The sequence below is a fragment of the Rhinoderma darwinii genome, chromosome 2, assembly GCF_050947455.1.
Source record: "Rhinoderma darwinii isolate aRhiDar2 chromosome 2, aRhiDar2.hap1, whole genome shotgun sequence".
Taxonomy (NCBI): Eukaryota; Metazoa; Chordata; class Amphibia; order Anura; family Rhinodermatidae; genus Rhinoderma; species Rhinoderma darwinii.
In genome coordinates, this window is record NC_134688.1 from 126,429,906 (window position 1) to 126,574,084 (window position 144,179).

General features: G+C 45.1%; 1 protein-coding gene across 4 annotated transcripts; it reads right to left on the reverse strand.

The window, feature by feature from the left end:
* Nucleotides 1-47,357: 47,357 nt before the first annotated feature.
* CCDC122 (coiled-coil domain containing 122) lies at nt 47,358-91,161 on the reverse strand. Of its 4 annotated transcripts, none has more exons than XM_075850240.1 (5): nt 91,078-91,161; nt 86,158-86,270; nt 63,533-63,931; nt 57,022-57,138; nt 47,358-49,906 (listed from the first exon to the last, which is right to left on the reverse strand). In XM_075850240.1, exons 1-5 carry the CDS (start codon nt 91,109-91,111, stop codon nt 49,757-49,759), a joined length of 813 nt encoding a protein of 270 aa, XP_075706355.1. In that variant the 5' UTR covers nt 91,112-91,161; the 3' UTR covers nt 47,358-49,756. The 4 variants fall into 4 exon arrangements, with proteins under 4 accessions (XP_075706355.1, XP_075706354.1, XP_075706357.1 ...); XM_075850239.1 differs by having other exon boundaries at nt 91,005-91,152; XM_075850242.1 differs by lacking the exon at nt 91,078-91,161 and adding an exon at nt 90,958-91,020.
* Between the last annotated feature and the right edge of the window lie 53,018 nt (nt 91,162-144,179).

The window sequence follows — 144,179 nt, forward strand, 5'->3', positions numbered from 1 at the left end:
GCAGCGAATCCGCGGTGACCTGACCATGGCCCGGCAGAGGGCGGCCAAGTCATCGGGCAGCAAGCGGGCGAAATTTGCTGCACAGGTCCGTGCCTTGCTAAGGGAAGTGAAGGAGGTGGAGGAGCGGACGGGAACTATAATAACCGGAGGGGGAGTCTTCGCCGAAAAACTGAAAAATAAAGACAGATTCCAGGCAATGGCTGACGCAAGCCAGAGAAGGGGGAAGCAGCAAGAGTCCAGCATGGAGACCAGCATGGAGATCGCCGTGGGAGAAACCCCTGACATGCCGGTGCCGATCCCTGACAGTGAGTCAGACTCTGGGGCACCGCGTGAGTCAGGGGAGCTCACGGTGAGGGAGGAGATCTCTCCCAACTTGGCGCGCCTGCCAGAGTCCAGTTCTGGGTCGGAGGGAGAGCATCCCCCTGGGATACTAACACAGATCCGGGATCAGGAGTCCCCCGTGTCTTTGGAAAGTTTCAGCTTTGGCTCGGATCTGCCCCCGGAGGAGGAAGCACGGAGTGCAGCAGCAGAGAAGCGCAGAAGGAAGAAGCTGAGACAGAAGCAGAGGGAGGACAGAAGGCTAAAACAAGAGATGAGGCTCGTATATGTTCATGGGTCTCCCCTGCACTCCGGGTCTGAAGAGATTCTGGTCCAGAGTGCAGGTCCCGCAAGCCCCCCAGCCCCGGCTTCTGCAGTGGAGTCGGGGCAGGAAAGCGGGAAGATTGAAACGAGGACGGGCAAAATGGCGCCGCACGCTGCTTACTGTGAAGTGGGCGGCACTTGCAGCCGGAGCGCAGCAGGGGGCGTGGTCCCAGACCCGGCTGACGGCGAGCCCCGGAGACCGGTGAGCGGTGTGAGCCGTGCATCGGAGGAGGGGGCGGACCAGAAGTTGGCTGCAGTGCGGTCCCATGGGTCGGGTGCCTGTAACGTGGCCAATCCTGTCACACCGAGACCGGCCAGCGTGATAGGTCTGCAGGAACCTGATGCCTCGGATAAGGGCGGAGTCAGAGCCTCTGCGAGGGGCGGAGCCAGCCACTCAGGAACGGAGTGGGGAGTGGCCTGGCAAGAATAAGCGCAGAACAGCCGCTGCAAAGCAGCCCTGCAAAAGGAAAAATCACTGATAAAGTTAATGAAGAAAGTAAAAGTAGAAATAAAGATATGGAAAAAAATGTTTCTGAAGATAAAGGAGTGTCTTTTCCTGCCCTGGCAAGTGATATGGACACCGATGACACGGAGGGTCGCGTGGAGGTGCCGCTTATGTCAGCTGGCGGCCCCTTCATAGCTGCACCTGATGATGCAGAGGTGGGGGTTGGGGTCAGGGCAGGAAAGGTAACAGAAAAGCAAAAAAATAAAGAACCTGGCTTGGCCAAGAGAATGGTAGGATCGCGGGTGAATGTATCAGCCGGTGATGTGGGGGGGCTTGGTGCTCCTCTTCCCAGTGCCCCAAGCAGGACTTATGCTGGGGTAGTGGGGGGAGGACCACCAGCCCACCCATCCTCGTCCTCTGGCCCTGGGGAAGGTCACTTGCAACAGCGCCTCCTGCAGGCCTTAAGGGAGGGAAAGCAGTCCCTAACTGTAGGGGGTGTGCAGAGGGACCTATCTTTCTGGTTAGATAGGTACGGGTTGGAGGCCTTCCGAGAGAAAAGAGGGGATCAGTGGTCACTCCCGACAACCGGGCTGTGGTCAGGAGGAATGTGGTCCGTCTCCGGTGGCGCGGCAATGAGATCTGTCCCCCCAGAAAGACGGTGGTGGAGCTGTTGCTTGGGATGGGCTTCAGGGCACGTGACATCTTTGCCCTGGTACACCCTCATGGCTCAGCTGAGTTTGACATCAGCTTTGTTCAACCAGGAGGCATGGAGGTCTTCTGGGGGAATTATGAGCTGGTGAAGGACGAGCCCGGCTGGCGGGATTTTGCTGCACAAGTAATATCCCACCAGAATGGTCTCAAGAAGGTGACCGCTCTCACCCGTAACGAGTCACTTTCTTGTGTTGACATCATGACCTGGTTAAGTCGGTTTGGAGAGGTAGCGGAGATGCTCAGGAAAAATCTGGATGAGTTTGGCATCTGGTCGGGGGCCTGGACGTTTATGGTGAAACGTAAGCGTCTGGGGCAAACTGTGTCCCGCATTCCATTCTCTGCTTTCCTTGGGAGGGATCGCATCCTGGTTTTCTACCAGGGACAGCCGAGGCTGTGTCACCGGTGTGGCGACCCCTCGCACTTGAGCGCGGCCTGCACGGTGCAGAAATGCGCTCATTGTGGGGGAGTAGGTCATCTAGCTACATCGTGTGGCCAGATTAGGTGTCATCTGTGTCGTGACTTAGGTCACCCATTCAGTAGGTGTCCTCGCTCCGTGGTCAATGCTGTCGCCAAGCCTGCAGGAGAAGAGAGTGGGGTGGCTCCTGTGGGTGAGGAGGCATGCAGAGATGGTGGGGCAAAAGGACAAGTGAAGACATCAAGGAAAGGGCTCCAGCCTTCCTACCATCGAAGGCTGGAGAAGAGGCATAAGGAGAGGGAGCTGAGGAAAGCCCAGGTAACTGGGGGGACCTCTGGCCTGAACCCGATGCCCTTAGGGACGCTGAACTGGATGAGGAGGTCAGGAGGATCCAAAGGGAGCAAGCGGCTGAGGACTCTCAATCCTCCCAATATGAAAGTGTTGGTGAGGAAGAGAGGGTACAGCCTAAAAAAACATCTGGGACACAGGATAAGATCTTGAGGGGGCCAAAGTCATCTGGCCAAGCCCCGGCCACAGAAGGAAAAATCTGCACCCCTCTGGTGCTCTCCCCCAACCGCTACCAAGCCCTCATGGATCTTCCAGCTCCTCAGCAAAGTGAGGAGGAGGGTGAGGTAGGGGTCTCAGGGGGTGCTGGGCCCCTTCCCCCGAGAGGTACAATGGCCTCTGGGGCAGGGGTCAACCTTGGACAAGAGGACGAGGATGGAATTGTGAGTGAGGGGGGGGAGGTCCGCCAGGAGGAGATGGACTCCACTACCTCCAAAAAAAGAACTAAAGAGAAAGGGTCTGGAGGGTCCTCTTCAGATCATGACAGGGGAGGGAAGAAGAAAGCCGTCTAATTTTATCATCCAGGGTGGCGGTACCTGCACCGTTGACGCTGGCTTCCTGTTAAAGGGGGAAAATGACTATCTGTATTATCTCCCTTTTCTCCGTTCCTAGTCCGTTACCTTTGTTTCTCATATAGTCCGCTTACTTTGTATTGTTCACAATGTGCACACACTCCAGTCCTTCATACACCACAGGAGTAACATACAACCCTCGCAGATACTTAAATATATAAAAATACTTTACTCATAACATAGACGTGACAAACCAATATACACTACATCAAGATACAATACATTACATAGACAACACAACCACACACAGCGGCCTCTCTTCCTACCTTCCCTGAACACTTTGCACATGTGACTAGTAATGTGTATGTATATATAATATAAATCCAGGTCCCAACCTTATACGGTCTCCTGGTACTACCACTATAACCAAAGCCACATACAGCGCCTGACCATTAGTACATGTACATATAGAGACTCATGCATAAACAGCATATATATATCTACTCATCTATAATCCACATAAGATTCCTAGAATATCTCTATGTACACATATAAAGTCTGCTGTAATATAATTATACTTATATACATACACAGAAAGCACACATATAATAGAACTTAGCTTGCTCCTGATGTTAAGTGCTGAGCGTCCAGGGCTGGCAGGAAAGAGCCTGCACCAAGAGCTTCCCATGACCTATATGTTCCTATCCCTGGGTTGAACCCACCCATTCCATTGACTCCGCCTTATGACCACCCATACACCTTCCAATGTGCATCTGTACAGTATAGGTAAATCTATTCCCAGTATGCTCAGCTGTCTCTACATCCAGTTTACAATGGCTCCTTCCTGTACTGAGGTCCATTGTAATGCTAATAAGGCAGTAGATAAGAATCTATGACCAAATGGCTTCTGAGCATACTGCCCCCTCAATGGGTGAACACCACTGAATAATATCAGTATATACTCTATCTATTTACCAGGTATATTTTATGTGGTCATAAGACAGAGTGTCTGGATGGGAACAATATTCTCCTGTAACACTTCCATTAATATCGCCAGCATTAAGTCAGATATGGCTAAATTTGCAGCCTGATTTTCTCAGCCAAGTTGAAGCTGATGTATTGTTTTTGCAAGAGACCAGACTGTCACTTTTGGCAGATGTCGTAAAAGCCAGGAGGGATTGGCGACGTGGACCCTCCTACTGGTCTCTTGCGGCTGAGCCATATAGCGGTGTGGCGGTTATTTTCACCGCACCGGTAAAATGCCGACGGATGATAGAATTAGAAATGGGGAGGTGCCTGATTTTAGATGTTCTCATGAAGGGACAAGAATTAAGGCTAATTAACATCTATGGTCCCCAAACAAAGTGGGACCGAAAAAGTCTCTTTATGAGTATTAAGCCTTTCCTTTTTTCCAGTCGGCAGGTCAACTTTGGAGGGGATTTTAACACTGTCGTTAGACCCCGTGATAGAGGAGTTTCCAAAGATAGACTGGGCTATGAGAGCATTGCCTTAAATAGCATAGCTAGCGAGGCTCGCCTGGTGGATATCCACATTAGGCATACCCCAGGTCACCCCGGGTTCACCTATCAAAGAGGTAGTTGTAGGTCTAGGATAGACAGGTTTTTTTTGAAGGAGGAAGCCATCTCTTCACCAGTGTCCGTTGTTGAGGTGGAATTCTGCGACCACTGTATGATTTTGTTTTCTCTGGACATTGCAGAATCCCTCCGGATGGGACGAGGTATATGGAGGCTGAATTCCACTCTCCTGGAAGAAGCAGAGATAAGACAGGCCTTTGAGGATTTTCTTCAGGACCAGGTACCTTTGTTGGATCTAGGTGGCACTAAGTCAGAGTGGTGGGAGTTGTTCAAATATCGGGTGGCAGGATTTTTCCGCCGGTTTTCAGGCCTCAGGTCAATGAGCAGGTACCGCCTTTATCAGGAACTGAGGATGAAACTCGAACGTCTGGTCTCGGCCGGAGGTAGCCACGTGGAGATCTCTGGGGTGAAAGCATTGCTCAAGAGGTGTCAGTATGATAGGCATGCATCTTTGGTTCTTGAGAGCGATATCGGGAGGTACCGCTCGCCCAACCCCTACAGGAACTGTAAGATGTCAGTGAGTCGTAAAATAGTGACTGGACTAATAGACATTACAGGGTCCCTGAGGAGATCCAAGTCAGGGATTCTGGAGATCGTTAGATCCTTCTACTCTCACCTTTTGGGTAAGCAGGATCCAGACCGAGAGGAGATGTCGGCTTTCCTGGCTGAAACTGTTCCCGAGTCAGGATTCCTCTCTTAATATTTTGATAGATCCAATCAAAGAAGAGGAAGTAATGCTGGCGATTGACGGGCTAGGTCTGAAAAAATCGCCAGGGCTGGATGGCTTAACATCCGAATTCTATAAGACCTTTAAAGGAACCCTAGTTCCCCTCTTGACATCAGTGTTTAATGAGTGTCTATCCTCGGGCCCTCTGCCGAGGTCAATGAGGAGGTCAGCTTTGATTGTTCTATCAAAGGGGAAGGATTCGACTCGTATTGAGAATTGGCGTCCCATAGCGCTCCTCAATACGGACAGAAAGGTTCTCGCGAAGGAGTTGTTTAATCGGTTGGTGAAATTTGCACCCCGGCTCCTTTTACCTGTCCAGCATTGTTCCGTTCCAGGCCGCAGCACATTTAGTGCTGTCCTTAGTGTCAGAGAGGCAGTGGAGCGGGGAAATTCTGGCCAGTGGAAGGGGTATGTCCTGTCCTTGGACCAGGCCAAAGCGTTTGACCAGGTGAATCATGAATATCTATGGTCGGTCCTTCTGAGGTATGGCCTGTCGGGTAGGTTTGTCAATTGGCTCCAGACCTTATACGCTGGGGCAGAGACTTTTGCACTGTTTAACCGTTGGGTTGGAACCCCCTTTGAGGTTGGGTCTGGTGTCCGCCAGGGCTGTCCTCTGAGTCCCTTGCTATATGTGTTTGCGATTGACCCTTTTCTCAGAAGGGTTGACCGTGGACCATTGGCAGGGATCGGGATCGGCTTGGAAGGGCCAGAAGCCACCTAGAGGGTGGTTGCATACGCGGATGACGTCTCCATCTTCGTCTCCTCGCAAAGGGAGGCGGAGTGGGTGACGTCAGAAGTGGAATGTTACTCGCGGGCATCTGGGTCCAAGATTATTCGTGACAAGTGTGAGAGTCTCTGGCTGGGAGAAGGAGATCCTAGTTTTGGTCTCCTGGACACCCTTCCTGAGCCTCAGGGGTCTGCAAAGATCTCAGGAGTGGAATTCGGCCTGGGTGATTATCCCAAGAAAAACTGTGAATGCAGGCTAAACTTAGTTGCCCAGAAGGTCGGCCAATGGAAGGGTTGGTCCTTAACCCTTAGAGAAAGGGTTCATTTGGCCAAAGCTTACCTGATGCCCATGTTGCTCTACCTTGGCAGTGTGTGCATCTTGCCAGAACCTCTCTGGGCTCGGGTCTATAGCCTGTTCTTCCAACTGTTGTGGGGGAGCAGGCTTAACCTAATTAAGAGAGAAGTCACGTATCTACCAAGGAGACTAGGAGGGTTAGGTATGGTTAACCCAGTGGTGTTCCTAGTGAACACTTTTATTAAGATTAATCTAGCAAACCTCGGATGAAGGTGCGTTCTTTGGAAGTCGATAGACTGGGAGTACCCAAAGCCTCTCGCTTATGGAGGGGCTTTTCATTTAGGGTGCCTTAGGGTGTCGGCCTTCAGGGGGGGAGGGGGCTCATCCGGCTTGTCTGGGGGAGGGGTTCGCCCTCGTTTCGGCACATAAAATAAAGCGATAAGGAGAATAATAAGGAAAGGAGGGTAAGTTTAGGGCTAGATTAAATGTAGGGTAAGAGAAGGGACAGTAATAGGGGAAAGCGGTAGGGGAAGGGATGGGGAATGAGTCGGCGTGGATGGACCCTGGCCTTGGGGGGGTCGGGTGGGTCTCCTGTCTCCTTCCTTCTGGTGGTAGGCTGGATTAGTGCACTTCAGGTTTTTGGTTTTTGATACGGAGCCGAACTTGGTGTTTTCGGGTTTTGGTTTTGGTGTTTTGTTGCTATGAATATGTGAGGGATAGTGAAAGGGGTTTAGAAAGGTTGGGTGGGGGAATTTAGGGAAGTGGGGAGGGAGGTGGTTTTTCTTTTCCTACTCAGGCCCGGACTATGCAGAACATGAGAGGACATGGGGCGAGGGTCTGAGTGGGAGGTTTAGGGTGAGGTGGTGGAGGCCAACGCCAGGACTAAGCGGACATGAGAGGACATGGGGCGGGGTGTTGGCCTGGTGTGGTGATGGCTTAGTTTAGATAGAGTTAGGGTCAGTATATTAATATAAAAAAATAATAATAATAATATAATAAAAAAAAAATATATATATTAAAAATGAAATAAAAAATAAATAAAAATGTTAGGGTGTATATAATGTTTGCGGTGTATGGTGTTTCACCATGTATATAGGTATGTATGCCGGGGGTTTGACACATTTCCGGCTGATTGTTTCGAATGAGTACGGAAGGGAGTGAGTGGGTGTGAGTGGATTCTGGTGGGAGGAGGGGGGAATATGATAAAGGTTAAATGTGGATGAGTGCAAATGGATGAGGAAATTGGCCAAGATCAGGGATGGGAAAAAAATGCAGTAATGTATTTTGTGTATATATTGTATATATTGTTGTGATTTATGTTATGTATTAGTCATGTTGTTATGTTTTTCTAAGAAAACAAAGAGTTTCAGGCTAAGATGAGGCTCCGACAGTAGACAGACACCCGGCGGGATATAACACAATAGATGCAGCGGAGGACACAACACGACTCCAACTCTTGACGGCACAGGGGTACAGGCACAAGGAACGGGTAACACTGGGAACTGGAAAACACTAGAAGACCATTTGCAATGACAAACTTAGTTAACACAACAACGCTCAGGCAAGGGTCAGAGGGCAGTTTCTTTTATAGTCCAGCAGCATTCTGGGCTAATTGCAGATATTCTGCAGCTGTGCGCGCACTGGCCCTTTACCAGGAAGTGAGTGCCGGCATCTCTCAGGAGGGAGATGCCGCCGGGAACTCACTCGTCCATGGACGCGGCCGTCAGAGGACAAGTCAGGACGACGGTCCGCGGTCATTGACGTTACAATATCCCCCTCTTACGCTCCCTCTTCTTGGGGCGAGAGCGGGAGAGAAACTTCTTCACGAGGGCAGGAGCATCAATGTTCTCCTCTGGCTCCCAAGACCTCTCCCCTGGACCAAATCCCCTCCAATCCACCAAATAAAACATTCTTCCTCCCACTTTCTTGTTGGCCAGGATCTCCCTCACCTCGAAAGTCACTGACGAGCCACCAGGAGCCACTGAGGAACTAGGAGTCCTGGACTAGCAGTTCAGGACCACGGGCTTTAGCAGGGAGACATGGAAGGAGTTTGGGATCATGAGGGTAGGAGGCTGCCGAAGCTTGTAAATTACAGGATTAATTTTCAGCAGAATCTCGAATGGTCCGAGGAACCTGGGGGCAAAATTGCAAGATGGCACCCTCAGCCGGATATTCTTGGAAGACAGCAAGAACTTAGTACCTGGAAGAAACTGGGGAGGTTCTCGTCTTCTAGTGTCTGCCTTTTTCTTCATGCGGACTACCGCCATCAGAATAGAAGATCGGGTCCACTGCCATATCTGCAGAAAGTCCCTGAAGGTAGAGTCAGCTGCAGGCACATGGGACATAGTGGAAACAAGAAGAGGTATTCGTGGATATTGGCCGTAGACAATGAAGAACGGGCTGGAGGTGGTGGACTAACTTGTATGGTTGTTATCAGAGAACTCAGCACAAGGAAGCAGCTGCACCCAGTCATCATGCTGCCTGGAGATAAAGTGCCGCAGATAGTTCTCCATAATCTGATTGACCCTCTCGACTAGACCATTGGACTGGGGATGGTAGACCGAGGAGAAGTCCAACTTTACACCGAGAAGACCGCAGAGTGCTCTCCAGAACTTTGAGGTGAACTGGACCCCTCGATCGGAGACAATATGCAGAGGCAAGATGTGCAGATGGAAGATATGTTGGACGAATAGACCGGCCAGTCGGGAAGCAGAAGGCAGACCAGTCAAGGCAGACCAGTCAGTGGAACAAAATAAGCCATCTTGGAAAATCGATCCACCACCACCCAGACCATACTGCATCCAGTAGAAAGAGGCAGATCTGTGACAAAGTCCATTGCAATATGTCGCCAGGGGGCATCAGGCACAGGCAGTGGTTGGAGCAGGCCAGCTGGTCTGGAGTGGGCAACTTTATTTGCTGCGCCCACCGTGCAGGAGGAGACAAAGTCTGTGACGTCTTTGGGCAGCGTGGGCCATCAGAACTGACAGGCAATTAGATCTCGGGTCTTACGGGCACCCATGTGTGGGGGCATTACAGAGGCCGTAGGGCATAACCAGGTATTCCTAATTCCCATCACGTGTATTAAATGCTTAAATGCAGTCTTGCACTCGTCACCCTGACGAATCCGGATTAGATTGTAGGCCCCCCGCAGGTCTAGTTTGGAAAAAATGTCACCCCTCGTATGCGATCAAACAGTTCAGAGATTAGAGACAATGGGTATCTGTTCTTTACCGTGATCTAGTTGAGACCCCGGTACCCAATGCAGGGTTGGAGGGATCTGTCTTTCTTTTTCACAAAGAAAAACCCGGCCCTGGCCGGGGATGAGGATTTACGTATGAAGCCCCTTTCAAGATTCTCCTTAATATAGGCAGACATTGACTGGGTTTCAGGTAAGGAGAGAGGGTATACTCTACTGCGAAGAGGGGACGAGTCAGGGACCAAGTCAATAGGACAATCATACGCTCGATGTGGAGGCAACGTCTCTACCTCCTTCTTGTCACAGACATCCGAGAACTGAGAATAGCAAGAGGGCAACACTGCCAATGACCGATGCGGAGGAGGCTGAGGCGAATGGATATGCCCCAGACAGTGGTTGAAGCACTTGGGACCCTACTGGAAAACCTCTCCGGAGTTCCAATCCAGGACTGGGGTGTGTAGACGGAGCCAAGGCAAACCCAGCAGCATCGGGTTGACTGCCTTTGGTAGAACAAACAGAGAGATGAGCTCCGAATGAAGGACTCCCACTTGAAGCCTCAGCAGTTTGGTTACAAACAATATTGGGTCGGGCAGCGGAAATCCATCTACTGAGGCAGCGATCAATGGCTTCTCCAGAAGGGTAGGGGGCAAGTTAAGAAGATCCACAAGGTCTTTGCCTATAAAAATTGGCTGCAGAGCCAGAGTCCAGATATGCAGAGACCCAATGCGTTTTTTCGCCGGACATTATGGTCACAGGAATAGACAATTTAGATGAACGTCTTTCTTTATCCAAGGTTGTTTCTCCTACCAACCCTAGACTTGGGAGCTTTTGAGGACACAGACGCACAAGATGGCCTCCAAGGCCGCAATATAGACAGAGTCCCGAGGTGCGTCTGCGTTGTCTCTCCTGTGTAGATAGCTTAAACTGGTCCATCCTCACAGACTACTTAGGAGGGTCAGCATCTGAGGACAGCAGGGGTTGCTGAAAAGTAGGGACTGGACTAAAGAAGCCTCCCTGACGACGAGCTTCTTGGAGCCGTTCTCGGATCCTTATATCAATCCGGGTGGCCAGAAGAATAAGGTCATCCAGGGTAGACGGTAGATCTCGAGCGGCAAGCTCGTCCTTAATCTTAGAAGACAGTCCCTGACAGAATGTAGCCACCAGGGCCTCACTGTTCCACAACAGTTCTCCCGCCAGGGTGCGGAAGTGGATGTTATACTCGCCCACGGAGTTGTCTCCTGTTCAGCAAGGAGGCGGCTGCAAACGAGATTCGTCCAGGCTCCTCAAATACTGTGCGAAATGTGCAGGGGAACCCCTGGAAGTCACGGGTCTCTGGTCCTTGTCTCTCCTAGATAAGATTCACCAATGCAAGGGCCCTGCCAGAGAGGAGAGAGATGATGAAAGCGACCCTTGTGCCACCAGACGAGAAAGCCATTGCATACAGGCTGAAGTGGATCTGGCATTGGTTAAAAAATCCACTGCAGGTCCCTGCGTCACCATCATAGCGATCAGGAAGTGGCAAAGAAAATCGGGGATCAACACTGCCAGGAGGTGTAGTCAGAGGATCAACACTGCCAGGAGGTGTAATAGGGGGAACGGCAGCTTGCACCTCCTGCCGACGTGCGAGAATGTTCAAGGCCTGGAGAAGTTGGTCCAGTTGAGACCGGAAGTCTAGCATATCCGCCCGCATCTCCTGTGACGTCATCTTGGTCTTGGATCGACTAGCGGGGTCGAAGACCTGAGCGTACTGTCACGGCGAGAGGTGTGGACCCACTGGGCGTACCACTCAGCGGGATAGCAGCTGGCCAAACAGGTGCAATGCAATGTCTATAGTCCAGAAAGGGTACCTGAGGCAATGTAGACAGTAACGGTGGATTCAGGCTAAGATGAGGCTCCGACAGTAGACAGACACCCGGCGTAATGCGATACAATAGATGCAATGGAGGACACAACACGACTTCAGCTCTTGACAGCACGGGGGCACAGTAGCACAGGGTACAGGCAGCAGGAACGGTTAAGAATGGGAACTGGAAAACACTAGGAGACCATTTGCAATGACAAACTTAGGTAACACAACAATGCTCAGGCAAGGATCAAGAGGACAGAGCCCCTTTTATAGTCCAGCAGCATTCTGGGCTAATTGCAGATATTCTGCTACTGTGCGCGCACTGGCCCTTTAAGGCCGTGCACGCACGGGTGCGCGCGCCCTGCGAGAGACAGTGTCCGGACCAGGAAGTGAGTGCCGGCGTCTCACGGGAGTGAGATGCCGCCGGGAACTCACTCGTCCATGGCTGGGTAATCAGGACGACGGTTTGCAGCCATAGACATTACAATTGGAATTAGTGTTTGAGGATGAAAATCTACTTTTTTCTGAAAAAACATTGAATTTTAAATTTTTACAAGCAATAAAGGAGAAAAAGCACCCCTATATTTGTAAATCAATTTCTCCTGTTTGCGGCAATACACTGGATGTAGTAATAAACTGCTGTTTGGACCCACGGCAGGGCTCAGAAGAGAAGGAGCACAGATTTTGCTGGAATGCTTTCTGCGTGCCATGTCGTGTTTGCAGAGCTTCTGAGCTATCAGTACAGTGGAAGCTCCCAAGAAGTGACCCCATTTTGGAACCTGAACCCCTCAAAGAATTTATCTAGGGGTGTGATCACTTTTATGACCCCATAGGTTTAGGGTTTTTTGCTGCATTTAGTGAAAATCTTGCATGAAAAATAAAATGTAAAATTTTTCACAAACGCGTCATTTATAGGACAGATTTTTCAGACACAGAGCATTGAAGGAAAGCACCTCAACATTAATTGGGCTATTTCTTATGAGTTCAGAAATATCCCCAAAGTGGCCTAAATATGTTGTCTGGACACATAACAGTGCTTAGAAGTGAACGAGCACCACAAGGATTTTGTGGCCTTATTTTTACTTGGATGATTTTTGGCCACAAGCATAGGCCTAAAAAAGTGTGCAGATCATACACATTTGTTAGAGTATTACGTATTCATCTAGGGGAATAATGAGGTTTTTAGTTTTGTTATATGGTCTTTTAGAGTGTCCAATTTTAAAAATCGGTAAAAGACCAGAATGACAAAAGGGAGGGGGTGGGGGTTTTAAAAGTATACAATTTTTAATCCAGGGAGAGGTGGTAGATTCTATAGCAGTCTTTCATGCAGAGTCCGGGTTTGGATGGACAAGTGCCACACTGATATGTGGTATCCTTTCAGATACCCCTTTTTGTGCAGACACGGCACCTTTTTTTGCTGTGGCATACAATTAACTTGAAAAGTGCTGCCCGGGAACAGTTCGGAAACACTACTTGGAGCAGCAGAAGTTCACCCACTTCGTCTCCAAGTAAAATAATTGTAATAACGTATGTACCCGGGTGTCCACCTTTACGAAAAATTGAAAAGGAATTGTATAGTGCCATCTGGACAAGTTACACTGCCAATTACTTTTAACAAAATTTTCTTTTTCTCATGGCACTATATGGTTTTAAAACCTGATCATTCATACATGACTCCCCCCCCCCCCCCCCCCATGAATTTAGTACATGCCTGAATGCACACAGGCTTCATTGTGGATGCTGTGAATCCACGCGTGGGGATAGGGGTGCAGCTGGCGTCATGCATAGTTGACAGCATGCATACATCTTTTTTGTCTATATATTTGAGACACATGACCTGCCTAGGTAGAGTCGTGTGTTAACCTTAGACCATACTATCCCCCCCACCCCCACTTAGTAAAGACACATGACACCGAGGTTGGATGTGAAATGGCCACAGCAGCCGTTTATTAATTTCACAGTTTTATAAAAACAATTTAAATCCGAAACATTCGGATAACTAGTTAGGAATCCACCAGAGAATTCCTCCTAATAATTCACATGACCCAACATGGGTCAGAATCATAAATAACAATTAACCGTTAACATTAACCCGAGCAGAGGAAGTCCTTGAAGCCCCTTCAGATGTTCCTTATTAAGAACACACCGAATTAGCCATCTGCAAACCACCAATTACCTCCAGCCGTAAACCAGCTCGGAAGCACCGTTCACCTCTGCAGATGGCTCCAACCACTAGAAGTCCACTTCAAGGGGATAACACCCGATGAAGCCCTCAAGTGATATACCGACCACTAGAAGTCCACTTCAAAGGGATAACACCCGATGAAGCCTTCAAGTGATATACCTTCTACCAGAAGACCACTTCAAAGGGATAACACCCGATGAAGTCTTCAACCATGTACCTTTTTTGGGGGACGCATACCCCCGATGCGACCCCCCCACCATTTTGTACTGACTGGCCTCAAGGACTCCCCCCGCCACAGCGAAACAGGCCTTGACCCCCTTAAGCCTGTGAGTTCCTCCACACCACCACCGCCCTTTCTATGCCTTCTGCTATTGCCAAGCTCCAAAGATCAATGCCAACCTCGGTCAGATGAACCCCGTCACTTCTCCAGAAATTCCCCACTCCTGACTCCAAATCCCTATGCCTTACGCAAATGCCCCCGTTCTTTGCCACAAAACGGGACACCGCCCGGTTAACCTTTATGCGAGCCTTATTGACTCTCTCCACCGATCTAGCTAACCGCCAATGCTTTCTTGGGACTATGTCCGACCACACTACCACCAACTTGGGATAAGATACCCACAAACACAACATATCATGTTTGATATCCCGCACCAACTCACGAAAAGGGCGGACTCCTAAGTCATTCCCACCCACGTGCAACACTAAAACCTCCGGAACCCTATCAAGCCGCGCATATGTCTGGAATTCCGCCAACACCCTGTTCCACGACATACCTCTAAAACCCAGCCAATGCACAACCGCATCCTGTCGCGGAATGCGCAACTGGCGACCATCCGGGCGGACGTCCGCCCTCAAAGCCCCCCAGTGCACGTACGAATGACCCATCAACCACACCAGACAAGGAGGCGAATCTGAAACGGAAAAAACAATTAGGCACCACCAATATAACATTTGTAAAGCGTAAACAACCCCCATCATAACATATGGGGGCGGACATAGGACTTAAACCTTTTAGACTCCCAACGACCAATACGCCTCACCCCTTCATCATCCAACCCCCAGCGCCCCGCTTCCGTTGCTGCGCCAATCCTGAAGGAATGAGATGAATATGAGCCTGCCGCAACACCAACCGCCGTCAAACATTTTTTAAATACAGCTCCAAACTGAAACCTGGACAAAAACGACCCGTCCATATGACGTAACAAAGGCAAATCTGGAGACCCCCCGTTTTGCGTAAAACCCCGCATGCACTCTACAGGGCACATGACCGACCCCGGGAGAGCGAACAAAACTATCAACTTTCCCTTCCCTACTTGGTCAGTTTTTGATCGACGCAACCATACTTCTAGCCGATCTGCAAATAGGCTCACCTCCCCAGATCTCAGCCCCCCTGCCCGTTTTGTACTTGGCGACACCAACTCACCTATTCTAAATGCTCCAAAAAACGCTAACGAAAAAGCCAATCGAAACAAATGCATTTCATCTGAAGAACGACATACCGATGCTAATGAACCGCCCAACGATTTAAGCAAAGCAAACGACACCGGCCTTCTACTATCCGCCACCACCCTACCTCGACGCAACCCCTTCAAAGCCTGCGATACCAGAAATTCCTTCGATACATCCCGAAAACCCCGCAGCTTAAACCCAAACGCCACCGCAGATATGAACCGGTTCACCTTCGCTACTGAAAACCCCGACTCCCAGGCGTCCCCTAACCAGTACAAAAGTGCCACCAACCTGTCTCTATCCGTATTGACGTCACCCAACTCTCTTAACCACTCCTCCCACTGCCTCCAACAAGCAGCATACGCACTCCACGTCGCGCGCGCCAAAGACCTTTTTAACAGCTGCTCTACGGGACCGATACCAGATCCCACAGATGCTCCGGACACGCCAACCCGAGACGTTCCGCTCCCGGTGCCAATTGCCGAAACCGGTCCCACTGCGAGCGAGAAAGAGCATCAGCGATACAATTCTGAACACCCGGGACATGCACCGCCACCACCCACGCGTTCAATGACAAACACACCAACACTAAATGTCGCAACAATTGAACTACCGGAGGAGAGGACGCCGTGATGTTATTAATGGCCAGCACCACCCCCATGTTGTCGCAGTAAAAACGGACCTTCTTATCCCTGAGCCTGTCCCCCCAAATGGTAGCCGCCACCACGATGGGAAACAGCTCGAGCAGGGCCAGATTCCGCGTGAGTCCACTGGACACCCAGCTAGCCGGCCATTGACCCGCGCACCACGGACCTCCCCCATAAGCTCCAAAACCACCCACCCCAGCCGCATCCGTAAAAATATTCAAATCACTCGTATCCTGCGCAGGAGCCATCCATAGCGAGCGACCATTGTACTGGCCCAAGAAGTCATCCCAAACCTGAAGATCAGCTCGGTGCTCCTCCTTGAGCCGCACAAAATGATGCGGCGCGCGCACTCCCGCCGTTGCCGCCGCCAACCTCCTACCAAACACCCTCCCCATTGGCATAATCCGGCAGGCGAAATTCAACTTCCCCAGCAGCGACTGAAGCTCCCTCAGCGCCATTTTCTTCATTCTACAAGCCCGTCGAACCTCCAGCCTCAAAGCACCCAACTTATCCACCGGGAGCCGACACTCCATTGCCACCGAGTCAATTTCGATTCCCAAGAAACAAATCGTCGCTACCGGGCCCTCCGTTTTTTCCGGCGCCAAAGGGATCCCAAAATCCCTCGCCACCTTCTGTAGTGCATGAAGCAAATTACCGCAAACCGGCGAACCCCCCGGGCCAACGCACAAAAAATCATCTAAGTAATGGATCAACGAATCGACCCCAGATACACCCCTCGTTACCCACTCCACGAAGCTACTAAACGCCTCGAAGTATGCACAAGAAAGAGAACACCCCATCGGAAGGCACCGATCCACGTAAAAGGCCCCATTCCAAAAACAACCCAACAGCCGTTGGCTTTCTGGATGGACCGGCAACAACCTGAACGCCGCCTCGATGTCGGTTTTTGCTAGCAGCGCCCCCGGACCCGCAGCCCGCACTAACCCCACCGCCTTATCGAATGAGGTATAAACTACGGAACACAACTCGTGATCAATCCCGTCATTTACCGACGAACCTTTGGGATACGATAAATGTTGAATCAAACGAAACTTTCCGGGCTCGCGTTTAGGGACAATACCCAAAGGGGACACAACTAAATCTTTTACCGGCGACTCAACAAATGGCACCGACATGCGCCCCAACGAAACTTCTTTTAACAACTTTTCCGACACGACTTCCGCATGCAAGTAAGCCGATTTTAAATTCCTCCGCGTAACCGGAACCTCATAAGGAGGCGGAGGAATAACAAAACCAACACGAAACCCTTCATAAAGCAACTTAGCTGCCGCCCTATCCGGATACTCACTTAGATAAGGGGCCATCCTTTCCACCCTCACCGGCGACACCCCCTTGACCAGCCCCGTGCTGGTTCCCTGACCTCTTTTTTCGCAGACATTTTGCCGCCCCGTGTGATGCACCATTACACTCGGAGCACACGTGATTGAACTTGCACGTGGCCCCGAACTTGCACTGACCTTCATTGAATTGCCAGCAAAACCCCGCCTTTCCCCCGCCGCTTTGTCCACTCTGACTAGACTGGCCTCCCTGGCCACCGCTCCCGGGAAAGGGCTGCCTAACCGGAGCCGTAACCCGTAACCAGAGAGCAATATCCTTCTGGTCCCACCGAATCGCCGGCCGAACCGCCTTCCGCTGACGGAATTGCTCATCATATCGCAGCCACGCCTGACCCCCATACGCCCTATGAGCCTCCCCAATGGCATCAAAATAACAAAACAACGCCGAACAATTTTCCGGCGCCTTTTCCCCTATCACACTAGCCAATATGGCGAACGCCTGCGACCAATTAACGAACGTCTGCGGGATAAGCCTATACCGCCGCCGTTCCTCCTCGTCCTTTTTACTCTCATCCCGCCTGCTCTTATCCAAATTAAATTTAGCCAGCGGCAAGAGAGAAAAAATTTCAACATATTCGTCTTTCCAGATCCGATCACGCACCTCCTGCTTTAAATGCGCCCCCAACGGACCCTCAAAACAAACATACACCTCCCCCCGAGCACGATCGTCCATACGCACTCGATCGCCGTCCTTCTGTGCCTCGGTCTGTACCGACACCGCGACCGCCTCTCTAACCGCCACCACAGGACGCGCCTGTAACGATCCCACGTCCCTGGGGCCTTCCCAAACTACCGCAGGAGACACTTCCGTTACTACCGGCGCCGCGGCCCTATCCAGGCGCCCCACCAGCTCCCGTAAGCAACCCACTAAGTCTGCCAAACCCGCTCCGTCGCGTCCGCCCGCGCCACTACCGGCCCCCGATGCAATACTAGCCGCCCCCCCGCCGACACCCGACATAAAAATCGCTGGATAAGACAATGATGGAGTTATACACTCACCGGGCTGCACAGGCGCTGTGTTCCCGTCAGCCGGACCATCCTGACCTCGACGATACACGTCCAGCTCACCTTCCTCCAGTTCTTCTCTCGCCGACGACTGTCCCTCCCAACGACATCTTCGGAACGGGGATGAGGACGCGCTGACCGATGGGCCGGCAACCTGCCGCCCGACCGCCGGGACCCAGACTTCCGACCGGACCTGTTGCCTCGACGTCGCTGCAGATCTAGGCGTCCGTCTAGACGATCCTGACGAAGCCTGCCCCCTGGCCGGAACATCACCATGCGGGGCGGCCGTACCTTGTTCTCCAAATCTTCCATCTGATGGGGGAGGGGTGACAGGGAGCCCAGCCTGCGACTCCCTGCTTACCGCCGGACCCCGTCGCGGCCTGGGATTCCTGCCAGGACGCAGGGCCTGGGAAGGGGCGGTCCTCCCAGCTGCCTGGCCTTCAGCGTCCGGGATCGGGCTCCCTCTGCGACGCCGTGTCCGCGGGACCACCTCCGGACTGAGGCGCTCTGGAGGTCGGGACCGCCGAGAGGGACGGGTCGACCCAGCCTGCGTCGCCGTCACCCCTGGCACCGCTCTCTGCCTGCCCAGCGCAGGAGCGGTTGTTGCCGACTCCCCCCCCGCCGCCATAGCCATGCTCGTAAGGGGGCCGGGGGAGGGGAGCCTGTCCCTTTCAACAGACCCCGAACGCCGTGCCCGACGTGGCGAAACGGCGTCCGGGATCCTCGTTATTGCAGCCACGGTCTCCTCTAGCCATCCGGGACCGTGGTGCACAGCAGCGGCACGCAGCCGCTCTAACATAAGGGCTTCTGACATTTCTAAAAGCCGGGCAACGGGGAGCTTACTTGCTTCTATGTTACTCCTCCCGCTGCTTCCGGCTCAATGCCGAGAAACAGCGGGAAGCGCAGTAACGGCCCCCCGTCCCCCTTAACTCCTCCCCGTCCCTCCTTCAGCTCCTTCCAACTCTCCCTCAACTCATTAACCCTTTCCCTACCCGGACGGTCATGTCGGCTTCCCTTCACCCTGCGGCCGCGTCCAGCCTCTTCTGGACCCCATCCTGCAGCAATGCCCTGCTTTTGCCAATTTGCAGGGATTGGACGATGAGGGACTTAGGAAGGTACCTCTGTTTTTTTCACACTGTCCCACATGCCACTGTTTTTTTTGTCTAGAAGACATTTGAAGAGGGGTACACATGTATACCAGTTGTCCAAGTACAAGTTGTACCCCTGATCAAACAGTGGGTGGAGGTGGTCCCACACTATCTTCCCACTGATTATAATGCAGGGTGTACAGTCTGGGGGCTGTATATTCCTGTCCTTCCCCTCATAAATACGGAAAGCATATGTGTATCCAGTCTCAGATTTACACAGCTTGTACATTTTGATCCCGCATCTGGCATGCTTATTTGGAAAATATTGGCGAAACTTCAGCCTGTCCTTGAAGTGCACCAGTGCCCTTGAAGTACACCAGGAATTCATCTATGAATATTTCTTTGTCAGGATGTAAATTGCTGCAGGATTTTGTGAAAAATATTAATGAGGGGCCTAATTTTAAAAAGTCTGTCGAAATTGGGGTCATCGGGGGGGGAGGGGGTATTGGGAGTTATCACTAATATGAAGAAATTTATAAAGGGTCTCAAAGTGGGGTCTAGTTATAGTATTGCGGTACAACAGACATTGATATAAAATGTCCGTGGACCAGTAGGACCTCACTTTGGGCTTTTTAGTGAGAAGCATGTTGAGGACTAACCCCCAATACTTCTGCATTTCTGCACAATTCGTTGGTTGCCACCGATTGGGCTGAGCATGAAAGGAGTTGGGGTGACACTAAATAAATTGGTGGGCATAAAGGTTAGTTTGGTCCACCATAAACTGGATTAAATTGTCTGTAAAGAACAATTTGAAAAAGCCCATTCCAGGCAGCCCTTGCGTTTGCACATGAATTCCTGCCACAGCAGTAAATTCTGTGATTTGGGGGGTGTAATTGGTTAGGGGCAACCAATCAGTGCAGGCAGTACCGGGGTCAGGCAGAATGGCAGTTTCGGGGTCAGGCAGGACCTGTGCACTAACCGACCTGCAACTACGAGGAGGTTCCTCACTGTCACTGGAGGAGGAGAAACACGACGGAAAGAACTCTAGTTTCAGTGTCAGTCGCGATCATGGCATATATATATATATATATATATATATATATATATATATATATATATATATATATATATATATATACTGTATATACACATGTAGCTCTGTGAACTGTAACATACAGTTGTATAGCATAGATTTTTTTATTTTTTTTCACATAAAACACTAACGCTTGCTAACACTGACACACTAAGGCCTCATGCACACGACCGTATTTTTTCACACCCGTAAATACTGGCGTAAATACGGGTCCGGTGTCACACGTATTCCACCCGTTTTGCACCAGTATTTACGAACCCGTGCTCGTAAATATGGGTCCGGTGTCACACGTATTCCACCCGTATTTACGAGCACGTTTTTGGCAGCAAAATAGCACTGCACTAATCGGCAGCCCCTTCTCTCTATCAGTGCAGGATAGAGAGAAGGGACAGCCTTTTCTGTAATAAAAGTTAAAGAAATTCATACTTACCCGGCCGTTGTCTTGGTGACGCGTCCCTCTCTTCACATCCAGCCCGACATCCCTGGATGACGCGGCAGTCCATGTGACCGCTGCAGCCTGTGATTGACCTGTGATTGGCTGCAGCGGTCACATGGCCTGAAACGTCATCCAGGACGTCGGCCCGGATGTCGAGAGGGACGCGTCACCAAGGCAACGGGCGGGAGACCGGACTGGAGGAAGCAGGAAGTTGTCGGTAAGTATGAACGTCTTTTATTTTTATTTTTTACAGGATAGGGGATACATGTCTTGTTTATGGCAGAGCGGGGAGATACCTCCCCGCTCTGCCATAGTTTTCATTGTAGTCCCGGCGGTAGTTACGCCACTGGGCTGTGGCCTGCAGACCGGGTAGTCCCCTGACCTCGCCTCACCTCGCAACGCTCCCGTAATCACGGGTGAACACACGCAGCCACCCATGATTACGGGAGCCCCATAGACTTCTATGGGATGCCCGTGCCGTTATTACGGCATGAAATAGGGCATGTTCTATCTTTTTTAACGGCACGGGTACCTTCCCGTGAGCAAACGGGAAGGTACCCGTGGCTAACAGAAGCCTATGAGCCCGTTATTGCGGGTCGTAATAACGACCCGCAATAACGGGTGTTTTTACGGTCGTGTGCATGAGGCCTAAGTAATTATTTTGATATATCTTCACGTAAAACACTGAAACACAACATTGTTTTTTGGTTTTTTTCATAACACTTAGTAACATTTACTAACTAAGGCTGGGTTCACATGACCTATTTTCAGACGTAAACGAGGCGTATTATGCCTCGTTTTACGTCTGAAAATAGGGCTACAATACGTCGGCAAACATCTGCCCATTCATTTGAATCATTTTGCCGACGTACTGTGCAGACAACCTGTCATTTACGCGTCGTCGGTTGACAGCTGTCAAACGACGACGCGTAAAAATACAGCCTCGTCAAAAGAAGTGCAGGACACTTCTTTCAGACGTAATTTGAGCCGTTCTTCATTGAACTCAATGAAGCACAGCTCAAAATTTACGGCTGTCAGAGAAGCCTCGCAAAATGCGAGGAGGAGGAATTACGGCTGAAACGAGGCAGCAGTTTTCTCCTGAAAACAGTCTGTCATTTCAGCCGTAAAAGCCTCTCATCGTGTGCACATACCCTAAGACTTACGAACACTTACTAACTAAAACTTACTAACGCTGACTAACTGACAAGAGACGCGACTGACAGTAATGGATTGACACTGACTAACTGAGAAGTGAGCCAACGGACAGTGACAGATTGATGATGACTAACTGACAAGTGACACGACTGACAGTGACGGATTGACACTGACTAAGGCTTCGTTCACATCGGCGTTGGGACTCCGTTCATGGGTTCTGTCGGAGCTTTCTGTCAGGGGAACCCATGAACAGAATCCAAACTGAAATAAATGGAAACCATAGGTTTCCGTTTGCATCACCATTGATTTCAATGGTGACGGATCCTGTGCAAATGGTTTCCGTTTGTCACCGTTGTCAAGGGTTCCGTAGTTTTGATGGAATCAATACCATAGTCGACTGCGCTATTCATTCCGTCAAAATGACGAAACCCTTCCACAATGTAGACAAACGGAAACCATTTGCACCGGATCCGTCACCATTGACATCAATGGTGATGCAGTCTCTCCTTTGTGCACTCCCCCAAGCTACTGTAGAGGCGTAGCTAGGTTCTCCTGCACCCGGGGCAAAGATTCAGATTGGCGCCCCCCCCCCCCCAACTTATTTCCCGACATCTCCTTCCCCCTCGCCATGTTTTCTTTCCCTACCAATCAATGAGGTGTAATTTTTTTTCACCATTTTTTTAATGTAACTCGAGTATAAAAGCATTTCTACATTTTACAAGTGATATAGTTCTATAATGTAATTAACATAAAAATAAATTAAAAGAAAATAAATTAAAGAGGCCACACACAGCCCCCTGTAGATAGCGCCACACACAGCCCCCCTTGTAGATAGTGCCACACACAGCCCCCCTTGTAGATAGTGCCACACAGCCCCCCTTGTAGATAGTGCCACACACAGCCCCCTTGTAGATAGTGGCACACACAGCCCGCTTCCCCCCTTGTATATAGCAGCACACTCCCCCCCCCCCCTTGTAGATAGTGCCACACACAGCCCGCTGCCCCTTTGTAAATAGCGCCACACTCCCCCCCCCCCTTGTAAATAGTGCCACATTCCCCCCTTTTAAATAGCGCCACACTCCCCCCCCCTTTGTACTTAGCGCCACACTGTGAACAGACCGGTGAGCGGTAGCCTACCTCTACCACTCTCCGCTCTGCCTGGTGTGACTTACCGGATGAGCCGAGGAGGTCATGCGGCGCAGGCAGCGGCGGAGTTTCTTCTGACTAGTGTCGGCGACAGCCAGGGCCGGCCTTAGCTTGGATGGCGCCCTGTGCGGGACTCTCTATTGCCGCCCCCTACACAAACCAAAAATGAACCACATATATGGACACGCTGGAACATATATACTGTACATACATAAAGACAGATATTTAGACATACAGGCAAATATACATACACACATTCTGGAATACATACATACAGGTAAATATAAAGACGTACAAACACATATACGCACACACACCGGCAGATAAATACACAGACAGGGACATATACAAATACATAAAAGGCACAAATATAGAAGCACAAAGACACATTCACAAACAGACCCATATATACCCACACAGGCACATATGTACACAGCACAGATAATGTAGTAGATGTTACCTGCAGTCCTATGTAACATCACAGATAACACAGTGATAATTCTCTGAGTACAGATAATATAGTAGATGGTACCTGCAGTCCTATGTAACACCACAGATAACACAGAGATAACTCTCTAAATACAGATAGTAGAGTAGTGTTACCTGCAGTCCTATGTAACACCACAGATAACACAGTGATAACTCTCTAAATACAGATAGTAGTGTTACCTGCAGTCCTATGTAACACCACAGATAACACAGTGATAACTCTGATTACAGATAATGTAGTAGCTGTTGCCTGCAGTCCTATGTAACACCACAGATAACACATTGTGCTAAATTACAATCTCAGCTCTGCTACACAGTACAGATAATGTAGTAGCTGTTGCCTGCAGTTCTATGTAACACCACAGATAACACATTGTGCTAAATTACAATCTCAGCTCTGCTACACAGTACAGATAATGTGGCAGACGTTACCTGCAGTCCTATGTAACACCACAGATAACACAGTGATAACTCTGAGTACAGATAATGTAATAGATGTAAGAGACAAACACATGCAGAGACGCAGACACACACACACACACACACACACACTGTAACATATACACATACAATCACAGAGACACACATTACACACACAGACACTCACCATGTCGCCTTGCTGACAGCATCACAGGTCAGGACGGGCTGTGTGTGGGCGGAGCTTCCTCTCTGCTTCTCGGCAGAGCACAGAGCACAGAGTAGAGGCAGAGCTGGAAGGCTGCAGCACGAGTGGACCTGTCCCCTGACCTGAGTCATCTGACCTCATGTCACTGACGTGAGGTCAGGTGACTGGACTGGTCCACTCCCTGGCCGTCACAGACCCCAGTCAGAACGCCGTAATGTCCTGGCTCTTCCTAAGCTGCTGCAGGTGTCCCACATACGGGGCACCTATCAGCAGCGATCAGCTGCTCTTCGGCGCCCCCCCCCCTTCCCTACCACCGGGTTGCGCCCGGGGAACATTCCCCGCCTGCCCCCCCCTAGCTACGCCCCTGGCTACTATGCTGTAGTCCCTCTCTCTCCTGTGTGCACCCAAGTTGGTTTTCAGCAGCCACGGTCTCTCCTGTGTGCAGTTCCCCTAGCTGGTGTTCAGTAGACGCGGTTTCTTCTATGTGCAACCCCCACCAGCTGGTGTTCCGTCGCCTCGTGTGCACCACAGATGGATCATCTTTGCAAATAAATTCGTGGACAAGGGTCACACTGAAATGGAAGTTTAATTAACTGATAAATTATGTCACATACGTGGTATTGTTTTTAATGACTTTCATTTTTGCATAGCACACTGAGTACTTCATCAGTTTTTTGTTTTTTTGTATCGGCACGCCATATAAAAATGGTTGCCTACCCCTGGTCTATATGATGCAATGGTAAGAGGATATAATAATCCTCTGATTTCAGGAATAGTAGGCAAATTAGATCAGTTGCCTCCGAGTCTAACCACACCAAATTCTTCGTACAGATGGCACTAGATGCTCTTGCTATCAAAGAAAAAACATATAGGCGGACATAGTGCAATCCACTTGCAATTAATCACAGGACGTTACATTCTGCGTTTATTATACTCGCAAACATCAGTTAAAACACACGTATAGGATTAAAAGTTCATGCTGTATCAAACTATGTATCACCCAACTCGAGTTACACCTGAACCGGCTTTTTCAGGCGATTGACTTCTGAGGTGTAAGTATAGTCAGACAACAATTACAGCAATATACTGTACATATGAGGGTATGTTAACACGCAGTGTTTTCAGGCATAATTCGGGCGTTTTACGCCTCGAATTACGCCTGAAAAAACGCCCCTAATACGCCTACAAACATCTACCCATTGCTTTCAATGGGAATTACGATGTTCTGTTCCCACGAACCTTTATTTTACGCGTTACTGTCAAAATACGCGCGTAAAATGACGGATCGTCAAAAGACGTGCTGGACACTTCTTGGGACATTTTTGGAGGCGTTTTTCATTGACTCCATTGAAAAACAGCTCCAAATACGGTCGTAAAGAACGCCGCGAAAAACGCCAGTTGTTAAAAATACTTCTGAAAATCAGGAGCTGTTTTCGCCTGAAAACAACTCCGTATTTTCAGACGTTTCTGCTCACTGCGTGTGAACATACCCTTATACCATAACAACATAGTTCCATATAAAAAACAGAGAAGATGATTAAACAAATATAGAATTTAACCTCCAAGATGATTCACATAGAAAACATTAAAGAGACACATGTACAAATGTGAATGTACACGGATATGCGGGTTTCATCGCACCAGAAACACAAGTATTGCTTTTATCTTGAAAGATTATTCAACTGTTCAATATGATTTTTCATCCTAATTTTTCTTTATTCCCTATACCATGAGGGAAAATAACTTACATGTCACTCTATCAATCTTTCTTAATTCCGTTGACAGGGTAAAACTTCCATTTCCCCTGTTATCTCACACCGAATAACCACCTCTGTAAATTGAAAACTGAAAGCATGCATGGAAAAAAGTACACCAGACAGACAAGTGTTGGTAGACATCTTTCCCTCAGTCAAGTAGGATGTGAACTGAAACTTTTTATTGAACAAAGAAAAGAAACACAAAACTCCTCCCTGGAGATGTGGGACGTGCTTAAGCCCCATTGGCTCCTCAGCTGTGAGTCCATCTGTACACTCCTCTTGCATTCCAGGGGCGGTGTCTCCATAGGCGTGCCCCTGATATATTCTCCATTTTGTTAGATTCCAGTTCTTTGTGTAATATACTGATATATACATACATATATGCGAGGATAATATTTTTGCAAACAATATACATGGTAATGATCCCTGACAGTCCCCCCTAAAAATATTATTACTTTATCCCTGAGTCTTGCCTAGCAACCTACCACTGACCACTCGAACCAGGCGGGTAGGGGTTTTGGATTTCTTCACCAGCTTGAGACGAGCTACTCCTGATGAGTGACCCCCCTTTGTACCTGGACTTCCAAGGTTTCGGAGTGGTCCTAACTGTCCCTATTCTACTCAGTATACAGGATGGTTGTCTTGGTATAATCTACAAACCGCTGCTGGTTGTAATATATATAATTAATCCAGTCTACATTTTATTAATGGTAATAATTGTCGCACTGTCACTTACTGTCCTAATGGGACTTTTACCCCTGCAGATATAACAGGTCATGGGCAACATCTTCCCCAAACCTAAAGACCCCCGGGTAACATGACCTCCGGGCTCTCATTGCTGCCATGTACTTCTTACATATGAGTGACAACAACCAGTGACCTCCACATAAAACCTCCTCAGATCGTAATTTTCAGCGCCGCTGCATATTTACACACATTATAATTATAAACCTCAGACAATATAAATAATAGAGCCTCAACTAATAATATAATGCCATCACCAATCTCATGCTATCACCCTCAGGTTTTGGGTCCCATCAGTTCATTGCCAGTCCTGTACATCATCGTCCTCTCCTTCTTCTGTCTTCTGTGGAGTCAGACTGCACAGTGTTGTCCAGTGGGGGATTTATTACTATCCTCCACCTGGTTACTTACTTATTAAAACACTTGATACTGTTGACGGATTCACTCAGGTCTTTACTTTGATCTTTGCTGATGTCATCAGGACTTGGTCTGGTCCTTCTCATCTCTCAGACACCGTCTCTCTTAGTATACGTCACCGGGCTGTACATAGCACCTCATGATGTGAGCCTGGGGTGAGTTCCCACATAGACAGATTAGTGGAGTTTTATTGTGACTACCACAAACCCTCCGTATCTATCCTCTTCCTCTGGCAAGTTACTTGTCTGGGCGGCTGCTTAGACTTGTGACACTGCCGTCAGTTCATGATAAACGCGTTGTATTGGCTCAGGCTGCGCCTGCTGCATCTCAGTGATGGAGTTCATCATATTAAAAGTCTTTTAGTTGATGTTTACTGGCACTTGCCGGGGACCCCCAACCCTTGTCAATTGCTAAAATAAATACTAATCTGGTGATAACATCATCCGCATACACTATAAACGTTGTTCTAAGTACATACAATAATAATGACAAACAAACACCTTTATGTAAGAAAAACTTCTCCTTTACACTGGACAGGGCACCTAGAAAATGTGTAGTTACTGTGTAAAGGATCTGCCAGGCACAGCTTCAGGGTTAACTTCCTTAGGTAATCAGTCTTCACCTGAGTCTATCTCTCTGAGACTGACTCCAGCTTCCACCACTCAGGCTGGCAGGCTTAGGAGTGGGAGAGCCTATCGCAGCCTGGCCAGACTCAGCTAGCTCCCGCCCTCTGTCTATTTATACCTGCCTTTCCTTTTCCTCCTTGCTTGTGATTCTTTCCGTGTGGTTTCCTGGCCCAGCTACAGCTCCTAACAATTTGATCCTGCTCCATTCTGACCCTGGCTTTCTGACTACTCTTCTGCTCTGCGTTTGGTACCTCGTGCTCACCTGGTTTGACTTGGCTCGTTCACCACTCTGTTGCTCACGGTGTTGCCGTGGGCAACTGCCCCTTTCCCTTTGCTTTATATTCCCTTGTATGTTTTGTCTCGTGCACTTACTGAGCGTAGGGACCGCCGCCCAGTTGTACCCCGTCGCATAGGGCGGGTCGTTGCAAGTAGGCAGGGACAGAGTGGCGGGTAGATTAGGGCTCACTTGTCCGTTTCCCTACCCCTATCATTACATAATCACAAGCCCATATACCTAGTCTACCCTGGTCCCTGACACTACTATGGACCCCCTTGAGACCCTGGCTCAGCAAATGCAGGGTCTCTCCCTACAGGTCCAGGCCCTGGCTCAGAAGGTCAACCAGCCTGAGGCTACCTTGGTGGTTCCCCTCACCTCAACTCCTGAACCCCACCTCAAGTTGCCCGACCGGTTCTCAGGGGACCGGAGGGCTTTTCTCTCCTTTCGGGAGAGTTGAAGGCTTTACTTTCGCTTAAAGCCCCACTCCTCAGGTTCTGAGAGCCAGCGAGTGGGTATAATTATGTCCCGGCTCCAGGACGGGCCCCAAGAATGGGCCTTCTCCTTGGCTCCTGACGCCCCTGAACTTTCCTCCGTTGATCTTTTCTTTTCTGCTCTCGGACTCATTTATGACGAGACAAGACTGCCATTGCCGAGAATCAGCTGGTGACCTTACGTCAGGGTAAGAGACCTGTTGAGGAGTATTGTTCTGACTTTAGGAAGTGGTGCGTAGCTTCTCGGTGGAATGACCCTGCCTTAAGGTGCCAGTTTAGGTTGGGTCTGTCGAATGCCCTGAAAGACCTGCTAGTTAGCTATCCCTCTTCTGACTCCCTAGACCAGGTTATGGCTTTAGCGGTACGACTTGACCGACATCTCAGGGAATGACAACGCGAACGTTTATGTGTTTTCTCCTCCGACTCCCCCATGATGCCTCCCGAGGTTCCGTTGCTTCGTTCTTCCCCGGAAGACTCAGAGGTACCTATGCAACTCGGGGCCTTCGTGTCCCCCCAACAACGTAGAGATTTCCGCAGGAAGAATGGTCTCTGCTTCTACTGTGGGGATGACAAGCATCAAGTGAACAACTGTCCTAAGCGTAAGAATGCAGCTGGAGAACTTCCGTGCCTAAGTGATCATCGGGGAGGTCACTTTGGCGCACAGGTATTTCCCGTAAATATGAAACGTAATAAGATCTTGCTTCCCTTTCAGGTCTCTTTTGGTGGTAGGTCTGCTACCGGCAGCGCCTTCGTGGATTCAGGGTCCTCTGCTAATATCATGTCTGTGGAATTTGCTATGTCTCTTGCTATGCCTTTGATTGATTTGCCTAAACCTGTCCCGGTAGTGGGTATCGACTCCACTCCTCTTGCTAATGGTTATTTTACACAGCATACCCCTGTTTTTGAACTCCTTGTTGGCTCCATGCATTTGGAGCAGTGCTCTGTACTGTTGATGCAGGGATTATCGTCCGATTTGGTTTTAGGCCTTCCCTGGTTGCAGTTGCATAATCCCACGTTTGACTGGAATACTGGGGAGCTTACCAAATGGGGTAATGAATGTTTGACGTCATGTTTTTCTGTTAATTCTATTTCTCCCCCTGAGGAGGTGAACACGCTACCTGAGTTTGTTCGGGACTTCGCTGATGTTTTCTCTAAGGAGGCCTCCGAAGTGTTACCTCCTCATAGAGAATACGATTGCACTATCGAATTGGTACCAGGAGCTAAGCTTCTTAAGGGTAGGATATTTAATCTTTCTTGTCCCGAACGTGAAGCCATGAGACAGTATATTCAGGAATGCCTGGCCAAGGGTTACATTCGCCCCTCTACTTCTCCGGTACGTGCTGGCTTCTTCTTCGTAGGGAAGAAGGATGGTGGTCTTAGGCCATGCATTGACTACCGTAACCTGAATAAGGTCACTGTAAGGAACCAGTATCCCCTTCCTTTGATTCCTGATCTCTTTAATCAGGTTCAGGGGGCCCAATGGTTCTCTAAGTTTGATCTACGGGGGGCGTGTAACCTTATCCGCATCAAAGAGGGGGATGAGTGGAAGACTGTGTTTAACACGCCCGAAGGTCATTTCGAATACCTCGTCATGCCCTTTGGGTTGTGTAATGCGCCGGCGGTCTTCCAGAATTTCATAAATGATATTTTAAGAGACTACCTGGGGTTATTTCTTGTAGTGTACCTTGATGACATACTGGTTTTTCCAAGGACTGGCCCTCCCACATTGAGCATGTCAGGAAGGTGCTCCAGGTCCTTCGGGAAAACAAACTGTTTGCAAAAAACGAAAAATGTGTGTTTGGGGTACAGGAGATACCATTTTTGGGTCAAATCCTCACTCCTCATGAATTCCACATGGACCCCGCCAAGGTTCAGGCTGTGGCAGAATGGGTCCAACCTGCCTCCCTGAAGGCGTTACAGTGTTTTTTGGGGTTCGCTAATTATTACAGGAGATTCATTGCTAACTTCTCGGTCATCGCTAAGCCTCTTTACGGACCTCACTCGCAAAGGTGCTGATCTCCTCCCATGGTCTCCAGAGGCTGTCCAGGCTTTTGAGGTCCTTAAGAAGTGCTTTATCTCGGCCCCGGTGCTGGTTCAGCCCAACCAAATGGAGCCATTTATCGTGGAAGTTGACGCATCCGAGGTGGGAGTGGGGGTTGTCTTGTCCCAGGGTACCAGGTCCCTCACCCATCTCCGCCCCTGTGCCTACTTCTCCAGGAAGTTTTCGCCCACTGAGAGTAACTATGATATTGGCAACCGCGAACTCTTAGCCATTAAATGGCCATTTGAAGAGTGGCGCCACTTCCTGGAGGGGGCTAGGCACCAGGTAACGGTCCTTACCAACCACAAGAATCTGGTTTTCCTAGAATCTGCCCGGAGGCTAAACCCGAGACAAGCTCGATGGGCGCTATTTTTTACCAGATTCAACTTTTTGGTTACCTATAGGGCTGGGTCTAAAAATATTAAGGCCGATGCACTGTCGCGTAGCTTCATGGCCAGCCCTCCTTCGGAGAAAGATCCTGCTTGTATTTTGCCTCCCGGTATAGTCATTTCTTCTATTGATTCTGATTTAGTCTCTGAAATTGCAGCTGATCAAGGTTCAGCCCCTGGGAACCTTCCTGAGGACAAGCTGTTTGTTCCCCTGCAATACCGGCTAAGGGTACTTAGGGAAAATCATGACTCCGCACTATCTGGTCATCCAGGCATCCTGGGTACCAAGCACCTCATTGCCAGAAACGATTGGTGGCCTGGGTTGCCTAAAGACGTTAAGGCCTACGTCGCCGCTTGTGAGGTTTGTGCTAGGTCCAAGACTCCCAGGTCCCGAACAGCGGGCTTACTACATTCTTTGCCCATTCCCCAGAGACCTTGGACCCATATCTCCATGGATTTTATCACCGATTTGCCTCCATCCCAAGGCAAGTCGGTGGTGTGGGTGGTAGTAGACCGCTTCAGTAAGATGTGCCACTTTGTGCCCCTCAAGAAACTACCCAACGCCAAGACGTTAGCTACCTTGTTTGTCAAACACATCCTGCGTCTACATGGGGTCCCTGTCAATATTGTTTCGGACAGAGGGGTACAATTTGTTTCTTTGTTTTGGAGAGCCTTCTGTAAGAAGTTGGAGATTGATCTGTCCTTCTCCTCTGCTTTCCATCCTGAAACCAATGGCCAAACTGAGAGGACTAATCAATCTCTAGAACAATATTTAAGGTGTTTTATCTCTGACTGTCAATATGATTGGGTCTCATTCATTCCCCTTGCTGAATTTTCCCTTAATAACCGGGTCAGTAACTCGTCAGGGGTCTCCCCCTTTTTCTGTAATTTTGGGTTTAATCCACGGTTCTCCTCCGTTTCACCTGGTAGTTCCAACAATCCCGAGGTAGAGGTCGTTCATCGGGAACTGTGCACAGTCTGGGCCCAGGTTCAGAAGAACCTAGAGGCGTCCCAGAGCGTACAAAAAACTCAGGCTGATAGAAAACGTTCTGCTAACCCCTTGTTTATGGTCGGGGATCTGGTGTGGTTATCATCTAGGAACTTGCGTCTTAAGGTCCCGTCCAAGAAGTTTGCTCCCCGGTTTATTGGGCCGTATAAGGTCATTGAAGTCCTCAATCCTGTCTCCTTCCGGCTGGAGTTACCCCCATCTTTTCGTATACACGACGTGTTTCATGCCTCCCTCCTTAAACGCTGCTCCCCGTCCTTGGCTCCCTCGAGGAAACCTACTGTTCCCGTTCTCACCCCTGAGGGGGTGGAATTCGAGGTGGCCAAGATTGTGGACAGCAAGATGGTCCAAGGCTCCCTCCAGTACCTGGTCCATTGGAGAGGATACGGGCCTGAGGAGAGGACTTGGGTACCCGCCCGGGATGTTCACGCTGGGGTATTGGTCAGGAAGTTCCACCTTCGTTTCCCCAGTAAACCAGGTCCGCTTAGAAAGGGTCCGGTGGCCCCTCATAAAAGGGGGGGTACTGTAAAGGATCTGCCAGGCACAGCTTCAGGGTTAACTTCCTTAGGTAATCAGTCTTCACCTGAGTCTATCTCTCTGAGACTGACTCCAGCTTCCACCACTCAGGCTGGCAGGCTTAGGAGTGGGAGAGCCTATCGCAGCCTGGCCAGACTCAGCTAGCTCCCACCCTCTGTCTATTTATACCTGCCTTTCCTTTTCCTCCTTGCTTGTGATTCTTTCCGTGTGGTTTCCTGGCCCAGCTACAGCTCCTAACAATTTGATCCTGCTCCATTCTGACCCTGGCTTTCTGACTACTCTTCTGCTCTGCGTTTGGTACCTCGTGCTCTCCTGGTTTGACTTGGCTCGTTCACCACTCTGTTGCTCACGGTGTTGCCGTGGGCAACTGCCCCTTTCCCTTTGCTTTATATTCCCTTGTATGTTTTGTCTCGTGCACTTACTGAGCGTAGGGACCGCCGCCCAGTTGTACCCCGTCACCTAGGACGGGTCGTTGCAAGTAGGCAGGGACAGAGTGGCGGGTAGATTAGGGCTCACTTATCCGTTTCCCTACCCCTATCATTACATACTGGGTACATTATATTTGAACTTGGTGTTTACACTTTCCAGCAGGATTTATACCTTATTCTCAGCTGATTACCTGGAACATCTTCTATTCACACAAATATACACAGATTCCACATGTTTATCTGATAAGTGTCTCAAACCAATATTTTTCCCCCCTTACTCTGGTTTGTTTTACCTGGGAAGGCCTCTCAAGGTCTGTTCTCTTTGTGGGAGGCGGGTATGATAAGGTTGACACCGGTCTGCCAGGACTGTTCTGTAGGCAAATCAAACAGCTCTAACAGAATTTAGCAGCATCAGCTGTAAAACCTGGGGCATACCAATTAGATCTTACCACATCGATCCTTGCAGTCTTGGGGCATATGTGAGGTCATACACCATCAATGCAAGTGCCATCAAGAGTGCCTTGGGTGGTACCGGTTTACCTTCCTTTATCCGTCTACATTCTGTCAGAATCTGGTTCTCACGCCTTCCGCTCCCAGTTGGACTCTTCCTGTGGAGAACAATCTTTTCAACGCATAATCAGTAATTGATCTTAATCAGATAATTAATTTGAAGAAAAACATTAACAAATAACATCTTTACATTAAATGTTCACATTGAGCAGTAACTAGAAGTGATACATGCAAACTCATTTTACTTCTTTATATATATCTATACATACACATATACACTGCACAGAATTCTCTGCTCTAAAATTATTTTGAAATGGGAATCTACTTGCACTGTGAAGTTCTCATTTACACAAACATAATACTGATGCCTCCAATAGTCCAATGCTAAGGCTGGTCCAGAACTTTACATAAAACTTATCCTCAGTATTTAATATTCCCACAACACTCTTGAATATCGTTATTAAACAAACTAACTCTGGAATAACATCTGGAGAACTGCTGACATCTTATCATTGTACAAACACCAGGTCAATACTTGGGATAACACTGTTCCCCTGTCACTACACACAACGTGGGGAAGATACCGGCCGGCCTCAGGCCCCCCTGAGAACAGATCTACACACACAAGCACATTGTCATACACTTCTACCCCGGGTAGTTGTATGTTCTGCAGTCGCTGGGACGGGTAATCTGGCCGGCTGCACTTTTCACAGGTACCTTTGCTGTTTTACCTATATCATGCAGTGCACACATCACGCAGGCTGCTACAAACCTAGTGGTGGCATTATTGTATCCAGGGACAAGCCAATTTACTGACACCTAGCTGCACATACCCTTGTTGTCAGTTCTGTCTTCTCTTGCTCTCTCAATTGGCTTACCCGATGATCCAATAAAGTTCCTACTACCAATTGGCCCATAATTGTGGGCGATGCCAAAAGCGTACCTAGAGTCAGTGTAAATGTCGGCCGTCTTACCTTTCGCCAGGTTACAAGCCTCAGAGAGCACCTCCAGCTCCGCTCCTTGAGATGAACAAGAAGGTAAGAGTGGTTTCCGGATAATTTACCTGGTGCCTCGTATCCTGTCTTGTACATACTGTATATGATCAAGTATTTCTACATTACAAATTTACATTAAAACCCATGTCACATATAGATAGAACATCTCAAAGGGGTGGCGTCTTCATCCTCTAAAATAAAAACAAATGTTATACACTTCTCCACACTCATCTGATAATCCAGAACACTTTGAGAATCTCACTTTATCAGGTTCTGTAAACACTTGATTAATACAAAAACAAATAAAAATTACTAAAATCTTTACATAAAATTAACAATCTTCAGATAATTTTCACCTCCTTCTCTCCTAAATCTGTAAAGACTCATCTGTGAGTGACCTTGACCTCTTGTGTAAATTTGCTGGAGGGCGATGGTCTCTTACACAATACCTCATATTGGGTGGAGACTACAGCACAGCAGACCCAGTGCCATATTTACTGTTCTGGAAGGATCTACACAAAAACACCTCAACATTTAGGTTACTCTTATACACATTTAACCCCTTAATGACCGGGCCTGTTTGGGCCTTAATGATCAAGCCAGATTTGTTAAATCTGGTATGTGTGACTTTATCAGAGAATAACTTTTAATATCCAAGTAATTCTGACATATTTTTTTCGTCACATGTTGTACTTTATTTTAGTGGTAAAAGTAGACTCATACGATTTACGGAAATTAATAAAAAAATAGAAAAAATGAAGAAATTTTGTACAAATTATCATTTTTCCCTATTTTTAGCAGCAATATGTCACATATGTACATACATACAGTACAATTTTTTTTATTAAATATATATTTCCATCTCTTTACTCTATTTTGGCAGCACTTTTGAAAAAAAAAATTTTTTTTTGAGCAATTTAGAAGACTTACAAGTTTAGTAATAATTTTATACATTTTGAAGTACATTTGGTTTTCCTGCACCAAGCCAGGTTTTCAGAGGCTCATAGGTGTCAGAATGGTGGAAACCCCCACAAGTGACCCCATTTTGCAAACTACACCCCTTAAGGTATTTATTAAGGGGTGTTGTAAGTATTTTGACTCCACAGTTTTTTTGTAAGAATTCATGCAAAGCAGGCGTAAAAAAATATAATCTCACTTTTTTCATAAAAGTATAACTTTGAAGACCGATTTCTTTGTAAAGCGACCATGAGAATGAAGAAACACACCCCAAAATCTATCACCCTGTTTCTCCTGTTTTCAAAAATGCCCCCATTGTGACTCTAATGCATTGCCTGGACACACGGCAGGGCCCGAAAGGAAGGGAACACCCGGATACTTTCAGGTCTCATATTTTGCTTGAAAATGTTTTAGGCCCCACTGTATATTTGGAGAGGTTTTGAACTACCAGAACGATAGAAACTCCCCATAAACGAACCCATTTAGAAAACTAGACCCCTTAAGGTATTTATCTAGGGGTGTAGTGAGTATTTTGACCCCACAGTTTTTTGCTAAATTTAATGCATAGCAGGTGAAAAAAAATAAAAAATCACTTTTTCCATAAAAATATCACTTTGAAGACCGATTTCTGTGTAAAGCGACCATAAGAATGAAGAAACACACCCCAAAATCTATCACCCTGTTTTTCCTGTTTTCAAAAATGCCCCCATTGTGACTCTAATGCATTGCCTGGACACACAGTAGGGCTTGAAAGGAAGGGAGCACCCGGAGGCTTTCAGGACTCATATTTTGCTTGAAAATGTTTTAGGCCCCACTGTATATTTGGAGAGGTTTTGAACTACCAGAACGATAGAAACTCCCCATAAACGAACCCATTTAGAAAACTAGACCCCTTAAGGTATTTATCTAGGGGTGTAGTGAGTATTTTGACCCCACAGTTTTTTGCTAAATTTAATGCATAGCAGGTGAAAAAAAATAAAAAATCACTTTTTCCATAAAAGTATCACTTTGAAGACCGATTTCTGTGTAAAGCGACCATAAGAATGAAGAAACACACCCCAAAATCTATCACCCTGTTTCTCCTGTTTTCAAAAATGCCCCTATTGTGACCCTAATGTGTTGCCTGGACACACAGCAGGGCCCGAAAGAAAGGGAGCACCCGGAGGCTTTCAGGACTCCTATTTTGCTTGAAAATGTTTTAGGCCCCACTGTATATTTGGAGAGGTTTTGAGCTACCAGAACGATAGAAACTCCCCATAAACGACCCCATTTAGAAAACTAGACCCCTTAAGGTATTTATCTAGGGGTGTAGTGAGTATTTTGACTCCACAGTTTTTTGCTAAATTTAATGCATAGCAGGTGGAAAAAAAAATAAAACACTTTTTTCATAAAAGTATCACTTTGAAGACAGATTTCTGTGTAAAGCGACCATAAGAATGAAGAAACACACGCCAAAATCTATCACCCTGTTTCTCCTGTTTTCAAAAATGCCCCCATTGTGACCCTAATGCATTGCCTGGACACACAGCAGGGCCCCAAAGGAAGGGAACACCCGGAGGCTTTCAGGACTCCTATTTTGCTTGAAAATGTTTTAGGCCCCAATGTGCATTTGGAGAGGTTTTGAGCTGCCAGAACGATAGAAACTCCCCATAAACGACCCCATTTAGAAAACTAGACCCCTTAAGGTATTTATCTAGGGGTATAGTGAGTATTTTGACTTCACAGTTTTTTGCTAAATTTAATGCATAGCAGGTGAAAAAAAATGAAACTTCACTTTTTTCATAAAAGTATCACTTTGAAGACAGATTTCTTTGTAAAGCGAACATGAAAATGAAGAAACACACCCCAAAATCTATCACCCCGTTTCTCCTGTTTTCAAAAATACTCTCATTGTTGCCCCAATCTGCTTATTAGACGTGTGGCTGGGCCAAAAAGAGAGGGAGCACCCTTTGGCTTTCAGGGCACAATTGAATAAATTCTAGGCCCCATATCATGCATTTAGAGACATTGAGCTGCCTGAACAAAAAAAAAACCACGCAGAAATGACCCCATTTTGAAAACTAAACCCCTAAAGGTATTCATCTAGTGGTGTAGTGGGCATGCGGACCAAAAATTTTTTAAAGGAGGAAATAATGGGTATCATTTCAGACACTATGGGTATATAATGTTTTCTTCAAACTCTTATTACGTTTCCACATGAAATAGAGGAGACGTGGTAGAAGGTTATTTTGTTAGAAATATGCCACATTAATAAATTTGTGCGGCATACAGAAGAGAAGTGAAGCCGTGTATTCATAATGGATACATGTCGCTATAGACGTATTTGCCTGTACTTATGACTATGTCTTGCTGAAGAAGCAGTTGGTGCCATTATGATGTCATTGTGGACAGAATTCTGTCCTAATATAAAATCAGTCAGAGAGGAAAAAATAAACTGTACTAGAGTGACGGGCAATATCTTCAAACAAATGGAGGAAAATGTATCCAACTATGTTGCAAACTCGAGTCTGTTCACTAGATAGAAGAACCTGCAGGTCTGTCAAGACAAACTTTTTTTTTTTCAGTGACTGGTTGTACAACGTCTCTTTAGCTCCATCAATCCTTATGAGGGACGAATGTGCCAAGTGACGCGGTACACCATAACAGGCCCCTGCCCGGCAAGGTAGGAACCGCTATGTGCACAAAACAACCAATCACCTACAGAATATATAAAGGGACAGTGTCCAAAACCATCTATAGGAACAGTAAAGGATCACTAATCCCCAAAATGATGTCAGTATTTCCAGAAGAACCGTAACAAAGCCCATGGTGTATTGATAAGGAACAGCTCGATTATTAGAGATCCTCCAAAAAAAAAATATCATGCCCGTATCACGGTACAGAATTAGGAATGTAACCGCTGTATGTGGCAGGACATAGTCATAAGAAAAAGGAAATACATCCCCAATTTATTCTTGTAACCATTGCAAAAATGCACGACTTCCACTAATTCAGGGGTGGCACGGGCCGCAGGTGTTGGATTTATCTACTAATAAATGCAATGCCCACATTTATTTTTTATTTCAAGAACACTTGTGGGGTCCATGTTCTGAATAGACAGATGTGGGCTCCTGCACAATAAACAGTATTCATTTGTGAGTGATCAAGTCCTGGATTTAATTGTCCAAGAATTGTATAAAAAAAATCATAAAGGGGAAATTTAGTTTTACAGTCTGAAATAAATAAACCTCCCCATGAGAATCCCTCCCTCCCTTGCAAAGCCCAGAAACTAAACAAAAAAATATGCATAAATGAAATTGACTCCCTAAAAAGAATCCCCCTCCCATCCCACCCTTTTTGGTTTTCCCTAAATTATAGATAAAATTAATAATTAGAAACGGTGTGGTAGGTCTCAAAACAGGGGTAGTTGCACAGGCCTGGATTTGAAGGGCACATGGGGCAGTAAAACCGGGAATCGCTCCTCCTTCCGTGTTTACTGCACACCCGGCATCTCTTTTGGGGGTATCTTTGGTTCACAGAGGCAAGGACGGGGTGAAGGAAGTGGCGCTCAGTGAGCCTTTTGACATCCTCTGACTCGAAGGAGTCTCTAGGTGCGGGGGAGTCAAACAGGAGGTGCTCTATAATTTTCTCCTGATACTGGAGGAAACTGAGCATTCCCTGGGTCTTATAGAGCACATAACTGTTGTAAGTGGCCATCTGGATTAGGTAGATCGCTACCTTTTTATACCAGGCCCTAGTTTTGCGCTTGACCAGGTACGGTTGTAGGACCTGGTCAGATAGATCGACTCCCCCCATGAACTTGTTATAGTCCACCACGCAGACCGGTTTCCTCTTATCAGAGGTAGCGCCCCTCTCTCTTACTGCCACTGTGGTGTCCCCGTGCACGGTGGAGAGCATGTACACGTCCTTTTTGTCACTCCATTTGACAGCGAGCAACTGGTCACTTGCAAATGAGAGTGACGCACCCCTTACTAGTCGCCTGGACACCAGTCGTTGAGGGAAGCCGACTCTATTTTTTCGTACCGTCCCACAGGCCCCTGTATTCGCAGCATGGAGGGACTTATACAGGGGGACACTGGTGTAGTAATTGTCGGTGTACACATGGTACCCTTTTTGTAGGAATGGCACCATGAGTTCCCAGACAATTTTCCCACTAATGCCAATATCCTCTGGGCATCCTGGGGGATTAAGGTGGCGGTCCCTGCCCTCATAAATGAAAAAGCCACAGGTGTAGCCCGTTGTGCTCTCGCACACCTTATAGAGTTTCACTCCGTATCGGGCTCTTTTGGAGGGGATGTATTGTCGAAACGATAGACGGCCCTTGAAGGACATAAGGGACTCATCTACCGCTAGTTTTTGGCCTGGGGTGTATAAATTGAAAAATGAGTCACTTAGGAGGGAGATTAGGGGTCTCAGTTTGTTGAGGCGATCATAGGCTGGGTCACTTCTTGGGGGGATTTGTGTATTGTCAGAAAAATGCATGAAACGCATTAGAGTCTCATAGCGCGTTCGGGCCATAACGGCTGCAAATACAGGCGTGCTATGGATAGCGCTGGTAGCCCAATAGGAGCGGATAGAGTTTTTTTTTACTATCTCCATGTTTAGGGTAATTCCCCAAAAAATTTTTATTTCAGAAACTGTTGTGGGGATCCATCCTCTGGCATAGCAAGACCTGGGATTTTGGGTGCCAAATTGCCTGGCGTATAAATTCGTCTGCTGGACGATTAGTTCCAGGACCTGATCGCCTATAAACAAATGAAAAAAATTATAGGGACTAAAATTTGAGACATCTGCGTTGATGCCTGGAGTCGCTGTAAATGGCAAAACTTGGGGGGAGAAAGCAATTGCAGGATCCCAAATTGCGGAAGGGACTGCAGTACTAGGCCCGTCTCCTGACGCTTCACCGCTGACCGCTGCGTCCACCACCATAGGGCTGGGGGGTCCAGTGGCAGAAGCAGAACTTGTGTCGCTTTCTGAGCCAAGTTCTGCTTCTGACGCAGTGTCCGTATCACTGCCGGAACCGCTAGAGCATAGCATGGCGTATGCCTGCTCTGCAGAGAACATTCTACGGCTTCTGCGGTTCATGTTCACCACACTAATAATTTATTTTTTTTTAGAAGACAAACAAAAAAACGGGGGTGATTACGTGTAATCTGGGGTGATTACATGTAATCTGGGGTAATTACGGGTAATCTGGGGTAATTACGGGTAATCTGGGGTAATTACGGGTAATCTGGGGTGATTACGGGTAATCTGGGGTAAATTACGTCAATATTCGGATAATATCGGAACACTGGCGAGTAAGTATGTGGTGTATTTTACAGTATAATACAGCACAAGATTTGTATAGTATCTCTCTCTCTCCTCTCACAGATCAACTACAGTGAGAGGAGGGAGGGGAAGAGCACAAATCTTGTGCTGTATTTTGAAAATATGGGACTATGGTCACTGTGATAGGTATATCACAGTGACCATCTGATCAGGGACCAATTATAACGGTCCCTGATCAGTTTCTATTTACAGGCAGAATAGCTGCCTTTCACTGACAGCGCATGCGTGCGCCATTTTTTATTTTTTTTCCCGCCGGTTGGGGGGAGGGGGGGGCACAATCGGGGTGCTAACAAGTAGTTTTTTATCTCCTCTCACCAAACATTCATGGTGAGAGGAGATAAAAAGTCAGATTTCAATGCTGCATTAATTGTAACGGCGATCGCCGGTATTCGTTGAATACCGGCGATCGCCGGTTTGGGGACCGCAAACAACGGTCCCCAGACTGTGCTCCAAGCCCTCAGCTACCTCTGGTAGCTGAGGGCAGGGAGCTATCACTCTGCACGGCGCCGCAATCTTAATTAGATTGTGTGCGCATGCGCGGGCGCCATTTTTTTTCTCTTCCCGCCATCTGCGGGAGGAGAAGAGAAGGGGGGCACGATCGCGGGCATCGGAGGCCCTTCAGGTTAGTTTTTTATCTCCTCTCACCAAACATTCATGGTGAGAGGAGATAAAAATGTCGATTTTCCACCGCTGCACTAATTGTAACGGCAGTCGCCGGTATTCGTTGAATACCGGCGATCGCCGGTTTGGGGACCGCAAACAACGGTCCCCAGAGTGTGCTCCAAGCCCTCAGCTACCTCCGGTAGCTGAGAGCAGGGAGCTATCTCTTTTCACGGCGCCGCAATTTTATTCTGATGCAGTGCCGTGAAAAGGCGTATGCATCAGAATAAAGCCCGTTAGTGGCCGCCGTTAAAAGGCGTATTGGCGGTCACTAACGGGTTAATGTGGATTACTCATTGGGGTCTCTTACACATTTTGTAGATCTCCTGGAACCAAATTCATTAATTCAAAACAAACAAAAATTGTACCTGATCAGTCCCTTCACCATTCCCCCCGTTGTGGACTCTGCGAAAGTAATGTAGCAGGGTTCAAAACGACATCTCAACATAATAAAATCGGGCACTCTATCTGGGGGGCACTGGTTTAACCCCCTGTAATACACAACAGCCTGGAACAAAAATGACTTTCTCCTGACAAAAATACATTTTATCTTTAAAATGACTGGCAACCATTTACCTGTAAAACATTTCACATTTTCCAAAATACCATTCAGGCAGCAGTGTAGCACGTGCCTCATGTGTGAAAACAAAAACAAAACAATTGTAATTAGTTATTCAATAAAACGGAAAATATTATATCTGGTAATATTAATTACTGCAAACCAATAAACTGTATATAAAAATAGGGAACAGTGGGGGTACATACATTTTCAAGACCCAGTGTCTCACAACATCTTAGTTTAATACATTTGAATTAACATCAAAACACATTAAATCTTATCACATCATAACACATAAATATGCAGCGTAACTTTTATCAACAACAGCGCATGCGCAAAGATAAGAAACTTTCCTGTACACAGAAAAAAAGAAACCGATTTTAACCCCATACCCAAAACACTAAGAATTTTTGTTTTTAGACATTACTTCTGTTAACAATAAGAGCATACAATTTAGATCCAAAATCAGTGCAATATTGTAATCCCCTTGTCTCATCTCATTCACGCCCTGTATATCAGTCAGTCTGCTTTTCACACTGCAGACAGCACACAGCCCCCCTCCCAACCGAATTCTACAGGAGGGGTTCACACACTCACTCCTCACAGCTTCTATTCTCACAACCTTAACAATTTCAATGCCGGCAAAACAACGTACGAAATCATTCATCACACTATTGTATAGGAATTATCTACGTTCAAAACATCAACCACATAATCTGTAACAGTGTCCAATCTGTCAGCCACCATCTCTATATTATGATGACGTGTCTTCTCACCAGTGCACAGCTGGGATGGAATCTAGATTAGAAGAAAAACACTGCAGCATGTGTTACTGAGGGAAATGAGAAAATTAACAAGGCTATCATTTCATACTGATTTGATTGGGCCGGGGGTGACCTCATCAGGGGGTGGGGGGGCAGCCTCTCCCACAGGAAGCACATTGCTCAGCTGTGAGGGGGGTTTTGCTGCCCACAATGAGGACAGACTCAACATGAGGTACGGACGCCATTACCGGGCGGCGGCTGGTCCTGTGGTTTCTAATACATATAACATGCAATAGCTTTCTTATTCCTAACTTCCATTCGCTTCACCAAATCATATGAATAGGATCGTCCGGGTACGGGTGATCCTGATGATTTGAATATGGACCGTAAACCATCCATTCTAACAGTCTATATTATACATGTAATTTATATAACAATTTTCGGTCTACAACTCTCTTGGTCTGGCCGAAAATATTACAATTTCGCAGTCTGCAACTCTCTCTAGGTCTCGCCGAAATATTACAATCTCCAGTCTGCAATGTATTACATCTCGCTGGAATATAACAATCTTCCAGTCTGCAATTTTTTATTAAATCTCGCTGGAATATTACAATCCCCCAGTCTGCAACTCACAGGTCTTGCTGGAAAATTACTCACGACTTATCGTGCCCCTGTATAAAACAGGTTATATTTTCTATCTAGTCCCTAATTACCAAGAGGATGGTTAGTCGGGCGCGACTAATTTCTTACGGGTTCGTGACCACACAGCGGGGATGTCGCCTTTGTCGCCTGAGATAATCGAGCCAGTCGACCAGGGTTCTACAGATTCCCACAAGACCGTCCACTAACACAGATAAGTCGAAGATTTATAAAATCAACTGACTTACCGTGTTATTGTGGAGGTGATCAGGCTCCTTCAGTGGGCAGTCCTGGGTCGTCTGTTTCACCCTGTGATTGTCGGTTGTCCGGAATCCGAAATCCCCTCGAGTGCAGCCACACACTGGGCGCCAAATGACAGGGTAAAACTTCCATTTCCCCTGTTATCTCACACCGAATAACCACCTCTGTAAATTGAAAACTGAAAGCATGCATGTAAAAATGTACACCAGACAGACAAGTGTTGGTAGACATCTTTCCCTTAGTCAAGTAGGATGTGAACTGAAACTTTTTATTGAACAAAGAAAAGAAACACAAAACTCCTCCCTAGAGATGTGGGACGTGCTTAAGCCCCATTGGCTCCTCAGCTGTGAGTCCATCTGTACACTCCTCTTGCATTCCAGGGGCGGTGTCTCCATAGGCGTGTCCCTGATATATTCTCTATTTTGTTAGATTCCAGTTCTTTGTGTAATATACTAATATATACATACATATATGCGAGGATAATATTTTTGTAAACAATATACATGGTAATAATCTCTGACACCGTGACTTGTGTCACATGATCAAAACTGACCAACAGGTTTCTACTATTAACTCAATTATAGAAACAGCACTCAACTCAAGAGGCTGATACTTTTCAACAAACCAAATTTACAACCCACTCATTCACACCGACAGCAAGCAGCTGAAGAGACCGATACATCCCAATCGAATGACACACCTCAAAATGATTTTATACTGCATAATGGCAAGGTGTAACATCCCGACTCGCATCCTAAAGCATTGGTAAGATATAATAACCAGACTCACACCCCATTCTTAATACAACTACACACATGAACGATCTATTCATTTGGCTGCACATAATCAAATTACAAAAAGGAAGAACTGGCGGAAAGAGGTGACCAATTATATTGGCTAATCATAGTGCTGAAATCAATTCAATTGGAACAATATATAATTCTAATATCTTTCCATTGCATCATATAGACACTTGTTGAGTGCAAGAATTGTCTTTTAATATTAGTATTAGGACCTGCACTTTATAAAATTATCCATATACACAAATACACGTCACTTCTTCTGCAAATGCTGTAGGTTTCTTCATGAAAATAGCCACCAAGTTAGCTTGGATCTTCAATCTTTGACATATAGACTGAGTAGCATAAAAATAAGTTATAGGTCTCGATATCTTACCAAACTACAGAACAGCTTTTACCTACAAATACAGTGCCTTGCAAAAGTATGTCGCGCCGACGGCCGCAAACCTCCCCCACTCCAGCCGCCGTCAGCCTGTGGATACTCACTGCCAGCGTCCTCTGCCTCCTTCCCTAGGACGCCAGCACACTCTGCCTCCTGCCCCCGGGATCCATATGGTGCGGGTGCGCTCTCCGGACGTTTCTCAAAGGGCCAGCACGCACAGGAATATTGCTGCCAGCCTATCCCTGCATATCCTGGACTATATAAGGAACTCTGCCCACTTTCCCAGGCCTGAGCAATGTTGTTGCTAACCCAATGTTAGCCTTCGTATCCTGTTTCCTGAATCCTGTGTCCGTGACTAGTTCTGTATCCTGAATCCTGTGTCTGTGACCAGTTCTGTATCCTGAGTCCGTGACCAGTCCTGAGTCTGTGACCAGTCCTGTATCCTGTGTTCTGTATCCGTGACCAGCCTGCGTCCAGTAATCCGACACAAGCCTGTTTCCGCTAATCTGGCCCGAGCCTGCTTCTAGTAATCTGGCACCAGTCTGCTTCCAGTAATTCTGCACCATCTTGTATCTGCTATCTGCAATCTGACTGTGTCCAGATGCCATCATGGTGCCATCAATGTACCATCTACCAGTGGCTGTATCTCACCTGTCTGGCCAGACAGACATCTCCGTTATGGTGGAGTAGCCCAGTGGTTCCACAACCCCATTGAACGTTACAAAGTATTCACCACAACCACCCCCTTCTTTTTTCTGTTTTGTTGCATTACAACCTGGAATTAAAATAGATTTTAAATTTGGTTTTATGTAATGAACTTGACAAAATATTCCAAAGTGTTACGTTGCAAACAAAATAAAAAACCTGAAAAGTTGTGAGTGCATATGTATTCAGCACCTTACTACAAACCTGACGAGAAAAGGCCGCTCACCAAAACTCACAGACCGGGCAAGGAGAACACCAACGATAACACTGAAGGAGCTCCAAAGATGCACAGCGGAGATGTAAGTATCTGTCCATAGGATCACTATAAGCCGTACACTCCGCATAGAGGGGCGTTATGGAAGAGTGTCCAGGAAAAAAAACATTACTTAACTGGTTCCCGACCGCTGGCTGTGTTTTTACGGCCAGCGGTCAGGGTCCTTAAAACCCACGCCATAGACTTTCTACGGCGCGGGTTTGAACTTGCTGCCCGAGCGATCGGGCAGCTGAATGTCGGGTCTCCAGCTGTCAGTGACTGCCGGGGACCCTGGGGAGAAGATAGAAGCAGCTTTCTTGGCTTCTGTCTTCTCCAATCTCTTTTACACAGCGCTCAATGAACGCTGTGTATAGCAATAGAGGCAGCGGCCGCACCGCTGTCTCTATTGGTCCCGGTGTTCATGTGACTGGTCACATGATCGCCGGGTGCCGTAAGTGGCAGACTGCTGCTGGGTCTAACTTGACCCAGCACAGCCCTATTAGTGACAATTGTCACTATGAGAGGGCTGATTTCCCCTGTAGCTAGGGCTGCTGTGCAGCTCCAGTTACCGTGGAAAAGCATGGAAAAAATATATATAAAGTTCCCCAAAGGTCTTTTTTGACCTTTGAGGGACAGACCATAGGAATAAAAAAATAAAAGTAAAGTCAAGAGCAAACATTTTTTATAATAAATACACATAAAATACCCACCCCCCCCCAAAAACGTTCCCCCCACCGCCAATCATTGTTGTAACGCTAGCCCAGACCCATTACCCTAATATAGACATGTAATATATTAAAATTTACGGTAGACAATGACAATCACAAATAAAAGGTCTATTTTAGGGAAAAACGTTGTTATTACCAGAAGAAAATAGCTGAAATGTAAAAAAGCTTATTTTTCTACTATTATTTTCAAACTTTAAGAATAAAAATTCTAAAATAGCAAAAAGGATGTGTATAAAAAAAAATAAAAAAATAAACCTGCATTGTCTATGGAAAAAACATCGCAAAAATCACGTCGCTAGCCCAACAAATAAAACAGTTATGGCCTTTTAACTAACGCGTGCTAAAAATAGCCCGATCCTGAACTGGTTAAAGAAAAACATAAGAAAACACATTTTGAGTTCGCCAAACAGCATGTGGCAAAATCCCTATCACATGGAAGAATGTTCTATGGTGAGATGAGACTAAAATTTATTTTTTTGTCCATCATGGTAAATGCTGTGTGTGGCACAAACTCAATAACCCCAAGAACACCATTCCAAAATATATTTCTGCCACTATTCCACCCATCTGAATGTAGTTTGCATAAAATCACACCTCTGTGCGGCAGAAACACTCTATCATAATAGAATACAGTGTATTGATTAACCGTTTCCCGACATTTGATGTACATGTTCATCATAATCAGAAGGAGCGAGTATGGAACAGGCTCAAGGACTGATCCCGCTCCATAAGTCTCGGGTGTTTGCTGTACATTACAGTTGACACCTCACTCTAACGGCTGGAATTGGAGATAACTCTGATCCCAACCATTTAACCACTTTGGTGCCACGATCAAAAGCTTCACATTAATAAACATGTAAATAAAAAAACACTAACGCTTTATTTTTATATTTGCTGATGACATAGCTAATGTTGGTCAGGGTTGATGCTTCACTTTAATAAATATGTAAATAAAAAACACTAAACTAAGGAAGACATTTGTGCACATTTATTATCCATTATTTAGATAGTGCCATCATATTCCATGGCATTGTACAGATAATATTTTCATTTGACACTACTAGGCTCAAAATGTTATTTCTCGGTGTCAGGCAGGCACACATAATCTATAGGAACCGTTTTATATTAAGCCAAATCAATTTATTGTATTTTGTAGTATGGGATGAGGGCCTGACAAAAACACACAAAAACAAGGAGGACATATAAGAGCAGCATTACTTTGTTAAAGACTGGCTAGGGCTTCCCCTGGAAAATGTATCACTATAAATTCATGCAATAGTGTCACACTGCAGAGTTTGGAGTCACACCCAGGACCTGGAGGCTGAGATGCCCAAAAAGTTCATCTTCCCAATATGAGATCAGTACTACTGGGCCGTGTTCACACGTTCAGGATTCTGTCCAGATTCAGACACGGATTCCACGCCTAAATCCTGACAGAACTTACTAATATGCTTGTGAATAGGGCATTTTATAACCCGTTCACATGCACAAAATAACAAACGCACTGCAGATTTTACAATCTGCAGCATGTTCATTATTACTGTGAATTTTGCTCTGTAAAACAGTCGATCAGCTGCATTAAATTTTAATAGGGCTAACCCGCGTGCCGATCCGCTGGCCAATCCACAGTAAAAACCTGAGTGTCAGCTGCAGATTCTGCCTTGGATTTTTCCTACGAAAATCTGAACATAGCCCAAATGCTGCATGAGAGATGGGGGGGCTGTTACAGATTTTGTACTGTGGCCCAGGATCTAAAGTTATGCCTCTGTACTTTATCATATTATTCTGGCAAAATATGGCAGTGGCTATGTATTGAAGTAAATTAAACAGAAATATTCTAGTTTTAAAAAGACAAACTGCATTTATAACTTGCTATATATAATCCAACTTGAATTATTCCCAAATATAATAACATTACATCAACTACACTAATGTTTCAACAAAGCAAAGTGCAAACGTATCTCACATATATTAAATTGCATCCCCCCTTCATGTATTGTAACAGAGCTAGGCCTTATTCAGACAAGCGTATTATACGTCCATGTGTTGTCCGTTAAAAAAACGGACAGCACACGGACCTATGCAATTCAATGGTGCTAATCACACATCTGTGGTTTTTCACGCAGCGAGTGTCCGTTGCGTGAAACTCACTCAATCAGGCCTTGACCTCTGTTGACACAAATTGCTCAAGTTTCGAGTTGTACAGAGCCGTACTGTACTTCCATTTACCTCAGATTAGATTTCATAAAAAATTGTGGCGTTCCATTTAATGCCGTATTACGTAAGTTTACTCCCTTAGAAGCAATGCATATAGGGTAGAATATCTATGTAATACGGTACCATATGGAGACACTATACAGCATCACAAATGTATTTATAGCTCGATAGTACAACATCACAAAAGTGTTTATAGCTCCATAGTATTATTATTGTATTACGGTCCGCAATTACGGAGATTTTTTACAGTCGTCTGCATGGGGCCTAAGCACTATGAAAATATATTGTTACATTTATGGAATTCTAGCACTTCTAATTCCAACAAGACATTCATTTTAAAGAACAACATCATATCTTAGGCTTTGTTCACATCTGCGTCGGGGTTCCTTTCATGAGTTCTGTCAGACCTTTCCGTCAGGGGCACCCATGAACGGAAACCATAGCTTTCCGTTTGCATTACCATTGATTAAAATGGTAACGATTCTTTTGCTAATGGTTTCCCTTTGCCTCCGTTCCATAAGTATTCAGATTTTTTGGTGGAATCAATCAGTGTTGACGGATCTTGATCTTTATTTTTATTCTAATTGGGGCTTAAACATAAACCAATAGCCAGGCTCCATGACAGTAGAATACCTGTTTTTTTAATCGCATGAACATACAAATAGCCTGACTAACATATGGATACCTAACACTAACGATGGGTATTCATGTGTTAAAACTAAGCTAAAAATGGTAGTAAGAAGTTCAGATGGTAATCAGAGCCATAGCGTATTCAAAGCAGGGCATATAATGATATCTGTCAACGGAAGCGCAGTCAACTGCGCTATTGATTCAGTCAAAACAACGGAACCCTTTCACAACGGAGACAAACGGAAACCATTAGCAAAGTTTCCGTCACCATTGAGATCAATGGTGATGCAAACGGAGGCTAAGGTTTCTGTTTGCCTTTCCGTTGAAGGGTTCCCCCGACGGAAAGCTCAGACGGAACCCCTCAACGGAAAGCAACGCTGAAGTGAACACATTATTAAAATAATGCTAGATTTTATATTTGCTGATGACATAGCTAATGTTAGTCAAAGTTGAGGCTTCACTTTAATAAACATGTAAATAAAGTATGAAGAAAATAAACAGTAAAGGGTGATAAAATGTCACTGGATCATTCCAAGACTCTGCCTTAAACTGCATGCTGTTTTTTCCATCTGTTCAATATTCCACTGATATTGACTTCTGTTTAGCTGTGCCTTGTTTAACTGTGAATGGAGGCGCTTCAATATAGCATTGTACCTTTTCTTCTGCACCTGTGAAAAAACATAAAACCAGTTAATATTAATATGAAGACTTTATCTTCAAGTCTTATCTTGTTATGCACTTAACCCCTTCCCTCTTTGGCCGCTTTTGACCTTCCTGACAGAGCCTCATTTTTCAAATCTGACATGTTTCACTTTATGTGGTAATAACTCCGGAATGCTTTTACCTATCCAAGTGATTCTGAGAATGTTTTCTCGTGACACATTGGACTTTATGTTACTGGCAAAATTTGCCCGATACATTCAGTATTTAATTGTGAAAAACACCAAAATTAAGCGAAAAATTGCAAAAATTAGCATTTTTCTCAATTTAAATGTATCTGCTTGTAAGACAGGCACTTATACCACACAAAAATGTTGGTAATTAACACCCCCCATATGTCTACTTTAGATTGGCATCGTTTTTTGAACATCATTTTATTTTTCTAGGACGTTACAAGGCTTAGAACTTTAGCAGCAATTTCTCACATTTTCAATAAAATTTCAAAATGCTATTTTTACAGGGGCCAGTTCAGTTGTGAAGTGGCTTTGAGGTCCTTAGATATTAGAAACCCCCAATAAGTCACCCCATTTTAAAAACTGCACCCCTCAAAGTATTCAAAACAGCATTTAGAAAGTTTCTTAACCCTTTAGACATTGCGCAGGAATTAAGGCAAAGTAGAGGTGAAATTTACAAAGTTCATTTTTTTTTTCCAGAAATTCATTTTGAATCCATTTTTTTTGTACCACAGAATGTTTTACCCAAGAAATGCAACTCAATATTTATTGCCCAGGTTCTGCAGTTTTAGGAAATATCCCACATGTGGCTCTAGTGTGCTACTGGACTGAAGCACCGGCCTCAGAAGCAAAGGAGCACCTGGTGGATTTTGGGCCTCCTTTTTATTAGAATATATTTTAGGCACCATGTCAGCTTTGAACAGGTCTTGTGGAACTAAAACAATGGAAACCCCCCAAAAGTGACCCCATTTGGGAAACTACACCTCTCGAGGAATTTATCTAGGGGTGTAGCAAGCATTTTGACCGGCCAGTTTTTTTGCAAAAATTTTTGGAACTAGGCCATGAAAATGAAAATCTAAATTTTTTCAAATAAAATGTAGGTTTAGCTAACTTTTTTTTCATTTCCAAAAGAACTAAAGTAGAAAAAGCAGCAGAACATTTGAAGACAATACCCCACATGTGGTAATAAACGGTTATTTGGACACACGGCAGGGCTTAGAATAGAAAGAGCGCCATTTGGCTCTTGGAGCTCAAATTTAGCAGGAATGGTTTGCGGAGGCCATGTCACATTTGCAAAGCCCCCTAGGGGACAAAACAGTGGAAACCCCCAACAAGTGACCCCATTTTGGAAACTATACCCCTTGAGGAAATTATCTAGGGGTATAGTGAGCATTTTGACCCCACAGATTTTTTGCAGAAATTTTTGGAAGTAGGCTGTGAAAATGAAAATCTACATTTTTTTCAAATAAAATGTAGGTTTAGCTAATTTTTTTTCATTTCCACAAGGACTAAAGGAGAAAAAGCACCATAAAATTTGTAAAGAAATTTCTCCCGAGTAAAACAATACCCCACATATGGTAATAAAGGCTGAGAAGGGAAAGAGCGCCATTTGGCTTTTGGAACTCAAATTTAGCAGGAATGGTTTGCGGAGGCCATGTCACATTTGCAAAGCTCCTGAGGGGACAAGACAGTGGAAACCCCCAATAAGTGACCCCATTTTGGAAACTACACCCCATGAGGAAATTATATAGGGGTACAGTGAGCAGTTTGACCCCACGTGTGTTTTACAGAACTTATTGGAAGTAGGCCGTAAAAATGAAAATCTACATTTTTTCAAAGAAAATGTAGGTTTAGGTATTTTTTTTTCATTTCCACAAGGACTGAAGGAGAAAAAGCACCATAAAATTAGTAAAGCAACTTCTCCCGAGTAAAACAATACCCCAGATGTGGTCACAAACATCTGTTTGGACACACGGTAGGGCTCAGAATGGAACTAGCACCATTTAGATTTTGGATAGTGTCTGGGCACCATGTCACATTTGCTGAGCCCCTGTAGTACTAGTATAGTGGAAACACCCCAAAATTGACTCCATTTGGGAAACTGCACCCCCTGAGGAATCATCTAGGGGTATAGTGAAAATTTTGATCCCAAAGGTTTTTTGCTGAATTAATTAGAATTAAGCTATGAAAATGAAAAAAAAAAATTTTTTACAACAAGATGTAGTTTTAGATACACATTTTTCATTTTTACAAGGAATAGAGAAGAAAAAGCACCCCAACATTTGTAAAGTAATTTCTCCCGAGTACGGTAACACCCCATATGTGGTTATAATCGGCTGTTTACGTATATGGGAGCATTCAGAAGAAAAGGAGCGGTATTTATCTTTTGGAGCATAGATTTTTCTGGAATGGTTTGCGGACGCCATGTTGCATTTGCAAAACCCCTGATGTACCAAACAAAAGTGACCCCGTTTTAAAAACTACACCCCTAAAGGCATTTATTAAGGGGTGTAGTGAGAATTTAGACTCCACAGGTGTTTTTCAGAAATGAATACGCAGTGGATTGTGCAAAGTGAAAATTGTAATTTTTCCACTGATCTGCCTATTCATCGCACACTATGTTGTGCCCCTAGAGAATCTTACCCCATAAATTGTTAAGCGGGTTCTCCCGGGTATGGTAATGCCTTACTTGTGGCCATAAATTGCTGTTTGGGCACGCTGTAGGGCTAAGAAGGGAAAGACCACCATTTTGAGCATGGATTTTGCTTGGTAGATTTGTTTGAGTTTTGCTGGTATTTCCGTTTATAATGTGGGGGCATATGTAATCTGTGCGGAGTACATCAGGGTATATGTAATCTGTGCGGAGTCCATCAGGGTATATGTAATCTGTGCGGAGTACATCAGAGTATATGTAATCTGTGCGGAGTACATCAGGGTATAATAAGAGGGTATAATAATGGGGTAAATAATACAATTATCCATAGATGTGTGTTACGCTGTGAAGCAATCCGTTATGCACAGGCCGGTGTCACACTGATAAACGGTTTTCTTTCTTATCCCCCTTTTGTAACGCTCTGCACCTTTTGGGGACTTTTTCTCCTTCGTAGTTTGGGAAATATTACTGGGAAAGTTTTGCGCTGGTATAATACGGGCGCCCTCGCTTCCAGCGGATGTGCTATGTCCATTTCCTTTCCTAGTTCCTAAATACTAGGGCCCTGAAACTGAAGGAATGTTCCCCTCCGGCCTGCGCATTGAGATGTTTTTTCATCACCGCATTACTAGTGCCGTAACTTTTTTGTTTTTCAGTTGATTGAGCGATGTGCGGGCTTGTTTTTTGCGAGACGGGCTGTAGATTTTATTGGTACCATTTTAGAACACATACGACTTTTTGATCACTTTTTATTTCATTTTTTGGTAAAGGAAATTACCAAAAACAAGCAATTCTGGAATAGTTTTTTATTGTTTTTTTTATCGGCATCCACAGTGCGCCCTAAATTACATGTTAGCTTTATTCTGCTGGTCGATACGATTACGGCGATACCAAATTTATATAGTTTTTTTTATGTATTGCAGCTTTTGCACAATAAAATCACTTTTTTTATAAAATCATTTGTTTTCTATGTCGACATATTGTAAGACCCATAACTTTTTTATTTTTGCGTGCACAAAGCGGTGTCAGGGATTATTTTTTGCGGCACGGATTGTCGTTTTTATAGCATTTTTTGGAAGGAGATGTGACCTAAAAACAAAGATTCTGGCGTTGTTTTTCATGGTTTTTTTTTACGGCGTTCACCGTGCGGGATAAATTACATAATAGTTTTGTAGTTTGGGTCGTTACGGAAGCAGTGATACCAATTATGTATAGTTTTTTTTTAATTTTTACGGTTTTTCCCATAATAAAAGACTTACTATGGGAAAAAAGTCAGTTTAGCTTTATTTTTATTTGAAATGTGTGTGTTTTTATTGTTTTACCACATTTTTATTATCTTTTTTTTACTTTTCTGACTTGTCCCACTAGGGGACATGAGGGCCTGATGCCCCGATCGCTACTCTAATACACTGCACTACATACGTAGTGCAGTGTATTAGCGCTGTCAGTTATTCACTGACAGCAAGCCTATGAGGACACGCCGCAGGCGGGTCCTCATCGGCTCCCGTACAAGGCAGACTCGGACGCCATTTTCTGGCGTCCGATTGCCACAGCAACCCAGCGATTGCATCACTGGGTTTCCGGTCGGGTGAAAACCTATCAGATGCTGCGCTCTATTGAGTGCAGCATCTGAGGGGTTAATCTGCCGGATCGGAGAGTAGCTCCGGTCCTGGCAGTTACAGGAGGGTGCCAGCTGTATAATACAGCTGTCACCCCGCGGTGATGGTGCCGGCTCTGCTTCTAAGCCCGCACCATCACTGCGCCGTACATATACGGCGCTTTGCGGGAAGCACCGCCCGACAGCGCCGTACATGTATGGCGCATGTCGGGAAGGGGTTAAACAGTATGTTCCATCGTAACGTAAACACTTCAGATTTTCCGCAACGGATTTCATTGAGGAAAATCCACAGCATATTACAGTAGCAGCAAAGTGGATGAGATGTGAACAAATCTCATACACACGCAGCTTAAAAAAATCAGCTCAAAAACTGTTCATAAATTAGCCTGTGAGTTCTGTTGCGAGTTTTCTCCATTGAATTCAATGTGGAGTTAAAACCTGCAACAAATGGCAAATGCTGCGATTTTTGCGGCGTAAAAGTAGCGTTTCCGTCGCAAAAACGCACTCGAAGAGAAAATTTTATACAGCCCGGCCGTTGTCATAGCAGCGCTTTCTTCTGTTTTCCGTCCTGGCCGGCCTCCTGGAATGACGTTTAATCCAATGTGACTGCCACAACCAATCACAGGTTGCAGTGGATACATAGGCTGCAGAATCAACCCAAGGAGGCTAGACTGGACGAGAACAGAAGAAAGCGTTGCTATAACAGTAAGTATAAACTTTTTTTTTTCCAACCACTGTTTTCCGCAGCGGAGATTCTGTTTTTTGGCCGGAATTCCTTGCAGGTTCAAGGATGGATACGCTGTGTACTTGTACGCAGCATAACTGTACTGCGTGATCATGGCCAAATAGTACATTTTTAAAATGAGTAAACAGATATGACAAACTGCAATTATCAGTAATTCTTAGGCCAAATGCACTCAATGCGTATTACGTCCGGAAATGCCGTGTGCAGTTTCATGCAGCAAATCCGCATCCTAATACAGTACGAGCAAAGTAAATTAAACTTCAAGTAATCTCATCTACAGGTTGCGGAAATTTTCATAGGGTAAAATTTACCTGCGGTGCGTATTTTAAAATCTGTAGCATGTCAATACATCTTGGGTTTCTGCCTCAGAATTATATCTGACAGGTTTATAAAAAAAAAAACGCACCAGCATAAAACTGCCCCTATTTCCGCATCAAAATGTAAAAACCCACCATTAAGTGTGGATTTTACTTGTGGAATTACCTGCGTTTACCTACGCTTTTTTTGCCATGTGGCCGAAAACTGCATTGAAAAAATGTGTTTTTACTGCGATTTGCTGTGCGGTTTTCGCCCATGAGGCAAAAAACATGGCAAAACCGCACCATGTGATTACTCCATTATATTTCTTAGATATAAGCAGATATCTTTCTTAATATATCACTCAATTAACTCCTTCAGTTGGGCTTAGTCCTGAATCAACTTCTAGCAATATGAGGCCTTGTTTTTTGCTGGACAAACTGTAGAATCAACAAGTACAATGTTAGGCATCATTTACACGAGCGTAATATACGCGCGTGTGACGCGCGTGCTTTCACGCGTGTCGTACGCACCTATATTACTCTATGGGGCAGTGCAGACAGTCCGTGGGTTTTTGCGCAGCGTGAGTGCGCTGCGTAAAACTCACGACATGTTCTATATTTCAGCGTTTTTCGCACATCACACACCCATTGAAGTCAATGGGTGCGTGAAAACCACGCAGGTCGCACGGAAGCACTTCCGTGCGAACTGCGTGATTCGCGCAACAGCTGTCAAACTATGAATGTAAACAGAAAAGCACCACGTTCTTTTCTGTTTACAAACATCCAAACGGAGTGTCATAATGATGGCGGCTGCGTGAAAATCACTGATGAGACACGCAGCTGTTAAGTGCATTTTGCGCACGTAAAACGCACACGCTCGTGTAAATCAGGCCTTAGGGTATGTATAGGTTAGCAATAAAAAAAAAAATATTTCATTTTAAGGGGCAAGCAAAACAAACTCCATTCCGCCTTGTTTATTTTATTTGTATGTTATTCATCACTGACCTATAAAAAGCGTACAATATATTTATAGCACATGTTGTTACAGTTATAGAGATACCAAATATGTGGGGGTTACATTAATGTACATAGGTTCTGTTAACTAAAACATATTTTATTTGGACACAAATTGTGTTTTGACTCTTTATTTTTTTAAACCCCCCCCCCCCACCAGTGATCATGTGGGCGCATTGGCAGTGCCCTCGTGATCACCTTGACATAATAGTACGTCAAGGAGCCAAGGCCCCTGACGTACTATTGTGGAGGGAAGGGGTTAACATAGTTTTATTCATTATTATTCATTATAGTATTTAGCTGTAGAACTCGTGAAAGGAAACATTTTAGAATATGGCTACATTTTCCAATAGACCCAAGTACCCTATTCTTATGGGCAGTGCTTCTCCTTGAGATAATGGGCAGATTATAATTGACGTAGTGGGTGTTGGTTCAGTAGTCTCCATTCAGTGTTATATACATGAGCTACTGTATCTGTATTTTGTAGCCTCTATAGAAGAATACTTTGTTGCACTGCATTCATCTCTGGTATGATCAGAATCTGGACAGGCAGTATTTTGTGGCTACAAGCTCCTGAGATGTTAATTCAGAACTGTGTTGGAGTCTCATTGGAAATGGTGGTTTACATATCTCCCTGCACCCTCCATAAGAGAAAAGGAAACTGATTAACAAAAAAAGGTTGGCCTTAAAATTAAAGCAAAATATTTTAAACAAATGTAGAAAACAACTGGACGTCATTCACACTTGTATATAATTATTTCTAGCCAGAGTGTCGTTACTTGCCTCTATGTCTTTTCTGAGTACAGCATGTTTTTCCAACTCCTCTTCATAAATCTTCTTTTTTGCATTGATACACTCTGTTATTGCTTTGATTTGCTCACTTACATTTGATATTTCCTCCTATCAATAAAGAATGTATATGAATGTCAGTGTATCAATTACATTATGACTCAGCCAACAGCAATACCTACCCAGTGCTCTCAGAAGGGTAGATTTCTAACGTTAATCTCTTTTCCCAGCACAATACTGAGGTATTTCTGCCCCTGTAAACTAGTAGGACAGATGGAATTTTTAATTTAATCAAACTAATTAACTAGAGTCTCCTCCCGACATAAGGATATCTAGCCCCTCCTACCATGTGTATATTATAAAGTAGTAGCCTTAGTTAGGATGGGAAGCTTGTGCTGCTGTTAGGACTAAGGGAAAACAGACTAACGTAAGAAAGCTACTTCCTTACATCCTACAGCAGCACAATAATGGGGAAATAGCAAGAAGTAACCCCATAGGGAGGGCCCTGTTGACGGGTGGAGCTCAAGATTGACCGCTCATGAGCCGTCTCTTCGGAGAACCAAAAATTCAGCCTATAATGGTTGATAAATATTAAGTGCGAACTCCAAGCTGCACAGTAAATCTGATCCAGCGGGATCAGACTTTATTCAGCCCAAGAGGTGGCATCTGCTGTAGTAGCTTAGTCTTTAGAAAAATGAGGTGAATTGGAGATCTAACAATGTAAGCCAGTCTACTGGCCTCTACACTTCATCTAGCCAGGGTAGGTTTGGTGGATTTTAAGTCTGTTTTTTTCAGGAAACAATAAATTCTCAAACTTCCTATCTCTTACTCCAAGCCTAATAGATCTCAAGACAACAGCAGAGATCTAGGGATGGAAATTATGTTCCTCATGAGAGGAAGACACGTGCCAGAACACTGGAAGGGAGTTGCCTGATTTCAGGTTACAAATAAGGAACTTTGGAATGAAGTGTGGTAGTAGCTTTAGCAAGCTCATGTCCTGGAGGAATCTGATGTATAGATCCATGGAAGACAAGGCGTGAAGTTCCCCTGTTCTGACAGATGTTATGGTTAGGGTCGGACACCCCCATGTGCAAACCGTGCAGATGCACCGGAGCCCAGTATAATATAATTAAGGGACTGAGACAGATGCACAGGAGCCCAGTATAATATAATTAAGGGACTGAGACAGTTGCTCACCGTCACTGGTGCACTGTTGGAATGACACAATGTAGTGTGCCATGGTAAACTATTGGAGAGTATGGGGTCCCACACCCCCCACCCCTACACAGTGCTCTCCACCACCTGTGTCCGAACTTGATTATGACCAGAAGGAAATAAACTCTTAGGATAGGTAATTATGTGGGACCTCTTTCAGAGGTTCAGAAGTAGTTGATCATAAACCTTTTAGGACTAAGGCAAAGTCTCATTTTGCAATAGTTCTGAGGATAACATGTCTCATTTATCACACCATTTCAGGAAACTTTTCACCAAGGATCTTACACAGAAAGCGGACCTGGACTAGATTTCGGACCTTCCAGGTCGATATACTCAGTCCTTTTCCGAATCCATCCTGCTGGAAGTGTAAGGTGTTGTTATACCGCGGGTTCAAACTATCCACTCCTTGAGTGGAATATGAAGCTGAAACAATCAATTTGCCCCTTGTGTAAGCCTTCTTGGTAGCTCCCGACCTGGACTGTGGGCAGGACTTCATAAATGAATTGCAGAGCCCTTTTGCTTATAAAAGGGGCTGGTCAACCTTCAGGCTGTCAGGTTGAGACTCCTCAGGTCCTGGCAGCGTTTGAGTGCTCTGAGACATCAAGTTCTGCACTGGGGGAGGTCTCCAGTAACACCCTCGACTCATCTGAATGAGTTGGGAATACCATGACCTCTGTGGTCAGAACGGTATGATGGCTTTTACCGTGGCCTGGTCTTGCCTGATTTTCATCAATACCCTGGGTTTCAAGGAAATCAGAGGGAAACGTAGGCCAGCTTGAAGCTCCTAGGGATGGACAGTGCCTGCACTTCCAATGGATTGTCTCCCTGACAAAGGGAGAGAACGTTTCCACCTTGGCACTGAACCTGACCGATCTCTGACACTTCCCACATTCTGGTGATCTGCTTGAAGATCTCTAGACTCAGAGACACTGGTCCCGGACAGCTAGACCTCGACTCAGTCGGTCGGCAATAATGTTGAGGGAGCCTTGAAAATACACAGCAGGTGATGGGTAGGTTCAACTCTGTCCATCTCAAGATCTTTCCCACCTGATCGCGTGCCACCCTGCCTGATGTTATAGTATCCGATTTTACACGGACTGCCTTCCCCTGGACTTGTAGAGTATATAATCTGGCTCTGAGTTAGTTTAGGATCAAGGACTGTATACCAATCCAGGAGTACTCCCAACTTAGTTGAGATGCATCTGTAGTAAACAAGATCGAGGTTCTCTGGACCAGGCACCTCACGTCCCTAAGAGGTTTCCACATCTGATGGATTAATGAGTTTGAAATAACAGGTTGCACCTATTGCTCAAACAATCCGAGTTGTATTACCTTAGGCTCTGGATCTCTCTCTCCCTGCATGTGCCCTAAGGCCCAAAGAACTGCCTCTGCAGCTGCTGACATGAACATAAGACCCTCTGCTGCCAAGATTCTTACCTGCCAAGCAGGCAGAAGGGAGAGAATAAGAGAATATCTCCTGGGAATTTATGACAAAACCTAAGAACATCTTTGTTCTTGATGGAACAATGCCCGACTTTCCCAATTTCTTAAGCAACAGCGTTGGAATTACTGGATGGTAGTTAGAAGATGGAGCATTAGATGAATCATCCAGGTATGGTACCACAAGTATCACCTGTGTTCTTTTAGGCAGCTATAGCGGTCACCGCCTTAGAAAAGGTGTGAAGAGCCGAAGAGATCCCGAAGAAAAGAGCTGTGAATTGCAGGGCGCTTGACACTGCCTCTTATTAACACAGCTGTTCTTTACCATTTTTTCTGCCTCTCAGAAAATATGTATCTGAAAGTATGCATCTTTCAATTCTAGGGGGGCCATGAAATCTCATTCCCATGGATGTAATTGTCTCCTATTTGAATTTTCATCTTCTGAAGAATCGGAGGTCGATACCTCTCCTTCATTTGCCCAAAGGCTTAGGAGGTAGAATTATAGGAGACTACAATCCAGTTCCTCTCCCAGGATGTCCCTCCTTTAGGATCTTCCTTTCTAGGAATTGTAGAAAGGAGACATTCAGGGTGACCTGATGTAAAGGAGCAGTACGGGAAAAGCTTCCCTAGGAAGCAAATGAAAATCATTGAATAGCCGCACTCCTTGAACTTCAACCGTACGAAAGGTTATATTTTGCCAGCTTCAGAAGACAGTTAGAGACACCCCCTACAGGAAGGGATCTGGTGTCTGAAATGGAATCAGAATCACCGCCTCCAGGGGGAACTGCGACCTAACGCAGAGCCCTAGACTGCTCGGTCATTCTTATTGACTTTGTTAAGGGCTATGGAGCCTCTTAATCCCCTTCTAGGGAACCTTGGTCTGCCTCAGTATTGACTTCTGTGATTTCAGAGGAACTACCTCAAATGACTGCGGTAATGATCCCTTCTTGTTAGAGAAGCTCTCTATACTTTTAATCAGCTCGGACCCAAAGTCTAATGATTCATCTTTAACTCACAGAAGCTGTACTTGGAAGCATTAACAACGACTCAGAGTTTAAGCTAGAGAGAGCATCTTACCAGTGGCTTTTTCTAGGTCAACAGCACCACGTCTACCCAGCCCAGGTACTTGCGAGGCATTAAGCTGTGTAACTTCTGCTGTCTGACGAGAGCAGGCACATTCAGCTTAGAATGGCCGTTGACCTTTCTGAAAACCTTACCTGTTGGGATAGTATCACCCAGGTAGTCAGGGGTCAAACTGATTATATCATTACATGTAACTCCGGCATCTATCTATATCCCCTTGAATCTGTTAGTATCCATTTTTGGTGAGCCTTGGAGATTTCCAGAAGTCAATGGAACTAGGCATGGATTCCCAGCCAACATGTGCAGTAGTCGCCTATGCGAAGTAATGGAAGTAGAAGTATAAAAACATTGTATTCGTAATACTAAATATATATGGCAAATATTCCATAATATAGGCGTCTGCAATAATCGAAGATTACAGAATAAAATGGAAATAAAAAGAAAAGACAATACACAGACAGGGGAGACAAGCAATAATAAGGAGAGGTAGGGGAGGACTAAGGGAGCAACTTAAGGCACTTCAGTATTCACTGTAGGTTATTACATAACAGAAAACAATTCAATCAACACCTGCTAACCACCGAGGAAGATCTTCACCGTCTCTGAACTCAACCCACAGGGCCCAAGTTTGGAGAAATCTCACAGAACTGTCGTGATTATCTGACATAAGTTCTTCCATTCTCATAAGAAGATTTACCTCCACAAATCACTCACCTAGGGAAGGAACCTGTGTGTATTTTCAGTGGCGAGGAATTACAGTTCAAGCTGCAGTCAGGAAATGTCTAAGAAGACCCTTTTGAAGGCCGGAAAGCATTCCTGGTATAATAGTTAGTAGACCTGTTACAGGAGTAGCAGGAACTATAGAGGCTGTAAGTTTGTTGTAGAGGTCAAATATTGTTATCCAAAACGGGTGCGATAATGGTCAGTCCCACCAAATATGTAGCATATTCCCGAGGGCCCCCCTGCAATGCCAGCAAAGATCTGACACAGTGGGGAAAATCCTATGCAAAAGAGACGGGTACCTGTATCACCTGGTAAGAATTTTATAATTCTTCTCTTGTTCAAAACATGAAGTAGGGAGTTTATGCGTAAAAATGAATGCCTTCTGCCAATCTACATCTGAAATCTGAAGTCCAAGTTATTACTTAGTATAAGTGAGTTGTGTTAGAGAGAAAGAGGGCTGGAGGAAATTGCGGAACAAAGAGAACAAATGAGACGGAGAAGAAGACTGAGGCAGAAAGAACTCCATAGGCGTCTTATCCTGAGCGAGGACAGTACAGTCCTCCATAGAAGATATGTATGACCTTAGTTGTAGATATGGCAACCACCCCAATCTCCTCTCCGGGCAATCATTCGCCAAAACACTGAGAGACTGGAGCTCCCCAGTTGAAGATATCGTTTTTGCTAAGCAGATATTGTCGGATCTCTGCCAACTCAGAAAATCCGCTGCTCCAACTGCAGGAGGAAAGGCAGGGTTGTCAAAAAGTGGAGTGAGAGGGCCTGGTCTATGTGAAAGGTCTGTGGTTTGAAGCATGCGATCCCATGCCAGCAAAAATTGCTAGGTTAAAAAAGGAAGTGAGTCCGCCCATCTATGTGAGCTATTTAAGCATGGGAGCGAAGTTAGGGCCAGGGACAACATTTCTTTCTCAACCCTGACCCATTGCTTATTGACCGACGATCTAAACCAGTCTGCTACCCTCATACGAATCGCTGCACGGTGAAATTGTGCAAAATCAGGTAATCCTTTAAGGCCTCTTTCACACGGCAGTATTCTGGTCAGTATTTTGCATCAGTATTTGCAAGTCAATACCAGGACTGGGTCCAAAATACTGAAGAGGTACAAATCATTATATTTATAACATTATATTTTCTCTCTGTGTAGATTTCATTCCTGGTTTTGGCTTCAAAATGTCCTGGGTGGGAAAACCCCTTTAAGCTGACTTCAAGGTGGTTTATCCCACATTCTAGGTGTCATTTTTATAATCCTCATTAGTTGCTAATTTTGCTTTTCCTTTGCGATACTTATATAAATCTCTTCCACCCCCGCCCTCAAAAGCATTTTACTATATACTGGACTGTGTGGAGATTTAGTAAGGTTAAGTATACAAAGAGATCCAAGGGCTTTTAATACAGTATATGTAACGGTATCCCACTGAATGCTGCCTATAACCCTGGATCTTACCCATTCTTTTCTTACAAATGTAATGGATTACAATTACACATAAATTCCGTACAAGTGATGAGGATATTACTGACAATAGTTCCTCACTGTGACCACTGATCTGCATAGGATGCAACATAGTGGTCAGAAACAGGAAGCATCTGCTAAGTGGGGATTCCATTGCTGACAATTGGTAATGTCTCCACATAAGTAGTTTAGTCATTACATGTTTCATTCCGTGAAGAGAAACACTAGACAAACGAAAACAGAACTGGTGTCTGGGAAAGACCACTGACAAACGGGAAGTTTACACCATAAAAAAGTCAGGCTGTAATTTTCGTGACGGTTTACAATTCTTAATCAATTTTACAGATTGTTATATATTCTTATTTATAATCATCAATATGAATGATGGTCCAGCTTATGTTTAGAATTATTTTGTTTTCTCACCCAAGCCCTGAAACTAAAGAACTGCTTCCACTATGCATTGTCCTTATAATAAAGACAATGTAGAGTTCACCATTCAGTCGACACCGTCAAAAGTGAACCACAATAAACCTTCAGATGTACAACTAATATTACTTATCAATTAATTTTATTACGAACCTGCACGTGTTTTACAGCAGCGCTCCCAGGATTATGTAAATCTAGGATTATTTCTTCCTTCTGCTTCTTTAATAGTTCAACCATGGCTTGTTTCTTATTAAGCTCAATCATGAATGGGAGTTTAGATTCTTCCTTGGAAAAAACATCAATACTATCTGCAATTTTTTTTCGGTATCCATTATTTCTGGACACAATAGATTCCAAATTTTCTTTCTGAGTTTCCACCTCTAGTTTAAGCTTGATGTTCTCAGCATAAATTGAGTGGTTTTGGGTCTCAAGGATTTCACATTGATGCATTATATTTTCTATTGTGTCTTCTTCTCGGATAATCTTTCTTTCAACTTGTTTTGTTTCCAGTAAAACAGACTTCAGTTCGGTTTCAAGTTCATGAAGTTCGGTCTAAAATGAGGACAGAACTTTAATGAGATCTTTAGGTAATATTTAATCTAAAAGGCAGAAAATGTGCTAAATAATAAGCAATGCTAGTTTAGAGCCTATGTGGACCACTGGTAGTTTCAATCATAATAAAAAGGGGGTACCATTAGGACAAACCATGCAGGTGCTATGGGGCCCCTGGAGAGAGTACCCCAGCCAAGATTGGCTGAATTACTTATTTGAATTGGTGATGAGGACTTGTGTGAAATCCCCTCAAAGGTTTTACAGTGTTAGCAAACAAAGGTGAGGGGAACACACGAAATATCCTGGAAAGTATGCCCCTTCATATTATGCTACTGTAAAATAAAAGCTTTACTATCCTGCACATATATTGCATCATCTACTGAAAATACACAGAACCGACTTGCCAATACTTTTATGACTTCAGAAAGTACTACAATCAAACATTTATTAGTAGTCCAATATGGTCTGCATGATCTAGTAGTCCAACCAATACATGTTCTGATAAATAGTTGTAATATAATCTGCAATATTGTTCAAAGAAAAAAAATTCCTAAGAGTAAGAAAAAAACTATCTAATTTGTTAAACCTAAAACAGAAAGAAATACTCAAAGCAACCAATCAGGTCACTGCATCATTTTTTATATCTGTACATACAAATGAAAGCTCGAACCTGGTTGGCTTAAGAAAAACCTCCACTTTCTCTTCACTAATTTTCATAAACGAAGTTTATTGTGTTTCAGCTGGTTGGTTTTATCCGAAATTTCCAGCAATATTTAGTGTATGTTCATACTTTAGTGGTATTTCTATTAATATCAATGTGGAGGAATGTGTCATAAAAGCATATGAAAACCATGTTGTGCTTTTCCATAGTAAAATTGCAGCAGACTCACATCGATTAATGTTTTATGCCACAGTTTTTAGATGCAGTACTGGTGTTAACCCAGCTTAAGAAGACAAAAAAAAAACAAACAACGTCCTAAAGTTCCACACTACTAAACCCAAATCAGTGCATTGCCTGAATGAATGAATGAATGAATGAATGAATGAATTAATTAATGAATTAATTAATTAATTACTACTTCAAGACTTTTGGTTCTTGCATATTGAAACATTGGAATTGCAAGATCTTCAGGAATATCAGTTTCTATGGCAGTTTACTGTCAGTCTATGACACACTGTCTAGTTTCCGGAATTTTCCCCAGACATGTTATAACTTGGTCAGGAAAAGACTTGGTTACTTTACTTTTTGTGTGTTCAAAGAAAGGTATTGCCATCCTACAGATTTATAGTCTATCCACAGGATATGCGATAAATGTGCCAGACCCACGTATTGGGAGAATAGTGGTACAGTGACTCTCATTTGCCAATTTAAAACTGCTTATTTGGCTGTTCCATAACTCTAAGGGTATGTTCACATGGCCTATTTTTAGACGTAACTCGGGTGTTTTACGCCTCAAATTATGCATGGAAAAAACGCCCCTAATACGCCTACAAACATCTGCCCATTGCTTTCAATGTTTTTTTTTACGGTGCTCTGTTCCCATGAGCCTTCATTTTACGCGTCGCTGTCAAAATACGGCGCATAAAATGATGGCTCGTAAAAAAAGAAGTGCAGAACACTTCATGGGACGTTTTTGGAGCCGTTTTTCATAGACTCTATTGAAAACAGCTCCAAAACGGGCCATAAAATAACGCAGCGAAAAACGCAGCGAAAACAGCTCCGTATTTTCAGACATTTTTTGTTAAGCGTGTGAACATACCCTAAGGGTTGTGAAGGATGATTTATTTGCTTATATTCTCTGTATGAAATTACATTGTGAATTATCAAGCAGGATGCCGAATTACTAAGATATGTATGATGTGAAAGTGATGATAATGTTTAAATGATTTAGTTTCGTGCAGCAGCCATCTTGTCTGGAGTTCCCATTTTGGTTTTATTGTAGTGAATAGGAAAGTCATTGTTCCTTTAATACAAGTAATGTTGATTTCGTATGTTTTATCTTTGACCTTGGTTCCCATGCGAAGATGGACAGGGAGGGAGATGGGAGGGTGGCAAGTATGCGTGAAGGAAGGTCTCCCCCATCTCCACGAGAATATTGTGTCCAAAAGAGATAAGACACCTGCAAAACCTAATGTGTGAAGAATTATAATGATGTATCTGGGATGTATTTTATTGTATGCTTTTTACTGAATAACAAATATTGTTACATTGTCTCTGATTGGTTTACCTCAAGCCTACACCCCTTCTGAATTTCAGTTTAACAGTTTGAGTTTGGTAATAAATCCTTCAGAGGAGCATTTTGAACATTTCAGCGTGTCTGTGTGTTTTCTTCTCCTCTCTCGATATATATCGGTGAAATATCCTAAGGATACTGACTAATGGAGTCTGGCCTTGAGAGTCTGTTTGTACTCGTATAAATTTCAGTCTAATATATTTTGAGCAATGGATTTCCATGACAGGGTGCAGTCAAACGCGCCAGATTTTGTTGCACAAATTTCTGCAACTGAAAATCAGTTCCATTCATCTTAATGGAACTTACAGAAATACATTCACATGTTGCAGAAACAACCACATTGAGATGAATAGAACAAATTTTCTGTCACAGACAATTCTGCAACAAAATCTGCCACGTGTATTTGTACCCTAAGGCTGGGTTCACACGACCTATTTTCAGGCGTAAACGAGGCGTATTATGCCTCGATTTACGCCTGAAAATAGGGCTACAATACGTCGGCAAACATCTGGCCATTCATTTGAATGGGTTTGCCGACGTACTGTGCTGATGACCTGTAATTTACGCGTCGTTGTTTGACAGATGTCAAACGACCACGCGTAAATTGACTGCCTCGGCAAAGAAGTGCAGGACACTTCTTTGCAATGTAATTTGAGCCGTTCTTCATTGAAGTCAATGAAGAGCAGCTCAAGATTTACGAGCGTCAAAGACGAGGAGCAGCATTTACGTCTGAAACGAGGCAGCTGTTTTCTCCTGAAAACAGTCTGTCTTTTCAGACGTAAAAGACACTTATCGTGTGCACATACCCTTATAGACAATAACGGAGAAACCAACGTGCGCATTTTTTTAAGCTGGAAAACCGGTCACTTTGAATGGGACCCCTGTTCTCTCTATAGGTGAGAGCACCACAGAAGGGAACTGCACATATTAGACATTGATGGCATATCATGTGGATATGCCAGAAAAGTGTAAGATGGGAATACCCCATTGCACTAAATTTTTTTTGTAGGACATGATGTTCATTTATGTTATTTTATGTTCTATTGTTTATATGGTGGCAACATATTACACAGCACTGTACAGAAGTTGTCATCACTCTATGGGGGAGATGTATTAAGTCCAGTCTTAATAAAAAGCTAGCTGGAGTAAGTTGCGACAAATTCATAGGCACATGCCTTTTAATAAATCAGTTTGCCACTGAATAAGGCCGGATTTACACGAGCGTGTGCGTTTTGCGCGCGCAAAAAACACGGCGTTTTGCATGCGCAAAAGGCACATAACAGCTCCGTGTGTCAGCTGCGTATGATGCGTGGTTGCGTGATTTTCGCGCAGCCGCCATCATTATGACACTCTGTTTGTATTTTTGTAAACAGAAAAGCACGTGGTGCTTTTCTGTTTCATTCATACTTTTTACTGCTGTTGCGCGAATCATGCTCGTCACACGAAAGTGATTCCGTGTGCTGCGCGTGATTTTCACGCACCCATTGACTTCAATGGGTGCGTGATGCACGAACAACGCACAAATATAGGACATTTTGTGAGTTTTACGCAGCAGACACACGCTGTGTGAAACTCATGGACAGTCTGCACAGCTGCATAGACTAACATCGGTCCGTGCGAGGCGCGTGAAAATCACGCGCGTTGCACGGACGTATTACACGTTCGTCTAAATAAGCCCTAAAACTTACATCAGTCTGGAGCTGTCATAGATTTCCTCTATAATTTATGCAAGTTTCTGGCGTATAATTATAGTAAGTGCATCGAGCATACGGCTATATCCATGAAAAAAATAAAACAGTTATGGCTTTTACAAAGTGGGGAGTAAAAATTGAAAATCCGAAAAATGGCTGCGGCGGGAAGGGGTTAATAAATTTGTTGCATCTTACTTCAGCTTGTTTCCTATTAAAGGGATTTTCCCATCTTGGACAATTATGGCATATCCACAGGATATGCCATAAAAGTCTGATAGATGCGGGTTCCACCTCTGGGAACCACACCTATCTCTAGAACGGGGCCCCCTAAACCACGTTCAGCTCCGCTGTCTCCCGGCCACTTCCTGGTTAGGTGGTTGGGAGTTACGGAAACAGCCTCGTGCTCGCTGAACTACGCTTTTTCCGTAACTCCCATTGAAGTGAATGGGAGTTACTGAAACAGCGTAGCACGGCAAGCTATGCTGCTTCCGGAACTCTTAAGCTACGGACACAGTGTAGCTGCTTCCGTAACTCCCATTCACTCCTATTCAGGGAGCTCGGCTGTTTCCGTAACTCCCGGTCACCTAACCAGGAAGTGGTCGGGAGGCAGCGAGAGCCGAGTAAGCTAGAATGGGGTTTACGTGGCCCCGTTCTAGAGATATTTGTGGGTCTCAGAGGTGGCACCCGCATCTATCTGACTTTTATGGCATATCCTGTGGATATGCCATAACTGTCCAAGATGGGAAAACCCCTTTAAGACTGGCCTGGCGATATAAACATCAGTCTTTAAAAATTCCCCCCTTAAAGGCTATGCAAACCTTTCCAGTGCATTTTTTTTCAATAAACAGTGTGATTGGTGTAACCTTATAAGTAGTTTTCATTCAAAATTACTTTTTTAGATACAGCTGCTCTGTATTCTCTGTACAGCTTTATAGAAAAGGATACAAAAGAAGAAATACGGTGCTCATCTAAGTTAATAACGTATGGTGATAGATGCAGGTACAGTGTAGTGAATCAAGGAAGACTCATCTGGTGGAGTTGTGCTGGATCATCGTACAACTCAACTTAGAAGCATGTCGGGTCTATCTGACCCCAGTGTCAGCGTGGTGTGCAGGCCTCCGGAGTTGACTCTGGGTATGTAGCTCCTTTGATGGAGATCTTCCCAGCGTCCGATAATCATAGGTGAAGTGGATAAAAAAAAAAAACATTTTTGGGGCGCTCCCGTGCGGTGTTTATTCATACACACATATATAAATGCAAATCCTTCTGGATCTTTACATCTGATACTCTCAGTCCGGATGGGCTTAAGGAAAACATAGAATCAGTCTAAATAAATGTTTATTTTCAAAATAATTATTCATTAAAACAACAATCAGAAAAAAATCATCAAAAAATCGAAATACTCACCAATGCAGGCCGCTCGGTCTGATTCCAATGATATTCGTTCTGTTCTAACTATGGAAATATCCTTCCCCCCCCCCCCTCCCTCAACAGTTTAGCTCCAAAAATAAATCGAAAAAAGAAACTAAAAATCTTTGATCCCTCCCAATAAAGATAGTTTCCAAAAGTTTCATGTATATATATGTTGATGCAAACAAGTAATATCCAATCAGAAGTGTAAACGGAGCAGCAGCCCAGTGGCATAACTACCGCTGTAGCAGCCATAGCGGCTTCTACGGGGCCCGCGGCATGAGGGGGCCTGTGCCCCCGCCGTCACACCCCCCCCCCCCAATGCCCCCCCAATAGTATCTGCGTCCTTAGGACGTAGATTGTTATGGAATTGCAATTTGAGCGATTCCCCAAAGGCTGCTGGAGAGTGCCGGGAGAGAGCGTGCACATAAAACCGCAACCTCGAATCCGTCAAAACTCTGATCGACAGTGTCTAAAGCGACCCTAAGGTGTTCGCCAGAGCAGACCGCAAGGTCTTTGCTGCTTAGGACCCATGTTGTCTTAGCAGAGTTCTGCGTTGGATAGGAGGTGCAATGCAGACTAACCAGAGCAGGAAACCAGACAGCCTGGGTTTCAACAGAAAGTACAAATCAGAAGGCAAGCGGGCATCAGGAATAGCAAAGGTCAAAACCGGGCAGGAGCAGATAATCCAAAATCAGCAAACAAGGGGTTAACGAGACACAAGCCGAGGTCAGTTTACAGAAGGTCCAGAAGTCAGGAGTGCAGGGAATGTAGGAAGCTTGATCAGACACCAGAACACAGGAAAATTCACAAGCGAAGACAGGTGGGAAAAGACAGGTATAAATACAACACCACAGCTGATTGGCACAAGGACAGAGACGAGAGATAGGCTCAAGGTAAAAGAAGAACCGCCCAGAAGCAAGAAAGGTTGTCATAGCGAACTTAAGGGAACAGGTGTTTTCCTAACACAGATACTATTGAACGCTATCTCCCTACTCTGCCATTTACTAGGCTACAGGCAGGGCTGGTGTTAGGGAGGGGGGGCAAACTGGGCAATTGCCCAGGGCTCCCATCCCGCGGCTGCTATGGGGCCAGAGGCGGCCCGCGCCGCCCGGCCCATAACATTTCTCGGGATGCAGATACAAATGAATACTGTAGGCTGCAGGCCACATTAGGCCTGCAGCCTATTAGGCACTGGGAAGACTCCTTGCGCAGCCCAGCATGATGACATCACTGTATCACACTGGTCTGCACAAGCGTCCCTCCTGGAGGCTGTGCGGTGCTCCGTCCGTCGCGGGAACGGGGCAATGCAAGTACAATTTTTATTTTTATGTTTTGGGGGGGCCTGTATGGCATTATACAGGGATTGCTGTGTAGAACTATATATAAAGGGGAGCTGTGTGGCACTACATACAAGGGAGGAGCGCTGTGTAGCACTATATACAAGGGAGGGGCTGCTGTGTGGCACTATACTCATGGGGGGCTGTGTGGCACTATACACAAGGGGGAAGCTTCGCGGCACTATATACAAGGGCGGGCTGTGTGACACTATAATAAAAGGGGGATGTAGCACTATATACAAGAGGGAGTTGTGTGGCACTATACTAAGGGGGGCTGTATGGCACTATTTCCAAGGGGAGGAGGGCTATGTGGCACTATACTAAGGGGGGCCTGTATGGCACTATTTACAAGGGGAGGAGGGCTGTGTGGCGTTACCTACAGGGGGCTGTGTGTGGCGCTATCTACAGGGGGCTGTGTGTGGCACTATCTACAGGGGGCTTTGTGTGGCGCAATCTACAGGGGGCTGTGTGTGGCGCTATCTACAGGGGGCTGTGTGTGACACTATCTTCAGGGGGCTATACGGCACTATCTACAAGGGAGGGGGCCATGTGGCACTATATACAAGGGAGGGAGGGGCTGTATGGCTCTATATACAAGGGAGGGGGGCTGTGTGGCACTATATACAAGGGGAGCTGTGTGACACTATATACAAGAGGGGGCTGTGTGCCACTATCTACTAAGGGAGTGCTTTGTGGCATTATCTATTAAGGGGGGCTGTGTGGCACTATATACATGGGTGGTGTTAAGGATCTGCCAGGTACTACGTCTAGGTATACTCCTGGGATTAATCAATCCACACCTGAGGCCAGACCTGTTCGACTGACACCATCTCCCACCAACCAGGGTGGCATGCTCAGGAGTGGGAGAGCCTATCGTGGCCTGGTCAGTCGGAGTTAGCTCCGCCCCCTGTCCTTTATTACCTGCCGTGTTCTCTTCCTCAGTGCTTGTAATTCTTCTGGATTCCTGGCCTCACTGCTGCTTGCTCCAGCCTGCTTCTGCCGTGCTTCTGCCTTGCTGCAGTTCCGCTTAACCTGCTTTGCTTTGCCCCTGGCTTGTTTCCTTCTCCGTGCTCACTTTGGTATACTCCACTTCATCCTGGTCCTGACTACTCATTCACCGCTCCGTTTCCTCGCGGCATTCCGTGGCTACTGCCCCTTCCCTTGCGTGTTCCCTGTTTGTTCTCCCGTGCACTTAGACAGCGTAGGGACCGCCGCCCAGTTGTACCCCGTCGCCTAGGGCGGGTCGTTGCAAGTAGGCAGGGACAGGGCGGTGGGTAGATTAGGGCTCACTTTCCCTTCACCTCCTTCCTGCCATTACAGGTGTGCTGTGTGGCACTATATACAAGGGGGAGGTGGGGGCGCTATCTACAAGTGGGGTGTGACACTGTCTACAGGGGGGCTGTATAGCACTTTCTACAGTGGGGCTGCATAGCACTGTCTACAGGGGGCTGTATGGCACAAGCTACAGGGGGGCTGTATGACACAATTTACATCTACAGGGGACACTATCTACAAGGGGCCTGTGTGTGGCACCGAGGGGAGGGGGGCCTAGTCAAAGTTTGCTATGGGGCCCCCCCTTCCCTGGGTGTCACACAACCCCCCCCCCCCCATTGTAGATAGTGCCTTTTTTACAGCCCCCCCTGTAGATAACGCCATACATCCCCCTGTAGAGAACGCCATACAGCCCCCTGTAGATAACGCCATACAGCCCCCCTGCAGAGAACGCCATACAGCCCCCCCTGTAGAGAACGCCATACAGCCCCCCCTGTAGGGAACGCCATACAGCCCCCCCTGTAGAGAACGCCATACAGCCCCCCCTGTAGAGAACGCCATACAGCCCCCCCTGTAGGGAACGCCATACAGCTCCCCCCCTGTATGGAACACCATACAGCCACCCCCCCCTGTGGGGAACGCCATACAGCGTTCCCCCCCCTGTAGGGAACGCCATACTGTGTCCCCCCTCCCAAAAAAATGCGACATACAGTGTGTCCTACAAAATACATGTATCCCCTCTCCACAGGATCTCCACAGGATAGGGGATACATGTGTGATCGCTGGCAGCGATAGGGAGAACGGGGGACTGAAAGTCCCCTGAACTTCTCCATGACAAACCTCTGACTTCCGGCGTCTGCGCAGCTCAATAAAAATGAAAGGAGCGCTGGTCACGCATACGCACAAGCGTGACCGGCGCTCCATTCATTTCTACGGAGCTGCCGACACAGACCCCGGAAGTCCGAGGTTTGTGATGGAGAACTTCAGGGGACTTTCAGTCCCCCGTTCTCCCTATCAATGCCAGCGATCACACATGTATCCCCTATCCTGTGGAGATCCTGTGGAGAGGGGATACATGTCTTTTGCTGTATTTTGCGCCTTCAGGACCAGACACAGTTTAGCCATTTTTAGCACCTGTTAGTTAAATGGCTATAACTTTTTTATTTGTTGGGCTAACGACGTGATTTTTGCGACGTTTTTTCCGTAGACAATGCAGGTTTCATTTTTTATCGTTTTTATACACACCTATTTTGCTATTTTAGAATTTTTATTCATAAAGTTTGAAAATAATAGTAAAAAAATAAGCTTTTTTACATTTCAGCTATTTTTTTTTGGTAATAACATAGTTTTACCCTAAAATAGACCTTTTATTTGTGATCGTCTTTGTCTACCGTAAATTTTTATATATTACATGTCTGTATTAGGGTACTAGGGTCAGCGCTAGCGTTACAACAATGATTGGCGGGGGGGAACGGTTTTTTTTTGGGTGTGGGTATTTTATGTGTATTTATTATTTAAAATTTTTTTGCACTTTACTTTATTATTTTTTTATTACTATGGTCTGTCCCCCAAAGGTCAAAAAAGACCTTTGGGGAACTTTATATATATTTTTTCTTTCTTTTACACCATGTTTTTCCACTGTAACTGGGGCTGCATAGCAGCCCCAGTTACAGGGGAAATCAGCCCTCTCATAGTGACGATTGTCACTAACTGGGCTGTACTGGGTCTTGTAAGACCCAGCAGCAGCCTGCCACTAACAGCACCCGGCGATCATGTGACCAGTCACATCATCACCAGGAGGAATAGAGACAGCGCCGCTGCTGCTGTCTCTATTCCTGTACACAGCGCGCATTCAGCGCTGTGTACAAGTGATCAGAGAAGACAGAAGCAGCGAAAGCTGCTTTTATCCTCTCCTCAGGGTCCCCGGCAGTCACTGACAGCCGGAGACCCGACATTCAGCTGCCCGATCGCGCGGGCAGCAAGTTAAAACCCGAGCCGTAGAAAGTCTATGGCTCGGGTTTTAAGGACCCTGACCGCTGGCCGTAAAAATACAGCCAGCGGTCGGGAACCAGTTAATGGCAGAGCGGGGAGATACCTCCCTGCTCTGCCGTAGTGTTCAGTGGCGTCCCGCTGTAGCAGCCATAGCGGCTGCTAGCGGAGCCTCCCGGCCATGGTGGGGGCCCGTGCCGGCGGGCGACACGGGCCCCCTCATGCCGCGGGCCCCGTAGCAGCCGCTACTGCTGCTACGGCGGTAGTTACGCCACTGGGCCCAGTCTTTCCTAGTTACGCCCCTGCAGCAGCCAATCAGAGAAGAGCTAGGAATCACTGCCATTCAGGAGCATGGGGAAATAAACAATGATGACATAGGCGTTGGAAAAGACAATTTAAACAAACACAGGTGTAAAACAACTGTGAGCGATGCAGTCCAAAAATGACAGATTGCAAAAAAAAACATTCATGAATAAATATAATAAATGAAAAGAAATGAATATTACTCATTTTTAAATAAAAACTGGTACAAATAAAATGAATCAGTTCAACACAAATAAAATTTTTACAAACACACCCACAATTAACTTTTACCCCTTGAACTGGGCATTGATTCAATCAAGCCAGGGTATTTATTAAGACGGGATATTAATTAATGTTATATGCCTAATGAAGACCTCAGTACGAGGTCAAAATGCGTTGCACAGTGTTTGATTTTATTTATATATGTGTGTATGAATAAACACTTTTTCCTTGGAAATCTACTGCAAATTTATACCACCACGGGAGCGCCCCAGAAAGGAGATTTCTTTATCCACTTCACCTTCTCTCTATACAGAGCAGCTGTATTGTTCGCTATTACCTGAATCCGTCAGTCCCGTGGACCTGACGGGTTCAGTGACAGCGGGTCTTGCGTGTCTGACACGCAGGATCCACCTGTGATCTATCACAGCTAAGTTATGAACTTAGATGTAATAGATTACAGGTGGATCACCCACGACCCCCTGACACTGAACCGTCAAGTCCCCGGGACTGACGGATTCAGGTAATAGTGAACGATACTGCTGCTCTGTATAGTGAACACAGAGCAGCTGTATCTAAAAAAGTAAAACAAATTTTTAATAAAAACTATTTATAAAGTCACACCAAACACAATGGCTAACCTGTTTATTAAAAAAAAAAAAAATGCCCAGCAAAGGTGTACATAGCCTTCAGTCTACACTTTCAATTTCATCCAATATCACATTTGAAGCAGAAATGTAATTTCAAGACACAATTTTACTATAGCATTTATACATTCAAGGAAGTATATTTGTGTCCCAATTCCTTTATTCTCACTATTTGTTGACAAAATATTTAAAGCATCATTGTAAAGCCATAAATGTCTGCGACAGGAAAAAACATTTAAATTCCTGTTGAACACTCCCCTGCTACTGTCAGCAGAGCATAGGTGCCATTAGGGCTGCCAACCTCCATTTTTATTTTCACTTTTGCACAATTTGCCCACTGCACACGCTGTAGATATGGAGAAATCCATACACAGCAGAAACAACCCCATTAAGATGAATGGAACAGATTTTACGTAACAGAAATTTCTTTAACAAAATCTGCAGTGTGTACAGGAGGCTATTAGCTAAATGTCACAGACAGGCATTATTTTTACGGACAAATTAGGAAACCAGAAATTAATGACAACGCTGATAACTCATGTCTATAGCTTAAAATACTAATATGAACACATTAGTAGTATTTACTGTGACCTGAAAAATATTCAGAATTACAATTAAAATAGCGGTAAGAGTTGATAGTTATAAAAAAAAAGGCTTAAAGAGGCTCTGTCACCAGATTTTGCAGCCCCTATCTGCTATTGCAGCAGATCGGCGCTGCAATGGAGATAAGAGTAACGTTTTTATTTTTAAAAAACGAGCATTTTTGGCCAAGTTATGACCATTTTTGTATTTATGCAAATGAGGCTTGCAAAAGTACAACTGGGCGTGTTGAAAAGTAAAAGTACAACTGGGCGTGTATTGTGTGCGTACATCGGGGCGTTTTTACTACTTTTACTAGCTGGGCGTTGTGTATAGAAGTATCATCCACTTCTCTTCAGAACGCCCAGCTTCTGGCAGTGCAGATCTGTGACGTCACTCACAGGTCCTGCATCGTGTCGGCCACATCGGCACCAGAGGCTACAGTTGATTCTGCAGCAGCATCAGCGTTTGCAGGTAAGTAGCTACATCGACTTACCTGCAAACGTGGATGCTGCTGCAGAATCAACTGTAGCCTCTGGTGCCGATGTGGCCGACACGATGCAGGACCTGTGAGTGACGTCACAGATCTGCACTGCCAGAAGCTGGGCGTTCTGAAGAGAAGTGGATGATACTTCTCGTCAGAAAGCCCAGCTAGTAAAAGTAGTAAACACGCCCCGATGTACGCACACAATACACGCCCAGTTGTACTTTTACTTTTAAACACGCCCAGTTGTACTTTTGCAAGCCTCATTTGCATAAATACAAAAATGGTCATAACTTGGCCAAAAATGCTCGTTTTTTAAAAATAAAAACGTTACTGTAATCTACATTGCAGCGCCGATCTGCTGCAATAGCAGATAGGGGTTGCAAAATCTGGTGACAGAGCCTCTTTAAGTTATGTCCACACCTGCGTCAAGCTATTCTGTCGTTATGCTCCGTCATAGGAGCAGAACAAGGGAATAATGGAAGCAACAGTTTAGTTGAAACACATTGACTTTCATACGTTCTGTCGGCTTTCTTTTTGGGTGTCCTTCATTTTACCGGAGACAATCGCGCAGCATTCTGCGCTATTGTTACCGGTAATCTCGGGTAAACTCAGCCATAACTGCGATGGAGGCCCCTAACGGAGCCTTCAACACAAATGTGAATGAGGCCTTAGACAATTTCTTAGATAAAAATTATATCAGCGCTTATGTAAATGTATAGAATTCTGGGTTAAATATTGATCCAATCTTATCCCCATTTGGCATCTGGCGGAAAATGTTTCCTTTGTTTCAAGCCTTATGGATTTTTTTACCTCCCTCTGGATCAATAGGGGTAAAACAAAATGTTAAAGTTTACCCATATTCCTTGCCTTTCTCTCATCGATTGGTTGAACTTGTTGGACATAAGTCTTTTTTAAACTGTACTGTGTATCTGTGTGTGTAATAATAAAAACAACCTGCACAAGTATCCCTAGTTAGAAATATAATCACAACATGCATATATTTTTTTTATTACAGACACTGACCAAATGTCCGCTATTTTTATAGACTGTTTGGCAACCCTGGGAGTCACGAGGGCACCTTTATTCTGTGAATAGAGAGAGTAGTAGGCAGTCATGATGACTGACAGCATAAAAAGACAATGTAAATGCAATTCCCTAATCTATAATTGAAAGCAGCTTCAAGATAGAGCTTCAAATACTATAATACATTTTACACAATTGTATTTTTTTGAATGTTCATTTATAGAATAAATAATAAGTATATTAAGGTTTTAATATGAATTTTAGCGGTAGCGGAATGACAGAAAATTAGGACATGCAAATTAAGAGATCACAAATCTTTTCCCAGGTACTCTCTGGTGATGCATGAATAACAATAATTAAGAAGCAGGCAGCACAGATTGCCGCTCTAACTTATCCATCTGGGTTTTTTCTTCTTCATTGTACAGCTTAATCTTTAACAGGAAAAGATTTCCACCATATGTTTTATGGTATTAGTATTTCAGCCATGCTTCTTTTATTATAACATGATTTCAATTACTCACTATGAAAGTTAAAATTGTACAGATTGCTGTAAAGGATTTGCCTGACACAGCTTCTGTGTCGACGCCCGTGGTTAATCAGTCTGCACCTGCTCCTAGGTCTGATAGAGTGACTCGATCTGCTACGACTCAGGCTGGTAGGCTGAGGAGTGGGAGAACCTATCACAGACTGGCCAGACGGAGCTAGCGCCCGCCCTCGGTCTATTTATACCTTCATTTCCTGCTTGTCTTTGCCTGTGATTCTATCTTGTTTCCTGGCTCTGCTGTTCCAGCCATTACTATTAACCTCTGCTTCATTTTGACCCTGGCTTTACTGACTACACTCCTGCTCTGCGTTTGGTAACTCGTACACTCCTGGTTTGACTCGGCCCGTTCACTACTCTGGTTGCTCACGGTCAGGGCCGCCATCAGGGGGGTATTAGGGGTACTGATGTGAGGGGCCCGGCCAAACCTAATTGAAAGCGGGGCCCGGCAACTGCCGCGACTTGCCTTTGGTAGAAAAAAACAGGCCCCAGCAATGGGGCCTGTTTTTTTCACCAAAAGAATGTCGTGAGCTGCGGGCCCCCCCTCTCGTCATGGGGGCCGTCAAACACCGCCCGCCCGCTCGCGCTACTGATCGCGCGCACCCGCAAACTCACGCGCGGGGAAAAAAAGTTTAGACTTGCCCCTGCCGTAGTTTAGGTGACGCATCTCTCTCTTCTGAACGTAGCCCCGCCTCCTGGGATGACGCTGTAGACCATGTGACCACTGCAGCAGTCACATGGGATGAAACGTCATGACAGGAGGCCGGGCTGCGCTAGGAATAGAGGATCGCGTCACCAGGACTACGGCCGGGGTAAGTCTAAACTTTTTTATAAATTTAAAAAAGTACCTTTTTTTTTTTCTCATTTATGATTTTTGCGGCAGAACCGCAGCATTTCCACAACAGAGGAGCAGCGATTCCACAGAATAAATTGACATGCTGCGGCTTAAAAAGCTACATTGCAGGTCAATTTTTTTTGGAGCGTGTAAATGAGATTTGTTCAAATCTCATCCACTCTGCTGCGACTGTAATACGCTGCGGATTTTCCGCAATAAAATGTGTTGCATAAAATGCGCAGTGTTCATGCCTAGCGTGTTCCTACCCTAAGGCCGGATTTACACAAGCGTGTGCTTTTTGCGCGCGCAAAAACATGGCAGATGCAAAAACATTGCACATGCAAAAGGTCAATAACAGCTCCGTGTGTCAGCAGCGTATGATGCGTGGCTGCGTGATTTTCGCGCAGCCGCCATCATTATGACACTCTGTTTGTATGTTTGTAAACAGAAAAGCACGTGGTGCTTTTCTTTTTTCATTCATAGTTTATACTGCTGCGGAAATGCTGGGCGTGATTTTGACGCACCCATTGACTTCAATGGGTGCGTGATGCGCGAACAGCGCACAAATATAGGACATGTCGTGAGTTTTACGCAGCGGACACACGCTGTGTGAAAATCACTGACAGTCTGCACGGCCCCATAGAGTAACATAGGTCCGTGCGAGGTGTGTGAAAATCACGGGCGTTGCACGGATGTATTACACGTTCGTCTGAATAAGCCCTAACAGTAAGGCCCAGTTCACAGAGTTTTTGGGCCTTGATATTGACTCGGACACTGCGTCAGAATCAGCACCAAACAACTTCCAAAACCGCCTCCCATTGATTTAATCTGAAATCAATGGTAGCCAGTCGCGGAAAAAAGAAAAAGCAGCACGTCCTTTCTTGCCGCGGTTCCGCCTCTGACCTCCCATCGAAATCAATGGGAGGCAGAAAATGCATTTTTCGCTGCGTTTTTTGTCTGCTGTCCTCAATCGCCGCGGGCAAAAAACGCGGAAAGATAAGTGTGGGCAGGTCAAAATCTGCCTCAAAATTCGGTGCGCACTTCCTTGCGGTCGCGGGTGCGTGCGGTCGCGGGTGCGCGCTCGCGGACGCTCGCAAGTGCGCACGCGCGGGAGTTTGCGGGTGCGCGCGATCGGTTGCACGGGCGGTGTTTGACGGCCCCCATGACGAGAGGGGGAGCCCGCAGCTCACGACATTCTTTTGGTGAAAAAAACGGGCCCCATTGCAGGGGCCTGTTTTTTTTCTACCAAAGGCAAGTCGCGGCAATTGCCGGGCCCCCCTTTCAATTAGTTTTGGCCGGGCCCCTCACATCAGTACCCCTAATACCCCCCCGATGGCGGTCCTGGGTAGCATGATATAGTACTGGACGGAGTACCGTTAACAGGCGGTGCCATGGTAGGGGGGCCCAGAAAATTTAGCTGTATGGGGCCCTGAAATTCCTGATTGCGGCCCTGCTCACGATGTTGCCGTGGGCAACTGCCCCATTTCCCTTAGCTTCTGTGTACCCTTGTCTGTTTGTCTGTCGTGCACGTATTAAGCGTAGGGACCGTCGCCCAGTTGTACGCCGTCACCTAGGACGGGTCATAATCACAGGCCCATATACATTTTCTACCCTGGTTCTTACTACTATGGACCCCCTTGAGACCCTAGCTCAGCAAATGCAGGGTCTCTCCCTACAGGTCCAAGCGCTGGCTCAGAGGTGCGACCAGCGTGATGCTAACCAGCTAGTGCCCTCCACCTCACCTCTTGAACCCCATCTCAAGTTGCCTGACCGGTTCTCAGGGGACCGGAAGACTTTTTTCTCCTTCGGGAGAGTTGTAGACTCTATTTCCGTCTAATGCCCCACTCCTCGGGTTCTGAGAGTCAGCGAGTGGGTATTATTGTCTCCCGGCTCCAGGATGGCCACCAAGAATGGGCCTTCTCCTTGGCTCCTGACGCCCCTGAACTTTCCTATGTTGACCTTTTTTTTTCCGCTCTCGGGCTCATCTATGACGAGACTGACAAGACTACCTTTGCCGAGAGTCAGCTGGTGACCTTACGTCAGGGTAAGAGACCCGTTGAAGAGTACTGTTCTGACTTTAGGAAGTGGTGTGTAGCTTCTCGCTGGAATGACCCTGCCTTGAGGTGCCAGTTTAGATTGGGTCTGTCGAACGCCCTGAAAGACCTGTTAGTTAGCAATCCCTCTTCTGACTCTCTAGATCAGGTTATGGCTTTAGCGGTACATCTGGACCGACGTCTCAGGGAACGACGACTTGAACGTTTTTGTGCCTTCTCCTCTGGCTCCCCATGATGGCTCCCGAGGTTCCGTTACTTTGTTCTCGGATGAACCTATGCAACTCGGGGCCCCCGTGTCTCCCCAACAACGTAGAGAGCTCCGCAGGAAAAATGGTCTCTGCTTCTACTGTGGGGATGACAAGCATCAAGTGAACGACTGTCCTAGGCGTAAGAATACTCCAGCTGGACAACTTCCGCGCCTATGTGACCATCGGGGAGGTCGCTTGGGTGCACAGGTATTTCCCGTAAATATGAAACCTAATAAGATCTTGCTTCCCTTTCAGGTCTCTTTTGAGGGTAGGTCTGCCACCGGCAGTGCCTTTGTGGATTCAGGGTCTTCTGCTAATATTATGTCTGTGGAATTTGCTATGTCTCTAGCTATGCCATTGATTGATTTGCCTAAACCTGTCCCGGTAGTGGGTATCGACTCCACCCCACTTGCTAATGGTTATTTTACGCAGCATACCCCTGTTTTTTAACTCATTGTTGGCTCCATTCATTTGGAGCAGTGTTCTGTACTGGTGATGGAGGAATTATCATCCCATTTGGTTTTAGGCCTTCCCTGGTTGCAGATACATAATCCCACGTTTAACTGGAGTACTGGGGATCTTACTAAATGGGGTAATGAATGCATGACGTCCAGTTTTTCTGTTAATTTTATTTCTCTCCCTGAGGATGTGAACACTTTACCTGAGTTTATTCAGGACTTCGCTGATGTTTTTTCTAAAAAGGCCTCCGAAGTGTTACCTCCTCATAGAGAATACGATTGTGCTATCGATTTGGTACAAGGAGCTAAGCTCCCTAAGGGTAGGATATTTAATCTCTTTTGTCCCGAACGTGAGGCCATGAGAGAATATATCCAGGAAAGCCTGGCCAAGGGTTACATTCGCCCCTCTACTTCTCCGGTAGGTGCTGGCTTCTTTTTCGTAGGGAAGAAGGATGGTGGTGCATCGATTACCGAAACTTGAATAAGGTCACTGTAAGGAACCAGTATCCCCTTCCTTTGATTCCTGATCTCTTCAATCAGGTTCAGGGGGCTCTCTAAGTTTGATCTTCGGGGGGGCTTATAAGCTTATCCGAGTCAGAGAAGGGGATGAGTGGAAGACTGCGTTTAACACGCCCGAAGGTCATTTTGAATACCTCGTCATGCCCTTTGGGTTGTGTAATGCTCCTGCGGTCTTCCAGAATTTCATAAATGATATTTTAAGAGACTACCTGGGGGTATTTCTTGCAGTGTGCCTTGATGACATACTTGTGTTTTCCAAGGACTGGTCCTCCCACATTGAGCATGTCAGGAAGGTGCTCCAGGCCCTTTGGGAAAACAAACTCTTGGCTAAATCCCAAAAATGTGTGTTTGGGGTGCAGGAGATAAAATTTTTGGGTCAAATCCTCACTCCTAATGAATTCCGCATGGACCCTGCCAAGGTTCAGGCTGTGGCTGAATGGGTCCAACCTGCCTCTCTGAAGGCGTTACAGTGCTTCCTGGGATTTTCTAATTATTACAGGAGATTTATTGCTAACTTCTCGGTCATCGCTAAGCCTCTTACGGATCTTACTCGCAAGGGTGCTGATCTCCTCCACTGGCCTCCGGAGGCGGTCCAGGCTTTTGATATCCTTAAGAAGTGCTTTATCTCTGCCCCAGTGCTGATTCAGCCTAACCAAATGGAGCCATTCATCGTGGAGGTTGACGTCTCCGAGGTGGGAGTGGGTGCTGTCTTGTCCCAGGGTACCAGGTCTCTCACCCATCTCCGTCCATGTGCCTACTTCTCCAGGAAGTTCTCGCCCACTGAGAGTAACTATGACGTGGGCAACCGCAAACTCTTAGCCATTAAATGGGCATTTGAAGAGTGGCGCCACTTCTTGGAGGGGGCTAGGCACCAGGTAACAGTCCTTACCAACCACAAGAATCTGGTCTTCCTAGAATCTGCCCGGAGGCTAAACCCGAGACAAGCTCGATGGGAGTTGTTTTTTATGAGATTCAACTTTGTGGTCACCTATAGGGCTGGGTCTAAAAATATTAAAGCCGATGCACTGTCGAGTAGCTTCATGGCCAGCCCTCCTTCGGAGTCAGATCCTGCTTGTATTTTGCCCCCAGGTATAATAATATCCTCTGTTGATTCTGACTTAGTCTCCGAAATTGCGGCTGATCAAGGTTCAGCTCCCGGGAACCTTCCCGACAATAAGCTGTTTGTTCCCCTGCAATTCCGGCTAAGGGTACTCAGGGAAAATCATAACTCTGCACTATCTGGCCATCCAGGCATCCTGGGTACCAAGCACCTCATTTCTAGAAACTATTGGTGGCCCGGTTTGCCTAAAGACCTTAAGGCCTACGTCGCCGCTTGTGAGGTTTGTGCTAGGTCCAAGACTCCCAGGTCCCGACCAGTGGGCTTACTATGTTCTTTGCCCATTCCCCAGAGACCTTGGACCCATATCTCCATGGATTTTATCACCGATCTGCCTCCATCTCAAGGCAAGTCGGTGGTGTGGGTTGTAGTAGACCGCTTTAGTCAGATGTGCCATTTTTTGCCCCTCAAGAAACTACCCAATGCCAAGACGTTAGCTACCTTGTTTGTCAAACACATCCTGCGTCTCCATGGGGTTCCTGTCAATATTGTTTCTGACAGAGGGGTACAATTTGTTTCATTGTTTTGGAGAGCCTTCTGTAAAAAGTTGGAGATTGATCTGTCCTTCTCCTCGGCCTTCCATCCTGAAACTAATGGCCAAACTGAGAGGACAAATCAGTCCCTAGAACAATATTTAAGGTGTTTTATTTCTGACTGTCAATATTATTGGGTCTCCTTCATTCTACTTGCCGAATTTTCCCTTAATAACCGGATCAGTAACTCGTCAGGGGTCTCCCCCTTTTTCTGTAATTTTGGGTTTAATCCACGGTTCTCCTCCATTTCACCTGGTGGTTCCAACAATTCCGAGGTAGATGTCATTCATCGTCTGGGCCCAGGTTCAGAAGAACCTAGAGGCGTCCCAGAGCATACAAAAGATTCAGGCAGATAGAAGACGTTCTGCTAACCCCTTGTTTGTGGTCGGGGATCTGGTGTGGCTGTCTTCTAAAATTTGCGCCTTAAATTTCCATCCCAAAAATTTGCTCCCCGGTATATAGGGCCGTACAAGGTCATTGAGGTCCTTAACCCTGTCTCCTTCCAGCTGGAGTTACCCCTGTCTTTTCAAATACACGACGTGTTTCATGCCTCCCTCCTGAAACGCTGCTCCCCGTCCTTGGTTACCTCGAGGAAACCTCCGGTCCCTGTTCTCACCCTTTAAGGGGTAGAATTCGAGGTGGCCAAGATTGGGGACAGCAGGATGGTCCAAGGCTCCCTCCAGTACCTGGTCCATTGGAGAGGATACGGGCCTGAGGAGAGGACTTGGGTACCCGCCCGGGATGTTCACGCTGGGGTATTGCTCAGGAGAGTCCATCTTCGGTTCCCCAATAAGCCAGGTCCACCTAGGAAGGGTCCAGTGGCCCCTCATAAAAGGGGGGTACTGTAAAGGATTTGCCTGACACAGCTTCTTTATCGACGCCCGTGGTTAATCAGTCTGCACCTGCTCCTAGGTCTGATAGTGTGACTCGATCTGCTACCACTCAGGCTGGTAGGCTTAGGAATGGGAGAACCTATGACAGTCTGGCCAGACGGTTCTAGCTCCTGCCCTCGGTCTATTTATACCTTCATTTCCTGCTTGTCTTTGCCTGTGATTCTATCTTGTTTCCTGGCTCTGCTGTACCAGCCATTATTATTGACCTCTGCTTCATTTTGACCCTGGCTTTACTGACTACGCTCCTGCTCTGCGTTTGGTACCTCATACACTCCTGGTTTGACTCGGTTCGTTCACTACTCTGGTTGCTCACGGTGTTGCCGTGGGCAACTGCCTCATTTCCCTTAGCTTCTGTGTACCCTTGTCTGTCTGTCGTGCACGTATCAAGTGTAGGGACCGTCGCCCAGTTGTACGCCGTCGCCTAGGACGGGTCGTGCAAGTAGGCAGGGACTGAGTGGCGGGTAGGTTAGGGCTCACCTGTCTGTCTCCCTACCCCGTCATTACAATTGCATTACTAAATTTCTTACCTGCTTCACCTATGAAGACGATTTTAAGTTGATACAGTATATAGTTAACTACGTATAAGTTGAATAACTTATTTTGTTGCGCGTTTCAGCCTGTAAAATATATTGCACAGTGCTACATTTAGAATTCCAGTGGTTTCATAACTGAAATGTCCCAGCATTCCTTGCTAGCTCAAGCAGTGCAGAGAACTGGCTCTGGGGATTTGAATTCTGAGAAGTGTAGTATTTACACCAGGCACTATGCAGGAATTTGGTTTAGAAAACAGTAACTCTGCCCCACTACTTTAGAAGAGCACAGGTAAGCTGCTGGGAATGTGCGGTCAGTATGGACAGCATGACATTGCACAAAGAAGTTGACAAGGGACCAGCGGTGGAGCTGGAGAGTGGTAGGCTTGTGAATGCAAGTAAACTGGCATGGTAAATATCAAAACGTTATTATGTTTGTATTTTTTATCCATAGGAAGTTGTTTTTTTTAAATGACATATAGTGGAACCTCAAATGTGGCTCTTGACTCAATATGCAGCACATCATATTCAGCTGGATCAAGGGGTAGGCACACACTTACGACGTTTAAACAGGTGTAACAACTGGGCGTGTTTTTACTTTTTACCAACTGGGCGTTGTACGGAGAAGTGTATGACGCTGATGAATCAGTGACCAACCTGCGTCATATACTTCATTGTTCCAGCCCAGTGTGATTATGCAGTAAAAGAAGCTGGGCTGGAACAATGAGAAGTGTATGATGCTGATTGGTCACTGATTGGTCAGCGCCATACACTCCTCTGTAAATCGCCCAGTTGGTAAAAAGTAAAAACACGCCCAGTTGTCTATTAAGAAACTAATTAGCATAAATATAAAATTGCTCATAACTTGCTCAAAAATGATCGTTTTTCAAAATAAAAACCACTGTTGTTATCTACATTACAGCGCCAATCAGATTATGTAGGAGATAGGGCACTTATAATGTGGTGACAGAGCCTCTTTAAAGTGATATCTACAGATTTAAAGGTACAGTGATATCATTTTACATAAGGGGAGGGAATGTGAATGTTACCCCCTGTACAGGCTACATGCCTTCCCATGGCCGCCATTTGGGCATCACTGCTCTAGATCAATTTAAAGAGAAAAATAACCAAAATTCAAATGTATTATTTGCTTTTCACTGGAAGTTTTGCTTATGTTTAGTCATGTGACATTAAAAAGGTAGGGATTTTACAATCAAGGCACCGTTACAAGATAAATGGTAGCTTATTACAACTTCCTGAAAAAAAATGATGAAAGAATATTTCCTGAATATGTGATTACTCACTTGAAACTGGTTGAGTGCTTGTCTGCTTCTCTGTATTTCAGATGCTTGCCTTTGTTGTTGCTGAGTCACTTGCTTTACTACTTCCGTTAGGGAAGGTGCTGCGTCTGCCATTTCTTATAATGAGAAGAATTTTAAATCAATGTGATGTATCTATCGGATTATGGCTCACAGCGCTAATAATAAAAGCAATATTTATCTGCCCTAATTGTCTTATAACTTGCTGCCTAACAATTCCTGATATATTATTGCAGTTGCTAACTAGTTATCTTTCAAATCGCCCATCAAATAAAGGGGCACACAGCGTAGCAAATCTATCCATTTCTAATGAATTTTCTTTATTAAAGCTAATGCAGAACTACTGTCAGAGGTTCCTGTTCTCCACATGCATACAGCGGTTCTGTGCTGACAAAGCAAAATGTCAGAAGTAGAGTAAAACAGCTGAAAAATCGGCAACAGAACGCCCCAAAACATCTGCCCATTGATTTCAATGGGAAAACGGCGTTCTGTTCCGACAAAGCGTTTTTACACGTAAAAAAGGCAGCGAAAAAAGAAGTGCAGGACACTTCTTGGAACGTCTTTGGAGACGTTTTCCATTGACTCCAAAAAAGGCCGTAAAAACTGCAGCGAAAATCGCGAGTGGCACAAAAAGCGTCTGATAATCAGGAGCTGTTTTCTCTTGAAAACAGCGCTGTATTTTGAGACGTTTTTGACTCTGCGTGTGAACATAACCTAACTGTCGTTTTAGGAAACTTTTGACATGTAAGGCTATGTTCACACGCAAAAACGTCAAAAACGTCTCAAAATATGGAGCTGTTTTCAGGAGAAAATAGCTCGTGATTTTCAGACGTTTTTTGTGCCACTCGCGATTTTCGCTGCGTTTTTCACGGCTTTTTATATGGCCTTGGAAAATGGCTCCAAAGACGTCCCAAGAAGTGTCCTGCACTTCTTTTTCGCGGCCGTTTTTTACGTGTAAAAAAAGCAGCGAAAAACGCTCCATTGGAGCAGAATGCTGTTTTCCCATTGAAATCAATGGGCAGATGTTTGGAGGTGTTCTGCTTCCGATTTTCCGGCGGGTTTTTCGGCATTTACGGCCCGAAAATAGGCTGTGTGAACATACCCTCATAGTGACATGTCCGAAGTTTTGATTGGTGGGATGTCAAGACCCCGACCGATCGCTGAAATGGACAGGCAAAAGCACTCACCCGAGCACTTTGCCTTTGCAGCTGAGATCGGCAATTCTAGTATGCCTGAAGACAAGCTCACATAGAAAGTCTATGAGCACTTCATCAGGCTGAAGATGTATGTGCTCATTGACTTTCTATGTGAGCACATCTTCAGGTATAATACCATTGCTGATTGCAGCCAAAGAGGCAAAGCGCTCGGGCGAGTGCTTTTGCCCTTTCGTTTTATCGATTGGTGGGGGTCTCAACAACCGGACCCCCACCGATCAAAACTTCTGACAAGCCCCTATTACATATAAAAAGTAAGCTAAAACTTCAGTTAGTCTTTAATAAAGAATGTTGGACAAGATAAGTACGGACAGTGCTGGGATTCTAAGATGTTTGGGAGGGTCTGGGGTGCAGGAGCGACAAACAAGAGGCCTGCAAGCATCATATGGCTCCAAAGTGCAGAACCTGCACTTCAGACACTGACATTTGAGAAAAACCACATTAGGCCAAAAATTACATAACCACTAATGTGCACAAACATAGCCCGAAAGCTATATAGTATTAGGATCAGTTCACACGTTGCGTAAAAACTGTGGATTTTCCACAACGTAATTCGTTGCCGAAAATCTGCAGCAAATACAGTAGCAGCAAAGTGGATGAGATAAAACAAATCTCATCCATACGCTGCGTAAAAACCGGCTCAAAAATTTACCTGCAGTGCGAAATTATATTCGGAAGCATGTCAATTGTATTTGCATAAACGCTGATTATTTGTTGTGGGTTTTCCCTATTGAATTCAATAGGGACGTAAAACCTACAACAAATAGCAGTTGCGTTTTTTACGGCAGTTTCGCAGCAATCCCGCTGCAAAAAACACAAATCAGAAAAAAAATCTTATACTTACACAGGAGTCTGTGTTTCTTCATCCAGGCCGGCCTCTTGGGATGACGTTTCATCCCATGTAACTGCTGGAGCCAATCACAGGCTGTAGAGGCGGACACTAGTACATCCGGGCCGGCTGTAGAGGAGGCCGGCCTGGATGACTTAAGAGGACCGGTCTCCTGGGACGAAACGCAGGACGGCTAAGTGCTGCAGTTTTCCGCAGCGGACATTCTGGGCGAAAAACTGCACCACAGTTTGGTGCAGTTTTTAACCCATAATTCCCTGCGGCGCACAGGGCGAATACGCTGCATGTTTTTACGCAGCGTATCCGCCCCGTGTGAACTTTGAGGCTGAAAACCACCACACAATCACCACAAAAAATGTGTGGTAGACAGGACATGCTGCTTCTTAAAAAACAATACCTACACATGTGCCAGTGTTTGCTGCACAACATTCACTTCCCTGTGAGGCTCTTTTCATCCTCACGAAAGGATAGGTCAATACATATATGTAGTAACTTTATTTGCAACAGCAATAAAAACATGTGATAATGTGAAGTTTTGCGCAGAAACCGGCTAACCTGCAAAATTACGATTCTAATACAACCGCGTGGTCATACATGATGGGAGTTGTAACAACAACATACTGTAGAACTATAGCTACAGGGTGCAGAGCACAGCTGGGAATGGAGGAAGGAGGGATTTATAATGAATGCGAGAGATTATATAGATACAGACTCTATTTGTAAAGTAAGTTGAAAAAAGACCATCTAGTTCGACCCATAAATTAAAAAAATATAGATAGACTTATAGACAAGTTCTTTATGGGGCCCAGTATGCTGGCATCGTTTATTGAGACACTCTGGCACTGTCTATGGAGGGACTTTTCTGTCACAAGGTGGGCATAGGTGGGCAGTTTGATGGCACTATCAATAGGGTAACTCTGATCGTGCTGTTATTAGAGGCCATTTAGCCTTCATTATGAGGGTGTAGCCTTTTAAACAGACTGTATCTCCTGCCTCTTAGGCCTTATTTACACGAGTGTATTTCACGTCCGTGATACGCGCGTGAAAATCACGCACGTCGCACGGACCTCTGTAAGTCAATGTCGCCATTCAGACATTCCGTGTTTTTCACGCAGCGTGTGTCCCCTGCGTGAAACTCACTGCATGTCCTATACTTGAGCGTTTTTAGCGCATCACGCACCCATTGAAGTCAATGGGTGTGTGAAAATCACGGACATCACACGGACGCACATCCGTGTGCTGTGCGTGATTCGCGCAATAGTAGCTAAAAAAATTATGAGAAAAAGAAAACCACCTCCTTCATTTCATTTTGCATACGTCAAAACCACTTGACATAAGCATGCCATACGCGCGAAAATAACGCAGACACGCACAAAACACTGATGACACACGGAACTGCAACGTGCGCAAAACGCTGTATTTTTTACGCACGCAAAACGCACACGTTCGTGTAAATAAGGCCTTAACTGGTTGCCGACACAGGACGAGTATGCTCGGCGAGCACTTCGCGCATTAGGACAAGCATACTCGTCCTTTGTGACAGCCGTCCCTGCGCGCGTCTGTGCGCGCAATCGAGAGCGGGGCAACGGCTGTAATACACAGCCACGGCCACGCTCTGACAGCGGAGAGAAGAGAAACATCTTCTCTCCGCCGTTAACCCTTTGAACGCCGCGATGAAAGCTGATCGCGGTGTTCAAAGAGGGGGGACTGCACATTGATCGCGTCACAGAATATAACTGTGACGCGATCAAAGCCCATAACTCGTATGGCCAGACAGCCCAGGGTCCATTGAAGGACCCCAGGGCTGTCTGAACATCTTTCCTGTTGTTAGGGCATACTGAGGTATGCCCTAACAACTGCCTGTGTACAATCAATACACAGGCTAATGTACTGGCATATAGATCTATGCCAGTACATTACAGTTACAAAATAAAAATTATTAATCCCTTTATGGGATTAAAAGAAAAAGTTCAATGAATGTAAAAAAAAATTAATGATAAATAAATAAATAAAAAGTAAAAAAAATACATAGAAACATACATTTTTTTATAATACATAAACTTTTTAAAATATAAGTCCCAAAACATGAAATAATATAGACATATTTGGTATCGCCACGACCGTAACAACCTGTACAACAAATGTATAACATTATTTATGATGATCGGTGTATGGTGTAAAAAAAAAAAATTAAAACTGCAGTGGAACTGCTTTTTTCTGCATATTCGCCAAAATAAAAATGTATAGAAATTAAACGATAATGTATTTGTACCAAAAAATGGTACCTACATAAAGTACAACTCGTCCCGCAAAAAACAAAGTCTCATACAACTACGTCGTACAAAAAATAAAAGAGTTATGAGCGTCGGGATGCAAAGAGGGGAAATGTAAAAAAATGACTCTGTCCTCAAGGCCAAAATTGGCCGTGTCCTTAAGGGGTTAAACTGTTGAGTCATCTCACAGTAACATGCAGTCATTACACAAACAATTCTTTAATGGAGAATGAGCTTATCCCCCAAAAGCGACCACACATGAAATATGCCAATTGCTTATGCCAGAAATGGCTGCAGTCACAGTCTGTAGATATAGGAGTTGATACACAGCTCACATCTATAGGTGTTTCAGGCAAGTTGGACCCAATCCTTTACAGCCACATTCAGCAGGTCATAGGGTTTACACAATCCCTCCGTATCTAGGGCACAGTAAGAATCAGCAGCCGCTCACACATGACTTCTATACTCAGGTATTTCTTTCAGCAGCATAATATTCACCCTTCTGACTATCTGATGCCACGGCTGCCCGTCCGCTGTTACTGGAGGGGTTCAGGTACCTCAGGATACTCACTATCTGCCCACACCTTGCCAGTACTTCCTTCCATATGTCTCTACTGGCAACAACTGACATCCTTTTTCAGTTGGGAAGCTTCATCCAATCAGATCACAGGCTTCACCAACATGGATGCTGTGTATGAAGAAATGACAGACACAGGAGGCACTGACTAACAACTGACAGGATAACCATAAGCAAAAAGACAATTACATCCAGAGGCACACTCGATTCATCCATATTCATCCCCCTTAGGCCTTACTTACACGAGCGTATTTCACGTCCGTGTTACGCGCATGAAAATATCGCACGTCACACGGACCTATGCAAGTCAATGGGGCCATTCAGACATTCAGTGTTTTTCACGCAGCGTGTGTCCGCTGCGTGAAACTCACTGCATGTCCTATACTTGTGCGTTTTTTGCGCATCACGCGCCCATTGAAGTCAATGGGTGCGTGAAAATCACGGACAGCACACAGACGCACATCCATGTGCTGTGCGTGATTCACGCAACAGTTGCTAAAGAAATTATGAGAAAAAGAAAACCACCTCCTTCAGTTTATTTTGCTGACGTAAAAAACGCATGACATACGGATGACATACGCGCGTAAAATATTTTCCAATATGTAAGAATGCACACCTTAAATAAACGCTGTATTGGTGCTATAGAGGTTCGGGCTGGAAAACCCACACTAAAGATCCAAAGAATAACCTAGAAGCACTCCAATGATCCTTGAGAGTAATTTTTCAAAATAATTTTATTATGTATAATTCATAAGCGATTTTATCTGGACGTTTCGACCTAGCCTAGGTCTTTATCACAATCGCTGATTGTAGTTTAGATATAGTATGGAACGGCGTCTACCAGATGCTTTTCTGTTTACAAACATCCAAATGGCATGTCATAATGATGGCGGCTGCGCGAAAAGCACGCAGCCGCGCATCATATGATGCTGCCTCACGGAGCAGGTAAGTGGCTTTTGCGCAGGCAATACGCCATGTGTTTTGCGTGCGCAAAAACGCCACGTTCGTCTGAATCAGCCCTTAGGATGAGTTCACAGATTTGACAGATTTTCATCGCAGATTTTACCCTTTGCAAATGGTGAGATCTGCATCAAAGCCGCAACAAAATCAGCAAAGTGTAAACTCAGCCTTAGGTCCCATGCACACGACAGCAAAAAACCTCAGTTTTTGCGGACCGCAATTGCGGTCCGCAAAAACGGAGCCATTCACTTTCATTGAACACTGACACCTTTCCGTAGCACTACGGAAGGGTGTCAGTGCCGTGGAAATGTTCCGGGAATTATGGAACATGTCCGTTCTTTCGCATTTTGCGGGCCGTGCACCCATACTTTGTATGGGAGCACGGCCCGAAAATGCGGCTATCAGTCAGCGGCCGGCCGTGCCCGCAATCGCGGGCCGGGATTGCGGGCACGGTCGTGTGCATGGGGCCTAACACATACCCTACACTCCTCTGCACTCACAGTTCTTGTGCATGACTGTCCAATTATTCAGGTTTTCTGCAATGGTCAGCGGTAGAATTAGTTGATATTTCAATTGTTCCGGCTTTACCTGTGTAACAACATCAACGATAGCAATCTCCTCTTGTAGGGCCTCAGAAATCGTCATAACACTCTGGATTGCCATGGATGATTGTGGCAGTCCCTTTTGTATACAGCACTGGACAGGAAAGCAGGACTGTAAGCAAAAGTTCTTCTGGTTCTTGTATCACTGCTCATGCCGACATTTGCCACAGTATTGTTCTGCGGGGCTGGGGTTGTGGCTCTGGTAAACTATCCTGCCCAGTGATGACTGGAGGTGGACACAGACACCTTGAGTGGAATGCTCCCTACTGGGAGCAAACCGACTTCCTTTTACCGGTAGACCACTGGGGCCTGTAACATTTGCATATGCTGCACCGTTGAACCCTTCCACTACATCAAATTCTCCCCATCACCCACACTGCGCAGTATGTTCAGTGGGTGAGTCTTGTGATGGATATGTGATGTTCAAAGACCTCTTCCCTATTATCGTTACTTGTGATGAAGCCATATTATTGCCGTAAATTAAACCACTTCACTTTTTCCTTCACTCACATAACTAGTGGTTTCTTTACTGCTCCTATAAACAGCCATGACTGGTGCTTGGGCAAACACCTCCTCAGCTTGTGTGTTAACTATGACAGAGCTGGAGGATGGCCACAGGGCCGGCTCCAGGTTTATGTGGGCCCTTGGGCGACACAGGCTTAGTGGGCCTCTTTGCGAGGGAACTCACGGCGGCAGTAAATTGGCAGAAATTGGCAGTTTGTACCCCCATATAGAAGTTAAGCCCTGTTTATGCCCCCATATAGAAGTTAGGCCCCAATTTTGTCCCCATATAGAAGTTAGACCCACCAGGATGTCAGTAGACGCCAAAACTGTGGGCTTTCCCACCCTGGTAATGCTAGGCTGCAGCTGCTTTATTGTATCTGGCTGGTTATTAATAAAAATGGGAGGGACACCATGTTGTTTTTTCAATTATTTATTTATTTTAAAAAAAAACCTGATGTGGGCCCCCCCCCCCCCCCATTTTTCATAACCAGCCAAAAACAATAAAGCAGCCACAGCCTAGCATTACCAGGATGGGAAGGTCCATGGTTATTGGCTTTCCCAGCCTAATAATACCGGACTGCGGCCGCCCCAGTACCCGTCCATCACTTCAGATGGTCGGGTACCAGGGTAATAATGGGGGGTTAGTGTTAGAGTCTTTACCGTTTAACACTAAGCCCCGACCTTAGTGATGGATGCCTTTTTGGTCCGTTTTTCTCTGCTGTTTTGCATCCTTTTTGCATCTGGGCCGTGTTTCTGTTTTTGACGTCTGATTGTGACCTGTTTTGCATCTGTAATTCACTGTCCGTTTTAAAAACGGATGAATTTCATTTGTCAATTTTTTTGGTCCCAACCCACTGTAGATAGTGCCAGAGTGGCCCTTGTAGGTAGTGCAACACAGCCCCCTTGTAGTTAGTGCCACACAGCACCCTGTAGGTAGTGCCACACAGCCACCTGTAGGTAGTGCCAAACAGCCCCCTGTAGGTAGTGACAGACAGCCCCCTGTAGGTAGTGCCACACATTCCCCTTGTAGGTAGTGCCACACAGCGCCCTTGTAGGTAGTGCCAAACAGCCCCCTGTAGATAGTGCCATACAGCCCCATTGTAGGTAGTGTCATCTACTGGAGCGGGGGTGATATCTAGAAGGGGGCTGTGTGGGATTACCCCCAGTGCCTAGTGGCAAATACGGCCATGACATCCACACATGACAGTTGCTTATGATAGAAATGGCTGCAGTCACAGTCTGTAGATAGGGGCACATACACAGCTCACATCAATAGGTGCTTTAGGCAAGTTGTACACAATCCTTTACAGCCACATTCAGTTGGTCATAGGGTTTACACAATCTCTCAGTATCCAGGAGGGGAAGGGCACGTTAAGCATCGCCATCAGCAGCTGTTCACACATGACTTCTATACTCAGGTATTTCTTTCAGCAGCATAATATTCACCCTTCTGACTATCTAATGCTATGGCTGTTTGCCTGGTATTACTAGAGGGGTTCAGGTACCACAGCACACTCACTCTCTGCCCACATTTCACCCAGCACATCCATCCCCATATCTCAACTGGCACCAACCGACATCCTTTTTCAGTTGGGAAGCTACAGACACAGCTGCACATGAAGAAACTACAGGCACAGGAGACACTGACTAATACCTGACAGGGTAACCAGAAGAACACAAAGTGAAATGACCAAAACATCTAGAGGCACACTTTATTCATCCATATTCTTCTGCCTTACATCCTGTACTCATGGGAGGGGTTTATATATTAAAAATTCCTCCAGTGTAAGTTCTCTTTAAAATTATTGTTAAATGTAGCCAAGCGTGATGTAGTTAGTGCCATACATAGTACTAGGGTCTAGAGTAGGGGCGTAAATAGGAAAGACTGGGCCCCATAGCAAACTTTTGACTGGGGCCCCCCCTCCCCTGAGTGTCACACAACCCCCCCTTGTAGATAGTGCCTTTTTTACAGCCCCCCTGTAGATAACGCCATACAGCCCCCCTGTAGATAACGCCATACATCCCCCCTGTAGATAACGCCATACAGCCCCCCCCTGTAGATAACTCCATACAGCCCCCTTTGTAGATAGCACCATGCATCCCCCTGTAGATAACACCATACAGCCCCCTCTGTAGATAACGCCATACAGCCTCCCCTGTAGATAACGCCATACAGCCCCCCCTGTAGATAACACCATACAGCCCACCCTGTAGATAACGCCATACAGACCCCTGTAGATAACGCCATACAGCCCCCCTGTAGACAACGCCATACAGACCCCCCTGTAGATAACGCCATACAGCCCTCCCCTGCCTGTAGATAACATCATACAGCCCCCCGTGTAGATAGATAGCGCCATACAGTCCCTTGTAGATAGCGCCATACAGCCTCCTGTAGTTAACGCTATACAGCCCCCCCCTGTAGATAGATAGCGCCATACAGCCCCCCCTGTAGATAGCGCCATACAGACCCCCTGTAGGTAACGCTATACAGCCCCCACCCTGTAGATAACGCCATACAGCCCCCCTGTAGATAACGCCATACAGTCCCCCCTGTAGATAACGCCATACAGCCCCCAATGTAGATAACGCTATACAGCCCCCCCTGTAGATTGCGCCATACAGCCCCCTGTAGATAGCGCCATAAAGACCCCCCTGTAGATAGCGCTATATAGCCCCCCCACAGGATAGGGGATACATGTGTGAGTGCTTGCAGCGATAGGGAGAACGGGGGACCGAAAGTCCCCCGAAGTTCTCCATGACTAACCTCTGACTTCCGGGGTCTGTGTCGGCAGCTCAATAAAAATAAAAGGAGCGATGGTCACGCATGCGCACAAGCGCGACCGGCACTCCATTCATTTCTACGGAGCTGCCGACACAGACCCCGGAAGTCCGAGGATTGTGATGGAGATCACACATGTAGGGGGGATAGATAGGGGGATACATGTCTTTTGTAGGAACAACCCCTTTAATGGCAGAGCGGGGAGGTACCTCCCTGCTCTGCCATAGTGTTTAGTGGCGTCGCGCTGTAGTAGCCATAGCAGCAGCTAGCGGAGCCTGCGGCCATGGTGGGGGCCCGTGCCGGGGGGCGACACGGGCCCCCTCATGCCGCGGGCCCCGAAGCAGCCGCTACGGCTGCTACAGCGGTAGTTACGCCAGTTGTCTAGAGAGTGCAATGCTTTGCCTACATAGAGCCAAACGGTGCCCAAAAATAATCAAAAGAGCCTAGAGTGCTTTACTTTGCTCACATAGAGCTACACAGTACCTTAGTGTAATACTTTGCCCGCATATTGCCAATGCCCAAGGAGTGCCATTCTCACATAAAGCCAAATAGTGCCAAGATTTGCTTAGGTAAGTAGTGCTTATAGTCACCAGTGACACAGAAACCCTATCACAAGGCTCATTCTTAAAGGGAATGTGTTGCCAGCAAAACATGATTTTTATTTTTTTAGTTAAACAATTAGTGTATAGGTGATTAAACATTGTTCTAATTTATTTATTTTTTTCAAGAGTCAGGAAATATTATAAATTGGATTCAATTGGATTCTAATTTATAATATTTCCCATTGCTGGTCACTAGATGGAGCCATTCCCAAAATTGCAGCATTGCATGTGGTAAAGCAACCACATTGCTTTATGCTGCAAAATTGGGTAAAAATCCCTCGCTCTAGTGAGCTCTCAGCATCCCCCCCTCCTTTATCCTGGCTAGTGCCGGGAGAAACGAGGGGTTTGAACGGTCTAACCTCCTACACTGTGTGTCGCCATTTTTTGAGCTAACACACAGTGTAGAAGGTTTACATACAGTAGTAAACACACACTGAACACAAACATACATAGAAATCCCTTACCTGCTCCAGTCGCCGCCGCTCCCTCCGGTCCATCCGCTCCGTCTGCTGCCGCTGCTCCATGTACACAAGTCCGGAAGCCGCGACCGGAAGTAGTAATCTTACTGTCCGGCCGCGACTTCCGGTCCACAGGAAAATGGCGCCGGACGGTGCGCATTTCAAATTGAACTGTGTGGGAGCGGCGAATGCGCCGTTCCCACACAGCGGCGTACATGTTAGTGGATGGAACGGGCCCCGTTCGCAGTCCCTATGGGACTGGAGCTGCCGTATTCCATGTCTGTATGTGTCGTTAATCGACACATACAGAAATGGGAAAAAAAATGGCAGCCCCCATAGGGAAGAAAAAGTGTAAAAATAAGAAAAAGTAACACACAAACACACAAATTAATCCAAACGTTTTTAATAAAGCACTAACATCTTTAACATATTAAAAAAAAAATTGTGGTAACACTGTTCCTTTAACCTAACTGATCCCTCTGCACTGAGCCGGAGAGATATGCTGCCATCTGCTGGCCGCAGTCAGTAAAGCTAGTTATGTCTCATTAATAATAATAATAATAATAATAATAATAATAATAATAATAATCTTTATTTATATAGCGCCAACATATTACGCAGCACTTTACAATTTAGAGGGAACATGAAACAAACAATATCAGACATTACATAGTGACAAAGTTCATTTACAATTCAAACCTGGGGAGTGAGGACCCTGCTCGCAAGAGCTTACAATCTATGAGGACATAAGGGAGACACAAAGTGTAATAGTGTTTGTTCTGTTCAATGGTCCGGCCATTTTTATACACATGCGGTGGTAACATAAAGCTGCATGAGCCGGTCACCAGTAAAAGGCAGTACAAACAATGCTGATGGTAAACACTAATCAATACTTTACTGCCAAAATCGTAGAGCTTGGAGAACATGTAGAGCTTTTATAATGCAGTGATAAAGAGGAAGATAAAACAAAACCCCTATGAAGTAATCCAGCGGTTTCTTAAAATATTTAAAAAATCTGTGCAAAATTATATTTACACCGTGTTCCAAATTATGCACATTGAATTTAAGTGTCTTTTCAATTAAACTCATGGATGGTATTGTGTCTTAGGGCTCTTTGGGTCATTGTACTCAATCTCAGACACCTGTGATAATTAGTTTGCCAGGTGTGCCCAATCAAAGGAAAATTACTTAAGAAGGACGTTCCACATTATTAAGCAGGCCACAGGTTTCAAGCAATATGGGAAAGAAGAAGGATCTCTCTGCAGCCGAAAAGTGTGAAATAGTGCAATACCTTGGACAAGGTATGAAAATATTTGGTTATTTCAAGAAAACTTAAGCGTGATCATCGTACTGTGAAAAGATTTGTGGCTGATTCAGAGAACAATGGGTTCGATAAGATAAAGGCATAATGAGGAAGGTTTCTGCCAGACAAATTAATAGGATTAGGAGAGCAGCTGCTAAAATGTCATTGCAAAGCAGCCAACGAACCTCAAGGTGTAGGATCCTCCAGAGGTTTGCAAGTGTGCATAAAGCTATTATTCGGCCACCCCTAAACAATGCTCACAAGCAGAAACGGTTGCAGTGGGCACAGAAATACATGAAGACTAATTTTCAAACCGTGTTGTTTACTGATGAGTGCCGTGCAACCGTGGATGGTCCGGATGGATGGAGTAGTGGATGGTTGGTGAATGGCCACCATGTCCCAACAAGGCTGCGACGTCAGCACGGAGGTGGCGGAGTCATGTTTTGGGCTGGAATCATGGGGAGAGAGCTGGTAGGCCCCTTTAGGGTCCCTGACGGTGTGAAAATGACCTCTGCAAAGTACGTAGAGTTTATGACTGACCACTTTCTTTTGATTTCTGTAAACATGACCTCCTGATGCTGCAAATTCAACAAATTACCATTTTAGTTCTCTTTACAACCTTTAAAATGTTTTGATCTCTGTTGTGCATAATAATTTGAACCAGTGCATTTTGAGTTTTTTACTTCTAAAAAAAATCATTAGGAGATTTGTTCAATAACATTTGCATTCTACTCCAACAGTTGATGGTTTGAAGATTATACTGACTGTCATTTGCATCGACTATTTAGGAAAATCAGCGAAAAATAACATTTGCGTAATAATTTGGAACGCGGTGTAAAGGGAACCTGTCACCAGCATTTCACCTATTAAACTTTACTTACATACACACCCCCCTGCACTCAAAAGTTTAATGCCGTTACCCAGTTTCCTAAACTCCTCCTCCGACCCTAAATAATGGTCTGCAAACATTTTGCGCCTTTTATGGTATGGGGCATGCACCGCTATGGGTCCCGTTGTGCGCATACACCAGCACAAAACATTGCCGGGGATCGCCGTTCTAACTCACCCTCTGACGATCCCAGCCATGGACATCTCTCTGCTCTGCCAGGAAGAGGCGGACGCCGGCACTCTCTTCCGGGTCCTCGTGCTGTTTCCCGCAGGGAGCGCGCGCGTGCACGGCCTTAAAGGGCCAGTACGCGTCCAGCTGTCAAAAATCAATAATCAGCCCAAATGGCTGCTGGACTATAAAAAGGGGCTCTGCCCACTGGTTCCTTGCCTGAGCGTTATTGTATACCCTAGTTTGTCTTGCTAAAGGTCTCCCAGTGTTTTCCAGTTCCCAGTGTTACCCGTTCCTGCTGCCTGTACCCTGTATCCTGTGCTATCGTTACCTGCTGTGAAAGCCAAGTCGTGTCTTCCCTCTGCATCCGCAGCGTTACCTGCTGTGAAAGCCAAGTCGTGTCTTCCCGCTGCATCCGCGGCGTCACCTGCTGTGAGAGCCAAGTCGTGTTCCTGCCACTGTCTACATTGCCTCAGGTACCCGTTCAGAACTATAGACATTGTTTTGTACCTTGTTGGCCAGCTGCTATCCCGCTACGCGGTACGACCCAGTGGGTCCACACCCCGCGCCGTGACAGTACGCTCAGACCATGGACCCCGCTGGCCAAGTCAAGAGCCTGTCATTCTCCCAAGCCATGCAGGCGGACCTGCAGGATCTGCAAGCGCGACAGGATCAACTCATTGTGGCAGTAGACTCCATGGCGCAGCATCTTGGTGCGCTAGTTTCTTCCGTCATCGCTCCTAGTCAAACTCCTCCGATCGACCCTCCTGCTACACCTCCTGACAGCTCCAGTTCGGACTCTCGGTTCTCGCTGCCATTGCCACCTCGGTTTCATGGAGATGCAAGTTCGTGCAGGGGGTTCCTGAACCAATGCCAAATCCACTTCACTCTGCACGCACCAGCATTTCCTTCGGACGGAGCCAGGATCGCCTTTATTGTATCCCTACTCGCCAGCAAGACCCTGGCGTGGGCGAATCCAATCTGGGAACGACAGGGACCCGAGACCAGAGACTTCCAGGGGTTTGTGCGGTTGTTCCGTTCTGTATTTGAGGAGCCTGGACGAGTCTCATCGGCAGCCACTGCTATCTTTAACCTGCGTCAGGAGGACGCCTCTGTGGGCGAATAAACCATCCAGTTCCGGACTCTGGCAGGAGAATTGTCCTGGAACAATGAGGCCTTGGTTGCATCCTTCTGGCATGGCCTATCGCCTGAGATCAAAGACGAACTGGCTGCTCGAGATCTCCCAGCTTCCCTGGATGACCTGATTCTACTGGCTACCCGCGTGGATATAAGGCTCAGAGAGAGATCCCAAGAGATTCTTCAGGAGAAACGGCTTCCTAGACTGGCGCCCAACTTCCAGCAACCCCTCTTGCCTTGTTCTTCTGCTGCGCCCGAGGTTCCGATGCAGGTGGATGGGCTTAAACTGTCTGATGAAGAGAAACAGCGCAGGCGCACCTCTGGACTCTGTCTGTATTGCGGCCTTGCTGGCCATGTCGTGCGTCTGTGTCCCCAGAGGCCTAAGAAACCCCAACGCCTGGGATTGGTTGGAGAGACAACCCTGTGCGCTACTGCACTTGATAGAGAATTCTCGTCCAAGCTGTTTATTCCTGTGACCATTGTCGCTGGCGGGAGACCTCATCCAGTCTCTGCCTACCAGGACTCTGGCTCCGCAGCCAATTTCATCTGTCAGGACCTTGTGGATCTTCTTCATTTGCCTACTGTTTTGCTGGAGAGACCATTGATCGTTGCCTCGGTAGATGGATTGCCTTTGTCTGACCCAGTATTGTCTGTGACCAAGCCATTAAGACTCCAGGTGGGAGCTCTTCATTCCGAGCTCATTTCTTTGTATGTCCTGTCCAAGGCCATCAACCCCGTGCTGCTGGGTTTGCCTTGGCTCCGTCTTCACGCCCCAGTCCTGAATTGGAACTCTGGAGAAGTTCTTCAGTGGGGTCCCAGGTGTCTAGACCGCTGTCTGGGCCATGTCCATCCATCCCAGCCTTTTTTGGCTCAGTCATTGACAGGCCTGCCTCCTTGTTACTCTCAGTTTGCTGATGTCTTCGACAAAAAGGAGGCAGAGATATTGCCACCACATCGAGAATACGACTGTCCTATCGACTTGGTTCCTGACTCTTCCCCTCCTCGCGGTAGAGTATACCCTCTTTCCTTGCCAGAGACCCAGTCTATGTCGGCCTACATTAAAGAGAATCTAGAGAGGGGCTTCATACGAAAGTCTTCATCCCCGGCCGGAGCCGGGTTTTTCTTTGTCAAAAAAAAGGATGGATCCCTTTGACCCTGCATTGACTACCGGGGCCTCAATCAGATCATGGTGAAGTACCCCTTGCCGTTGATTTCTGAGCTCTTTGATCATATATGGGGGGCGAAAAAAAATTCCAAGCTTGACCTGCGGAGGGCCTACAATCTAATCCAGATCCGTCAGGGAGACGAGTGGAAGACTGCCTTTAACACACGTGATGGACACTACGAATATTTGGTCATGCCCTTCGGCCTGTGTAACGCTCCCGCAATATTTCAGGAATTTGTGAATGACATATTTCGTGACCTCCTCTATGTCTGTGTTGTGGTGTATCTCGATGATATCTTGATTTTTTCCCCAGATCTTGTGACTCATCAGGGCCATGTCCGGCAGGTGTTTCTTAGATTAAGAGAGAATCATCTCTACGCCAAGTTGGAGAAGTGCTTGTTCCAAGAGAAGTCTCTACCCTTCCTGGGCTATATCATCTCTGATCAGGGTCTCAAGATGGCCCCTGAAAAGGTCAAGGCTGTCCTGGAGTGGCCATGTCCCCAAGGCTTAAGGGCCATACAACGCTTCCTGGGATTCGTCAACTTCTACAGACTGTTAATCCCCAACTTCTCTCCTCTGACAGCCCCCCATCTCCACCCTCACTAAGAAGGGTATGAATGCCAAAGTGTGGACTCCAGAGGCGGAGATCGTATTTGAAACCTTAAAGAAAGCCTTCACGTCTGCCTCCATTCTGCACCATCCTGATGTGTCCCTGCAGTTTTCGTTAGAGGTGGACGCCTCCTCTATTGGTGCCGGCGCTCTATTGTTCCAGAGGGGTTCGAAAGGCAAGACGGTGGTATGTGGTTACTACTCCAAGCTGTTTTCTTCTGCAGAGCGCAACTTCTCGATTGGGGATCGGGAGTTACTGGCCATCAAGCTGGCTCTGCAGGAGTGGAGACACCTACTGGAAGGCGGAGCTCATCCTATCCTGGTCTTCACGGACCACAAGAACTTGACCTACCTACAGACGGCTCAATGGCTGAACCCTCGTCAAGCCAGATGGTCATTGTTTTTTGCACAGTTCCGGTTCGAACTCCACTACCGACCTGCCGACAATAATGTGAGGGCCGATGCCTTGTCCAGGTCATTTGAGACAGAGGACACTGTGGCGTCCCCACAGAATATTATCGATCCTTCCTGCATCTACTCTGTCAACCCTCTGCAGGTTAGAGACATTCCTCCAGGAATAACTTTCGTATGGCTGGCAGACAGAGGAAGAATCCTTCGCTGGGGTCACAGTTCCAAGCTGGCAGGACATGCGGGTGCCCGTAAGACCCGAGACCTAATTGCCCACGCTGCCCAAAGACGTCATAGACTTTGTCTCCTCCTGTACGGTGTGTGCAGCCAACAAGGGTGCCCACTCCAGACCAGCCGGTCTGCTCCAACCACTGCCTGTGCCCGAGGCCCCCTGGCGGCATATTGCTATGGATTTTGTTACAGATCTGCCTCCCTCTGCAGGATGCAGTGTGATCTGGGTGGTGGTGGATCATTTTTCAAAGATGGCTCATTTTGTTCCCCTGACTGGCCTGCCTTCTTCCGCTCGACTGGCTGATCTCTTCATGCAACACATCTTCCGTCTGCATGGATTACCTCTGCATATTGTCTCGGATCAAGGGGTCCAGTTCACCTCTAAGTTCAGGAGAGCACTCTGCGGCCTACCCGGGGTAAAGTTGGACTTCTCCTCAGCTTACCACCCTCAGTCCAATGGGCAAGTTGAGAGGATTAATCAAATTATGGAGAACTACCTACGGCACTTTGTTTCCAGAAGACATGATGACTGGGTGCAGCTGCTCCCGTGGGCGGAGTTCTCTTATAATAACCATACCAGTGAGTCCACCACCTCCAGCCCGTTCTTCATAGTCTATGGCCAACATCCTCGAATACCCCTGCCCGGCTCTACTATGTCTCAGGTGCCTGCAGCCGATTCTACCATCAGGAACTTTCTGCAAATATGGCAGCAGACACGATCTTCTATTCTGCTGGCGGTGGACCGCATGAAGAGAAAGGCAGACACTAGAAGACGAGAACCTCCCCAGTTTCTTCCAGGTACAAAGGTCTGGCTGTCTTCCAGGAATATCCGGCTGAGGGTGCGATCTTGCAAGTTTGCTCCCAGATTCCTTGGACCCTTCGAGATTCTGCTGCAGATCAATCCTGTGTCGTACAAGCTTCGACTGCCTCCTACCCTCAAGATCCCTAACTCCTTCCACGTCTCCTTGCTAAAACTTGTGGTTCTGAACCTCTACTCCAGGACTCCTAGTTCCGCAGTGGCTCCTGGCGGTTCATCCGGAACTTTCGAAGTGAGGGAGATCCTGGGCACCAAGAAAGTAGGAGGCAGGACATTTTACTTGGTGGATTGGAGGGGATTTGGTCCAGAAGAGAGGTCTTGGGAGCCAGAGGAGAACATCGATGCCCCTGTCCTCATGAAGAAATTTCTTTCCCGCTCTGGTCCCAAGAAGAGGGGGCATAAGAGGGGGGATACTGTTACGTCCATGGCCGGGGATCGCCGTTCTAACTCACCCCCTGACGATCCCAGCCATGGATATCTCTGTGCTCGGCGTCCGCCTCCTCCAGGCAGACGCCGACACTCTCTTCCGGTCCTCGTGCTGTTTCCCGCAGGGCGCGCGCGCCCGCGCGTGCACGGCCTTAAAGGGCCAGTATGCGTCCACCTGTCAAAAATCAATTATGAGCCCAAATGGCTGCTGGAATATAAAAAGGGGCTCTGCCCACTGGTTCTTTGCCTGAGCGTTATTGTATACCCTAGTTTGTCTTGCTAAAGGTCTCCCAGTGTCTTCCAGTTCCCAGTGTTACCCGTTCCTGCTGCCTGTACCCTGTATCCTGTGTCTTCCCGCTGCATCCGCAGCGTTACCTGCTGTGAAAGGCAAGTCGTGTCTTCCCGCTGCATTCGTGGCGTCACCTGCTGTGAGAGCCAAGTCGTGTTTATGCCACTGTCTACATTGCCTCAGGTACCCGTTCAGAACTATAGACATTGTTTTGTACCTTGTTGGCCAGCTGCTATGCCGCTACGCGGTACGGCCCAGTGGGTCCACACCCCGCGCCGTGACATTGATTCATAAGCGCGGGATTTCGTGTCTGCTGGGAGTAGGAGAGGAGCTGTCAATCAAACGTAAGTAGATGGGTTTAACTCGAAAGGGCTTGAAGAATGAAGATATGAATCTTTTCGAATGAAGATATGACTCTTTTCTGCTCATTAGCATACGGCACAGGAACACTAATAAACTGAATACTAAGGGTATGTTCACACGGCTTATTTACGGACGTAATTCGGGCGTTTTACGCCTCGATTTACGTCCAAAAATGCGGCTCGATAGTGTCGGCAAACTCTGCCCATTGAAAGCAATGGGTTTTACGTTGGTCTGTTCCCACGAGGCGTAAATTTACGCGTCGCTGTCAAAAGACGGCGCGTAAATAGACGCCCACGTTAAAGAAGTGCCTGTCACTTCTTCACAAGTAAATGGAGCCGTTTTCTATTGACTCCATGGAAAAACAGCTCCATTTACGTCCGTAATTGACGCAGAGAAAAGAGCCTCAACATGCCATGACGGCTGAAATTACGGAGCTGTTTTCTCCTGAAAACAGCCCCGTAATTTCAGCCGTTACGGACGCTGCCGTGTGAACATACCCTAAAGGTACAGAGACGACTTAGAATTATAGGCTACATATAAATGATTAATCACCCACTTCCACCAGGTATTGCTGGTTTAACAGGTGAAATGCTGGTGACAGGTTCCCTTTAATTCTTGCAGATGATATTAAGTATGGCAGGTACACCTCCGATATATAAATACAGATGTAACCAAGTTTATCTGAAAAAGTTATTGAAAAAGTCAAGTTAAAGTTTCTTGTCAGTGTCTATTTAATGTGTTAAGAGTCAAGATAAAGTTGGCTACATCTGTATATAAAACACAGCCAATATCGAGAACGTTTCATCTGCCTGCTATGTAGGAAACTATAAAGCCCAGTTCACACAGAGGTTTTTTGACAAGTTTGTTGACGCGGAAACTGCTCCGCAAAACTCGTCAAAAAACGCCCGAAAATGCCTCCCATTGATTTCAATGGGAGTTGGACGAGTTTTTTACCGCGAGTAAAAATACCGCGTTGCGGTAAAAAGAAGCGACATGACCCATCTTGAGGCAGTTTCCGCCTCCAAAACACCATTTCAATCAGTCGGAAAGGGTAAAAAAAACACCTTGAAGAGTGTTTTGAGGAGTTTTGTTCAAACCACTGTGCAAAAAACGTCTGGAGCAGTTTTTGCAGGAGGAACTTTCCTCCTGCAAAAAACTCTGTGTGAACACAGCCTAATATAGCTCTATTCAAGTGAATGGGGCTGTGCTTCATTTCCCTGCACAACAGGTGGGTCGAGAGTGGCGCTGTGCAGGGAAAAACTGTAAGGGAGCTGCAACAATTAACTAATGCTGCATCCTCCTTCATTCTCCTACTGCCGGACCCCTATGTGTCAGGAAGTGATGGCATACCTTTGGTGGGAAAACCCCTTTTAGGGCACGTTCAGACGTGGCGGAATGTTTCCGCTGAAAATGTTGGTGCAGATTTGGGGCAATTACGCAACGAATCCGCACCAACATTTGCATATTTGACAGGTAATTCAGACGTTGCAGAAAAGACAGCGGACTTGCCACAGATTTCAGTTTTTGCATCGCAAAGGCTGCAATACGCAGTGAAATTCCGCTTCTTCTCCACAACAGGCAGTGCATGCTATGGTCCGCAGCGGAGTTTTCCGCAACGTTTGAATTAACTTGCCTAAAAATGTATTGAAACAAATGTAAAAAACGGCCACTGGAGAATTCCACTGCAATTCCGCCACGTCTGAATGTGCCCTAAGGCCTTCATCACACACAGAGATTTTTTTTTGGGCCTATTTAAACCGCATCACCAAAAGGCATCTAAAAACGTTAGGATTTTGTAAAATGTAACAGCGGTTTTTTTATGGCATATTTAGTGGCGTTTTTTGTGTGGGGTTTCTCATTTGGTATCATTTTGAATTTGCTTTTATATGGCGTTTTTGAAGTCCTACAGAGAAGCCTATAAGAAAAACGCCTGAGAAAAACGCCATATCAAGAGAATGCTGTATTTGGGGAAAAAACGCCATTGACCACAAAATTGCCTAAAGAATGCCACAAACCAAAACACAGTTGTGTGTAGGGCTTTTTACATTTTAGTCCTTATTCACACGAACGTCTACATTTTGCGTGTGCAAAAAACGCAGCGTTTTTCTTGCGCTGCAGTTCCGTGTGACATCCATGTACGGTGCGCATCTTCGTTTTTTACACTCGTATGCCATCCTTATGTTACGCATTTTTTACGTCAGCAAAATAAACTGAAGGTGTTTTTCTTTTTCTCATCATTTCTTTAGCAACTGTTGCGTAAATTACACACAGCATATATATGACGTCCAATGGGTGCGTGATGCGCAAAAAACACACAAGTATAGGACATGCAGTGAATTTCACGCAGCGGACACACGTTATCTACAGCGCTCCTTTAATTTTTATTGAACTGCGCAGACCCCGGAAGTCCGAGGTTCGTCATTGAGAACTTCGGGGGACTTTTGGTCCCCCGTTCTCCTTATCGCTGCCAGTGATCACACATGTATCCCCTATCCTGTGGATAGGGGATACATCTCTTTTGTAGGGCAAACTGTAGGTAGTTTTTTTTGGGGGGGGGGGGCTGTATGGTGTTATCTACAGGGGGGGCTGTATGGCGTTATCTACAGGGGGGGCTGTATGGCGTTATCTACAGGGGGCTGTATGGCATTATCTACAGGGGGCTGCATGGCGTTATCTACAGTGGGGTTATGAGGCTGTATGGCGTTATCTACAGGGGGGCTGTATGGCGTTATCTACAGGGGTGCTGTATGGCGTTATCTAAAAGGGGGGCTGTATGGCGTTATCTACAGCAGGAGGGCTGTATGGCATTATCTACAGGAGGGCTGTATGGCGTTATCTACAGGGGGGCTGTATGGCGTTATCTACAGGGGGCTGTATGGCGTTATCTACAGGGGGGCTGTAGGGCATTATCTACAGGAGTGCTGTATGGCGTTATCTACAGGGGGGGCTGTATGGCGCTATCTACAGGGGGGGCTGTATGGTGCTATCTATAGGGAGCACTGTGTGGCGGAATCTATAGGGAGGCACTATCTACAAGGGGGAGTTGTGTGATACCCAGGGGAGGGGGGCCCCAATCAAAAGTTTGCTATAGGGCCCAGTCTTTAGTCGTTACGCCCCTGATCCTGGCCTAACAAGCCTTCGTTTTCAGGTGTCAATTTAGTGCAGGATATGGTAGCTGTGGATGTCACAGTAGGTTTCTTATATACTAACTTTTGTAAAGGTACCTACTGGGAAAACTGATTATTAGGGCTTATTCAGAGGAACCTAAATTAGTCCATGTAATGGATGGTTTTTTTTTAACGACCGTCACACGGCTGCATGTATTTCAATGTCTGTTTACACAGCCGTTGTTTTAAGGGACCGTGTGAAGGGTCCGTAAAAAATAGGACGTCCTATTTTTGTCCGTTTTCACGGATCCCTCTATAGGCTTAAGTCTATGAGGGATCCGTGAAAACAGGATCCATGAAAATCTGCCGTTTTTCACGTCCGAGTTTACACTCATTCATCTGAATAAAGCCTAAGAAAAATTTAGAAAATCAGTTGAATCCTATGTCCACATATTGGTAAAGTGTAGATGCCACAATAACAATCATTTCCAATGACTGGCCCAGTGACAGCTTTTATATTGCCCTCTCCATAGTACATTGCATTTACCATGTTTACTCATTACCAGAGCAAACTCCCTTTGTGACAATTTGCATCTGAAATTATAGGAAGCAATATGCATTTACATTATTTATGAATGATTACAAGCTGTAAAAGATTTCTGTTCTTGGTGATTACTACATCAAAATGAGAATTTTTTTCAGCTCCTGTAGTTTACAGTCTGTTTTTATTTACAGAGCTGCAGATATCATGCAGGGTTATTTGATTTCCAGTAGTTTTCTTTAATAGGGCACCCATATGTTTCTGCTGAACAACACTGGAAGCAATAATTATAAAACCAATGTCACTAATAACAATACATGTATTCTACAGCAACTGATACCAATGTTCCAATTATAGCAAAAGTTTCTGAAACAAAGTGTGGGAAAAATGGCTCCAAAAACGTCCCAAGAAGTGACCTGCACAAATTTTCGCAGCCGTTTTTTTACACGCCCGTTTTTCAAAACGTGAAAAACAGCCCATCGGAACAGAACGCCGTTTTTCCCATTGAAATCAAAGGGCAGATGTTTGGAGGCGTTCTGCTTCTGACGTTTACGCCCCGAAAAACGGCCGAAAATAGGCCGTGTGGACATACCCTAACACACTATTTGCTACCAGGGGTATTAAAGGTGTAGAGATCATGTGTGGCTGCTTGTAAGGCTCTATTCACACTGCGTTTGCAGTATATGTTAGCTCCTGTTCTCATCACATTTTAGGCCTACTTTTAACATATATGCCAGGAGAAAAGCTCCCGACGTATATGTTAAGCATAGGCTGTGACGGATGCCTTACAGTGAAATCTGTCAATCAAAGGCTGTAATTGTATTCTATTTAACGGATACGTCATGAACTCTCATGATCCTTTTAATGACGTATCCACTAAACAGACACCATTATAGCCTATGGGTGACGGATGCCACTGTTAGGCATCCATTTAATAAATCTGTCACCCATAGGCTACCATGTTACTGGACTTTTTGGGTTGGAATAGCATAGTATACTACGCTATTCCATGTATTTATTTTTGCTGTTTACTGACATATTCCGGCCAGATGGAGGCCAAAAGAACACTCTGTTGGCAATGAAGCCCTATGAAAACGTTTAGCATGTGCGTCGGGAGCTTTCCTGAAGTACACGCTAAACATAGAGCCAACACATGATGTGAACAGTCCCTTAGGTGTATGCACTGGGAAAGCTCCCAACTCATACGCCAAATATATCTGTAAGGCCCCATTGACCTGACGTATATGCCAAAAGAGTGTCTTTGGCATAGGTTGGTGGAGGTACGTGTGGCATACCTTTTTTCTTTTTACTGTATAGGAAAGCGTAAAGGCATACAGTAAAAAAACCATAAACCTTTCTTTACAATGGGACACCATTGCCAACGTATATGAAACTGTATGCATATATAGTGTTGTCGGAGTTATATATCCAAATGCAGAATGAATCTATTATATAGATGCCACTTATAGCAGCACATTATTCTGGCTATTGTCAAATCCATTATATGAAAGCAAGAAAGCACTTCCCGATTTTGTGGAGTCACATGATGTAAGACTTGAGCCCTCTCAGCAGAAAAGCATCATGTTACACTCCTGAGTTATAATGGGGTCTGTCAAGGTTCCGTTGAAGTTTCTGTCGTTTTGACAAGAGTCGTGCAGCATACTGACAAAGAAGGCGCCAACCGCCAATGTGAACAGAGCATAACTCTGCGTTTAACAATTTATAAACAGTTAAAATCGACAGAGAATGTTGCACATTAAAACATTACATAGCCTGCATAGATTTTGAGTTACGTAAGGATTCTCTCCATTCATGTCTAAAGTTAAAATTTAAATTCTGCTGGTTTCTTGTTACCAGAATGCAGTGCATTGAGGGAAGCCAGATATTAATTATACAGATAACATGCTGCGCTATTGTTTCTGGTAATTTAGACCGAGGATCTCCAACGCAGGCGTGAACAGGCCCTTAGGCTGGATTCACAAGAGCATGTTCGGTCCATAAAGGGCGGAACGTATTTCGGCTGCAAGTCCCGGACCGAACACACTGCAGGTATGACACTAGGAGTCCCTGCCTCTCCGTGGAACTACTGTCCCGTACTGAAAACATGATTACAGTACGGGACAGTTGTCCCGCAGTGAGGCAGGGACTCCTAGCGTCGTACATAACTATGATGCTAGGAGCCCGGCTCCCTGCAGTGTGTTCGGTCTGGCACTTGCGGCCGAAATACGTTCCGTCCTTTACGGACCGAACATGCTCGTGTGAATCCAGCCTTAGGCTTTAAAACGCAGTGAAAGCTGGCACTATAGTGCACATGATAGAAAATTCACATAGTAAAACAATACAATAAACTGTATATACTTTGTGGGAACTTTGCAATTGTAGCTATGTATTTTGGGTCTTTTTTTTTTTTTTTAAATCCATATTTGTTATATTATTAATTGAATCATTCTCTATGTGTTTATTTCAGTATAATATTTAAAATACAGAATAAAGAAAAGACCTTAAAAAGAAGCAAGGAGATCGCCATTAAGCCTGCAGATAAAGGTGGTGCCATAGTCCTCATGAACATATCAGACTACAAGAAAAAGCACAGACAGCTGACAGACACTCAATACTACATAAAACTGAAGAAAGACCCAACTCATAAATATATGTTGGATGTGAGAAGAGTCATTGGAGGTCTGTCTGCAGAGTCTACAATGCTTTTGGACTTGATACCTGGGAATCCCAGAATTAGAACATTCTATATGCTTCCCAAAATACACAGGCCTTGCAATCCAGAGAGGCCTATCATCTCAGGGACGGTAACCCTCCCTGAAAAAAATCTCAGGATGGGTAAAAGGTGTCCTTAACCCCTTAATGACCATGGACTAGTTTGCACATTCAGGACGCAGCCCAATTTTTCAAATCTGACGTGTCAATTTATGTGGTAATAACTTCAGAATGCTTTTACCTATCCAAGCGATTCTGAGACCGTTTTCTCATGACACATTATACTTTAAGTTAGTGGTAACATTTTGTCGATACATTCAGTATTTTATTGTGAAAAACACCAAAATTGAATGAAAAACTGCAAAAATTTGCATTTTGCTTAGAACTTAGACATTTCTCAAATTTTCAAGAAAATTTCAAAAGGCTATTTTTACAGGGACGAGTTCAGATGTGAAGTGGTTTTGAGGGGCCCATACAATGCAAACCCCCATAAATCACCCCATTTTAAATACTGAACCCCTCAAAGTATTCAAAACAGAATTTAGAAAGTTTATTAACCCTTTAGTCGTTTCACAAGACTTACAGCCATGTAAGGATGAAATTTACAAATTTAATTTTTTTTGGCAGAAATTCATTTTGAATCCTTTTTTTTCTGTAACACAGAAGTTTTTACCATAAAAACACAACTTAATATTTATTGCCCGGATTCTGTAGTTTTTAGAAATATCCCACCTGTGGCCCTAGTGTGCTAATTCACTGAAACACAAACCTCCGAAGCAAAGAAGCACCTAAAGGATTTTGGGCCTCCTTTTTATTAGAATATATTTTAGGCAACATGTCAGGTTTGAAGAGGTCTTGTGATGACAAAACAGTGGAAACACCCCCAAAAAGATATCATTTGGCAAACTACACCCCTCAAGGAATTTATCAAGGGGTATAGTGGGTATTTTGACCCCACAGTTTTTTTGCTGACTTTAGTGGAATTAGGCCGTGAAAATGAAAATCTAAATTTTTTCTAATAAAATGTTGAAATTTTAAAGGAGAAAAGGCACCCCAACATTTGAAAAGCAATTTCTCCCGATTACGGCAAAACCCCATAAGTGGTCATAAACTGCTGCTTGGACACACGGCAGGGGTCAAAAGGGAAGGATCACTATTTGGAGCTCAAATTTAATATGTGTATTTTTTTAACATTTTCATTTTTTTCCAATAATAAAAGGCTTATTATAGAAAAAAAAGGCAGTGTTTGTTTTTATTAACTTGAAACTTTTATTTTTACAATATTATTCAACTGTTTTATAAAAATTTTCTACTTTTTTTTTAACTTGAGGGCCTGCACCTCTGATTTTTACTCTAATGTATTGCACTTCCCACGTAGTGCAATGCATTAGAGCTGTCAGTCATTCAATAACAGCAAGCCTATTAGGTCCCATCTGTGGGTGGGGTCTAATATGCTATCGTACGTGGCAGACCAGGAGGCCATTATTAGTCCTCCGGTTGCCATAGCAGCGTATTCGTCATGATAACAGTATCGGATTCGTCACGATAACATTGTTTCGATGCTGATCGCTACAAACCACTAAGATGCCGCGATCGCGGCATCTGAGGGGTTAATGGCAGGGATCGGAGCTAGCTCCATTCCCTGCCGTTACAGCACGGTGTTAGCTGTAAGTTCCTGTAACATACAGTTGACACCAACGGCTGATGTCGCAGGCTCAGCTTCTGAGCCTGCGCCGCATTGAAACTGCGGCCGGACGCCTTTTAGGCACCGCCTCTGGGCGGGACCAAGCAGGCTTCCGTTCTAGGAAGACAGGAGGTCATTGTTAGGCTTCCGGTCTGCCGGAGCAGTCATCGGAACCCCGCGATTTTATTGATGGGTTCCGATCTGCTTGTAAACACCATAGATGCAGTGCTCGGTTTTGAGGGCTGCATCTAAGGGGTTAATCGGCCGGATCGGAGGCTAGCTCCGGTCCTGTCCTTGAAGCAGTGATAACACTAAGCTATCACTGCTTTAAAACTGTGTCTGCAGACACGTCTGCCGACACAGTACCCTGTTAATGCTGTGATGTAATAGTCCGTCAGTTAGCATTAACAGGACAACTCCTGTGACGGACTATTGATGGGTGACAGCTGGACGCGTACTGGCCCTTTAAGGCCGTGAACGCGTGGGCGTGCGCGCCCTGCGTGAATCAGTCCGAGGACCCGGAAGTGAGTGCTGGCGTCTCCCTGAAGGGAGCTGACGCCGTGAAGGGAGATGTCCATGGCCGTCAAGGGGTAAGTGTGAACGACGATCCCCGGCCATAGACGTTACAGGGGGAGGCAAGGAGCAGTCAGTCAAAAGTAAGAAGACGGGGTTAACTCTGAAAGGCTTGAGGAATGAAGCTATGACTCTTTTTTGCTCATTAGCATATGACACGGGTACACGAAAAAACAGAATACTAGAGGTAAAGAGTCTACTTAGAAGATAATTATAGGTTACATAAAAATGATTTTTCACCCACTTCCACCAGGTATTGCTGGTTTTATTAGATGAAATGCTGGTGATAGGTTCCCTTTCAATAAAGTTTATATATAAAAATAAAAACGATTACAGTAAAAATAAAATAAAACCACTTTTTCCATAAAAAGTGGTTTTATTTAGTAAAAGTGTAAAAAAAAACGAATAATAATAATACACATATATGGTATTGCCGCAATCGTAACGACTCGCACAATGAAGTTAACACATTGATTTAACTGTCGGGTCAACGGCATACAAAAAAAAAAAAAAATTCCTTTTTTCTCCATTCCTTCCCAAAAAAAATCAAACAAAAGTTAATCAAATAAGAGCCATGTATCCTAAAATAGTACCAATGAAAACTACACCTTGTCCTGCAAAAAACAGGCCCACTTATGGTCACATTGACAGAAAAATAAAAAAGTTACGGCTCTTGAAATGCAGCGATGCAAAATCAAATATTTTTTTGTGCAAAGTAGTAAAAAAAAAAATTAAAATATTCATATTTATTATCACCACAGTCGTGCTGACCCACAGAATAAAGGTAATATGTTATTCATGCCGCATAGTGAACGGCATAGAAAACGTGAAAAACAATGCTGGAATAGCTGTTTTTTTTTTTTAAATTCCCTCACAAAAAAAAGTTAGGGTATGTTCACATGCCGTGTTTTCAGGTGTTTTTCAGGGTGTAAATGCCTTGAAAAACGCCTCAAAAAACAGAAGCTAAACGCCTACAAACATGTGCCCATTGATTTCAATGGGAAAAACGGCGTTTCGTTCAGACCGGCATTTTTTTACGTGGCCGTTTGATAAAACAAGTGTATGTCACTTCTTGAGCCGTTTTTGGAGCCATTTTTCATTGTGTCAAAAGAAAAACGGCTCCAAAAAATGCATCAAAAACATTTAATGCTTTAAAAACGGATGAAAATATGAGGCTGTTTTCCCCTGAAAACAGTTCCATAATTTACAGATGTTTTTACTTTAGCGTGTGAATATAGCCTTGATAAAAGTTTATCGATATGCTATGTGCACCCAAAAATGGTGCAATTAAAATATACAACTCGTCCCTCAAAAAGCAAGCCCTCGTACGGCTATGTCGACAGAAAAATAAAAGAGTTACGACTCTTAGAAATGCGACGGTGAAAAACAAAAATTAGTGCTTGGTCATTTACGCACAAAAAATAGTGCTTGGTCATTAAGGGTATGTGCACACGATAGCAGGCATTTACGTCTGAAAACACAGACTGTTTTCAGGAGAAAACAGCTGCCTCGTTTCAGTCGTAAATGCTCCTCCTCGCATTTTGCGAGGCTTCTCTGACAGCCGTAAATTTTGAGCTGCTCTTCATTGAGTTCAATGAAGAACGGCTCAAATTACGTCTGAAAGAAGTGTCCTGCACTTCTTTTGACGAGGCTGTATTTTTACGCGTCGTCGTTTGACAGATGTCAAACGACGACGCGTAAATGACAGGTCGTCTGCACAGTACGTCGGCAAACCCATTCAAATGAATGGGCAGATGTTTGCCAACGTATTGTAGCCCTATTTTCAGACGTAAAACGAGGCATAATACGCCTCGTTTACATCTGAAAATAGGTTGTGTGAACCCAGCCTTTAGGGTTGAGCCACCCTAAAAGGACATTTTTAAATCAGCGCTACCATCCTACTTCAATTGATGATCACATTATAGAAGTCACTGGTGAGCCTCTATCACAATGTTCTAAGGGTTTGATCCCACTGACTATGCCAAAAGGTAGACAAGTCAGACAGGTTTTCACCGATCTCTCATAGACTTGAGTCTATTGAGGGATCTGCGAAAAAGGCAGAAATAGGACATGTCCTATTTTTTCCCAGGCCGTTCACACGGTCTGTTAACCCGTTAGTGACCGCCCCATAGTGTTTTTACGGCGGCCACTAACAGGCTTTATTCTGATGCAATAGCCTTTTACAGCACTGCATCGGAATAAATAAACAGAGCAGGGAGCCATTAAATCTCCCTGCTCTCAGCTGCCAGAGGTAGCTGGGGGCTGGGGGTATCGCTGCTGGAACGGGTGAGATCGATATTAGTATCGAACTCACCCGTTTAACCCCTCAAATGCGGCGCTCAATAGCGAGTGGAGAGAGGGAGGGAGCTCTCATTCCACATAAAATCGCCAAGTGTCTGTGTCTCCGATGGCAGCCGGGGCCTAATGAAGGCCCCCAGGTCTGCCTGTAGTGTATGACTGCTAGGTCATGCCTCTGTCCGTTTTACAGGGACAGGCATAATACACTGCAATACAGAAGTATTGCAGTGTATTATAAATGTGATTGGGTAATTGCATAGGGAAGTCCCCTAGTGGGACTAGTAAAAAAGTAAAAACAAAAGTTTAATAAAAAGTGAAAAAAAAAAAAAACACTTTCCCCCCTTACAAACTGCTTTCTTATTAACAAACAAAATAAATTAAAAAAAGTTACACATATTTGGTAACGCCGCGTCCGTAACAACCCCAACTATAAACTTATTACATCATTTAACCCGCACGGTGAACGTTGTAAAAAATAAAATATAAAACCAAGCAAAAATTGCTGTTTTCTTTGAATCCAGCCTTAAAAAAAATGTGATAAAAAGTGATCAAAAAGTTGCATCTACTCCAAAATGGTACCGATAAAAATTACAAGTCGTCTCGCAAAAAAAAAGCCCTCATTTTAAGCTTAATCTAATTTTAAATGACAGTTTATAGTGTAATCTCGCAAGATTACGCTTGCTGTGCCGTAGTGTCGGGGAAGTGTCAGGATTCTGAATAGACATCACGTCCTGGCTGGTAGTGATGTATGTTCATTATCAGGATACTGCAGTAATGTTAGTGTTTGTGTATGTGGCTGCACATAGCGATATAGCTATATCGCTATGTGCTGTGTAAATGAATGGAGAGAAGTGTATGATGCTGATTGGTCACTTATTGGTCAGCATCATACACTCCTCTGTACAACGCCCACTTGGACAAAAAGTAAAACACGCCCAGTTGTCCATTAATAAACTCATTAGCATAAAGCTAAAATAGGTCATAACTCCGTAAAAAATTATCGTTTTTCTAAATTCAAAACACTGCTGTAATCTACATTACAGCGCCGATCACATCATGTACAATATAGGGCACTTATAATCTGGTGACAGAGCCTCTTTAACACAGGACTGTCATGTTACAGCATCTTAGGTATCTGGTCTAGAGAAAGTAAGGCATCAGCTCTATGAATTAATATCAATTTAGAGACCATAAAACTTTTACACTGCTTATCTGTGAACTACAAGCAGATACTCACCCTATTAGACGAAGCGACTATTGTACAATGTTTTGTATAATCGTTTAAATGCAAGAGATAATCGCCACGTGTAATAGAGTGCATTGATCGAAGGACGAACAATAAATTGTTACGTGTTACGGCTTCGTGGATCGGCTAAATCTACCTTGGGAAAGACGAGCAATTGGTGTATGGGCTCAATAGAAAGTCTATGAGCCTATACACCAACTGCTCGTCTTTCTGAGAAAAGCCAATCAGAAACTAAGCAGCTCTGTGCTGACCCGAGTGCTTCTGCCACTTTGTTTTAGCGATCGGTGGGGGTCTCAGTGCTCGGACCCCCACCAATCAAAACTTCCAACATGTCTCTATGACATGTCAGAAGTTTTTTGAAAGTTTAGCTACCCTTTAAAACTTCATCGTTTGCAATAAAACGATTTATTCTTACATACCACAATGTCAGAACAACCAATAATTATTATTTAATTTGCATAAACAATTATTTGAATGAACAACGTGCATTTTATCGCTAGTCGTTTAGTTTCTGCTTTTGTGCATAATCATGAGTTTCTTTATACCATGCCTGAGGAATAGACGTAGTCATGAAAGTTTGCTGTTTAACATCATGTCATTCATTTCAGCTAGCCATTGAAAGGCATCATAACTGCAAAACTTTTATATAATTTTGTTACTGAGAGCAATACAACAATACAACTTTTTTAATCTGGCTAACATTGTAGCCAACTTTTTTCCAGAATGAAAGCATGTGTGTTTTATTTGTGCCCTAGTTAAGTTTTAGATGTTGGCATCGTGTTACCTAGTGGTAATTATTTTCTTGAGGACTTCTCGTCTATGCTCGGTTGAAGCTTGATCTCCGCTCTTGCTTCAGCCTCACTTCACTCTACTGTGCTAATCAATAGTTAGCTGTCAGCTTGATTGTGAAAATCCTGTTTTTATTTATTCTGTGACTTGACCGGTGAGATTAAATAAACCAGTAGACTGAAATTTCCTTTCACCTTTACTTTGAAGAATAGAGCAGGGAATGAGTTGTGTGATTCTTGTACTTCTGCATTAGTTTAGGTATCTGTTATTCCGCCCTTGGCATTATTTCGATATTATCTAGTAGTAGTATAGGAAACTCTGTAAATACTGATTGCCTAATGTATTTATTTTCAGAATTGATCCCTTTCAGTAATATCATGCAGCGCTAACAAATAATCTGAATTAAAGGCAAATTGGGACCATAATGATGAGCGAGCATATCACAGACCACTGGGATTACATACTGAATATCCCCATACGCTACAATTGCTGCCTCACAGGGTACAATGCTGCATTATATACTAGAGATGAGTAAATCTTTTTTTTTTTTCATTGATTCTCCAAACTGTGCCAGGTTTATGCTCCTCAGTAAATCACATTGATACAAAGTAATTCTACTATTGCTTTGCAAATCCAACGAATCCTAAAACTGGGGAATTTATTCTATTACATTTTAATGATACCTTCAAGTCAAACAATGCTATTTCGCTATATGCATGATAAGCTTTTGTTCATTGTTTCTGCTGACACCATTACATTGTAGTACTAAAGAACAAGAACTTACCTTTCAAATGTACTTATCAGCTTCAGACAAGAGCTACATGGTAACTTTCATCTTGTGCAAATTAAACAAAAAGTTGTTTACTATGATGAAAAGAGATATTTGGTACTAGCAAATCATGCTGCAATGCTATATTAGATATGAGGTTACTCTTGCACTTAATCCAAGCATTGCTGCATACACAGATCCTGTAAGGCAGCACAGTTATGGACCCGCAGGCACTCCATATACCTTCAAATAGTGCCTCCGTGAATACCCCTGTAATATAAGATACATTGGAGCATGCCACAATTTCTTTTCTCATGCATTCTGTGGAAAAAAACAAAAAAAACTTTTGTGTGCCCCCATATTAAAATCAGATGCAAACAGAAGTACAATATGACCATTGTACCTATATATTTTTTTACAATACACAAGAAAATGGCGACAGCACTCTGCGAACACCATTGTCACCTAAAACACTATATATAAATAAATATGCATTGCTGCTGAATTTACTTACAATAGGGAGGTTTTGATCAAATAGTCTGAGCCCACCTCCCACAACAAGACAACCTCACTTATAAGGTGGGTCCCTACACCCAGTTCTGGGACTAAGCCTACAGATACTTGGGGATGGTAGGAAGCAGCATTAGACCTCATTCACACGACAGGGTTTCCCGGACGTGTGACGGCCGTTCATAAAACGTAGGAACAATAGACCCCTAATGGGTCTATTCACATGACCGATTTTTTGACGGCCCGGGAAACCCGGCCGTCAAAAAATGGGACATGGCCTATTATTTTCGTCCGTTCTCCCGGCCGCCCAGGCTCCCATAGAAGTCTATGGGGCCGGGTAATACATGGCCATCACTGCAATGTGTCCCGAGTGATGGCCGTGTCTTCCGTCGCTCGCTCTCTCTCCTCCTCCTCACAGTGCGAAGTGCATGTGAGGAGGAGGAGGAAGAGGGTATTTTTTTGCTCCCTGTAGGAGCAGAATCCACAATCCCCGGCCACAGCCTCGGCAACGCTGTGGCCGGGGATTGGGGATTCCGCTTCAGAAGTGCCTGAATTCACTGTGTCCACAGTGACGTCAGGCACTTCTGAAGCAGAATCCCCGCCCCTGTGGCCGGTGTTTCCGCTCCAGGAGAAGTCCCTGACTTCACTGTGTCCATATATGGACACAGTGACATCAGGTACTTCTGAAGCGGAATCCCCGGCCCTGTGGCTGGTGTCTCCGCTCCTGGAAAAGTCCCTGACTTCACTGTCCATATATGGACATTGAAGTCAGGGACTTCTCCTGAAACGGTGGCGCTATCTACAGACAGGTGGGGGATGCAATCTATGGGGGGGTGCTGTGTAGAACTACCTACAGGGGGCTGTGTGGCATTACCTATGGGGGGCTGTGTGCCATTACCTTAGGGGGGCTGTGTGGCATTACTTACGGAGGGTTGTGTGGCATTACCTACAGGGGTCTGTGTGGCATTACCTACAGGGGGCTGTGTGGCATTACCTACAGGGGGCTGTGTGAAACTACCTACAGGGGGCAATGTGGCATTACAGGGGGCTGTGTGGCATTACCTACAGGGGGTTGTGGCAGTATCTACAGAGGGCAGTGTGTGGCATTATCTACAGAGGGAAGTGTGTGGCAAAAAATAAATGGTCCAAAACTGCCATTTTTAACGCCCGACACTCGGACCCTGTCATGTGAATAGAGCCTTAGACTAATAAAAATCACCTAGGGCAGAATGGGAAGAGTGCAAGACCAAAAATGGAGGCAGTCACTACCCCCATATATGCAATACACAATAAACAAGAGAGTTTGACCAGCACATTCCAGCAAAATTTAAAAAAACGTGTCTACAGGTGCAAGAACGCCTGTGACTGCAAAACAATACAATGCACGAGAAAATGGTGACAGCACTCTGTGAACACCAATGTCACCTAAAACATGTAAACATGCACACATAAATATTCATAGGCTTAGTGCTAGAACTGGGTGTATGAGTAGCGTAGGGACCCACCTTATAAGTGAGGTCGCCTTGTCGTGGCAGGTGGGCTCACACAATTTGATAAAAATGTGTGCTAAGAACCTCACTATTGTAAGTAGATTCAGCAGCAATGCATATTTATTTATATATAGTGTTTTAGGTGACATTGGTGTTCGCAGAGTGCTGTTGCCATTTTCTTGTGTATTGTATTGTTTTGCAGTCACAGGCGTTCTTGCACCTGTATACACGTTTTTGTTTTGTTTTTTCATTTTGCTCGAATGTGCTGATCAAACTCTCTTGTTTCTTGTGTATTATATTTTTTTTAATGTTTTTTTTTACTGCAAAGAGATAGCTAGCAAAACCAATCAATGAACAGCAGATGGCACTGTCCCACCGAATAACATCCTATGAATATACATTTTATGAAGTACTTTCCTTTTTTTAAGGTTTTTTATTTTCTAATTTGTGTTTTGTGCGCATTAAAAAGTGTAATAAAATGTCTGTGCAGCCAACAGCTGGTAGACTGTAAATTTTAAAAGGACATGATCATAAACTAACCTAGTTTTAAAAAGACACTCACTAAATAATTATTTTTCCTTAGAGCACACCCTTAAGGGTAAAGTAATGTGAAATATATAAAAATCTAGATTTAGACTCACGAATGAAAATTTCAACTTGAGAAAATGTATTTTTGTACTTTTACATTTTTCACCCTGCATCATGCAACATGTTTTGAGCATAAAGTTAATATGTAAAAAGGCAGAGACATTTACATAGTTATAAGCCATTACTGTGGAAGAATTTTATATCATTCTAATAATTTAATGTTCTGCGGCTGGCTATCAAAAATCTTAGTACAGTGCCGGAAATTTTGTTTCCATATAAAAAAAATTCTATATAAGCAATGGGATGAAAACTTAAAGGAGTTGTCCACTGTCTGAAAACTGATGACCTATCCACCCGATAGGTCATCAGTATATGATCGGTGCGTGTCCGACACCCGGACCCCGCACCGATCCTCAACTCCGGCTGCCTCCGTGCACCGGATTTTTGGTACGGGATGCAGTAGTTGGAGCCAGAAGCAGATGGCTCCGACCACTGCATAGCGGCCGTGCGGCGGAACTGCAGCTCTGCTCCTATTCACTTAAATAGGAGCAGAGCTGCAATACCGCAGAACGGCCGTTATTCCTTGACAGGAGCCATCTGCTTTCGGCAACATCGTCCGGCGCCCGGAGGCAGCCTAGGTGCCGGATCGGTGCAGGGTCCGGGTGCCGGACAAGTAACGATCATATACTGATGACCTATCCAGTGGATAGGTCATCAGTTTTCAGAAAGTGGACAACCCTTTTAAATAACCAAATAATTGCACAATAATGAATTATTGAAATACAGGTCAGGCTGTGCATAGATGGGCACATAGGCCATAAAATAGAAGCCTACACATAATTTGCCCACTAGATAAGAGAGTAGTAATCTGAGTGCAGATTTACCTTATATCAGTCACATATTTCGATGTTCTTTTCCTACTTCAAAGTACTCACATTCTTGAAGCTTTAAATTGTTGCTCCAATTCCATACTCCCAGATGAGGTGAAATTGCGCGTGGAGTGGAGGAGAGGGCAGTACTGTTCCTGAGGCAACCAAATGCCCACCAAATGCCCAGCAAGTTTCATGCACAGCTCCTATTCTAAATAATAGGACCCTTACACAAGACTCTTTTGGCATGCTATCGTTGCCTCGGGAACTTTACTTATGCATGGGCCCTATTAATATAAGGACCTGTGCATGGTACAGAAGTACAGTAGTTAGCTCAGCATACTAATTATTGGGTTGGCTGTGTCAATAGAGAATTTAAAAGGACATATCTGCCTACCCGACAACAGAAAAATAAACTCATTCATATACACATGCAGGGGCGGATTATAATAAGGGCAATCTGGGCAAGTGCCCGGGGCTCATGGCTGGAAGGTGGCCCAGTTTGCCCGGTTCTCCCGTACCGTCTGTTAAAATTACAGCCGGTTCAGAGACCTCCCACCCAATTGTATCCGTGCTCTTAGGATGCGAATACAATTGTTTACTTTAGCGCTGGTGAGACCGGGAACTATCCGTTCCATGCCTCCCATTCTGCGCTTTACTAAAAACACAGTTTGCCCGATGACGTCATCACGCCAACTGCGCCATTTCGCATCTACAGGGGACATTATTTACAGAGGGCATTGTAATTGGCACTATCTACAATGGGCATTGTGACAGGCGCTATCTACAAGGGGCGTTATCTACAGATGACATTGTAACTGGCACTATCTACAGGGGGAATTATCTACAGAGGGCATTGTAACTGGCACTAACTACAGGGGGCATTGTGACAGGCCCCATCTAAAAGGGGGCATTATCTACAGAGGGCATTGTAACTGGCACTATCTACAGGGGGCATTATGACTGGCGCTATCTACAGGGGGCATTGTATAGTACTATTGTATTCAGGGGCACAGTGTATAGCACTATTGTATTCAGAGGCACAGTGTATAGTACTATTATATTCAAGGGCACAATGTATGATACTATTATGTATAGTGACATAGAGTGTGGCATCATGAGAATTTTATCATTTATAGGTGCGAAAATGTTGAACGCTCGTTTGTCTGATAATTGGCCGGAGTAAAAGGGCTTGTGCTGGATGACTGGAAGAAGGACTGGTCACAGACACTGGACTCAGGATGTAGGACTGGTCACGGACAATGGACTCAGAATACAGGACTGGACATGGATACAGGACTGGTCACAGACACTGGATTCAGGATACAGGATAGTCACGGACACAGATTTCAGGATACAGAACTAGTGACGGACACAGGAAACAGGATACAGAACCTTCACAGAATAACACTGGATTAGTAACAACATTGCTAAGGCACTGGGGAAGCTGGCAGAGTTCCTTAAGTAGTCCAGGGTATGCAGGGATAGGCTGGGGGCAATACTCCTGGTGCACGCTGGCCCTTTAAAAACTGGGACGAGCGAGGGCTGGCACCCTACAGGCACAGGCCGCAGGAGGGGGAGAGAGCAGAGTCCCTGGGAAGGGAGAAGCCAGCAATGAGGATGCACAAGCTGATGCCCACAGCCGCTGGAATGGACGAGACCAGCGTCTGTCAGCGCTATACCTGGGTGACAAATATGAACTACCAAAGTTACAAGAAGCAACATAAGAAAGGAGAGAGGTTTATCCTTGCTTTATAAATAAGGACTATCATAATAAGTTGTTGGTGGAGTCTTCAGTGCTACATATGATGGTAATCTCCTCTTTAGATTCACTAGGGCCCATCTGGTAGTTCTCCATTCCTCAACTAAAATATGAAGTTTCAGTTTTAACCCATATTATAGCCCTCTAAACATTCTCATCATGGGAGCATCAGGCACTGTAAAGAATCAGCAAGAATGACAGAGGCTTCATTTTTAGCTTTGAGAAGTTTTTATCTTACTAGTTTCAAGAAGTCGCAGAATTGTCAACATGTAGCAATGATCTATGCTCTGTAGTATTATAGAAATGGATGGCTGGCCAGACATAATATAAGATATTGAAAATAATCGCCAGGGATGTCGGTTTTAGGTGGAATCACATTTCATTCTGCAGCTGAAAATTGTGTTACATTAAACTTAATCATATTGGAAAGAGTTTGTTGTATTTTGAAGCAAAAATGACTGGTTAAACTGGAGGTGCCCTGTATACATTATACAAGGTAACACTGAAGATTTAAACCTCGATCTGTATAGTATTTGTTTTTTCTTCATATAGTTTTCCATTAAATGAGCTGTCATAGAAATCAACAAAGTACAGACTGTGTTTGCTTTAAGCAACTTATTTTTATTCATTCTAATAATACTTGATTATTTCTACTTTTCTGACAACATTCACCAGTGAAGATGTTCACAAGCCATATTTTATTGCCTTTCTAAAGAGCAATGAAAGCAAAGTGCTGAGTTGGGAAAGAGGCAAAGGCGCTGAACCATTTGTCAGATATCTAAAGATGTCACTAATATCAGCAAATCATTTTTTCCTGCATGACCCAGCTATAGTGTATGTTATACTATTGTATATTGTGATTAAAAGCATACCCACAAATACACCAGTTCCTTTTCTTGAACTGATTCATTCAATTAATATTGTAAATCGTTTAACTTCCTAGGCGTCCTCTTACACGGCCTGACGTGGGCCGTGTAAACAAGCGCCGATCCAGGGCCAGCTTAAGGGGTGTGCGACCTGTGCCTTCGCACAGGGCGCATCACTCCAGCAGGTGGAAGGGGGTGCTGCGGTGGCTCCCTTCCCCTGCTTGTTTCAGAAGCGCCCCGGCCCGGCGACTCAACAGTCGCCTTTCCGCCCGGGCGCTTCTTCACTCAGTGCTGTTGCTACCACTGTAGCAGCTATAGCAGCTGCATGAGAGCGGTGGCACCGCTAGCAGCCACTGTAGTTCCCTGAAGGAGCAGAATCCCGGTGTGGCCGGGGATTCCGCTCCTGGAGCGCTCTGCTTGATATTTCTATCCATATATGGACAGTGACATCAGGGGAAACTCCTGAAGTGGAATCCCCGTCCACAGCGGTGCAGACGGTGTGACCAGGGATTCCACTCCAGGAGAAGCCAATGAAGTCACTGTCTACAAGGGGGCTGTGTGGCACTATCTACAAGGGGGCTGTGCGGTGCTATCTACAAGGGGGCTGTGCGGCGCTATCTACAAGGGGGCTGTGTGTCGCTATCTGCAAGGGGGCTGTGTGTCGCTATCTACAAGGGGGCTGTGTGGCACTACGTACAAGGGGATGTGTGGTGCTACCTACAGGGGGAATCTGTGAGTGGTGGGCTGATGGTCATTTTACTGTGAGTGGGGGGCTGATGGTCATTTTACTGTGAGCGGCGGACTGACGGTCATTTTACTGTGAGTGGGGGCTGATGGTCTTCAAGTGGTTTCCACCTCCAATTGAAATTAATAGGAGGCAGAAAATACCTGCGGCTACCGTTTGGAGCTTTTTTGCCTGCGTCTTTTGCATTAGCTTCAACGGCTTAAGAAAAAACACACAAAAAAAATGATCAAACAACGCTGTCAATACAAAATCTGCTTCAAAATTCCTGAAGTTATTTTGAGGCAGATTTTTTTTGCCTTACACAAAACGTGTGTGAGCAAACCCTACAAGTCTAGTGCTTGTTTTTAGGCGTTTTTTTTTTTCTCAAAACAATTTTTGGTAGGGGTGCCCTGAGGAAATTTTATTTTTCCAGTGTTGCCTCGAGTCCGAAGGCTACAAGATCACGCCGGCCTATGCAAGGATCCCGTCTTGGAGCAGCTCAGTTCATCGTGGGAACGGGGCCTAGGTGAGTACAATTTTTGTTTTTGTTTGGGGGCACTGTCTACAAGGGGGAGGTGGGGGACAGTATGGCACTGTCTACAAGGGGGAGGTGGGAGGGCTGTATGGCACGATTTACAAGGAGGAGGTGGCGGATTATGGCACGATCTACAGGGAGGCTGTATGGCAAAATCTACAGGGGGACACTATACTGTGTTGGGGCCACTAAGCGGACATTATACTGTGTAGTGGTACTACAGGGGGCATATTACTGTGGGCACAATTAGAGGACAAAATACTGTGTCCTTGAAGGGGTTGTAATATATTATATTATTAAATATTATTATTATACTGTATGGCGGCACTAAAGGCGCATTATAATTTTTTATGGGGCATTTTTTTTTTAATGATGGGGTGGGGCGCCGAAAGATCATTTCGCATGGGGCGCCATCTATCCTAAGGACGGCCTTCCGCCGATCAACGACATAGCTCGTTGATCGGCGCTCGTTTACTCCTTTTACAAGGAGCCATGTATGGGGACGAGTGCTCATTACATTGATCTCTCGTCCCCATACATTTCTAACATGTTGGCAGCACGTGCTGCTGACAACGATAATATTTTAGGCTGCATAAACGATACATTCCGCTGATGAATGAGCGTTTGCTCGTTCATCAGCTGATCGTTGCCCAATGATCGGGAACGAGCGTTTTGTGAACGCTCGTTTGTCTGATAATTGGTCGGTGTAAAAGGGCCTTAACACCTGGAAAATTTTACCTTTAGCATTTATACTTCTTGAGGAAAAGTGTTAAAGTAAGCTTGAGGTTGCTTAAAGGAATTGCACATTTCATGTGCCCTGTGTCACGAAGGGTCTGTAGACCCACTGGGCCGTACCGCCTTGGCGGTAAGGCAGCTGGCCAACAGGGCGCAGGTGAATGTCTATAGTTCGTATAGGTACTTGTGGCAGCTCAGACAGCAGCAGGGCAGGCTCGGCTAGGACTAGGCAGCAGGTAGATGTCAGGCGAGGTGAAGCAGGTCAGACGTGGAATACAGCACGACACGACTTTGGCACAGCACAGTGCTCAACCAGGATGGTATGGAATGCAAGGAACAGGTACAGGAACAGGAAACACACTAGGAGGCCATCACATAGACAAACTAGGAAACATCAACAACGCTCATGCATAGAAGCAGGGGGCTGGACCCCTCTTATAGTCCATGGAACTCACGGGTCAAAGTTCATCAAAAGTCCGGTACGCTCTGCCCCTACGGGATCCGGCTGAGGTGAGTGGAAGCAGGCGCTGGCGTCTCCTGAGGAGGAGGCTGGGGCCAGCGCTCGCCGACTCGTGGCTGCGGCTGTCAGGAGGGTATTGGAGCTGACAGCCCGCAGCCACAGACATTACACCCTGTATGCTAATAAGGACGTCTAGGAGCCAGAGCTAAGTATCAGCAGTTCTGGCGAACACAGCCCATACATGTATTACATGTTTGCCATGTAATACTACTTTTGTGTATGGCTGACAGCAACTTTCCCTGGTGACATCAGTCAGGTACCAAGTATAAGGAACTGATCTATGTCTATTGTCAATGACATAATGATAATAAGCCAGTTCATAACATAAATAAATGACAGCATACTGAACCTTAAGATGAGTGTATCTTGCCTTTTTACTATTTTAAGGGTATGTAAACATTTGCAACCAATGTTTTATTGCTCCAGTGCTCTACTGGAACAAAATGTTTAAAAAATTAAGCTGCTCTGCAAATGGTCTTAAATATTTTGTGTTTTGCAAACAGTTCCTTTTGTTGCAAACTGCATATAGCCTCTAAAATAAACCCATATGGCATTCTTGATGTAAATCATGTGTAAATAATTGATTGTGGTTTACAATGTACCCAAAAAGATAAATTGGAAATCAAAACATCCAATACTTTTTGTAGTAATGGATGTGAGTATCCATTTCTCCTCAATTTCACTGTGAAACATTCAGTGATATAGTCTTTACCGTCTGATGGACGCTGTAGAAACAAAACCCTCCAAAATATGGCGTAATTGCTGTTTTTTGGCCATTTCACCCCACAAATTATTTGTTTTCAGTTTCTGAAAGTCTTGAATTGCTATTAATAGCTGTTTTACAGTAATTTGCAGGATTTCTAGCAAAATAACTTTTTCATAATTTTTTGCTTTCCTGTGCCTACCCTTGGTGCTGCTGTTAATCTGTGCTGCTGAGAAGGGGCTCTGAGCAGAATCAGTCTCCTTCCCCGCTATAGAAGCTGAGGATACAGTCCCTTCTAACTCTCCTTGGCTATACTGCCATTCTACTGCAGAGACACTGCTCCTTCCCTGACAAGCAGGGCAGAAAACTATTTCTATTGGCTATTACTATGGACAGAATTAGAGGTGGGTAAATTGACTGAGCATGCATGTCCACCAGCACTCAGCTCATTAGGTGGACTTGCACATTGCTGTACACTTTGAATACCAGATGGGATGGTGTCATACTATGTAAGTAAATGTCATAACTCTTCACTGATTCATTTTTTAACACAATATAAATTTCAAACATTGTAACATTTTTTTAATCTATACAATGAATATGATATATAATAGTGGGACAACCCCTTAAAGAATTATCACCAGATACTGTAGTTTTATCCAAATATGATTGACAGACTCTATAGCTAAAATAATTTGGAAAGAAAATGACTTACTATTAGAGAGCAACACCTTTATAATATATTTCACCATCCACTGACAGCTTTTTCAGCACACCAGCCAAAATATTGTGTAAACAACATAATAAATTACTACCCCACAAAAGGGCGACCACTCATCAGAACATAACAACAGCTTTGATAAGAGAATAATTATCCTTTGCTTCTCCTTAACATTAAGCACAAAAACTGTATGCACATAGAATGTTTATAAAAAAAACAGTAAAACTTCAAACGCCTTGAACTTAAAGATGCTCTGTAACCACATTATAAGTGTCCTATCTCCTACATAAGGAGATCGGCGCTATAATCTAGGTGACAGCAGTGCTTTTTATTTTTTTTAAAAACTATCTGTTTTCACCACTTTATTAGCAATTTTAGATTTATGCTAATGAGTTGCTTAATGCCCAAGTGGGCGTATTTTTACTTGAGACGAAGTGGGCGTTGTACAGAGGAGTGTATGACGCTGACCAATCAGCGTCATACACTCCTCTCCATTCATTTACTCAGCGCATAGGGATCCTGCTAGATCCTTATGTGCTGTCTTATACTGACACATTAACGTTATGTGCTGTCTTATACTGACACATTAACGTTAGTATAAGACAACACATAAGGATCTAGCAGGATCCCTATGCGCTGCCTAAATGAATGGAGAGGAGTGCATGACGCTGATTGGTCAGCGTCATACACTCCTCTGTACAACGCCCACTTGGTCTAAAGTAAAAACACGCCCACTTGGGCATTAAGCAACTCATTAGCATAAATCTAAAATCGCTAATAAAGTGGTGAAAACAGATCATTTTTTTAAATAAAAAGCATTACTGTCACCTACATTATAGCGCCGATCTCCTTATATAGGAGATAGGGCACTTATAATGTGGTGACAGAGCCTCTTTAATGGTCTTCAATTTCTAAAGAAAAAATAAACTGTGGCTGGAAGCGGGTACAAAGGATTAGGAGCATTGGGACTGGAGACAACGGGGGATGACCTGAGCAAGTATTACAATAAAAAAAATCTGAAAATGTTCAATAGACTGGGAGAAAGTATAATTCAATATATTCTGTTCTGTGTCGTATGTTTTTAGAAGTTCAGCAGTTCTTGGATAATGGACATATATATATATTTTTTTAAATGACACATTGCATATAATAGTAAGCCAGTGTATTTAAATAGGGATTAGCGAGAGCCACCATATTCTTCTTGTTCACTTTGTCTCCAAGTGAGCAATTACAGAATAAATCATATAGCATAGAACTGCAGAATAGAACATTTGTCTACCTGTTATAGCGCACATAGATGAGCTATCACTCCTCTTGGGATATCATAGGGTAGGTAAGTATATATGAGGAGAGGTGGTTGGTCAGAAAGTAGGAACTCACTTTTTTCCATTGACGAGAACTTGACGAGTAACATAATCACAATACCCATTAAAATCTATGCATTTCCATGCATTAGGCTTCATACACATCTGCGCCAGGACTCCATTCCGACGGAACGTCGGAGCTTTCCATCGGAATGGAGTCCTGACTGACACAAACGGAAACCATAGGTTTCCGTTTCCATCACCATTGATTTCAATGGTGACAGATCCATTGCTAATGGTTTCCGTTCCGTCGTTTTGACAGAATCAATAGTGTATGCATCTTAAGAATTATTATTTTTTTGCCTTGGCATTAGCTGGCTGGCACTGGTTGCTACAGTTCAGTTTGTTCTCCACTGATATTCTTTTCCAAGTAAGTTTAACCAAGTGTTTTTCCATTTAGTTTGTAATGGTGACATGTATATTCCCTTAACACATACATTTATTGTGTGAAATCTCATCTCCCCCTTCTCTTCCCAAGCCCTTGATTTATCTGAAACCATACATAATATATCCTGTCATCTTCTGTGTTATTTACTCTACGCAATTTACCATCATCTGGAAAAATTCATATTTTAGTATGCAAGCCATACAAGGTCATTAACCCCTTCCTGCCACAGTCAGTTTTGGCCTTTCTGATGGGGCAAGTTTTTTGTTTTTTTTACACCCCCGCCTTCTCAGAGCCAAACATTTTTTATGTTTATTATCGATTTAACCGTATGAGGGCTTATTTTTTGCGGGAAGAGTTGTATTTTCTAATGGCACCATTTTGAGGTACATATAACTTAATGCAGAACTCTATTAACTATTTTTGTGCGATTACGGCAATACCAAATATGGATGTATAGTATTTTTTTACATTAATAGCAGATTTCTTGGGGTAAAAAATAGTTTTTATGTCGCCACATTCCAAAAGCCATAACTTTTTTTCATCTAAGTAGCCGTATGTGGGCTTGATTTTTGCAGGACAAGTCATCTTTTTTAATAGAACCATTTTGGTGTACCTATAATTTATTGATTCTGTAAAGGATCTGCCAGGCACTTCTGTGTATACGCCCATGGGTAATCAGTCTGCACCTGGTTCTATGTCTCTGAGACTGACTCCATCTTCCACCACTCAGGATGGCAGGCTTAGGAGTGGGAGAGCCTATTGCAGCCTGGCCAGACGGAGCTAGTTCTGCCCTCTGTCTATTTATACCTGCCTTTCCTGTTCCTCCTTTGCTTGTGATTCTTCTCGTGTGGTTTCCTGGCCTTGCTGCAGCTCCTAGCTATTTGACCTTGCTTCATACTGACCCCAGCTTTCTGACTACTCTCCTGCTCTGCGTTTGGTACCTCGTACATTCCTGCTTTGACTCGGCTCGTTCACCTCTCTTGTTGCTCACGGTGTTGCCGTGGGCAACTGCCCCATTTCCCTTTGCTTGTGTCCCCTTGTCCGTTTGTCTGTCGTGCACCTACTGAGCGTAGGGACCGTCGCCCAGTTGTACCCCGTCGCCTAGGGCAGGTCGTTGCAAGTAGGCAGGGACTGAGTGGTGGGTAGATTAGGGCTCACTGTCTGTTTCCCTACCCCCTGTCATTACAGATTCACTTTTATTTTTTTTTTTGAGAGAGGAATAGAAAAATTATTTAATTCTGCTGTGCGTTTTAAATTCACCATATGGTTAAAATAATTATTTTACTTTATTTTACAGGTCGTTACAATTACCACACAAGTGTTTTGTGTTCTTTTTTACACTTTTACAAAATAAAAACACTTTTTATTGGAAAATATATGGTTTGATATTATTTTTTTAATGTGTACACTTTAATAAACTTTATTTTTAAACGTTACGTTCTTTCATGAATTTTTAGTCCCAATAGGGGAATACACAATTGTATACCAAAGCATTATTGCATGCCGGTATAAAACTGACAGGCTATTTATTAGAATAGGAATTCAGCCATGGCAGGTATGGGGCCTTTGTTAGGCCCCTGTCGGCCATGGCAGCCCATTGGTTCCCCCCGGGATCGTGTTGCGGGGCGCGGATGGGGTGACAAAAGCAGCCCCCACCTTCTGTCAAACTACCTAGATGAGAGAACGAGAGAGAAAGATCCCTTACAAATATGATGTTGCACAGGAACAGAATAGGTAAATAAGTGCATTTGTGAATTTCCAGAGAGAACAAATAATAATAATTAACTGCATGGCGCTTTAATGAAATACATTATAACTTTACTATTGAATTCAAATTACATTTCCCATCACATACATATACAATGTTTTTGTCACAATATTTCTTCAATCCTTTTCACATTTTGGCTGTTTCCATAGAAGGGGAGATAAGTGACACAACGTACTAAATAGCTAGTTATAAAGTGGAAAATCGAAGCGAGCATATTTTTGATGCTTCACAGTTTAAAGCCTTTTTGATGTCTTGTATATCTAGTACTGCAGGCAGAGCATAAAAAGAGTGTTTTTGGTTTGTTCCATAAAGGGATGTTCATGGACAAAAGGCCAGTTTCACTATTCATTCTGTTATTTAATGGTATTTTAGAAATATATTTTGTGAAAGAAATATTTTCACTGTTGAATGCAGAAAGAAATATTGTGGCGGCCTGGAAGCACAGCACATCCATGAAAATTATTACAGCACAACTGCATTTATATATAAAAAAAGAACATCCAGAGATGCTGTGAATGGCTGCAAAATAAACACCCCGTCTTTCTAGAATTAATCTGAGCACAGTGTCCATGCTCCACTTGCTTGTCAATTCTAATCAGACAACCAAATTCTATGGTGCTATTCTTATCAGTTTTGTTCAGCGTTCCACTTATCACCTTCCTTCCATTGTGTTAATATTTATGGAAGCCGTTATTCTCGAGAAAGCAATAATGCCAACAATTAAGCTGTGTTTGACTCCTAAATATATTTGACTCCTGAGTGCAGCGTGAAAACTTTGCAGACCTAAATAAAGTTAAGTCTTAAAGAGAATTTTTTTAAAAAATCTAAAAAATAATAATATGGTAATGCTGTTTATTGAATAGCAAACTATATAATTCTGCTGAAGTAAAACAGCAAAACTTGGCATGTATTTTTTAAATCTATTTTTATCAAGTAAAATGAAGCAGAAATGTCATGCCAGGGCAAGCCTATAAATTAAAGCTGCTCTGCATTTGTGGTTATGGGCTAATTCCTATAATCTTATATACATTTATACATACTATATACAGGGTGGGCCATTTATATGGATACACCTAAATAAAATGGGAATGGTTGGTGATATTAACTTCCTGTTTGTGGCACATTAGTATATGGGAGGGGGGAAACTTTTCAAGCTGGGTGTTGACCATGGCGGCCATTTTGAAGTCGGCCATTTTGTATCCAACTTTACTTTTTTCAATGGGAAGAGGGTCATGTGACACATCAAACTTATCGAGAATTTCACAAGAAAAACAATGGTGTGCTTGGTTTTAACGTTACTTTATTCTTTCATGAGTTATTTACAAGTTTCTGACCACTTATAAAATGTGTTCAAAGTGCTGCCTATTGTGTTGGATTGTCAATGCAACCCTCTTCTCCCACTCTTCACACACTGATAGCAACACCGCAGAAGAAATGCTAGCACAGGCTTCCAGTATCCGTCGTTTCAGTTGCTGCACATCTCGTATCTTCACAGCATAGACAATTGCCTTCAGATGACCCCAAAGATAAAAGTCTAAGGGGGTTAGATCGGGAGACCTAGGGGGCCATTCAACTGGCCCACGACGACCAATCCACTTTCCAGGAAACTGTTCAAGTAGGAATGCTCGGACCTGACACCCATAATGTGGTGGTGCACCATCTTGCTGGAAAAACTCAGGAAATGTGCCAGCTTCAGTGCATAAAGAGGGAAACACATCATCATGTAGCAATTTCAGATATCCCGTGGCCTTGAGGTTTCCATTGATTGTCTATGCTGTGAAGATACGAGATGTGCAGCAACTGAAACTACGGATACTGGAAGCCTGTGCTAGCATTTCTTCTGCGTTGTTGCTATTAGTGTGTGAAGAGTGGGAGAAGAGGGTTGCATTGACAATCCAACACAATGGGCAGCACTTTGAACACATTTTATAAGTGGTCAGAAACTTGTAAATAACTCATGAAAGAATAAAGTAACGTTAAAACCAAGCACACCATTGCTTTTCTTGTGAAATTCTCGATACGTTTGATGTGTCACAAGACCCTCTTCCCATTGAAAAAACTAAAGTTGGATACAAAATGGCCGACTTCAAAATGGCCGCCATGGTCAACACCCAGCTTGAAAAGTTTCCCCCCTCCCATATACTAATGTGCCACAAACAGGAAGTTAATATCACCAACCATTCCCATTTTATAGATAACCAACATGTACACGAGCAGTTTTATTGTGAACTCCAAAAATATATGTCTCTATGTGTCTATAAGCATTGACGAAACACAAATAGCTGTAACTATAAAATGAGGAGAACACACATATAACCCAATATGACCTGGTACTATGACCATAGCATTGCTAAGAAACCTATAAAGAAAGGAGGTCAAGTACGCTCAAAATATTAAATGATAGAAAAACTTCTTTATTAACGAAAACACAGAAAAACAAGACAATTAAAACATGAGTCATACAGTGTAAAGTTGGCGTCAGCCCATGTGGTGTACATATATTAATGATAGAACATAATGTAAAGAATCAATAGCAATAATCCGGGATTAAATACTGTTGTTAAAAAACAGTCTTAAATGCATGTGGCTATATGTAACAACACATAAATGAATGGTATAGGAAACAAGTTTTAGATTTTAAGTTGAAACCACCATTGCCTGGTATGTAGGAGTTATGAACAGTGTAGGTAAAGATGTGGTGAAAGTAACCATGAATGGAGTAATTCACATCTAAGATACACCATACATTGGTGTTGAAACATGTAAACTGTAAATATGATTGGTAGCACACAGTAGTACAATGAGGCAAATATAGGTGAAAAATGGATAATCTAGATCCTAGTGCCAAACAAATATAGCCAGACACAAGAACAGGAGTATAGTATTACGTACCCGGATTCATATGACCAACATGGGGGAGACGCCAGTCCCGACGCGCGTTTCGGCTGATGCCTTCGTCCCATTTTATTTAGGGCCCACCCTGTATATACTACTTATATATATATATATTTATATATATATATAGAGATATATAAATATATCTCTCTATATCTATATATATATATATATATATATATATATATATATATATATATATAATGAGAAAAAGAGTAAAGCAGCACAGCAACAGCAGTGGGTGCAGGCCTCCTAGGTTGAGGCTAGGAACCCTTGTTAATGAAATCCAAAAAAATGAAGAGGCAGCACTCCAAGGAAATTGGTGAAAAAAAGTGGTGTGTTTATTCACCCCAGGCAGGCAACGTTTCGATCCGTCTCTATGGGATCTTTGTCAAAAAGGAGCGGAAACCCGCCATTCGTATCTACAGCGCCGATCGTCTGGACATACCAGAAACCAGGGTAACAAGTGCCTGACGAAGGTCCTTTGACCGAAACGTTGCACCTAACCCTTGGCATCAAACATAATAAAAATCTCAAGAATTCATTACTTACGACTCAGTGTGCCGAATACTTTTTACTACACTCTATACATTGTTAATGTGCTAAATCACAATTCTAGTTGCAAACGTCTGGTTTTTAATGCAATATCTACGTAGGTGTATAGAGGCCCATTTCCAGCAACCATCACTCCAGTGTTCTAATGGTACATTGTGTTTGCTAACTGTGTTAGAAGGCTAATGGATGATTAGAAAACACTTGAAAACCCTTGTGCAATTATGTTAGCACCGCTGTAAACAGTTTTGCTGTTTAGAGGAGCTATAAAACTGACCTTCCTTTGAGCTAGTTGAGAATCTGGAGCATTACATTTGTAGGTTCGATTAAACTCTCAAAATGGCTAGAAAAAGAGAGCTTTCATGTGAAACTCGACAGTCTATTCTTGTTCTTAGAAATGAAGGCTATTCCATGCGAGAAATTGCCAAGAAACTGATAATTTCCTACAACGGTGTGTACTACTCCCTTCAGAGGACAGCACAAACAGACTCTAACCAGAGTAGAAAGAGAAGTGGGAGGCTCCGCTGCACAACTGAGCAACAAGACAAGTACATTATAGTCTCTAGTTTGAGAAATAGACGCCTCACAGGTCCTCAACTGGCAGCTTCATTAAATAGTACCCGCAAAACGCCAGTGTCAACGTCTACAGTGAAGAGGCGACTCCGGGATGCTGGCAGAGTGGCAAAGAAAAAGCCATATCTGAGACTGGCTAATAAAAGGAAAATATTAATATGGGCAAAAGCACACAGACATTGGACAGAGGAAGATTGGAAAAAAGTGTTATGGACAGACGAATCAAAGTTTGAGGTGTTTGGATCACACAGAAGAACATTTGTGAGACGCAGAACAACTGAAAAGATGCTGGAAGAGTGCCTGACGCCATCTGTCAAGCATGGTGGAGGTAATGTGATGGTCTGGGGTTGCTTTGGTTCTGGTAAAGTGGGAGATTTGTACAAGGTAAAGGGGATTTTGAATAAGGAAGGCTCTCACTCCATTTTGCAATGCCATGCCATACCCTGTTGACAGCGCTTGATTGGAGCCAATTTCATCCTACAACAGGACAATGACCCAAAGCACACCTCCAAATTATGCAAGAACTATTTAGAGAAGAAGCAGGCAGCTGGTATTCTAGCTGTAATGGCGTGGCCAGCGCAGTCACCAGATCTCAACCCCATAGAGCTGTTGTGGGAGCAGCTTGACCGTATGGTACGCAAGAAGTGCCCATCAAGCCAATCCAACTTGTGGGAGGGGCTTCTGGAAGCATGGGGCGAAATTTCTCCCGATTACCTCAGCAAATTAACAACTAGAATGCCAAAGGTCTGCAATGCTGTAATTGCTGCAAATGGAGCATTCTTTGACGAAAGCAAAGTTTGAAGGAGAAAATTATCATTTGAAATAAAAATCATTATTTCTAACCTTGTCAATGTCTTGACTATATTTTCTAGTCATTTTGCAACTCATTTGATAAATATAAGTGTGAGTTTTCATGGAAAACACAAAATTGTCTGGGTGACCTCAAACTTTTGAACGGTAGTTGTTAAAGGGGGGCAAATGACTATCTGTATTATCTCCCTTTTCTCCGTTCCTAGTCCGTTACCTCTGTTTCCTATATAGTCTGCTTACTTTGTATTGTTCACAATGTGCACACACTCCAGTCCGTCACACACCACAGGAGTAACATACAACCCTCGCAGATGCTTAAATATATAAACATACTTTACTCATAACATAGACGTGACAAACCAATATACACTACATCAAGATACAATACATTACATAAACACAACCACACACAGCTGCCTCTGTTCCTACCTACCCTGGACACTTTGCACATGTGACTAGTAATGTGTATGTATATATAATATAAATCCAGGTCCCAACCTTATACAGTCTCCTGGTACTACAACTATAACCAAAGCCACATACAGTGCCTGACCATTAGTACATGTACATATAGAGACTCATGCTTAAAGGGCATATATATATATCTACTCATCTATAATCCACATAAGATTCCTAGAATATCTGTTAGGGATCTGCCAGGTACTACGTCTAGGTATACTCCTGGGATTAATCAATCCACACCTGAGGCCAGACCTGTTAGACTGACACCGTCTCCCACCAACCAGGGTGGCAGGCTCAGGAGTGGGAGAGCCTAACGCGGCCTGGTCAGTCGGAGTTAGCTCCGCCCCCTGTCCTTTATTACCTGCCGTGTTCTCTTCCTCAGTGCTTGTAATTCTTCTGGATTCCTGGCCCCACTGCTGCTTGCTCCAGCCTGCTTCTGCCGTGCTTCTGCCTTGCTACAGTTCCGCTTTACCTGCTTCGCTTTGCCCCTGGCTTGCTTCCTTCTCCGTGCTCACGTTGGTATACTCCACTTCATCCTGGTCCTGACTATTCGTTCACCGCTCCGTTTCCTCGCGGCGTTCCGTGGGCTACTGCCCCTTCCCTTGCGTGTTCCCTGTTTGTTCTCCCGTGCACTTAGACAGCGTAGGGACCGCCGCCCAGTTGTACCCCGTCGCCTAGGGCGGGTCGTTGCAAGTAGGCAGGGACAGGGCGGTGGGTAGATTAGGGCTCACTTTCCCTTCACCTCCTTCCTGCCATTACATAATTACAAGCCCATACCTAGTCTACCATTCTCCTACGCTGACGCTATCATGGACCCCCTTGAGACCCTGACCCAGCAGATGCAGGGCCTCTCCCTACAGGTCCAGGCCCTGGCCCAGAGGGTCAACCAGGGTGACGTTGCCTTAGTAGTACCCCTCACCTCAACTCTAGAACCCGACCTCAAGTTACCTGACCGGTTCTCAGGGGACCGGAAGACGTTTCTCTCCTTCCGGGAGAGTTGCAGACTGTATTTCCGCCTAAAACCCCACTCCTCAGGTTCCGAGAACCAGCGAGTGGGTATCATCATATCCCGACTCCAGGAAGGGCCCCAAGAGTGGGCCTTCTCCTTGGCTCCTGACGCCCCTGAACTTTCCTCTGTTGATCGTTTTTTCTCTGCCCTCGGACTCATTTACGACGAGACTGACAGGACTGCTTTAGCCGACAGTCAGCTGGTGACCTTACGTCAGGGTAGGAGACCGGTTGAGGAATACTGTTCTGATTTTAGAAAGTGGTGCGTAGCTTCTCGGTGGAACGATCCGGCCCTAAGGTGCCAGTTTAGGTTAGGATTATCTGACGCCCTGAAGGATCTGCTGGTTAGCTACCCCTCTTCTGACTCCCTTGACCAGGTTATGGCCCTAGCAGTACGACTTGACCGACGTCTCAGGGAACGTCAGCTTGAACGTTTCAATGTGCTCCCCTCTGACTTTTCTGCGATCCCCCCCGAGGTCCCGTCACCTCGCCCCTCCACGGAGGACTCGGAGGTACCTATGCAACTCGGGGCCTCCATGTCCCCTCGACAACGTAGGGAGTTTCGCAGAATGAATGGTCTCTGCTTCTACTGTGGGGACGACAAGCATCTACTGAACACCTGTCCCAGGCGCAAGAATAAAAAGCCGGAAAACTTCCGCGCCTAAGTGATCATCGGGGAGGTCACTTGGGCGCACAGGTATTTCCCGTTAATGTGAAACGCAATAAAATTTTGCTTCCCTTTCAGGTCTCGTTTGCTGGCCGGTCTGCCACGGGCAGTGTTTTCGTGGATTCTGGCTCATCTGCTAATATCATGTCTGTGGAATTTGCTATGTCTCTAAAGATGCCTTTTATTGATTTACCTTATCCTATCCCTGTAGTAGGTATCGACTCAACCACCCTTGCTAATGGTTATTTTACTCAGCATACTCCTGTTTTTGAACTCCTTGTTGGCTCCATGCATTTGGAGCAGTGCTCTGTACTGGTGATGCAGGGATTATCGTCTGATCTGGTATTAGGTCTTCCCTGGTTGCAGTTGCATAATCCCACGTTTGATTGGAATACTGGGGAGCTTACCAAATGGGGTAATGAATGTCGTATGTCATGTCTTTCTGTTAACTCTATTTCTCCCCGGGAGGAGGTAAACACGCTTCCTGAGTTTGTTCAGGACTTCGCCGATGTGTTTTCTAAGGAGGCCTCCGAGGTGTTGCCCCCCCATAGAGATTACGATTGCGCCATCGATTTGGTGCCTGGTGTCAAGCTTCCTAAGGGTAGGATATATAACCTTTCATGTACTGAACGTGAAGCTATGAGGGTGTATATCCAAGAATGCCTGGCCAAGGGTTTCATTCGCCCCTCGACTTCTCCTGTAGGTGCTGGCTTCTTCTTCGTGGGGAAGAAGGATGGTGGTCTTAGGCCGTGCATTGATTATCGTAACCTGAATAAGGTCACCGTAAGGAACCAGTACCCACTTCCTTTGATTCCGGATCTTTTTAATCAGGTTCAGGGAGCCCAATGGTTTTCTAAGTTCGATCTACGGGGGGCATATAACCTTATCCGCATCAAAGAGGGGGATGAGTGGAAAACGGCGTTCAACACACCCGAGGGTCATTTCGAATACCTGGTCATGCCCTTTGGGTTGTGTAATGCCCCTGCTGTCTTCCAGAATTTTATTAATGAAATCCTGAGAGATTACCTGGGTAATTTTCTTGTTGTGTACCTTGATGACATACTGGTGTTTTCCAAGGACTGGTCCTCCCACGTGGAGCATGTCAGGAAGGTGCTCCAGGTCCTTCGGGAGAATAATCTGTTTGCTAAGACTGAAAAATGTGTCTTTGGGGTACAGGAGATACCATTTTTAGGGCAAATCCTCACTCCTCATGAATTCCGCATGGACCCTGCCAAGGTTCAGGCTGTGGCGGAATGGGTCCAACCTGCCTCCCTTAAGGCGTTACAGTGTTTTTTAGGGTTCGCCAACTATTACAGGAGATTTATTGCCAACTTCTCGGTCGTCGCTAAGCCTCTTACGGATTTTACTCGCAAGGGTGCTGATGTCCTCCATTGGCCCCCTGAGGCCGTCCAGGCCTTTGAGACCCTCAATAAGTGCTTTATCTCGGCCCCCGTGCTGATTCAGCCCAACCAAGAGGAGCCATTTATTGTGCAGGTTGACGCATCCGAGGTGGGAGTGGGGGCCATCTTGTCCCAGGGTACCAGCTCCCTCACCCATCTCCGCCCCTGTGCTTACTTCTCTAGGAAGTTTTCGCCCACGGAGAGTAACTATGATATTGGCAACCGCGAACTTCTAGCCATTAAATGGGCTTTTGAAGAGTGGCGACACTTCCTGGAGGGGGCCAGACACCAGGTAACGGTCCTTACGGATCACAAGAATCTGGTTTTCCTAGAATCGGCCCGGAGGCTTAATCCTAGACAAGCTCGGTGGGCACTATTCTTTACCAGATTTAATTTCTTGGTTACCTATAGGGCTGGGTCCAAGAATATTAAGGCTGATGCTCTGTCACGTAGTTTCATGGCCAATCCTCCTTCCGAGAAGGATCCTGCTTGTATTTTACCCCCTGGTATAATCGTTTCTGCCACGGATTCTGACTTAGCTTCTGATATTGCGGCTGATCAGGGTTCAGCTCCCGGGAACGTCCCTGGGGACAAACTGTTTGTTCCCCTGCAATACCGGCTAAGGGTACTCAGGGAAAACCATGACTCCGCTCTATCTGGTCATCCTGGCATCTTGGGCACCAAACACCTCATTACCAGAAACTATTGGTGGCCTGGGTTGCCTAAAGACGTTAGGGCTTACGTCGCCGCTTGTGAGGTTTGCGCTAGGTCCAAAACCCCTAGGTCCCGACCTGCGGGCCTACTACATTCCTTGCCCATTCCCCAGAGACCTTGGACCCATATCTCCATGGATTTTATCACCGATTTACCCCCATCTCAGGGCAAGTCGGTGGTGTGGGTGGTAGTAGACCGCTTCAGCAAGATGTGCCACTTTGTGCCCCTTAAGAAGCTACCTAACGCCAAGACGTTAGCTTCTTTGTTTGTGAAACACATCCTGCGTCTTCATGGGGCCCCAGTCAATATCGTTTCTGACAGAGGGGTACAATTTGTTTCCTTATTTTGGAGAGCTTTTTGTAAAAAGTTGGAGATTGATCTGTCCTTCTCCTCCGCCTTCCATCCCGAAACTAATGGCCAAACGGAAAGGACTAACCAATCCCTGGAACAATATTTAAGGTGTTTCATCTCTGACTGTCAATTCGATTGGGTCTCATTCCTTCCCCTTGCTGAATTTTCCCTGAATAACCGGGTCAGTAACTCGTCAGGGGTCTCCCCGTTTTTCTGTAATTTCGGGTTTAATCCACGGTTCTCCTCCGTTTCCCCTGGTTGTTCCAATAATCCTGAGGTAGAGGATGTTCATCGGGAACTGTGCACAGTCTGGGCCCAGGTTCAGAAGAACCTAGAGGCGTCCCAGAGCGCACAAAAGATTCAGGCTGATAGTAGACGTTCTGCTAACCCCCGGTTTGTCGTCGGGGATTTGGTCTGGTTGTCGTCCAGGAACTTGTGCCTTAAGGTCCCGTCCAGGAAGTTTGCTCCCCGATTTATTGGACTTTATAAGATCATTGAAGTCCTCAACCCTGTATCCTTCCGTCTTCCATGCCTCCCTCCTCAAACGCTGCTCCCCGTCCTGGTCCCCCTCGAGGAAACCTCCTGTTCCCGTTCTCACCCCTGAGGGGGTGGAATTCGAGGTGGCCAAGATTATGGACAGTAGGATGGTCCAGGGCTCCCTCCAGTACCTGGTCCATTGGAGAGGATACGGGCCGGAGGAGAGGACTTGGGTACCTGCCCGTGATGTTCACGCTGGGGTATTGATCAGGAGGTTCCACCTTCTCTTCCCTACTAAACCGGGTCCTCTTAGTAAGGGTCCGGTGGCCCCTCATAAAAGGGGGAGTACTGTTAGGGATCTGCCAGGTACTACGTCTAGGTATACTCCTGGGATTAATCAATCCACACCTGAGGCCAGACCTGTTAGACTGACACCGTCTCCCACCAACCAGGGTGGCAGGCTCAGGAGTGGGAGAGCCTATCGCGGCCTGGTCAGTCGGAGTTAGCTCCGCCCCCTGTCCTTTATTACCTGCCGTGTTCTCTTCCTCAGTGCTTGTAATTCTTCTGGATTCCTGGCCCCACTGCTGCTTACTCCAGCCTGCTTCTGCCGTGCTTCTGCCTTGCTGCAGTTCCGCTTTACCTGCTTCGCTTTGCCCCTGGCTTGCTTCCTTCTCCGTGCTCACGTTGGTATACTCCACTTCATCCTGGTCCTGACTATTCGTTCACCGCTCCGTTTCCTCGCGGCGTTCCATGGGCTACTGCCCCTTCCCTTGCGTGTTCCCTGTTTGTTCTCCCGTGCACTTAGACAGCGTAGGGACCGCCGCCCAGTTGTACCCCGTCGCCTAGGGCGGGTCATTGCAAGTAGGCAGGGACAGGGCGGTGGGTAGATTAGGGCTCACTTTCCCTTCACCTCCTTCCTGCCATTACAATATCTCTATGTACACATATAAAGTCTGCTGTAATATGATTATACTTATATACATACACAGAAAGCACACATATAATATAACTTAGCTTGCTCCTGATGTTAAGTGCTGAGCGTCCAGGGCTGGCAGGAAAGAGCCAGCACCAAGAGCTTCCCATGACCTATATGTTCCTATCCCTGGGTTGAACCCACCCATTCCATTGACTCCGCCTTATGACCACCCATACACCTTCCAATGTGCATCTGTACAGTATAGGTAAATCTATTCCCAGTATACTCAGCTGTCTCTACATCCAGTTTACAATGGCTCCTTCCTGTACTGAGGTCCATTGTAATGCTAATAAGGCAGTAGATAAGAATCTATGACCAAATGGCTTCTGAGCATACTGCCACCTCAAAGGGTGAACACCACTGAATAATATCAGTATATACTATATCTATTTACCAGGTATATTTTATGTGGTGGTCATAAGACAGAGTGTCTGGATGGGAACAATATTCTCCTGTAACAGTAGTGTGTGTATATATATATATATATATATATATATATATATATATATATATGTATATATATATATATATATATATATATATATATATATATGTATATATATATATATATATATATATATATATATATATATATATATACTAACAGTATAGCTGGGTTAAATCTATAGTCATATTTAGGTTGGGAGACTGGTAGACATTATGAAGTTCAGTAAGATTGTTTTTCCTGAATATGTAAATATAATGGGGTTTTCTAAAGCAGCAGTATGATAGTATAGTGAGTGCTGATCTGTGGGGAGAGGGGGAAGAAATGGTGACATTGTTTGTTTATATACGGTATGTGCATACATAGCAACTGATCTCACTACCAGAGGTGACCACTCTGGTTCTCCATGTTCTTGTAGAGACCAATCTTGTCACCTTCTACAATGGAAAGGTGCAGGTGACACATAATGCTGACATGCCAAGAGCACTTCTACCCCTTGATTTTCCTGGTCAATGGTCCCGAGCACAGAAGGGCATTTTTTTTCAAACTGGTGCAGTCTGGGGAAAGGCAAAAGCTTAGCTTCACGTTTAAAAATATAAACAATAAACTGTTGTATTTTTGTATAGAAAAGGGGGTCTCTCAGTTAAAGAGACCTGGCTTTAAGCCTCTCCCCTTCTCTAAACATTTCATGGAGGATTTAACGTTTTTAGCTATCTTGTGTTATTTCCCTGTTTGTACTAGGGAAGACACATTGCAGAACAAGTGCTTCCTCTCCAGAGACAGTCCTGTGT

Coding starts and splice junctions, on each gene's coding strand:
- CCDC122 (XM_075850239.1), bottom strand. CDS start 91,137: ATGTCAGTTGTTGCCAGTAGAGACATATGGAAGGAAGTACTGGCAAGG. Junction 86,271..91,004: donor GGCATCAGATAGTCAGAAGG/GTGAATATTATG, acceptor TCTCATTATAAG/AAATGGCAGACGCAGCACCT. Junction 63,932..86,157: donor AAGCACTCAACCAGTTTCAA/GTGAGTAATCAC, acceptor TCCTCATTTTAG/ACCGAACTTCATGAACTTGA.